A 129,445-nucleotide genomic window follows, 5' to 3' on the forward strand; every position below is an offset into this window, starting at 1 on the left:
TAAAATTCCAATTGGATTAAAAAAAATTATTCAATTCTGTCTGAGAAGCATATATCTACTTCAAGAAATTTAATGTAAAAGTAATTTAAGCTTAAATCTGTATAATGTTTACAGTTTATTATTACTATTATTTTAATAATTAAACAATGTAATATTATGTTGTATTTAAAATAATTTTAAATTTGTTTGGTTTCAACGGTTATATTGATCAGAAATATCAAGACGCATATGACGTATATTCTAATTAGGTACACACATTGTATTAAAAAATAACTAATTTTAATACCATTTTTTTCTATTATTTACTATAGCATGAATTCGTGATAATAAACTGTATAGTTATAAAACATATATATGTAAATAATAACATGAAATACGACGTAATAATGTAATATAAAATAAAATAGTATGATAATAGTGGGCGCTGCGCGATAACTAAATACCAAGGCTATTTTTATTTATTTATTTTATTGATCTCTTTAAGCCCGGCAACTAAGGCCAATAGCTGTAGAAAGGTACAGTAGGTTTTTTTATATAGGGTTTATTTGTAAGGTTGGAACACGTGTTGTGTATGTGTGTGTAGCACCATGGATTCGTCACTAAGAAATCAGGTGGTTACCCATCCAAGAGCTATCGATACCAGATGCTTGACCTCAGAACACATTAGTGACTGAGGCCAACTACCGCGTCACACCAGGCCACCTATTTTTATTATTATCAATATTAATTACTAATGACCAATAATATTCTATAATAATAAAGATAACCGATCGTGTGGAATTATATGGATAATTAAAAGCAGAACCTTAAATTATGAAATAGTAAAATTTTGTAAAACAGCTGTAAGAATAGTGAGAAGGAGTTCAATTAGTGAAATTAGCTCGGTAAGAAATTTAGAAAAAGAAGTACTGTCGTCAATAGCATAAACATTGTTATTATTAGGAATTTTGATTTGAATCAGAAAATTTGAATACTATACCTATAATTTTATACGTTAAATACACATTTGCATTGAACACAAATGTAACTGAATGTCCATTTATTTATATACAATGCAAGGGTCGGATATTAAATTATATGGCAGTCCATTGTTCAGGTAATTTGAAAAAAAATGTTCGAGGGCCAGAAAAAACTTAATTATTTGTTAATTGTTGTGTTATCGTAACTATTATTGTAAACAGCAATAAACGACGAACGTCATAATAATCTCCAAATACATAATAAAATAGATCAAATCTTTATTATGTGCAAAAAACCAGCATTAAAAAAAAATATTTAATGTGTTAAGTTAATTTTTAAACGTGTAGGAAAGTATCTTATTTGCAGAGTAAAAATATATAGAGATTTTTACATTGTATGCGTAGCGAAGAGACGCTAAGGCGTTTTCTAGAGAACTACGAACGGGGAATTGTTTTCTCCTTTTTAGCACTTTTTTTAGTTTTATCTTAATCATATTCTTTATAGATACTTTTTTTTTTTATCCGGAACAGTGAGAACGGTTTATCATTTACTAAAAGCAAACTATTGATCACTCCAGAGAGTTGAAATCTAACAGCTAAACGTTTATTCCGTAGACGCGCATGTTTTTCAAGTTATCCATATCATATTATTTAATAATATGTATATAGTACTATAGTACTAATATAATATAGTACGCGTCCCTGCGAAAAAATGGTCAAGGGACGTCTCTGATTATTATAATTTTTAAACACGATTACATAAATCGTATTATGTGGGTAGTGTAATATTACACATTACTAATTTCTTTGATGTCCATCAAACAGGTGGCCGCGACGTCCAAGTCGGCCGGATCCCGCCACACCGCCGCCGTAGTCGTTATCGTAACGGTCATGTTTATGGCCCAGTTCGCAGCCGCGCAACAAGTGGCGTTGAAAGCGGGCCGCTTACCGCGCGTTTACAACGCCCTGATCACCACTGATCAGCGTCTGTTGCCCAGTCAAGCGGAACCGATCGTCACGCCCGTATTCCGTCCGTTCCAGTTCCTCTACGAATGGCCTGAAGTGAGGTACGCGGCCGTGGAGCCTTATCCGTCGTTGAAGACGGCCGTGGAGGCGTCTAGTGTCCAAGACGAGTCCCGATCCGTGGCTGCAGTCGTGAAGAACAACAGGCCGGCGGATTTGACGGTCGTGAAGAACAACAGGCCGGCAGGCTCTTCGGTGCCGGATGTACCGCCGCCGCCGCTTCCGGTCGCCCGCGCCCCAGACGCCGCCGTCAAGAAGAGACCGGAAGAGTATCCGCCTGCGCCGGGTGGTTTCGCTATTTGAACGTCCGCGCCCCATCGTCACTCGCCACAATCAACCACCACCACAAAGGGTTTTTAGTTGACGAGACACAGTCCCTTTCGCTGCCCGTCACACGATCTTCTAGCGTTCCTGTACAGTCGTGCAATAAAATATAATATATAATGATATTATTGCGTTAAGTTTTCTGTTCGGTTCGGTTGCATATTTTATTATATCACGTATATGTTTGGAGATATTATGTCGGCGTTTTTCCGTTTCTCTGCTCCGAACTTTTGCTAATTTTAATCAATTTTCGTCGTCAACAACTTTTATACGAACACGCGTTTACTATTTACGTTTATAACCATAATATGTACATACGTTTAATCTAAACCTATGACGTTATTCGACAGTTTTTAACACATTATTTTGTCTTTATGTTTAACTTGTGAATTATGTAGCATACGTAATCAAAAAATATATAATCAAAATTATTTTAGTCACTTTTACCTGATTTTTATGTTTTGTTGATTTAGTACACTATGAAATCGTCTCATCTAGATTTAAGTAACTACTCTAATTGTACAAAAAATCATAATATTGTATACAAATATAGATTAATAACTAAAATAAATATTCAAAACTTTTAAAGTTAATAGTAATGCATTAAGTTATACCTATTTAATTTGTTCAGTGATATTATACGCATAATATTTATAAAAAAATGTTATTGCTCAAAAAACGTTACTTTTAAAAAAGTATTTCTAATTATTAGTAATTTTTTATTGTTTAGTTTTACGATCAACTGTTTTGATAAGCATTTTGTCTACCGAGTATTACTTTGTGGTACTTTTCGCTATTAAGTCGTATTGATCAGTTTTAATAATGAGGTTAGTTTATCAATATTGAATATAATGTATAAGATTTTCATCAAATCGACAAAGTTTTATGCACAACGCCACAACATCGTAAGTTAATCAGAACTTGTTAAAAGTAATAATTAAATAATAAACATTTCAATATTAAAAATATATTATTGTTTATGAATAAACGAATATGATTTACTTCGACTTTTTTTTAAACACATTTGGATGCAATCTTTAGATGCTTAAAGTAATATAAACATCTTAACCTTAGTAGGGATTCTTTTAAAATAACTAGAACTATCGAAACTGTTTTTTAAATTATCGACTGTGTATCTATACTAAGAAAATAAATGATATATTTATATTTAATATCTTTTAAACTTTAGATAAATTATTAATAGTTGTTTGATGATTAAAATTTATATGTAGGTATAGTAGACATTCTCAGTACTTTGTTTTTCGATTCACGTGAAAAAATATTTTTTTCCCAATCATACAATAATATACTTCTATATTGTATTAATTTATTATATTTATTACCATGCGTTTTATATGTTTTATATGTTTTACATGTTACATTGAGCTATTTCGAATTTTGATTAAACGTATTAAGAACTCTAATTAAGTAGATACCTATTTTTGAGACTAGTTATGATTAATTAATTTAAGTTTAACAATATAATATGTTAAATGCAACTTGTCAAGTGTCAAAAAAAACCTACCGTTCGTTAATATATCAAAATAATCATTAACATTATATCGGTTATATCTTAAAATTTCTATTTGTCTTAACACTGTATGGAACAAGTTTAAAATTGAAGTTTGTACTTAAAAAATAAATCAAAATGTATTTTATTTAATAAATGTTGATAATATTACATTATTACAGTAGGTACTAGGTACTTATGAATAATATGATATGTGTCACTAACTTTAAGTGTAGTATTAAGAAAAAAAAATATGATAGTTGATCAATTCATCAATTTGATATCGTATGAGTAAAATTAGTTAAAATATATAATATATATATAATTTGATTTTTAATATGTTTAATTTTTATTGTTTTTTTTAATTGAAAATTACGGATTTTTACAATAAATTATTGTGTACCATATAACGATTTTGAGTGAAGGGACGAATCGATCAGTTTCCATTTTTAAAGATAGTTTATGTTATGATTGGATTAAGCATTTATACTCTACTTAATTACAAGACGTATTTCATAATTATTTCAATTCGATAAGTTGAAATTATTTTTGCCAAAAACAAAGCTTATAAATTATGTAAACTAATGCTAATGTAAATTAGTATTGTGGGAATAACTATTAAACGAATCAAAAAAATAGCTCAAGATTATTTTAAATATTTTTTAAATTACAGCATTATATTATTTATAAGATCGTTATTAATCATTTCGATATCTAATTTTGTCAAATTGTCCATAATAAGATATTGGCTGTGTGTATTTTCGATATTTTTAGAATGTTGTAAGATCAACTTATAAGGAATCTTGTATTAAACTTTCTGACACACAAAAATGTAATAATCCATAAATTAATAAATATAAAAATAAATAAAAATTGGGAATTTCATATTTATATTAAAAATTAATACAATAAGAATCTATTATTATTAATTTAATTTATTTATAATTCAAAATTCATGTCTAAATGTCGACAATAGTTATGTAAAAATCTGTACTATATTTAAGTATTTTGTTCTCGATAAAAAAAAATAGTCTCTGTAAAGATGAATGATGGTTACATAACACTCTATAACAACCAATGTTTCGCGGCGTGGTTTAAATTTGACACAATACATCACTTATAAATAATAGGTACTTATTAAACTTACTTCATCATCCACCGTCACACAACGACCTTCAAAATTTAAAGTGTACACGGATAGTCTCTTAATAATAATTTTCACAATACGATGTCTGTTACACGAACAAATAAACTGGTAGTACCAGTCTGGTACTTATAGTTAAAATTATTATAAATCGGTATGATTCATTTCTTCAACATTGTCATAATGATAATACGCGTCGTGCGCATACTTTCATTATACATATATTTCAAGTATAATATAAATTATAATAATATAATATAATATAATATATTATATTTTAGTATTATAAGTAGCTATATAGCTTTATACCTACCTATTGGCTATTTATTTTATGAGCATTTAATGACGTGCTGGTAAAATAATTATTTTACATAAAAACCATTAACAGGAATACGCTATAATAACTGCTTGAAAAAAAAAGTGTATGCTTTTAGAAGGTTTGGTTATTATTATTATACATAGTGATTTGTATTTAAATACGTCCATGTAAAAAAAAAAATACATAATCATGGTTCAATAATAAATTACAATAGGTATGTGTTTATAGTCTTTTGAAATTAGCTGGCAACCCTGTCGGTCTTCGGTACTGTGCGAACAGATCGCCGTGTTTAGTCAACGCTGAATATGGTACAAATATATTATACAAAGACAATATTGGATGATTTGTTATCAGAAGAACGAGGAAAGTGAGTAAAGGGACCATTTCCAAGGATGAGGGAATGGCGGGAAGAAAATCGTCGACAGCTCAAGCTGTCTCGACGGTCGGGGCATTGGTACTGCTGCTGTTCTCGACCACAGCATCTGGAGCGGAAGTCGACTGGACGGAAACGTCGTCAGCGGCGGTAGCAGTTGTGGAGGAGACGGCTGGCGCGGCTGTTGACGACGATACGTCGAAGGTTTGTAAAGTGGCAGCGTTGTTATTGCTGGTCACCAGTCCGGGATACGGCACAAACGATTGCGAGTATTTGAATACCTGGCTGTGGAGTGGATGGTCTTGGGACGAGATGGAAATCGGCGTCTGGTCGGACTGCACGACTGTCTTGGCGAACGGTGTCAACGAGGGCGATCCTTCGACCAAATAGCCTTGACGAAATTGGGCTCCGAAGTCGCTGAACGCGGACTCGGGCGAATACGAAGCCAGAGAGGCTTGAGATGACAATGCGGACACGGACGGGTGGCTGTAGAACTTGTATGTGTCCAGGGGTGAGGCGGAGTTGGATGGGTCATACCTGAAAAACATACGTAGGTACGGTTAAAAAACGTGAGAGGAGGCATGACGAGTGAAATTGTATAATAAAGTATACGACGTAGATAAGTACATTATAGTGTTATAATGATAGTATTTCACTGTTTAACTCGGAAGTTATTGAATTTGTTTGTTTTTTATATTGGTAGCAATAAGCTTACTAATATTGGCAAGTAATATAATAATATAGTTAAAAATGCGTTTCAGCCTTCAAGATGTGACTAGTAAAATTTGGCTATTCATTGTTTACCGCAGCGCAGATTTATTAGTGTGAAGACTTTTTTTTAATGTTTATTTAATAATACATACATCACTACTTATACATTCGAAAAAATAAATAAATAAGTCTTTTTTATTATTTTGTACCGTGCGCAGAATGTATAAAAACACGACCAACGTCTTTTTATTTATAGAAACCCGCATTTATTATATTTCCCGAGTTGGAAACTATTCAGAATACCTAAATTAAAAAGTTAAAAATCATGTGTTTCAATAATTGAGTTTTTTTATATTAGTATAAAATAAAAAAAATTGTTTCACAATAATTTTAATAAAATAAGTACAGTTTTGTGTGATTTTAATAGCACTGCTGAATTCATTTTAGAATAGATATTAAGTTTGGAAGTCTATAATATTAGTGGTATCGTTTATTCGTTTTATTTCGAACCTTTCTAATACGATTTAAGTTTTAAATTCCGTCGATCATGTCGCTCGAAAATTACTAGACGAATTACCTATAAGTAGATATTTTATAGACTCCGATTATTTTATACTTACAACAAAGGAAATTGTCCGTTGAATGGGTCGTCTCGGATTATTTGTACAGAACTGAACTTCGGCTGTGCTTCTGGGATGTTGCGGGATTGAGATTCGACAACTGTTTTCTTCTCTTCACTCACGGTTTTGTCATCACTCTTAACCTTGTCTTCACTTTCGAGTTTGGTTGCGATTTCAGCCGACGGACTGTTTAAAGTGCCCTCGGTGATTTTTACCACTGGGTCTGCGCTTCCGGCAACCTGGCCAAACTGTGGGACATTGGTTCCGAAGTTAGCCGCGAATGCTTTCAGTTCTTCTTCCGAAAATTTGGGCGTATCAAAGTAGGGGTAGTACGACGGCTGTTGGACACCAAAGGACTGTCCAAAGTTCGGGAATCCCGATGAATCGAATAGACCCAGCGATGAGGTGTCCGATATGGAACCAAAATTCGAGTTCTGCAATTTGGTGGGTAGACTTGGCAAGCTTGCTGTAGGATCAAGATAAGAATTTATAATTTTAATGATTGTCATAAATTTAAAATTCACAATAAAATTCAAAATAGTTGTCAGACAACGATCTTCGAACATATTGCCATATTGGCACCATATAATATATATATATATTGTTCGTTAAAATCATGATCAGGGTTCTAACGTGATTCTTTATTAGGTATTAATTTAAAGCACGTCCACGAATAAAATATATCATCACGAGATTAAAATGACGTATCATATAAAATCTTAATATCTTATTCATATAATCATTGCAGTTATTAACCACAATGTAAGTATGTTTATATTATATTTTTACGTCAATCTCATCAGATATCATATTTTTAGTTTGCATGGTCAGTATTGGCCATTGGGTAAATATGATAGTAATCGCAGCTACTCATCAAATTTTTAATGAACTCGTGCTCGAATATATGACTCATAAAACTGTGCCAACAAAAATTAATCAAACTCACTGCGGCGTATTTACGAACTGGCATATCAAACTTGCCAGTTTTTTGTTTGTATTTGAACAATATAATATTCAGTTATTTAATAAGAAAATACAAACAATAATATTTCAAAACGGTACATTGGCCTCATTAGATAATATTACGCACTGGAGGAGATCTTTGTAATAATTATTTGTGAGACGAATGAATTTTGTAAGTCATTGAACGCTAGCGGTCAACTCGACTGTTTCAATTGAATTAATTTATAATACTTAGTAATGAAACACACTCATTTCGGACGAGATTAGGTTTTATAATTGAATCTGAAATTATCGCACGAAATGTTTACTATTTGCGGGCAACTGTAGTGGAATTATTCCGAAATGACAAGGCAATTTATCGGGTGTGAAATAAAAATGTTCGTTTTAAATTAAATTTTTAAATTTGTCCGATTTACATATTATAATTTATAATCATACGATCTATGTGCGCGGTGGAATATGATTTAGTGATTTTAAACGTCATTATGATTCACAACACCCTTTTGTTTCTAGATAAAATACACGTTTCTATGAGTAGAAGTAATGCAACTCATCATTTTTTTTTTTTTAATGGATTTTAAGTCTTATAGCGTTAACGCGTCTACGCTTACATCACTAAGATTTTTTATTATGATGTACAGAAGAACAAATAAAAACCTACTTACCGGCTTCAATACCGGTCTCGGATTTGTTTTCTGTGGCTACTTCGGATTTCGCGGAGGTGGTTTCGGATCCGCTGATGGTGGTCAACTCGATGGGGTCGTTTGAAAGTTCAGCTGGTGCGCCGCTTGAGGTTTCTTTAACTTCTTCGGCTACCACAACAGGGCTCAGTTCCTTGACAGAGTCTTGGGTTTCCGGGGCAGGTGCGATCTTCTCGCTATCGGTGTTGGGTTCGTTGCTCTCCGACGATGGCGCGCTTTGTTCTTTTGCCGGGGCGGCATCCTGGGCCGCGGGCACTTCATTGTTGATCGTTACTTCAGTTGCGGGCACTTCGGCGGCAGAGACGTCACCGGCAGTGACCTCCTCCTGAGCGGGACTGGAAGGTGTTGCTGCCGATGGCTCGCCTGTGACCTCCGCGGATTGCTGTTGCACCGTTGCCAATTCATCTTGAGCCGATGACAACGGAATAACAGAAGTAGTGATTTCAGCTCCGCCGAATTTTTTTTCGATGTTTACAGCATCCACCGGAATGACTGTAGTGGGCACGCTCTTTACTGACGGTATGGTGCTGACGAAAGGCTGAATAACAAAATCGTAAAAGGTTCATTAAAGTATTATTAGAAATAATATTTTATCAGTAGGTAATGAATTCTATACTAAATAATGTACTTTTGGTTTATACTTTTATGGTCACAATTAATATTATTTAAATAAAAATAATATACTATGCTGATTTTGTCATCATAATCTTCATAAATTTACTAGATTTTTAAATCTGAGGGAGGGGGGCTCGAGTTCTCATAAATTCCACCCATTAGTTATGTCAATTGAAATTTTATAAGCTTATCGGTTGAAATTACAATGTGATAATATTTAAAATAGTGATACGTTAGGTACCATGGTTTAACAGAAAATATAATCGATAATATTTCATAAAAGATATTGAAATAAATTTTCGTATTAAGTTTCAAAAAGGACATTGATAATTTTATTTAAAACTATTCTAAATATTTATAATATTATCAAACTTTAAATTATACTACTTTATGTTTTATTTTTCAAATTTTTATGTTTAATTATAATTAAATAAAAAAACCTTTCTTTATACTTAATAATACACTAATAATAATTAATAGTTTTTTAATTATTGTAAAATAGTATTAACATATAAAACTAAATAAACTTATATATTATATTATGCAATATAAGCATTACAATTCAAATTAATAATCTCATACATTTATACTAAGAAAAAAAAATCACCTGGGTAGTAGGTTAATATTAAAGATGTATGTGTAAGGTAATATGAATATTTATATTGAAAATTGAAACCACAGTCCATCCTCGTTGTGTAAAATAGTATTAAGTTTATGGAAAATTACAATCATCACGAAATTCGCAACCAAAAATTTGTTTTTATTTGACATACATTTAAATAATTTTACCGTAATAACAAATAATAACCATCATGGATATGAATCGTAATTAGAAAATAGATATTTATTCAACAACAACAAAAAAAAAAAAAAAAACCAAATTTACTCTTAACAGAATTCTATGATGTAATTTATCTAAACTTTTTCATTTGAATGGATAAAACCAAGAAGAAGAAGCAAATCAAAAATAAAGCCAAATAAAAAAAAAAACCATTAGTATAACTATAATATACTCGTAAGTTTCATAAACAATTATATGTGATATTAATGAATAATTACATATACAAGTAAAATTGTATCTTTGAAGTTACAACCTAAAGAGTCCCAATGAGTCTAGAAGTTTATTGAGGTCTTGAGATTAAATACAGTCGAGGACCCCATACTTAGAATCACACACTATGATAAAATATGATTGATTTTTAATTATTTTAGCCATACCTGAATTGGTGGGAAGTTTGGTACTGGATACTTGAATGATGGCGAAGGAAGTCCAAAGCTGGTTTGCTTATGTAATCCGAATTCAGGTAAAGTCGGAAAAACTGGTTTGCTTAATAACGTATCTTTAGGTTTTGATTGTTTAATATTATGTTCTGCAGGCACAATAGCAGATGAAAATTCAGGTCCATGATATGCTCCCAATTGGTGTTCATGGAAATATTTTCCTGCTTGATTGAAATCGACTAGTCCTGGGAAATTTTTATTGAATTTTTTTGCTGGACCAAATTTGTATTGATTGAACGTTGGCTGAACCGGTGCTGGGAATGGTTGAAAACCAAATGGCTTGTGGTTGGGTTCATTAAAACGGTAAGGCGGAGAGGAGTAAGCCTCTGGTCCTTGATAACCACCGTAACCGGGGTATACAACAGGTCCTGGGTAACCAGGATAAGGTCCAAATGGTTGATAATTTGTTCTGAATGGTTGGTCAGGCTGATAAGATGATTTAAAGTGATCAAATGGTGCTCCGAAAGGCTTTGCAGGTACACTATTGTGTCCAAACGTTGACTTAAATTGGTCTCCTTGATAAGGCTATTAAAAATTACAATCGTAAGAATTGGTGTACACAAATTAATTAATATTTAATTTACTTGGTTAGTTTGTGCAGAAAATGGTTTTATGGTTGGTTTTAGTTGTGATTTGATTTGTACTGATGGGTCAAGTCCAGAAAATTCAAATGTATTACCATAGTTTGCTACACTTAAGATAGTCAACACCAACACAATGGTCAACTGAAAAAAAAAGATGAATAAATTTATTCTATTTAAAAAATAAATTACATGTCATATTATTCCCTGTAAAAATGAATACTGATGTCGATTTACTAATGTACATATTAGGTACTATAATAGTATATTAATATACAAGTAATATTTATCAATTATATTATTAGGTAAGATATGTATAATGTTATAAAACTTAATACAAAATGTTGTCTATTATTAGTAAATACATAATTTTTCATATAATTTTTAAGATTTGTAAAACCCGTATTTTTTTGTTCTTTATCAGCTCTGTACTAAAATATATTATTGGTACATTCAATCAAATTATTTAATAGATACGTACCTACCTACCTAGTACCAACAAGTATATCTAAAAATAAATAAATTAACATATTTATTTAAATTTTATATAATTACAAGTTATGTACTTACGTCGTACATGCATAAACACAATTTAATTGACCACCTATAATAGTGGTGTGTTCTGAGATAATAATATTAAATAATTGGAACTTTCAAGGTGAAATAATTATCTTTTTAGTAGATAATATAACATATTATAATATTATAACCTGTACAGATAATTCCAGGATATTTGTGACTGTACCTATTTATTATACAAAAGAGTTAGTAAAAACTTACAGTTCGGAAACTGGTCTGACTAATTTGATATTCTGCCAGATCATTTAATTTAATAAAAGTTAAATAAAAAATATTAAGTTTAATTTTTTTTTTTTTAAAGTGCTTAATTTGCACTTAAATCATAAAAATAAAATTTATTTTTGTATTTTATATATTATAGAAAATTTTTTATAACATAATTTTGTTACATTATTAAAGTAGGTAAATGCATAATTATTATTTTTATACTTTTATATTTTTACCTATATACTTCTAATTAACGATTGCTGGTAATAAATAATATCATATGTGTGTATATAATATATATGTATATATATATATAACACATAACAATATTTGCATAATTTGTAGTATTTATATGATTTCATCAAAAGCATACTAATGGTATTTTTTAAAGAATGAAAAATATTTAGTTACAAAGGTCATAAGAACATATGGTTTCAACATTATTCTTAGTTATAGTTTTTCAATTCATTTTACATGATATGTAGTTTCAAAGTAATTAAATTATTTAAATCAATTTCGGTATTAGACAATAAAGCAAAAGTTGTGAATACAATATTATCATAAAAACAATCGATCTCATAGCCTAATATATCGTAAATAGTATCACATTATTGTATTGATACTTACAAATAGATTTGATTAATATTGTATATTTATAATTTAACCTTTTTTTCAAGGTGATTTGTTTAAAATAATTTAGGATATGAACACAGTGCATATTGTTATATATGCCATATTTTATAATGGTAATTGGAAGAATAACTATTATAATTTAATTTTACATGTGAAACCCACATTTTGTATGAACTTGTAAGTTATATATTATATTTTTTTGAAAACTTATTGCAATAATAATTTAAATGTGTTTCAATGTAAAATAATTTAAACAAAACATTTTATTTTAGGTCCTTTACAGGGTGTTAACTATTTTTATCGTAATTTTTTATAGCTTATAAATTTGCATTATAATATATTCATATGAATATTATATTACATCATAGCTATAGTATTTTTGCTTATTTTAATTGGGCGATCAATTATTTTTACATTAATATTATATTAAATACATTGTTACCTTATTACCTTAAAATATTATGTATGAGTTATACGTTTTCAAGTAGTATGTCTTAAAAGAAAGTGAACATATTAAATGTTTTTTATTATTAAAATATATTCATATAAATTACATAAAAACGAAAAAAAAATAAAGACGTTACGGGACTAGTATGTAAATTTAGATCATGTCAACATTTTTATGTGAATAATATCCATTATCTATAGGTTACTATGTAAATATATTTCGGACAAGGATAAATACAATTGCCGTCCAGACACGTTTTATGTGCATACACGAAGTTTGCTTATTTCTCTTGTAGTCTCTAGTAGGTATCATCGAGTGATTATGATATTTTAAATATTATGAGAAAAATCTTGTCCTTGGTGTGGTTAAATCTAAAACTGTTATGAAACGAAAGCAAAATTATCTCTATTTTATCAACTGAATCGTCTTCATCGATGTGCCAAATTATTGATATAGACAGAAAGGAACTATTATGTAAAAGAAATAATTTTACATTGGGAGTTTAGGCATTTGCATCTATCAGAATTAAATAATTAATTTTATTCTGTTTACAATCAGGATAATATTTTATACTACCATTTATATGGAATATTTTAGTTGAAAGATGCGCTAACAATAATTTAAAAAATCCATAGTTCATTATTAATTATTACATACATGATAACACGATATTCCATTTTACGCGTTAAATAATAATCGTTAATTAAGCTTCTCAAAAATAATATGTCAATAAGAACCAACAATATATTTATTTGCTTTGGAATTCGTAGTAAGCAATTAAGTACGTGTTTAAACGCGCTAAATAAATTAGCGTAGTTTTTTAAATATTTGAAAATTGACCATCACACAATACATGTCTACATAACACATAAAGGTAAGTTATCCTACAGGTACATTTGACATGCTGTTTGTCTGTGTTGGCTGCGAAGTGTTTTGCCAAAACAGTCGATTGTTTTATTTTCAAACTGTCTGTCATCATTGATGTCAATCGAAATGTCATCAAGTCCAATGAGTCGAAAAATACTAGATGTGATGATACATTTTCTTGGCATAACGTTTCATCTATACACTTATCGTTTAATTGTCGTGAATAAATTTTAATCTTCTGGCGGTAGATAAGTGATAGCTATTTGTTTTTATTTATCGAATCTTATGAAATGACGCTAAGAGTTTACGTATTTTTATTCGATTACATTTCACATTTATTCTTCTCTTGAAAAATGCAATTTATATTTATCGATAAATATAAATACGGGTATTGAAAATTACGTAGTAGACGACGCTAATTTTTTTCCCGTTTTTATATTACAAATTACTTACTAAATTAGAAATGCTTAAAATTTCGTAATTATAATTAAAACAATACGTTTTAGTTATCAAGAAACTATGATTCTTAACTAGTTGAATTACAATTAAAAGTATTTTTTTGAAATAGGAATTTTGTTTATAATATACTAAGTTATCTATGTACTAAGATTCATATCATCAAGTTTATAGTTTAAAGTAATTATGTTCTAGTAAACAACAATTAATTATATTGGTCGTTAAACATATTAAGTTAAAGAATTAAAAATTATAACACCATAGCAGATTTTTTTCTCAATTTGAAATTATTCCCACCTTTATACAAATTTAAAGGTATTATAAAAATATTGTTCTAAATCTTTAACATTTGGATAATTAACTATTTATTACTATGTGTTATTTATACTATAAAATACATACTAAATTAACTATACTATAAGACCATTAAAATATTGCTATCTACAACCTCTATATAATATATCAATTACATAAATAACCTGTTGGCTACAATTTTTTTATCAGTAGGTAAATACATTTTCTACTCAAAATCGTTAGTTACAAGGATTATTTAAAAATCAAAATAATTTGTTGATATTTAATGTTTTTATATTTCAAATAATATTTTAATTATTTTTTAAGAATTTTTAAAACAGCAAACATATCACGAAAATTATAATCTTTGATTTTATACGGATTTCCTAAATTTTACACATATATTTGTTGTAAACTTAATAGTTAATAATATGTATACATTATAGGAGTATAATATATAAATACGTAGGAGTAATCATAACTCATTGCCGTGACGCCTTAACATGTATTAGGCGTTGCCTAACAAGAAGTACTTGTTCAAAATACGTTAAATGTTGAATAAGTTTAATTGAAGTGTATTATTATTTATATAAGTAAGTGATCTATTAAATGTACAATTTATACACACAGATTGTACAGTGTTAAGTTAGTAAGAATAATAAATAATCATTTTTAAAGTGATTTTAAAGTGAAATAGGTTCAAAGAGACGTTCGATTTTGAAATGACAGCTATAAAGTTATTTTGAATTATTATTTTTATAATATAATATGTATTCCACAGATGGCAAGTAAAGTAAAATGATTGAAATTTCAACTTTTTTCAATTCTATATTATTATTGTTGACCTTAAATTTAGAGGTCTAACAATCATTATTGCTGCTTGTTGTACGGTTCGCTGAACGGAAAATGATCGTTTCATAACAAGATATTACTCGATTATAATATGAATATTATCCACCAACGCTATCATGATGATCACACAAACATAATAACTAATAAGGTGTGTTGGTAAATTTGATGATCTCGACAATGTAGGTCATTTATGTTCCAAACTTTTTATGAATCAAAAGTATTATAACATGTATATAACTAATATGAAATGTTAAATTTTTACATTATAAAATGTGGCAAATTCCCAATATTTTAATATATGCATAAGGAAAGATCCATTGTAATATTATTAAATTATCAGAGAATGGTTTTCATAATAAACTGATAATAAATCAACTAATTTAAATTCGTTTTTTGGTTGTATGAAGTTACCTTTAGTTTAAAAAATAATCATTATATCGAAACATAAATCTATGATATTGAGTTCAAAAATAATATGGAAAAGATATTTAAAAAAAATGTGTTAATTATCTACCTACCATAATATTGCAAAACTTTTATAAAAAGGTATTAAGTGAGATTTAGTAATATATTTTTATTTGTAGATACCAATTAAATATTTATATTCATTGTATATTACTTATTACTCAATAAATTTAAAATTGCGTTTATAATACTAAATTATGAATTTTGAAAATATAAATAAATTAACATTTTTCTTTTTTCAATAATATAGAATATTGTAAAAAGTTGTATATTTATTATTACTTGTTGAACAAGTTATTTTTAACTTTATAAAATGTTTAAACAAAAACATATTTTAATTAGGAAGTACAATATATTTAATTAACTAACAAACAAAATATGAAAGATATAATTTTTTAATACATTTATTACATCGGTTTAATTATCAATATATTTATACAAATATTTTTACTTAAATTCAACTTTAAGTTTTACCAATCGATTTTATTTTAATACGAAAAAATAATGAAAATTCATAGAACTTTAACTACTTTTTATGTGTAGTAATAGTCATTAATATATTAAAAATCAAAGTGCCATTGACTAACGACTCTGTCAAACAAAAATATAAAACTTATATATAACTTATTTGTTAAAACTTATTAATGATGTTGTAGAAAATATTTGATTACCTACGAGAATATATTGTATTTATTAATATTTTATTCAAAGATTAAATACATAGATAACTATGCCAATAAAATAAGTATACATTCTCTCTTAGCTCTTAATAGTAAGTCTAAGGTGTAATGAATATTATTGTAAAATTATTTAAAAAATAAAACAGGTAACAACTCATAACTCATATAGTATTGGCTTAGGTGATTATAATCTAGATATAAACTACTATTTACTTTATGCGAATACATGCAAATAGATTAATAATTGTAATTTAAATAAATAACTCCTTCTAAAATTATGAACTATAAAAGTTCGAAAAAATTCTCAATTCAATAAAAGCTAAATTTTACAATGAGTCTCCACAATTTTTCAATAAAATTATATTGGATATAAATTATTTAAGTGTTAAAAACTATAATTAAATTGTTTTGTTATAACTTATACATATTGCAGTACATTAGTTATATGTAAAATTGTTAAGTTAAAATCTAAACAGTCTAAAGTTTATGTATGTGTATTGAATCATTAAATGGTTAATAATATATTACAGGGAAATGTTGTAAATGTATTATAAAGAAAAAAAATAGTTATATTCATATTTTTATATGAATTATTATTGAATAGTATTTTTTTCCGATTTCGTATGGTAAAAATAATATTCGTCTATTTTATATAATATTATACAAATGTATTGTTATATAGTAGTATATATATAAATATATATTATAAAAAGTTTTATAATATTATAAGTGACAGTTAAAAGAAAATACTTACAGCCATCGCGAAGAAGTCCACAGAAGACTTTTACGGAAAATAAATAAAATAAAATTTGAACGCGGTCCACGTTCAGCACCACACACAATAGTCTTTGGATAGGAATTAAAAGTTATTTAATACCGGTTTTTGTTTATATAGGCACGGCTGTAAACAGGTAAGGAAACAATAATATATAATATTGTAAAAAAAACTCACGCGCACACACTCACACCGCACAGACGCGCACGCACACACATATGCAGACGAGTGCGATGGCGAACCGGTAGGGAGATTGTGTGCGATGCTGTGTGCACTACGATGGCGTTCTCGCTAGTTCTCAGCAACGAGCTCGACGAGACAAGGACACTTCTAAGACATATTATATATTTTAAAATATTATTATTATAAGGGCCCGAATGTCAATGCCTTAATAAATTTATTTATTACCTAAAAATACAAAATAATACCCTAAAAAATTGCATGATCTAAATATTTAAAAACGCTAAAAATGTATCGAACTAAACAATTATTTTATTGGTTTTTTAATTAATAATTACAATTTATGTTGGTTCATCCGCATTTTGATTTGAGTGAAAATGTATTGAAACTAATTTTAATCTAAAAAAAAAAAAATTTTAAAAATTTGTTTTATGTAGTTTTTATAAGAGATGTAGATAAAATAAAATAAATTTTAATTATTTTCTAAATTGGTAAACAATAGTAAAATAATACCTTAAACTTCGACAAATGATTTGATGAGTTACAAAAATGACCGAAAAATAACGAAAAAAATAATGCAAAATAAAAATTATCTATACAGATTTATGTGTTATAGAAATACATTTTAAGCTAGAAAAACATAGTTTATAATATTTAAAAAAAAAAGATGTAAAAGTCATCAACATTCTGGCCCTAATTATTATTATTAGGTATATTATCACGGGAAAAACACGACCACGATATAAAAATATTAATAATTATAATATCTGTGGTATCTACATATTATCAGTGTTGTATATTTGACATCTGTTCTATTTAATATGAATCGATTAGTAGATATTATAGACATTGGAGATTTGCTTTATTTTCACTTAATTTTTGAGATCACATATCCCCATTGTTACGTTTTAATCGCATAATTTAGGTATATATTATTTAATCTAAGTCCATTGTCGGATCATGACTTTCTTCTAAAATAAAAAAAAAACGAAATATGCGATGTCTCCAGCCTGTAACCGGTGTTTTAACTTAAAAACTAAACTCATTATTATATTAACTTTTCAGAAAGTAATACATTACTATTAGCGATTACTCAATGTTTATTACTTATACAAATATTGTTTAAATATTCATTTTAAGTATGTAAATATTTTATTCACTACGATTTTTTTCTTGTATGTATATGTCATCTAAACAAAACGTTTATATTCTCAATGAATCAGATTTATTATTTTTAATCATTCATTTCATAATAAATCACGAACAATTAATTTAAAACTCAAAAATATTTTAAATACTTGGTTGACATTGAAATTGTTATTTGTTTGTGGTTATAAAAAGAAATGAGTCTTAAATTTATATCATTTAGATTATAGACGATTCTAAGCCTTAAAGTACGTAAAATTAAATATTAAAAGCATATAACCTAAAGGTGGAAGTATGTTATTGACTCATACAAAATGTTCAAACTCTCTAATATGAGCTTAATGATAATTTAATTTCATGGTCAAAAGTGAACTAATAGTGTTATAGAAGGGAGTTATAGATTTAAATAAAATATTAAGATAATTTATAGGCTATTATAATTTTCAATTGTATTTAACAAAAACAAGTTTGGTATTATATATAATAACGAATTATTAAGTATTGTGTTTATTGAAATCTGATTGATTTTTTGATGTCTATAGTTTCTGGAATAATATATGTATATATATATATATATATTGTTTTAATAACGATTAATTATTTAGATAGTCGGTGAAAATATAACAAATAAAAATTATTTATTCAAGTATATTTTAATATCTTATATAAATTTCTAAAAAAATATTAAAACTATAATGTGTTTTAATTTATTCGAAGGACTTGTAAAATTAATAGTAATATACTCGTATTGATAGGGATATCTAAAAGTTTCAGTAATAATTTAAAATAGTCGTCAACCTTTTCATTTAAATATATATTGTCTGTAAATCCTTGATGACTTATCTATATCTATTTTTACAATACAAGACAATATACTATAATATATTTTTTACGAGAAATATCAACAGTGATTCGAATGAAATAGGATTTTAATTTATTAAGCTACAACATGAAGGTTTGGTTATAAAATGTATAATATGCGACTTTTTCTGAATCTATAATAATTATACTATTATTGTCAGTTGATGTATGGCAAATATTTTTGGGTAGTCTGTTCTATCATCATTGGTGATCGATTAATATTTTTTCATGGGCAATTTTAAATATATATGTGTGTACTTTTATGGAATATAATTTTAGTTTTAAATAATATATTACTATTTATATTTCATAAATTTACCATATATACAAAATATTATTGATGATCATATTCATATAATATCATTATCTATGTTTAACACGCTAACACACTATAACTCATATAGATTTGAGTTTATATGTTTTAAAACTAGTTTTATCAGAAGATGTTATCGGCATTCTCTTTAGTCTATAATGATATTCACTGACATTTTGTTATTTTTTTTAATTGTAAACTTAAACACAAAATTAAGAAATATAATAACTTGAAAACATCTAGATATTAGTGTTTATCCATTATTAATAAGATCCAACTATTAGAATTTAATAAAAATTTGATAAAATCAATAAATGGTTTATTTAAAGTATGTTCATGCTATAATAATTTATTAATATGTTTAATACTAAAAACTTACAAAAATACATCATTATCACATTATTTACTATATGTTTTCTGTTATGATAAAATATCTTATATTGGTGTAATGTACCTATTACCCATATCTAACTAATTCTTAATGAATAAATACTTAACACATACATATTTATACTACCTATGTTATAATATGCCATGTTATTTTTAATGAAATATAACTTTGAAAAAGTAATTATTTTGTTTTTAAAAAAACACGTAAAATATTAGTTAAAGTAAATGTTTAAAATTATTACAACATTTATTGTAACCAGTATTTTATTTTGAATAAAAAATAACACGTTTACTTAATTAATTCATAACATAATATATTTTCTTTCTCGATATTACATATTATATTCTCATAATTTTCCTAAGAAACTTATATAATAATATTTTATACGATTAGTAAGAATTATAATACGTAAAATAATTAAATTTATGTTTTGAAAATCCCAATGCAAGTTCAAGGTTATTAGTTGTATGTTCTAACTAAAACCACTACTATATGAGTGTAAGACTCAACAGTATATGCTTCATAGGAAGGAAATTGATTCCCATTGGTCGTCATTGTTGCAGTATATAATTCAATACATTAATTAATGTATATTCATTAGTTATTTTATAATTGTATTTTATTTAGGTGATCACTAAAGGACATTTTTTAATAAGATTTAAAATCGTAAGCTTATAAAATGATAATAAATAGAAATTCATTTAACCAAACTGCAAAAATTTACAGAAGAAAATTAAAAAAATTTTTTTTTTAAGTATCTGATATTCGATTATTTTATTATATTTAAAATAAGTATTTTAATACAAATGTATTTATTTAATTCATGTTAAGTATTATAAATGATTATATAAATGATAGAAAACACGGTTTTGATGCTGAAATCACTCTCGTATCATTAATTATAAAATTAAATCAAATTATATACTTTTCTAGATCCTAAATATTTTCTGTAATATTAGACACCAACAATATATTTACTTATTTTTGACGTTAAGGTCAAATATAAAATTACTACGCTGGAAACCACTATTATAGTTTTAGATTAATATCCATGATTCATATTAGATGAGTGTACTATTTCTTATACTACTTTAATATTTATATCATTACGAATATATCCTTATTTATATTTTGTATAGGTACTAGATATTCACATATTATACTCGAGATAGTATAGAGTTGAAACTCTATATATAAAATTTTTAATTTAAATTTTCATCTTATGTTTAATGTGTTTTTTTTTTACTTAATACAATTACTATTGAATATGGAGAAAATACCAACTAACAAGTATAAATTATAAATATTAATTATTCTAATCATAAAACCTGCAAGTAATTCTTTATTTGTATTATGAAATAGGGAATTTTCAAAATTAGGTTTAAATTTAAATTTCTAGAGGTAGTAGATTTATTTCCTTATTAAAAATCATTTAGATATTTTATATTTACATACATTTGTTAAAATTACAGTTTTAAATGGTATTGAAATATTATTTAATTTTTTGTTTGATATACACAACAAATGATTTTTCTTAAGTATTTTTTACAAAAACTTATTGTTTGTTATAATAGATCATATAGATCATATATGTGTAGTTTTTATTTATTAAATTATTCTAAATAATTGGTATTGAAAATATACGTATGTTATCAAACTTTATAAAATATGTAGTCATGACGAAACATATTCATGGATCAATGTTTGTAAAAATAAACTATTTTGGTTTACTTTTGGTTTTATTTTTATTAGTCTATTTATGATAAATAATAAAAAATCATAATGTATAATTTAGTTAATCTAAAATCTTAGTATGAGGTAAAAATTGACTACATACAATTAAACTAAATACGTTTAGGTATTAATATTATTATTATTTTTTTTTTTGTGCAAATTATTATTTATTAATATTATTAAATTATGTAATTAACAATTAATTTAGATTATTTTTTAATTATTTAATTTCCAATAAACATTATTATCTACAAAAAAATTATAATAATGCAATTTAAGAGAATTAAAATTATAAAACAAATTATAATGACTGCTCAATTGACCACAGTCTATAATCTAATATTTTCCAGTATGTTATATAATATATATATTATTTTGTTCAGTAGCATAGGGTAACTATTTATTTAATTATTAATTAATTTATTAGTGATAAACACAAAAAAAATGACGAAGATTAAAAAATAAGTACTATAGTGAATATTTTTAAACGTGTAATATAAAATAGGGAAAATAATAAGTAAAAGATAAAAAATGATACGTTAACTATAAACATCATGAAATTATTAAGCACTACTACTAAACCGGATATTTTATAAATTTATACAAATTTAATTAGAAAGAATAATATAAGATAAATTGGATAGGTGTTGATTATTTTTTTTTTTTTATAACATGACACGATAAATGATTATAATTTTCAAGATATTATTTAATCATCTATTCAATTCATTGTAATATACTTGAGAAATATAATAGTGTATAGACGTTGATAGTAATAATTCATACAACATCATCGGCATAAATGCATAATACATTATTAATGGTGTAATATTAATTTTAGACATTTGTTATATAGATCCAGTCTATGGCAGTTATTATTGGGAGAGTTTTTACTCAATTGCAGTAATAACTATTATACTCATGCAGCAATAGCAGCAGAAAGCATAATTTGTTTTTAGGTATGTTATAATAACGATGGCGGGTATGCAATCACAACACTATGCAATTAAATTACAAACAATATATTGTGAAATAATAACTAACCAAAGGATATTATTGCCACTGGTGGAAAACAAATGTTCAAAAATCACGGTATTGTCATTTATATGTACAACCTCGTGACTTGTAAAGGTTTGTGCAATGGTAAAAGGCCAGCAGTGGCACGCGGCGTGCCCATAGTACCGCGCACATATTGTGCACTGGCGAATTTATTACTATCGTTGGGGTTGACTTTACGTTATAGATATTATTATTTTCTGTGTAAAAATCTTCAATTGGCACTTTCACGAAACCGATCATTCACCTATAATTAAATGTAAAATTAAGTTACTTTGAAATTTATGTCAACATGAATATTAAGCATAAGTTACGCTGCATACACAATAATTATTATGTAATAGCAGCATCGAAAATTTGTTAGATCATTTATTAATGCAGTTAAACGTCTCTATTCATGTGATCAGATTATATTATGAAATACTATTAAAATATGTAATTAAATCTACAGTAAATAATTATAATTATCCATACGATGGTAATAATTATTGGTAATTTCTTGTTATACTGATCCTAATTATAACTTTATCTTTAAGCTTATCTTGTAAAAAAAAAGTTCGTAACAAATACATACGCACTTAAGTACTTTTTAATATATTATAATATTGTGTTTTTAATCTTTATTATGGCTACTGATAAGGCGCAATAATATATGCAACTCAATTTACACATACCATAATAATAATTTAAGAATAGGTTTGCTTGAATTATTATTATAATATTATAAATTAATAATACAATTCAAAAACATGTATTAAAATAATCTGTACCTATAACAAATGTTAAATCTGTTTATGTTTAAATATTTATTTATTTTTTTGAGTGAGAATCGATTTATGGATGCTTATTGTGTATTTATTATTTAGTAAGTAATTAAGTGTAACTATTATGATGATAAACATTTTAATATTTAGTAAAAATAAACATTTTTTTTTTTTTAAATTATTTTATTATTAGAAAATAAATTTAATCACGTTTAGTTGTTTTTAAATTATATTATTAAAGTACTAATTATTACTTAATACTTAGTAATTTAACCAAATCATTGATTAATGATTAATGATTATAATAAAATGTTAGCTTATTGGGGAATAAGCGTACTATTGCAACAATATAAATAGAGTGTATTAAGTTTAATAGGTATATATTTAACTAATACTTAAGATCATAACTTCATGAATCTTCAGATACATATCGAAAATATAATTTTTCAACAAAAGTATATTTTATTCAATCATTATTTTAGTGTTTCGTAACTTCACGGTTTCGTTGATTCGAGATTTTACATTAAAACGTAATTTATTAGTATTATGTAAGGACGGCTGCTAAGTCGTCTTCGTTTTTATAAAATCTGAAAAAGCCGAACTGCATTAACGCTATAAGTTTTATTAAAATCCGGTTTTCATGTAAACGATTTTTTACTGTTTTATCCAATGCAAAGAAATTTATTGTTAAATTAGGTATGATTGTATCCTTGATTTAAGAAAATTCTGTATACACCGGTTTTATATGTACATAGAGGTATATTGATATCTTGAATCTTGAAACGATGACTAATTTCCAATTTATTGTATTGAATTGGTTTGTTTTTCTTTTGCCTGAATTCGCAAGTTACCATTATTCATAAGTCGCAAGTCAAGATATAATTTTTAGTGATTTTACATTATTTTTCAGTTTAACATGGTTTTTAAAATATGTATATGAATTTTTCAACATAGAATACACTTGAACATTTTTATATATATTCCATACATAGAATATTAGGTATGGTTCCCTTAGCTGTTATATTTAATTTGAGGACTTAAATAAATGTATAGCATCAATATACATTTTTCATTTCTAACTATAAACATAATTTTGAAATTATTTGTGTTCGCAATCAAATACAAAATTATTTATTCGAGATATAATACAAGTTCGATACTGGTACTGGATATCATAAACACGCATTCGCTGTGTCCTTGGACTAATATTTCTTCTTTTATTTTAGAATCAAATACAAAATATAAACATTATACGACTTTTAGTACTAATATTTTAAGTATTACCTAAATTAAAATAGAATCAATTTCTGTTTTTGATATTTTCTTAGGTATATCTGTAGAGTTCAAAGAGATTTACATTATTGTAATGAAAATTGAAATTTAAAATTATTTAAAATGTCTCTATTAAAAAATTGAAGATAATAATTGAATATTTCTTTTTCACATAAATTAATCAATAATTATATTGACTATTCAGAAATATAAGGTAAATTAAACCTTAAAATTAACAAAAAAAAAAAAAAAAAATATAAGAAATAAAGACAGATTTAATTTTAAATTATCATAATAATTGTATTCTGCTTTCACTAGCTAATAGTTTAATGTCAACCGGTAATTCTGTTAATACCGATATTACATATAATTTTAATGGTAATGATTTTAAAATTGTATATATTTTCTAATGATCATTGTACATTGTATTTTATTTTGTATATTTTATATTATTACGTATGTCATTTTTATATAACAATAATTTCATTACCTTGTATTTTTTTCAAATAATACTGATGTAAATAAAAAAACTTAATTGATTTGCATAGTTATAATTCTTTTTATAAAGACATAAAGGAGTACTGTACTTATCACTACATTACTATTATATGAAATTACATAGCTCAAATAAATAGTTAGTATAATAAAGCTAAAAACTTGATACTATTTAAAATCATGATCTAAAAATAATGTTCTAAATATTATCAATAATCTAGCAGTTATAAAATATTAGATTATTAATGTAAGTTAAAAAATATATTGAAATTTTCGTTTCTTATAATCAATATAGGTTATTTTATTGAACGTGTTATTTTATAGTATATTCATGATAGTTTATTTACTACAAATCGATATTTATCACATTTATCACAATTAAATAGAAATGTTATACATTTTATATGATATCTAATTTAATACTATTTTATCACATATATTAACATGGGTTTTCAATTATATTTACATGTTTAGTTCATATAACTAAGTAGAAAATAATGAAATATGATAATGATTGAAAACGTAAGACTTACTTTTTCAATAAATGTATGAACTATTTTTTAATTTATAAGACAACTGAAATAGACTATTTTAATACTACACCTATATCTAATAAACGTCTCCTAATAGTGCAAAGTCTTAAATAAATCGAAATATACTCACAACACTATAAAATAATATGTTGCATAGAGCATTTGTGTTAAAGTGTTCCATAAGTTAGTTCACCATGGAAACGCGTCGTCATCAGTCTTATGTTTGATGGGGATCATGCGAGAACTATATAAACGTGTAATTTTTTTTTTTTTTTTTTACGGGATTTTTTCAACCATAGTAACTAGAAATATTGTTTACAAAACTAGTATTAAGTATATTGTAATATTTTATTACTTACAATATTATTAGTAAAGTAACGATATTCTTAGTATAGAAAATAAATAAGGGGTGAAAATTTACGTCATGGCAAATAAGAAGAAAACCATAGAAAAAATAAACAAAAAATTGACAACTAGCAAACGAATTAACGAGCAGACAAGAGTATCTGTATACAAAAAATTTCGTTTAAATACAACCACAACGTCTGTAAATAGAGTGGCTGCAAAAATGGCACACCCTATTAACTCTAAAGTAAGTTAAACATATTAATATTTACTTTTAATCGTTTTCAGACTAGTTTCATTATTGTTGTTTTATATAAACTCATAATACATGATTTAATTGTTGTCAATATACGGACATATATATTTGAGCTAGGATAATATTTTTAAAATATTATATTAGTATAGTTCTCAATTCAACTTACTAAATAAAATTAAAAAACCTAAATATTTAAAAAAAAAAATTGTATCCGTCAATTTCTTGATGAGATGTTAATTTATTTGCAGTATTATAAAATATAAACCTTTAAATTATTGTAGTTTCTTTTAGTCATTATATTTTGTATAGAGGTTTACTGTTGTCTTTTTTACTATTAAATTATATTATATTACGTATGTATATGTTTAAATGCATAATTATAGCACATAATTGCATGATAAATTTTTTTTAATTGAACAAAAAAAAAAAAAAAAATGAGTAATTTTGAATAGTACAGTAAAACGTGATATTTATTTTTTTTTTGTATACACATAATTTTGAATGTAATTTAGATTTATAATAATATCTTATACATAGGAGTATGCCCATCATTTAAAAAATGTATTTTTATACGTATTATTAATTAATAATATCCATTAGGTAGATGTATGATTAAATACATAGGTAAGTAATTTTTTTTTAATTGCTTTCCATAATAAAATTAGATTATTTATTGATATATCGGTTGTACGTTAATTATTATTTTATTAATTTTAAATATTATTTTTATGGTATTATATACTTTACCAGTTTAGGTCTATTTGTGACTTTTATTATATTTTTTTTTTTTTTTTTTTTTTTTTTTTTTTATATAATTGTTGAGCTATATTAGTTGTAAACTTGAAGCTATAATAATAATAATAAAAAAAAAAAAAAAATTATATTTTTTGTAATATTATTCAACATAGGCATAATTTTTTACTTTTATATTCAGTTTTATTACCAACTATTATTACAATGATGGTCTATTATTTTCATATTTGGTAAAAAGCTTCAAAAGATTTTAGATTAAATTAACTTAATAATTAAAAATGTATACGAATACAAAATATGTCCTTATACAGTAATATGTTTAGAAATTGTTTCAAATATTTGCAATTTATGATTTAGACTTATAGTATAGAAAAATAAACAGTTTTTTTAATATTCTCTTCATTAAGAATTTAGTGTTTGAAAGAGATTAGAGAATTTTGTAGTTTTCGGTAAATTTGTTACAGTTGATCACTACTTTATGCTCAATATTTTATCGTAAGTATTTAATTTCAATTATCTCGTAAACTGACGCTGATTCTTTGCTAATAAACCCTAGGAGTAGGTTAGACGAAAGTGGCCTAGTTCTACTCAAGTGATGGCTAGTTCTTCTCTTTTTTTAATTTCAGGAAAGTATTTTATTTTTTTGTGTTTGGTTTTATATTTCTAAATTAATTGGAGAAAGGTAAAATTAGCCAGTATTTTTGTCATTCTTCCATTAATATGTATAATATTGGAAGTTTCAAATGAAGTTTTATACTGGTCTATTTATTAAAATATTTATACTTACTTAAATTGTTGATAATAAAACATAATTTTTTTTATTATTGTTAAATTTATATGAATATTTGCATATATTATATTGAATTATTATTTATAACATTATCACAAATTTCTTTGTATATTATTTTATTTAAATATTAGTGTTTTCTATAGACTTATACCCTCCTAAATTAATTGTCATATAAACGTTAGTAATTTTTAAAAGAACAATAATAATAAAAAACAATATTTGTGATCCAGATTAGAAATTAATTAATTATATCTAACGTCAGATAATTTTGTATCAGAGGATATCTTAAACAGGAGGGAATACAAGTAAACGATAATTTTTAAATCAGAAGTCAGATGGGGGGTAATTCTAGTGAGTATCTTTATAGCTTTACCTTCATTATGATGTGCAATTTTCACTGTGATGCTTCTTTGTAGTATATAATTGTTTACTGTATTATAAATATTATAATATACAAAATAAATACTGATACTTTAAAACATATATAACTTAGTATTATAATTTTGAATTTTATTAATTTATAATTTAAATGTTAAAATTATTATATGAATAATTAGTCCTGTAAAGTATAAATTAAACTGTAGTTAAATAATTTCTAATAAAAAAAAAAAAAAAAAAAAAAAAAATGAGAACAACAATTATAATTTATTCATTAATATTGATTTATATTTTATAGTCAGTTATTATTCAGCTAATTGTATATTTTTACTGTGATGATATTTGTAGTTACTTCTATGTTAATTCTATTAACATGTATATTTTAAATAAAAATTATAGGTAAGATTAATTTTCTTTAATTTATGAATTCAAATTTCATACTGAATAAAATTTATATAAAACATAAATTTTGAAATTAAAATTTAACGTGAGCTTTGTTTTACCAAGATATTTTTATGTATAGGGTTTTTATATGAAGTTTAACTGTATTTCGTCCCAAGAATTGTTACGCTGTTGAAGACATGATAAAATGAAATAATTATAACTATGAGTACTATAAAATTTTATAATTTTTACGACATTTATACTCTTATTTTTAGTTTTGTGTCTATTCGTATTTTATACATCTAATAAGATACAAGTTTACCAAAATGTGTTTAGTCATATGACAGTCAGCAATAGTTCATAGCGTGGTCAAATCAGATGATTAGATGAATATACTTTTAGAATATTAAATTTATGTGTATTTATTTCTGTGTATATGTTATTGACTGTAAAAAAGAAATAGACATTAAAACTATTTTCGTACTCATTTAATTTGTAAAATATTCATAGTTAAATGTAACATACATTCAATATGTATTCAACATAACAAATACCTAATTATCTGAAATAAATGTATAGTACATTAATACATTGTATTTATATTAAAATACACAGTTTATTTAATGATATTAATATACACTAACTTTAGTAATTTTAAAATATCTTTATTTGAATAGAAAAATATATTGTAACATAATTTAGTAAATAACTTTCATTGAAAACATTTAAGATGTTTTATATTTTTATTTTTAAACTGTTTTATCGTTAAATATGTCACATGTTGTTCAAATCCATCGATAATTATTGTTGTGAAAATACTGATTCACATGTTAACAATGTTTTTGTTGACGTTGTAGTGAAAAATAAAAATAAAATATTACAGCTATATCATAATATGTGTGCGAAATCACACGCGGAATTAATTTTCTAAAATGTCATAACAACCGCGGGTGTCGCGCCAGTCGATAAAACTTAGATGTGCTTCTAATATTATACGTACGTGTTGACTTACAGCAATTATATTATTCACTGTAACTGTGTAACTGTACACAATTTGTAAACGAAAAATAATAAAACTCATAAAACAACAATACAGTAATACTAATAATGAAAATAGTAATAAAAAATCCGACTAACGTCCGTCATCGTCGGTGCCGTAGTCGTCGATTTATAGCAGCCGCGCGGTGATAAACTTATCCGGACGGACTTGGCCCAGGTCTAGTCGAGTGTATAGTACTGTAATCGCGTAATAATAACAATATTATTATTATCATTATTATTATTATTATTATTATTATTATTAAGTACAACCGCCGACGTGAAGAGCAGCAGACCCTGTAAAATACACGTGACTCGTCGTGGCGTCACGAGGAAAACGCACACGAATATATGATCATACAGAGTGATACACTAAGTATGCTTATTCTCCATTTTGCTCCGATGGTTTTTAAAAATTATTAACTGCTTATATTTATAAGCAGTATATTTATTGATTATATTAATTATCGGAACTTACAGTTCAATGACCAGGATTCAAATTTCGATTATATATTAATTTTTCACAAAAATTGAATATTTAACGATTGCAATAAAAAAAGAGGGTTTTTATTTGAAAAAAAAAAGTTGGCATCGCCATCAGAGGGATATTTTTAAGTAGCATAAATTATCAAAGAATTTCGAAAATCAGAATTTGAGTAAATGGTACGATTAAAGGTAAAATGGGAATGACCATGCTTGGTTTATCATACTGTATACATACAGGCGCACGCGCGCAACTATATCGTGTATGGTACCTATATACCTACAAACAAACACTACCTCGTTATTTTGGCAGTCTGGCCGAATCGGTCGTGCCGTTTGCCAAACCGTCGTGTCGCGGCCGTTATCGCCATCATCGTCGGTGTCATTCACGATTTTCACGTTCAACTTTAAGCTGTTGCGAAGTCTGTTCGTTATTATTATAACGTTTCGTTGTCTTTTTCCATCGTCATTATCGGTTTTCCAAATTTTTTCCACGCCACCCATTGTCATTGATTTCATTCTCCTCGCGACTTGTTAACACCGTGACGTCAAGCCCAAAACAATTAAATCGTTATCAATTTACTCGTAAAACACAATATTATATTTTTTTAAAAAATTGTTTTTTTTTCATTATCAAAGAATTCCAAGACCATGGTGATCTCCGGTGACGATCACGTGTTGGACGTGCTACTAGACCGGCTGGCGCCTCTCACGGCTCACACGACCGAAAACTTGGAAAAAATACGAAGAATAGCGCACAAGATCAACGGCCGAGTCAACAATACTGGTAAACATATTTTCTTTTTTAATATTCGCACTTAAAAGTCCATCATAATATTATGCGTTATGCTTACATAGTCGCGGGCTCGATCATTTGAATGTTGCATCACATGGACGGGATGCATTGTAGGTAAATCTCAAATTTCCCACCCTTTATTATTTTACTCCATATTCTATCTTAATATTTAATAGATGCAGATATTATCGTATGAATCAACATTTAAAATTCTATCCTTATCGACCGTTCATCCATAATCAACCGCTTTACCGGTCCATAAAAACAATACAGGCATATGTATACTATGCGTAATAAATTATTATTGATAATTATAATTTTAATAATTGATATAATATTGTATACTATTATATTATACGTTTTACAGAAACATTATCCAATAATAAACTATTTTTGTTTAATATAATGAACAGCATGGTCCAAAAGTTTAACGAACTTAATATAAAAATAGTCGTTTTATCAATCATAATATATGTGGCGTACCTTTTCTATCCAATATACCTATTATTTTATTTATATTAATCAATAAAAATTAGATATGGAATTCCATATAATTTGGACTTGTTGAATTTATATTTGTATTTATTTTCATGGTGCGATAAGAACAATAGTAATTTACATTTTGGTGATTTGACAACCATTTATTTTTATTTTTATTATTACTTTTTAATGACTAAAAATCGTATAAGACTAGTGGATTATAATAATTATTTTATCTTTATCCATAATTTGACGTTATAGCTTAAATAAATACGTTTATTATATTTAAAAAAAAGTAAATTAGTTAATTTTCAATTTGATTTTATAAAACTATATAATTATTTATATAGTTAATATCTAATACAATAGTTTATAACAAATTTTACCATTTTGAATGTCATAAAACAAAAGTGTACCTAAACGTTTATTCATAACTTAACATTCATTAAAGACTAAACGTTAATATTAAATGTCTAAAAAATTATTTGATAATTTTTTTAATAAATTTATTTCAATATTTTAATTACTTAGTAGTAATTTATGTAAAATACTTACTAGTTCTGGTAAAATGTAAATACTTTTTTGTGTTTATAAAATATTATTACATATTAATTTTTCTTTGCAAGTATTAAACAAACAGATGTAAACATTTTTAAAACAATTCGAAAATAATAAAAATTATATTATATACCTAACATTAGTTTTTAAGGTTTTATTTTTAAGGATTCCATCATATTTAATGCAGAAGTAATTCAATTTTAAATAACTGAGCAACTCATTTCTGCAGTGTAGTTTACTGTGATAGGTAAATTATAATAAATGAACTAAATACTTTTTATTTATTTAGTACAGTAGGAGGTTGAATTAATTTTAATTGAAAATATTGCATATAACTTATACAAATAGGTTTAAAATTTAAACAGTATACAATTATTCTAATATTTTAAACATTTCATTATGTATAGAAATAACGTAATAATAAATGTAATGATGAATATTGATAACACTATAATTAATATTTTTTTACTTGCAAAAAAATAAATTAAATTAATTCAAGAAAAATTGTTATTTTAATTTAATTTTCTCAAAATTTAAACTTTGAATGCTAAAAAAAATGTACTGATCCATATATTTTTGAATTTTTGTAAGAATAATGTATAAAATGTTCAACTCTTAGATATTATAATTGAAAATGTTTTTAATATTTTAACAAAATAATTAGCATATTTTTGTGATTTTGGCATGTATAGTCATAATTTGAAAAAAAAATAACTAGATATATAAAAATGATACTTATATATTTTTGAGATTTTTAAAAACACATGAAGAACATTACTTTAATTAAATTACTATAAAAATAATAAAAAAAATATTATTTGTATGTAGAAAATAAAACTATACTTGTTGGTGCTCTTATTTATTTTATTTTTCAATCATTTTACTTACCTATTTTATGTGTATTTAATAAAATGATGTGTATTATATCCGAAAGAATAAATATATTTTTCATTTTAGATAAAAATGTCAAAGCTAAATCATTGAATATTCTTCGAAAAACTAGATCAGAGCGAATGGTGGATATCGTGAAATTATTTGAAGTAAGTATGAACATTATTAATTACTGAAAAAAATTACTAAAAATACGAGTTTTTATTTATTTATTTTTTTTTTTTAAGTATTTTAGTCTTAAATCTGTTTTGGCATTATTTTATGTACAAACATTTAACATTTTTCATTTAGTAAATGATAAACACTCATAAAATGTATTTATATTTTATATTTACCTGCGCATAATGCAATTATATACAATTTTATTAGAAAAAATAGTTGTATTTTCTACTTTTTGAAAAATATTCAATAGTAGCCGTTTTTCATACTTGGTATACAAATTTATTTGTTTGTGAAATTAAATATCTAATTAATTAAAATTTTTAAGTACACGAAAATACATAAACATCAAATAATAATATATTATCTCCGACAAAAATTTAATAATAACTTTTCAAATAAATCCTCTTGACAAAAATTACATTTTGTTTTTAGTTTAATGTAGTAAAATTGTTGATGAAATTTACGAATTTAATATTTTATCAATGAATTATAAAGTCGGGCCTTTAAAAATTATACTTCCTGTATATTTTTAACCAACCGCCAGTGATGAATATTATTTCTGAAATGTCAGTATAACGATGGTAAATGACCAATTAAATGTTTTATTTTTAAAATTGTCATTTTAAATGACTTAGTTCTCTTTAAAATCTCTTTTTTTTTATTGTAATTACTGTAATATTTATCTATTCATATTAATCATATCTATGAGACAACATAACCATTATATAGCTTATTTATTTCTAAAAAGAAACATTTAAAAAAATGTAGTGTACTGTAAATTGAAAAACAAAAAATGTATTTGCATTGCAATTTTAAAATAATACGTTTTTATGTTTCTTTAAAATCGAATATAAATAATCTAAAGTTTATTTATTATAATATTTAAAACTCTAAAATACTTATTTTTATTTAGTATTAACTTTAAGTTTAGTTAAGAAATGTGTAGGAAATAGTTCAACGGGTTTTTCTATTACGACTAAAACGTTGAAACAACATATCTGTATTTAAAAAAAAACACCGTTACAATCTTTTAAAAGAAAAATAATTGAATTAATTTTAGTATTTTAGTATTTTACACTTGAAATGTTTTTATAATTTTATCCTAGAAAGTAATTATCTAGTAAATAAAGCAAAATATTGTAAACATTTAAATTTTAATGTTCAGAATGTAATCATTTCAGTTAATTATAACATTTAATTTGTATAGAGTTCAGTAAAAAATAAAATAATGATACTGCTAAATTAATTTGAAACGTTGTTTACTAGTTATTAATATATATTTATGTATTATTTAGTTATTTTATATACGTCATATTTTTTTTATTATTAACTCATACTTAAATTAACTATTCGCGTTATGCAAAAACGGCAATAATTATATATTTCTGATGAAATATTAGTCTACTACTTATTAAGTAGGAATATAATTTTGTATCATGGAGTTAAACATTTATCTAATCATTCTAAATTTATTTCATATATCAATATAGTATTGTATATAATATATCCAATTATGTTATCCATCTTATAAACAAAATAAAATCATAACTATAAAAGTATATTATCCAACATAATATAATTATATATTGTATTATTATTTACGCATAATTAATAATTATACACACTATACACCGAGTAACTTTTCTCAATAAACAATCCATTTTACGAGAAATTGTTAAACGAAATTTAAAATACCGTTTGAGTGCTTGATATTTTTCACTTTTTATACGCGCAAATTTTTGTTTTTAAAATAATTTATCAATTTTCTGACAACATCAGTAAAACATCGAACCAAACATCGAATCGATTGTTAATCTTTCAACAACATTTAATGTTAATAGATTACATTAGCAATGCACAAGTGTAGTAAATGTGATCATAATATATGCATGTTTCGCCGATATTGTAGATTATAATAAATTCCGATTTAATACAGGACATTGTACTTTTCGAAAAACATAATATTATGATGTTAAGTGAGAGATTTCGTTTCCATTCCGTTAATATTATGTAAACGGTTAGATCAATGTTAGGCATTATGATAACCGTTCGTGTTTTTCCGGTGCAAATTATACACAAAACAAACGTACATCAAATAGGTACGTTTTTATTTTTTTTTATACAACGCGCTAATTAAATGACACGACTATTGGCTCGAGACCACACAAACACACATACGCAAGTCTGTGTTTGATTGCCCGAGGCTTTTAGTGACAATTATTAAAACACCCGCGTATTTCGAAATGTCTTAGCTCCGTGGTAAGGAAGTGTGAGTGGACCACGAACAAGTAAATAATAACTGTATATTTTTAGTGGCGTCTCTGCAGCGATAAGCAGAAGGACGAACACTATTAAAATTAAATATATTCACGTCCATTCTCATAACATATTACGCGGAACAGTCATCACACAGGAAATCTAACTAAATCCGCCAAAACGGAACAGCCTTGGTCAAATTTAAAACGTTTTTCGTATGGTAAATTACTACGTGATTGGCTGGGCATGAAAAAGAATTATAATAATAAAAAAAAAAAAATTGAAAAAAGCAAATACGACGCTTCAAAGACCGTACAAAATTTTTTTCACCCAGGGTGGTAGTAAAAATAATAATAAAGAAAAAAAAATATAGTACTTATTCTATTTTGATAACGTTTCGGATTTTTGACGGTCGTATTATAAAAGTACGCGTGTATAGTTTGCGGGAAAAAAAACTATATTGCCTGGCACGCGTCTCGGTCGTATATTTCACATGTACTTTTAAACAGTTGCATTATACATTAACTGTCATTTGATTTAGCACAGACTGCGTTATTTTTCGCACGCAAAGGTTAAGGGTGTTCTATTAATATTAATATATGCATAAAATAATGAAAACATACAAACATTTATTTGTTTACTATCTGAATATTTTGCGGCTTTACATATCACCTAAAATATGTCTCTGTGTTCGACTATTATGTAAAATCATTAAATTACCTGATATATTGTTCAGTAGTACAAAATAATATATTATACATTTTCAACAGTTTTGGAATTAAAGTCGTAATATAATGGGTAAAATATATTTTCATCATAGTACCTAAATAATAGTATTTCATATAAATAATAATTTTGTTGTATATTCCAATAGTAGGGTGAGCTTCTAAAATAAATTTCCTTAATATTAGAAAAAATCAAAATAGTGATTAAATTTTGTATTCAATTTATAGTTATAAAGTTGTTCATTTTTTTTCTATAAGAAAATACAAAATTATAAAAGCTTTTGATTCTAAAATTAATAAATTTGTAATTTTTATTTTTATTTTTATTTTCATTAATTTTTCATATTTTAAAATTAAGTACATGGAATAAAATAATCATAAAAATGTATTCAAAAATAAAAAAAAACAAACAAACTATAATTTGATTATTATCAAGTTGTTTATTTAAATATCAAAATTATTCTTAAGTATAAAACTTATATGCTTATAAGAAACATATAGACAAATTTACGTTTATTATTCATTGAAAATTTGAAATATAAATATGAAATAAAATAACACAGTATCTATTATGCATAATTTTACTAGAATCATTTTAAGACTTATTCAAACGTAATTATGATTATTTAAATTTTAACATATGTATATTTAAAACATAATTTATTATTGAGTTAAGATAAAAATAAACTCTTGTTTCGTTGAGCTTACATAACCTAAAAACTTATCAAGGAAAAGATAACTCGTTAATTTATTCTTTAGAAAATTATTTTAATCTCGGGTTACTACATAGTTTAATTAAACCTGCCAGTTTAATTAAACAATGTTAAATGTTAACTATTGGATATATAATACTTGGATTGATTTAATTTTGTTTTACAACCAATATAACATTAAACTATATTTACTCTTTAATTATGCGCTACAACTTTCATTGTTCACGTTATTCAATTTTATTTGTGTTTTGTATACTACAGTAAAGGTATATTACATGGGAATCGATTTTCGTGTCAGTGGCCAAATGGGCCTTTTGACGGCATTCAGTTATAGGTTGAAGAAAATGTTTCACTGTTCTTAATGAACTAAAATTACATTTTGGTTTTGAGAATCAAATATATCCGTAATGGGACGGCATCACGTCATGTCGGTTTATACACGCGCGGAAACGCATAATTTGTGCGTGCCTTGTGTATAGGTTAATTTAACACTCACATAAACACGTATATCATATCATATCACATCACATAAATATAAATATATATATGTATATAAATATATATATATATCACATGTAATAGATGTTATATGTTGACGATAAGTAAACCTGTTACATGTGATGTTTACATTAAGGATGCGAAATACACTACCGTGTGCTGTGTATAATGACATTTAGTAAACGAATATAATAATAACACGATATTATTACTCCTAGTTTTAAATCGAAAAATAGTGTTTATAATTACAATACGCGCCTATAATTAGAGGTATTTAACTCGAATAGAAGGGACTGTTTGAGGTACTTCATACCTACGTAGGTATAGACGTATAGTAATCTTATTATCTATATTAATATATAACATTTTAAAATCTAATGTGTTTACTTGAAATAAAATTATTTTATAAAAAAAAAATACTAATAACATTTTATGATAGGCTTATATTTTGTGTTATATCGATTACGGTAGTATTAGTATACGTTCACAATTCACACGATACAATAACAAAAATATCGACCAATCAATTTTGAAGCATAACGACAGATGACCTTATGCATGCGTAAACTACCAAAAATGAAAAGTTCTTGCGTACTACCGTAAATCTGAGCAACAAAACCAGGAAATTATAACTACAGTTACACTGTATCTATTTTTAATGAACTTCTAGTGAAATAATATAGAGTAAAGAGTGTTTTTGGCATCTTGTAATATAATTCTACTTTTAGTATTACGTCACTTCAAAAGAAAAAAATTTTTATAAAAAAAATAAATCTATAGCTAAACATATAATATTTGTCAGTTTTAATCAAAATAATAATTTAGCTTCATTAATTAATTTCGTTTTTATTAAAAATAGCTTGATACAAAATTTAAGTCTTAATTATAAGAAATGTTCAGAATAACTTAACACTAAAATAGTCTATCTTCAATTTAAATAAATCTATTTTACATAAGCAATAATAATGTATTAAGTAATTTTGTAACGACTCAGACATTATAATTAATAGTTTTCCTGTGACGAACAACTTGGATACATAATAACCATAAGATTCAATTGGTTTTCTTTGACTGTTAAACGTTGGCTTTACTCCAGTAAGTTAAAACTTGAATCTGATTTAAAAAGTTTGGAAAAATGTCAAATTTAAGATTTTTGGTTTGAAATATTTAAGTAAAATGATAAGTTCAATAATATTATCAAATGTACTAATTATTAGTAAAATAATAAAACAATTATTATTTAAATAGTTTTTAAATTTTTGCAGTTAAGCTAAAAAAAAATTTTGAATTCAGTATATTTATTATATTCATCTTAAAAGAAATAAATGTTGGGTTTTAAAGAATGAAATAAGTCAAATTGTTTAGAATTAAAAAAAACAACATATTTTTCAAAAATACGTAGAAAGGGCTATTTTTATTGTCAGAGTCTTAATAGTAGTTTTTTATTTAAGAATATTTTCTGAAAGTAATTAAATTTAAAATTGTATTGTACAATATATTTATAAATTTATCAAAAAATTTATAAATGTAATTCTCTCATAGTATGAACTTTGATACAAGTATAAATTTAGAATATCTATTGAATACATATGTAATTTGAAAACATTGTATATTACCATAATTATTTAATACATAAAAAAAGGTTATAATGTATAGTTAAGTAATTAAGTTATCATATCAACGCCTTATAATTATTATTTTTTTTTTTTTTTTAGGATTACTCAATATATTGGTATTAAATCAAATCTTATAATTAGAGGATTAATGTGATTTTAAATATTTTTAATATGTTTTAGCTACATTATAGATTAGATTCTAGGTGGTTTGATCATTTTGTATGGAATGATTTAATACAAAAATGTTTTACTTAGTTGTAGCTTAATTTTAGATTTATTGTCGCCTAAGTTATCAATAAGAGTAAAAGTGGTCAGATATAAAAATCATAAATAAAATAAGAATTTTAACTACACCTTGAGTAATCTTACATTAATTATTGGTTTTGGTGAAAAAGTTTATGAGCTGTAATTAAATTTAATTGTAGCGGATTAAGTGATTTTTATTTTGTTTAAGTATGAATATGGCAGTTGAATACTTTCATATAATAGGAAAGTAGAATAGCCTCAGCATTTAATTAAAAATCTTTATTAGAAAAATGATGTTTTAAAATTTAGTTGAATACTTTTGTTCTTTTGTAAATAAAATTTGGATGTTGAATATTGAACTTCAGCTAGGATAAAATGTTTTGAAAAAAAGGAAATTAATAATATTGTGAGCATGATTAACTAAAATTTACATTTTTTGTGAGTAAAAATGACATTATCTAATTGGAAAATATCAATTTTTAATTTGGATATTTAATCAATAAAATATACTATATATTTATACTTTATTACTGGAATAAGTTTATTAGTCTCTTTGTATATTTTAAATACAATTTTTATATGGTTTTAAACCGGTTAATTTTTAAAGTATTGATATTGAAATATGCAATTTTTAAAGTATGTTGCAATATTGCAATTTCATTTACTACTTAATTTAATATTCCAGAAAACTAGAGATAAATCTACATGTACAAATTTAGCAGCTGTAATACATGCTTGTATCGCACCAAAATCCGGTAAACACATAGAAATTAAAAATCATGCATCTAGTAAAGTTATTTAAAGAATTTATAATGCAATTAAATGTGTACAGGTCAAACTAGAAAGTCATTTTTGAAACAACTGGTAGAATTAGAAGCAACAAAAATATTTATTAAGTCAATAATGGATTTGCAATCAAAGTCTGTAGGATCACCTGATGTACTTCTTAATGAATTAGTGTTTATTTTAGGACAACTTTCACAAAAAGGTAATAAATAAAATCAAAATCAAGATAAATTTGATATCTTCTTAATGTTTTTTTTGTTTTAAGATAGCAAATTTTCAAAACATGCTGAAATGTTGAATGCAGCAAAAATGTTTCATCAAAATTTAAAAAATAACATCAAAAATATTAAATTTATCTCCCCGTTATTAAAATGTTTTAGAACAATTACAAGAAATGGTATGTGATTTTTTTTTTAAATAATTAATGTTTGATATTATTAGAACTATTAATATTCAAATTGGATTTTCAGAAACTATTGTTGGTGTGCTTCTCAAAGATAGTTTTTTGTTAACCTTAGAAAAACTGCTAAGAGAAAATCATAAATATTTAATTAAAAACAAGCAATATGTGATTCTTGTAATTTTAGCAAACATTACAAAAAAAGGTATTAATAATTAGTGTTTGTTTTAATGTTTACTCATAATTAAATATACGTTTTAAGTTACTGAAGAAAATTGTGATAGAGTTATACGTGCTGGACTTATGCAATACGCCTTGGACGTGTTCAATACAAAATTATACACTACGAATAAATCTCACCCTAAAATATTTTCATCCGCATTAGATGTGTTGGTTCACATTTCAAATACAAGTACGTTTAATATTTAAATTTAAACATATTTATCAAACATAGGTTAGGTATACTTTATTTTATTTATTGATACTTAGATAATGGACGGACAGCACTGAGAAAGTCTAACAAATTTAATGTGTTGTACCAATTCAGCATTCGCTGCCCGGAAGACCAGGTTTATAATTCTACCATGTCAAAATTGTGTACTGTTATAAATGTTTGTCAAGAAAAACTATTACTCTTACCTTTAAGTTCAACCCAATCGGCACTTGTCTTTGGTTTAGGAGATATAAACCTCAACGATAATGGTAAGTTAAATATTATAGATACTATAATCAGTTGATTTAAAATAAAGTTTTGCTTAATTAATTTCACCAAGATGAATAAATTGTAATTATATTAAATATATTAATAAATATATTAATTATTGATATTTAATTTAATATATTTCTAGTGGCGTATAGATAAAGTTTGATTAGGTAGTTAGTTTGTTCAATTTATTTTAGAGATGTTTTCAACACACCACATAAAGATTTGGCAACAATATTATTTCATATAATTTTTTTTTTCAGAACCACTTAAATATTTAAATTTTAAAATAGACAAACAACAGTTTTAATATTAATGATACTTAAAATTTTGTATTTTAAATTTGAGATATATTAAAATAATAAAATGTTACGCGAAGATAATTATTTTAATTTTTTTGGAATATATGTATTTAAATTTGTATGCACTTATCAATTTTAAACGTATTGAATCAGTATTCATTTTAAGTATTGCATTAAAAAAAAAAAAAAAAATTAAAAAAAATGAATAGTATATTATTTTTTCAACATTCGTTTTAATTTAAAAAAAAATCCTTAGTATATTTTAGTATAAATTGTAATTAGTTTTTATATGTAGATCATATAAGTGCTTTTTACTCAATCAGTATTCAAATATATATATTTATAAATAATTTATAGGATATAAGTACTAAAACAGTTTTATAACTGTATTTTTTATAAAAAAAACTTAATTAATTTGTAATTAAACTTTTACATAAATAAAATTGTAGTTAACAGCATGATTGTAATAATTGTATGTTGTTTAATATACAATTTTTTTATTTATCTGGTATAAATTTATTTGCAAATATAGATTCAGATAAATATGCAGGCTGTGACAGTGACGATAGTGATATAGATGACATTGAAATAGCTGTAGCTCAAAATTTAATGGATCCTTTAATCATTCGAAAACCTGAATCGGTGAAATTCGAAATTCCTTTTAATTACTGGAAAGATCGCGACGACCTCATATTAACGTAAGAACCTAATTCATTATATTCACTCATTAGAATTATTTACGATTAAAATTAAATGACAAGATGTGATAAGTAATATTTTTATATTATATAATGTACCTAAATTGCATACTTAATGCGCCGTTCGAATAAATTTTGTACAATAACTATTATAAATTATTCTATTAGTATATATCTGTGTTATTAATTAATGTTATAAAAATAAATTATCAAGTATTATTATCATTTAAATCGATTTAAAAATAAATTTTTATTCTTTTACTTAACAAATTAATTATATTTTGCAGATATGGACGTTTATTTACAGAATTCAACAGCGAAACGCAAAAATCTAATTCAGCTAACAAAATTAAGTCAAATAAATGTTTAAAGTAAGTTAAATGTAGAATGGACATAATAACCATGTAGAAATTATAAAATAGTATTGAATAGTTAAATTAAATCATTTAATAGTCAAATGTAATCGGATAATTTAGTTACAACTTGAAAATAAAAGTATTAACGTATACTAAGAAAAAAAACCAACGTTATTCTTAAATTAATTATTAAATTTAGATTGAGTTGTTTCTATTGGTTTAATTTAATTTCAAATACGATAAAGGTTATAATCTGGTGAATAAACCTATAAAGCCTTTATTTGAAGTATTTATAATGTTCTTTGACATACGTCAAAAATATTATATTAACCATAAATAGATATTATGAAATAAAGTCATGCTATATTTTTTATTTCAGTAGAAATAATACATCACTACTAACTGACCATCATTTGAATACGGACGTAAGTTAATTATGGTTGTTGGAATTTTAATCTAAATAAGCACAGTTTGTATGGTATATATATTATTATCGAGTTTCCATAATAACAACTGTTTTTTTATTAGATATATAGTATACTAGAAAAACATATAAAATTAACAATTTATTTGTATTTATCAGAAAAATGAAATTGGATTGATGGCAAACTTGCGGACATGTCAAACACACAAGGCTGCATATTTGAATATAGCAAAACGTGTCAACAGCGTTTCTCCCTTCGTTAAAGTCGCTTATCCTGATTGGATAGGATTCAATAATGATGATCAACCTCTGGAGTCCTTGTACAATAGCGATGTACACGTTTCCCGGTAAAGACCATATTGTAATAATTAGTTAAAACAAAATGTACGTCAAAACCATTTAGTGCCTATGTTAATTATTTTTTGTTAATCATGAGTTCATTTCTGCAATTGTTTTTTACTGAGTTTCAATCATTTTAATACGACTAAAACTAGGATATTAAAGTATAATTTATTTTTATCAGATTTCTAACGCAAAAATAATTACAAACATGTTATTTGATTATTTTAATTTTAAATTATAAATTAAAATTCTCATAGTACTTATTACGTATCTATATATTCAAAAAAAATTTAACTTTGAAGGTCACTAATCAATAGTCTTAAATAATGTACTCTCCACACAAACAAAATATATATCATTAAATAGTTTTAAATGGTCGCCATTGGATAAATGTTTACCATGATAAGTATTTGATTTAATCGCTTTTCATAAGTTCAATAAATACTTAGCTTACAATAAAAATTCATATAATTATTATGTAAATAAAAGAAAAATGTAACAATAATTAATTTTATATAGTTTTATCTTTTAAATCAATTTTTTCAATACTTCCATTTATATTAGATAATATATATATTATTTAACAAATATAACCTTATTTATTAATAACTTAATATGTTCTTTTTTTTAAATAAAATTTGAATATAGTTAGGTCTTGTAATATAAATATAATTTTCAGGGACACTTTGTTTAATTTTTAAATATGTGAAAATAATGTGTATTTTTATACAAAACTGATAAAACATATTATTTCAAAAAGAATACCATCAATACTATTTATTTAAAAATGTACTTTAACTTATTAATTTATGACATAAATTGTAATTTTATCAGAAACAAATTGTTATCGTGCTTAGAGCGTAGCGTGATCAAACGACGAGACTCGGGCGATTTGATTGTATACGATTTAGATTATCTACTGGAAAAGGTTAACGATGACGATACTAGCAATTCTCCACAACAGTAATATAAAACATCAAAAACTATTTATCATTAAAATATATGATATAACTAAAAATAATGTTAATTAGGTTATCAAATTACGATGAACGAAATTTAGGCGAAAAATCAGGGTTTGATTATTTACATTTTGAGTCCCGTTTTGAATGTGGTAATCTTCGAAAAGCTGTTAAGGTGAGTATCTTTTATGATGAAAAAAATATCATAATTTTTGTTACCTGATTACTTCATTTTTATTCAGATTGGTTCCAATGAGTATGATTTGATTTTGAATTCTGACGTAAATTCAATGTCGCATAGCCAATGGTTTTACTTTCAAGTACGATTTTACATTTTAGTTCAATTTGTATATATTATAACATTATAATTTATTAGTTTTGTAGTTATTTACCTCCTATTATAAGTTCTTGACTTTATTATCATACCTACACTATTTCCTTTGTAATGTTACTATTTATTTCAAATAAACTTCCTTTTTTACTCAGCAAGTCTGAAATAAAGAAAAATGATTTAAATTCGTTTTTAATTCTTATTAAACGTGTACCTACTTTAAGAAAAAAAAACTTTTACTACATTTTTAAAACATAAAATATATTGTAAATTATAATTGATTTAATAAGTATTAAATTGAAAAACATACCTTGAGTGGTATTCATACTAACTTACTTAAATATTACTAAGTTTTATATTTTGTTTAATGAAATAAACGCCAATACAACATTTTTGAATTAACGTTATAGCTATGATGTAATCATTTATTTTAATGGACATATAAAGTATATGATTTTTCAAAAAAAGCTTTTAAATTATGACTATCAACTATGTCCATTTAATTTTAAATACTTTTTTATAGATTTAAGTAAAAGATACTATTTTTAATGAATTAAAAATATTGTTTAATTCACATATTCCAATAATGTTGTATAAATATCATATTTGCTCTATTTTTAATGAAATACAATAATATAATTTTCATATTTAGTCTGATTTATAAATTTTGTTACTTGCGTAGTCACGTTGATAGCTACTAGCAGTCTTTTAAAGCATACAATTTAAATAAAGTAAATTATTTTATTGAATTGATTAATTTTAAAATTTAGTAATATCTAATTAGATAATTTAATTTTGGAGTATTTATTTACTTTATTTATTTTATCAGCCGATTTGATTATAATATTTTCTTTCATACAGGTATCCAATATGGAAGCACTTAAGCCATACGTATTTAATATAGTTAATATGGAGAAACATAGCTCTCAATACAAAAGTGGCATGCAGCCGATCATGTTTTCGGTAAAGAACTATATCGAGTCAAAAAAAGGTTGGACTCGCACTGGAATGGACATTTGTTATTACCGGAATTGTTATAAGAACTGCAATAAGACTCATGGCTCTTACATGACCGCTACTTTTTCAATTCAATTCCCATACGACCAAGACATATGTTACATAGCATACGTTTATCCGTATACATATTCAAAGTTATTGGTAAATATGTTCAATTAACTATTAATTATAATTTAAATACCTCAAAAATCTATTTTATATTCGGTAATCATTAAAATTAATTGTTGATTGACCAAAATTACAAACACTATATTACATGTGAAGTATGACACAATTATATTACATATTATTTAATTTCACTTTGAGCATTAGGTATGTGTAACTTATTTTTGGATAATAAAATCGATCATAATATAAAATTTAAAATTTAAATACTATTAATTAAAATCATTTTAATGTATGGCAAGTAGATACATATGTTTATATCTTTGTTATGAATTTATATTTGATCATAATATAGTATAAGATACTAGATTTAACTTCTCTATAATTAACAACCTTGTATAGAGTATGATCGTGAAATTTAACATTTAAATATACTATAGCTGGATAGAATTTTATTTAAATCTGGTTTTTGTACTTTATAAAATACTTAAGATTATGCATTACATTTGTTTTTGAAGAATACAATATTCTAACATATAATTTTTTGCATATTTGTAGTAAACAATTTTTTTTTAAAATTATTTCCTTTCCTCTTTTTTGATTACATATTGAATTACATTATTTTTTTTAATCATTTTGACTTATAGTGTTTTTATCTTAAAAATTAAGTGCTTAAGAGTGAATAAAAATCATATGAATCAGTACAAATCATACTAAATTATATAGAACTTTGTATGCAGTTAAAAAAAAAAAAAAAAAAAAAATATGAATTATAAAATATTTTTTATTGAGCTAATTTTGTTATGAAAAAAACATAATGTCAGTTGTGTAAAAAAAAAAAATATTTTTCAAACTCAGATTCAAATAAAAATGAAATCGCCTAAATATGATCTAAATTTGGCCTCATTTAAAAATAATATAATTCCATAAACTTCTGCAGTCAAATAATTAGGTTTAAAGTTTGATACATTTATTAAATCTTACTTCCTTTCATTCTACTCAAAGCTATTCTATCATAAAATTCTACTAATAAATCGACTCTACTCGTGTAAAAAAAATTGAGACCTGCTTATTTGATTCATCAGGTGGTACTAGTGAATATCTTCTCATTTTACAATTTCTCATTATTTAAACTTATATAAAAATTATTTATTTTACAAACAAATGTATAGATTGTAATTATACTTTTTAAAAAGATAAAAAAAAAAAAAATAGGAAACCCGAGTAATATTATGATAACTTTCTTCACAATCATGCATGAATCTTTCTTGTTAATTTTAATTTTAAATATGGTTTTATGTTATATTTTTCAGTATAAATGCTTCAAATGGAAAAATTCTGTTGATCTAACCACTACATTATTTCGTGCGAACTGTTTATGTAGATCATTGAATAATAACGAAGTGCCAATTATTACAATTACCTCTGTTGACACCATCGAAAAAAAAATTAAAGTAATTTTATTACATAGAAGTAGACCACTATAACATTTTAATATATTTTTTAATATTATTGCCTTTGGGTAATTTAAAACGAGCTCTATCTAATTCAATAATGTCATATAAAAGATAACTTTCATTTGAATACCAAAAAAATGTATCGATATTGAATTTTTCAATTATCATAGTTAATTTAAAAACCAAAAGAGCCATATTTTACTTTATGATAGTATAACATTTTTAATTTATTTAACTAATCATAGAAATCAATATTTTTTTTTATTTGCGGCATTTTTACGTAAAGCATAAACTTGTTTTGTGTAATTTTTTGAAAGTAGAAAGCTGCAATATTTGGATTATGACTATATAATATTTCATAATTTGTGGATAATATTTAAGATTTGTTTTGAACTTGAATTAGATTTTTCTAAAAAAAAATACATTTTTAGTTATGGTAGTCATGTTTAAATGAACTAAATGTTTTATTTGAGATGAATTATTATAAAATATATTTATAATAATATCTCAGAAGAAATAACTCAAAAATTCTATTTAAAAAAATTTAAAATAAGCTTACTTAATAATAAAAATCGATGCAAATGTATAAGTTGAGTTAATCATTAGATAACTATGATATGATAATATTAGAAAATTCAAAATGGTATTTAGAAAATAAATATTCTAATGAAAAATTATAATCAAATGTTAATTACTTACTGTATGTCTGTTTAATTTTTTAACCTAATTAATAAAGTATATGAGTGAATTACTTGTAATATTAAGTTATTATAACAGAGTGAAATACATTTATATTAATATAAAATCAAATTTATTTCACTAATTCAACTTATATATTAATTATTATTTGTACATAAAATAACATATTACTTTGTAGCATTGTTAAAATTGGTCTTATTTATAAGTTTTATTGATTCATTGAAATATTTATATATTTATATTATAGCTATACACTGTAACAATATATTTTATGTGCAGGATCGACATATTATATACTTGACATCTCGTGTGCATCCCGGCGAGACTAGTTCATCTTGGGTTATTGATGGTGTAATTGAGTATCTTTGTGGAAACACTCTTACCGCCAAAAAGGCACGGGAGACTTACGTGTTTAAAATTGTGCCTATGCTTAACATAGAAGGCGTCATCAATGGATGGTAAGTATAAAAACATACAAATTTGTTTTTAATCACTTGATTTATTCAAAATGATTACCATTAAATATTAAAGTACATTTTTAATTAGTCTAAGAGAGAATCTATAAAATTAATATTTACAAAATAAAATAATAATCGATAGACGCAAAAGAATATAATAAGTAAAAACAATAAAAAGAATAGGTCTTTCTACTTATTATATTCTTTTATATTATACCGATGTGATTTGTTCATTATTTTCATTACTTTTCTAAATAAAATTAAAAAAAATATATAGGTAATCACATGAAATTAAATATACCACCATTACTCCATAGAATTAAGCGCTGAGAACAGATTTTTGTAATTATACATGACTAAATTAAACAGCAAAATATTGTGGAGGGAAGAGAGCAACGTTTGTACAAAGTTTAGGCTTTTCGATGATTTTTGATTTTAAAATGTCATACATAATTAATCAATTAAAAAAAAAAAAAAAAAAAAATGTTTTTTCTTTAAACAAACATAATATTTTAAAAGTAAAACTCGCTGATTGATATGGAACTAAGCGACTTCTTGTGATGACTTTTTCAATACGGGTTTCTGTAACATAATGTCTTTGGCCCACGACCACGGTAACTGTAAATCGCCGGCGGTTGCAGCGATGTCTTTCGGCTGTTCTAAGTCCTTGGTAGATCGAATCTTGTGCGTCACTGCGGTGGCAAAAGCCTTTTCCAGCGATTCAAAAGTATACGCGTCGTTGTGCTGTTGTTGATCTCGACGATCTATTTCTTGTTTTCCGCGTTGTTTCACCTCGTGATGTTGATAATGTCTGTGTAGCTGTTGGTCGTGTTCCTGTTGTTCATGTTGTTGTTGATTGTGCATCTGGATGAGTGTCGGAAGTTCGGTAGTGTAATACTGACTGTCCGCTCGTTCGTCGGTCGACGGCCGTTCATCCACTCGTGGTTCGCTGGTTGACTGTTCGTCAGTCTGCGACTCTTGATATCCACTTTGCAGCGGTTCAATCGTACTTGTGGATGACAGATCGTCGACAACCGGTCCGGATGTCATTGAGACCGTCAGTTCGGGTTCCGGTTCCGCCGCTCTAAGAGTGTCGTTGTCGTTGTCATCGTCAACTTCCGACTTCCGGCGGATGTCAGTAATCGCATAGCCCTCTGCTGCCATACCGGCGGAGGTTGTTAGCGTAATGGTGGGTGATACTGGCGTAGTATTAGTAGTGATGACAGGATTAGTGGTTGTGATAGTGGTAGTTGTAGTGGGGTTGATGGTAGTAGTGGTGGTAGTAGTTGTTGAAGTGGTAGTATTTTCCTCCAAAGATACGTTTAAGTGAATTGGAAATGCCGTAGCTTTTTGTTTATAACCAAAACTGAAAAAGAAATTTACACAATACTGTAATGACACTTTTTTAGCACCTAAACGAGTGTAGGTAAATGTACGATTTTACGTCAATAATTTTAGTGACGTTTACTTATTCCTAACTAGACTGTGAAACGTAAAAACGAATATGGAATATCAGTGGCGACGAATTACAATCGTATATGGTCCGGATTTAAGATAAATTGAAATATTAAATAAGTTTCGACGATTTGAATAAAAATTAGGATGGTTTAAAAATCTACTATATAATATTATATTATCGTCGCCTTTTATGTTTGGAAATTCATACGTGTTCCTCTGAAATTAAAATCAGTAAATTATTATACAAACTACTAATATTTACGGTTCGAGTGGCTTGGAATAAATGGCTGACAATCAATACGCACTTAAAGGTTATAAAAAAATATATATTAAGGTCGTACTTTTATTAAAGTGTGAAAATAAAAAGCAAAATGTTTAGAATTCTATTTTTCACATTTCACGTCGTTTTATATTTATTATTACGTATTCAACTATTGTTAATATACATAGTTTACTTTTATATAAATAAATAAAATAAAAATTTAAATATTATAATTTTAAAAAGCAATTGATGTATTATACGAATATCATAAATAAGAAGAGATTTTCAAATAATCGAAGTTTTTTTATTTTCATCTTTAAAAGTTGTTTTTTTTCCTAAAACTAAACTAAGACATTTTTATCTTATCTAATATATATTTTACTATGAAAAAACAAAGTATCATAATAACAAAACTTGTTTTTGAAAAAAATAATATTTCCGGATATTATGACAACTCTTATAATTAAAGTTATACTTTTACGAGTATACAAGCCTGTCACAAGATGGTATTGAGGTCATTCTTGAATTCGTAAAATGTGAAACATAAAATTCAATAACCGTATAAAATAATATTTTATTTCCAAAACGAAAACTACCAATGAATTCACTATACATAAAATATAATATTACTTTTGTGTATACCTAATATACCTTCATGTTATACACGTACGTATTTTAGGAAAGGAAAACATAATTAAAGTAATTAATATACTAAAATCTTTCAAATATTACGTTATATTTGTGCGATATCGATTTCGAAATTTTCGAGGATTTATACACGTATATTAGAAGTACATTTTGACCAAGTTTCGACTAATAATTCTCACCTGTAGCTTACCCCTGGCTGGAGGACACCGGAATCGACCCGTAGTTGTAATAATAACATCTGGTCTGCTCGCAAATGAAATCCTTCAGGTCGGTACAGTCAGCTGTTGCCCAGTCCATGTTAGGAGCTTTAATCGCGACGCATCCATCTCTGGAACCACTTTCGCCCCTGAAAAGTGAAAAACGGTCATTATTTATTTGCGTCTTGTTATATTGGTCGTATGTATTTGTTTCACATAGCTACGAAATCACACCTCTTTTTCCTAGCTATGGGCAGTTCCGGCCTAGCGTTCATTTTTAAGTCTTCGTTATCCAGACCGTTGTTGTCCGGGTTTGGCCGTTTCATTTGATTGAAAGTTGTGTTGAATGGTAGACCTGTTGACATCCAGATGAGCATGTCAGTGCCCAAGCGGTTTCCAGATGTCCAATAGTCAAATTTATTGTAACCTTAAAACAATAACAACAAAAAGACCTTTTTTACTAATTTACTGCACAGTTTTTATATTTTGACGGTTCATTCATTTATTTTTCACACGCGATTGTCATTGTCTCTTGTTTGCCATAGAATTTCTTTTGGTACCAAGAGAAATTTAATTTTCATTTATGATTCATATTTAAACGGTTTGCAATACAGTGTATATAGTTTTTTTATTACATTATAATATTATGTACTTATTAATGAAGGGATATTATTCGTACATTTGTCTATTTATTTAATTTTCACGACAGTAAAATACGTTTCTATACACATCACATCGTTTTACAAATAAATTTCTCCAAATTAAAATCAATTTTTATTTTGTATTTTTATGATATTTTATATAGGTGTATAATATATTAACACATGGATAATAATATAAACAAGAGTAAAAAAATTTAAAATTATTATATACTATGTAAAAGAAAGCAAAATTAAAAGAATTTCATTTTCAGGGCAAAACTTTACCTACCTATATTATATGTCGATATTCCTTATTCTATATTAACATGTTCATTTAATTAACTTAATTTAATATATAATTAAAAATGTTCGATATTTTTTTCAGAAATGTTTCAAACCATATATTTATATCATAATTATTCATTATATTACCGTCAAGTGTATTTCAATAAATATAAATTAAATACATTTTTTATAAATTATAATAAAATAAAACAATTTAAAATATCTTTCTATCATTTTCAATAATTGCTTAATTAAAATTTCATTTTTTATACTTATTAGTGCTTAAAATCCATATTTTTTTTATTTTAGTTTTAGAATCGTATATTTACTTAATTTTTGAAACATAGTTATGTATGTTATTTTCTTACAGAAGACTGGTATCTATTTACACAGCGCATTTACTCAGTTATTTACTTTTTGTCGACCTAAATTATAGTGTTTTTCAATAGTTTGGTATTAATAAAAATCGTTATTCTTACCAGCATTTCTTAAGAAATCCGATATCGAGTTCGTTTTTTCCAATGTTTCAAATGAAGCCAACTGCAATCCAATTGATCTGCAATATTCATATGCCAAAAAATAGTTCAATTCTGCTGAATATGGGTTCATCCTACTGATGTAGTATTGAGTTCCATCCAACTGTATTGTTGTGATCCTTTGACCTAAAAATAAAGTAAATTACTAAAAATATTGATAAAAAGTAGAATTTTTGTTCATATTTTTTGAATACCTATGTTATTATTATTATATAATATATATATATACGAGTATACCTACAGTTCAGTATAATAAGAATTTTACCAACTATGTTAATGCCAATAGCTTATGAAAATCACATAGTTTTATATATATATATTGTTAATTTATAGAATTCGGTAAATTTCTATTTACTTTAATGCTTAATAAAAATATAATAATTGCAAGATTATATGGTATTTTCAAAACTAAATATAATAACGGCTTATTTTTAACTTCGCTAACTTAAGTGTTTTCATTTAAATCATTTCGATTTTTAATTTCTATAAAATATAATATTCAATCGAAAAATTATATAGTTAATAATAATGATATAAATATCAAAGACTCATATCTTTGACACTCAATGTGGTTTTATTTTTAACTAATGGCTCATCATGTTTTTTATTTGTTTTTGTTCTGGCTGTAATTGCTTGCCATCCTAGTATGTCCTTGAACAATTTCCGACTATTAATCCTTCTGAAGGGCAAATCACGTTTTGTCTTCTTCAGACTAGTGCACAAAAATTATTACGCACAGCTTGTTGTTAGAGAAATTAATTTTTTTTTGCATCTACAAATAAAAACTTCTCCTGACTGTTTGTCGGTCCCTGACATAAAATAATTTATTACTTGCATTGGCAAACCTTTATATTCTTTTCGTCTAAACTGCTAATAATATTTAATAGGTTATGCTGAAATTGTAAAATATGTATATAATACGATCATTCTGTAAATAATTTATTACGTCTTATAAGTCATACTTATTTGCAATGTTAGTTTAATAAAGTTATTTTTCAACTTATACATTTTATTTTTTTTGAGTTGTTGATAATATTTTATAAATCTATAAAATAAAAAATCTTTAAACTATACTAAAAATTAATTGGCTTGACAGTTTTATAAAATGCAAAAAAAATATATTTGCTTAAAAAAATGTCATTAAAAATAAATAATTTTTTTAATATATTTATGCGCATAATATATTATTATGAAATACATTATAAAAGGCAATAATAAATTTGATTTATGTTTAAATAATACTTTATTTTTGGAAATATTTTTAATTTCACAGTATTACATTTTAAACATTTTTAAATTAAAATATTTTTTTTATTCTAGATCTTCGAAATTATCGTTATTTATTTTATTATTTTGAAACTTCCATTGAAATTATCGATGTTACGTATTTTATGGAATATTTAAATTAATTAATTCTAGTTATTAATAGTGTTATAAAGAATTTTTTTTAAATTGAATTATATTTACAGATTGAAAATTTCGTACGTATTTACATTATATTATGCTTTTGTATGCGTAATTTTTAGTGATAATTAAAGTGTAGCTGTAATTAATTAATAATCAGTTATTAAACTCTTTATTATACTTCAATATTTGATATTATTTACAAAAACTAGAAAAAAATTTATTATTACCGCGGCCGTGAATGGGTGGAAAATATTACTTTTATTCTATTTAAGTAAGAATTTCTTACAAGTTAAATCATTATGAAAAGTTTCTATTTTCAATATTTTGTTCGTCATTTAACGTAATAAAAAAAGCTGGACAACATGGAACACTCACAAAGAAACCATTATTTGTTATTTAATTGTAATAAAATAATAATAAGATATGTTTTTGTAATCGATAAGAGGGTTGATGGAATTTCACTGATTTATTCTAAGGATGTGCTGTTTACTTCGACCACGGGGTCTTAAATACAATATACTTGTATCATTAATAATAAAAAAAAAAATGAATACAATACAATTGTTTTATTGTATTATTATTTTATTATACCTATGAAAGTATTAAATTTTAAAAAGCCTGCCCAACAGGTATCATTATATGTATATCATTTATTATTATTTATTTCATTCAGACCAAACTGAATCATTATACTATATTTTAATTTATTTTTTTATATATATAAGCATTCTTTTAAAAATACATGATTATAACATGACAGATGATACGAGATGAAAAATAATTATTTAAAAATAGTCTTTTGGCTATTGTGTTTATAATCGAATATAAATAATTTTAAAACTTAAGCCCGGGTTGGTTAATTATCTTTTTATTCATTTTAATATTAAGATATTCTAATAGTCTCAGAAAAATATAACCCCTATTGATGATGATCATATTATTGTGATATTTCTAATTTCTATAACCCGTCGTAATTTGAATACTGTCGTATATATTATTTCGAACAGACTTTTAAAATAATTTGAAAACGTTATTATTTTATTATGCGTACACCGAAGAACTTTTCAAAATAATAAATTTTGAAGATATTCTTTTGTACTGAGGCTATGATAGATACAAACAATTATAATGGTTCTAAACGATATATTCTTTGAAGGTCACGAGCCCTCACAGCATTGTCTTCAGTACCTAGCGTTTTCCACCACACATAAATTATACGAAGTTAATGCTATTATTTAATTAAAATGTTATTATTATTTTCGTTATAACTATTTCTGGATGTAAATTAATTTTTAACGACGGTACATACATTAAAAATAATAATAAAAAAAAAAAAAAACAAAAAATTAGTCACCCATCACATGCGATTCGCTCCTTTGACTTTTCTTCATACCCCGTCGTTATACATTACATGTATACATAGGATGTGGTTTTTTGTTTCTGCATAATATACGTCATAATGATGTTAAAATGACCCTAACGGCTTAACAACTGTCGGTATGTATACAAAGAGAGCTTAAAATTAACCAACTATATTCTATCTTGTGTTTAAACATATTTTTTTTATTCAAATTTACAATTATAAATATAAATAAATGCATTTCCATTAACAATTATCATTTATCAGATTTTTTTTAAAAACATTATCAATTAAATATATATTAATATAAATTTTAAAAAACGATGAATGCTTTTTAATATATTCTGTATAGCCTAACCTATCATGTATTCATGTGGCTTCCGTTTTTAAGAAAATGTAGATAGATGTACGTATTTTCGTGTAAACACTCAACAGGAAGTTCTATGGATCAGTGTAGCATTAATTTTTAGAGTTTTTTTTTTTAACCTAACCTTCACCGAGGTTCTATAATGTAGGTATTTTAAACGTTAGCAGTTCAAAACGAAATAGAATATTGAAGAGTAATTTAAAAAAAAATAATAAACGTTATCAACTTGATTGAATTTTGAATATAATCTATGTACAATCAAAAAATGCCTACCATTAAAGTCTTCAGCACAAATTAAAACTTAAAATTTAAAAGTAATAAAAAAAATAATAAATGTATTTATCGATTTAACATTAAAATTTATATTTTCCAAAGCTTACCATATAATTAAAATACTAGATACGTGGTTAAAGTCTTATATAAATACGAAACTTAAAGTTGACATATTTAAAATTAATATATTATCTATAATTTACATAAAATTATCGCTCGTTCTCCATGCATATAAATATGATACCAAGTTATATATTCTAAACGATTGTCATAAGGTAAACTTTCTGCCATGAAAAAGCTGTATAAAATAAACCTAGTCATAAATTTTGGGGAATTGAAGGATTAACCTTCTCCACCCCAAACTTTTAAAACCCCCCAGTTTTTAATCATATTTACGAATAGGACAAAGACATATTACTATTTTAAAAATTATAGGTTTATAATAGGCCTATCTTTATACCAATAATGCTATATCAATTGATAATACTACACGAAAATATACCGGTATAGCTAAAATGTAGTTCCAGAATCGGTTACCGGGGATTTAGGTACGCTAAATACGGCAATAGTTTACTCATCAATAAACGTGTAACATACGATAATATATTATGATATATATATATATATTAAAACAATAATTATATAATATACTGACCCGCCGCAAACCATGCGAATACTGTGACCACGGTCAAAGCGACCCGTGTTGAACTGGCGGTGATCATGACGATTTGCAGTCGTGTGTCTATCGTCGAAACGGCTATTATATGCGATAATTAATTCGAATCCTTCCGGTCGACGATATTATAATTTAATGATATTATTTAGCTCCACCGGGTCGAGTGCGTGCGCAATGGTAGTGTTACTTTTGTGCGGGTGGACGAACACTGAAGCGTGTAATACAATAAATATTATATCATTCACGGTCGTCGTTCGAGAGTCGTATGGTCCGGCAGAAGTATGCGCGTGTGTGTTTATACGATCGTGTGCGACGGTTAACTGCGCTTGAAGACTGGCCCGCGTGCGAGCGTGGACGTTACCCCCTCCCCACACCCCGCCTGAGCTTAAGTCGGTTGTGAGTTTTTGTTTATTGTGTGTTTGTGTGTGCGTGGAAGAAGCGCAATGCCCCCAAGCTGACGCCGCGCGGCACAGCCCTATGTGATGGTGATGGTCTCGCCTATTGTTCCGACCAAACCCTCATGACATACGAGTGCACGTATCTACTCATAATATCATAATAGCCGGGTGGAAAAAAAATGAAGAAAACCATTGCATTACACCCAACGCCGTGTTCTGCGTGGGCGGTAGAACTCAAGGGGGGCGCTATACGTCACTCTGCACGGGGTCATTGGGTTTGATTTGAGGGTTCTCTATTCTTTTCATAATACACTATTATAATACATAATGGTCAGACGGTTCAAAAAAAATGTTATTTACTCCGTTCACGATGACCATCGTCAAAGTCACCACACTATTGAACTGAATATCTTGGGATTTTCAATCACACGTCTTTCGTGCATTTAGTGTTCAGTGTCCCACACATTTGAATATCGCACCAGTTTACGAATTATTATAATTGTTTATGTATCTCTCCTAGCTTACCACATAGATACTCTACTTCCGGTATTACAAATGAAATTTCCTTAAATACAGTACTTGTAAACCCATTAGCTGTACGTACAAAAAAAAAAAAATAAATAAATAACATTTCATGATCACACGATCTCAATATTTGTTCTTGTGTTTACTGCTGTTATTTCAATTTTTTTAAGACATAAATCATATATTCATATTTATTTATATTAACCGATCGATACCGTTTAATTCATACTTTGGTTTTTAAAAAGGATTTGGTTTTACTTCTAGTGAACGTTTTACGACCTTATTTTTTTTTTTTATTGGTTATATGGAATTTAAACTATTTTTGTGTACACAGTTATAAAGCAACATACACCCCTTTTTTAAATATGAAATACCTTAGTCATAATAATAATATTGTCGTCTTATTTCATTATTGGTTTAGCCAAAGTCACACAAGTCATTTCAACGTCATTGGTTTCGGTTGTTTTTTTTTCTTTGAACAATTACTGTCTAACATCAATATTCATTGAATGTTTTCCGTAATAATTATAGCCAAGAGTTACTTAAACGTGACATGGGAAACGTTATATTTCTGCCCACTCGTATAATATATAAGTTATATAATTATATTATACATGCGCGGTGAACAAATTCTTATTTTATGTTTATGGAAAAATTTAAACTGGGAATGAAACGAGCACCAGTTATGTATAGAGATTCAATTTGTTTGAACCATTGTTCACATTGCAACAACTAAATCAGACGGAGCGTAATATTTAATTAATTTTTATGTTCATACGATTTTTTATTTCCTATCATTGTAAATCATTATTAAACCAACAAACGATGCAATCAATAATCTCTATAATTATTATACCTCTAAATTACAAATAAAATAAATTTAAAGTATATCAAATTATTAATTAGTATACATTATTATGACAATCTACTTTTAGTCGACGTGTATTGTTGTCACATCCATTATGAACATATTTTATTGAGGTATAATATTATAGAAATCAAACAAAAATGTATCATAACTAGGTAATAAACTAGTGGTATATTATAGAGCTGATTCAAATTTCAAACTAATTTATATTTATTTCTAAGTTTTAATTAAATTAATATCAGTATTTATGAATTATAATAATTTATACATTTATTAATAGTGGGTAGGGAGTTGTACCAAATATCTAGATGAAGTGTAAACACTGTCGAACCTCCCCATATAAATTAATGAATTTAAAAAAAGTCAAATTATTTTATCTTTGTATAGTTTTAAATAAGAAACAATATTGGACATTTTTCAATTTTTGATTACTGTCATAATTAACATTATTACTATGAAATAAGTTATGTTTCATAGGCCAGTTGACACTCATCGACCGCATTTTTTATGCATACAATGTATGCTACACTGTGCACGTAGTATGCAAATTCTATCTTATGAGAAAAAAACACTAAAATCCTTTAAAAAAATGAAAATAATAAATAAATAATTGAAAAAAACCACATGCTCTGCTCACAATGAGCCAGTATTTATTTGTTTATTTTTTTTTCAATGCTACCCCGCGTATTATAATAATGTGTGCAGTTGTGCGTACTACATTTTTTTTTTAACAAGTTTTTATATGAACGTGTATGTGTGTGTTTAGATAACCGTCCCCATATGACTGCGATACACGCCGAATGCGTGTGCGTGCATATTGTACACACACACATTGCATACACTTGTGTAACGTATATATGCACCTATGTGCGCGTATAGTTCTTAAAGAGAGAAAGAGAGAGAATGAGAGAGATAAGCGTGCATTGTTCTGTACACACACGGACACAAATAACCGGGTAATTAGCATCTTCGCGTTACATCATCGTGCGGGTATAAATTACTCTTCTATGTGTATAAGATGTAGTATTATATTTACTTGTATATGTGTGTCTATGTGTAGGTCTGTGCCCAGGTATATAGGTACCTAATATTGTATTGCCTCGTGTGAGTCCAAGAGCGGCCATCCACCGCCGGTTCGGCGACCTTTTCGACGTATTTCGTGTCCAGCGATTTTTTTTCGCTCTTTCCTCTCCTCCCCCCCTTCTGCCACACCATCAGCTTCGCGTTCTGTGTTTTCCCGATTCTCAAGAGCGCCTACCGATGCCCGTACGACAAATACAACCGAAAACGTAACCAGTAATAAATTACTAATGTTAGCAATAATAATTACTAATTACCTATAATATTATCGGTATTATAAGTGATAATAGCTGGTTTATTAACAGTTCGCGAGACGATGTCCAGTATATGTTGCCGAACGTATATTATCGTGAAATAGGTATAAACGGACCACAAACCCAATAGGTAGTTGGAACTCAGTTGTAAAAACTGTCATGTCTCTGAGTTGTTTTGGATATTTTAGATAGGCCCACAGCAATTTTAGCGACAATTTAAAACGTAATTATTATATTTATGATGAGACTTCAAACTTAAAAATTTTTGAATTCTTATATGTTAATATATATGAGAATATGAATATGATAGATATTAATCGAGATATAAGCTTAACAATCCTAATTTTATTTCACGTGTAAACCACTGAGTAGTATACCTATTCGCAGTTATACAGCGACAGTCTGCAACTGTATATCAGAGAATACCTATAGTATTTTAATAACTACATAAATTATTATGCTTATACAATTGCCTCTGGCTCCGATGAGTAATATTTATACAGTAATACATACACATTAATACCAACGTCTAACATACAAGTATTATATTGAGCTATAATATAACTGCGTTAGAAATCCGGCGAAAAATGCGATTGAGGGCCTAATCAAAAAAAAAAAAATTAATAGCACAGTCCGATTCTTTAGAAGAATTTATTTTTTATTGCACGGTTAGTAAAATAATACACCTTCTAAATATTAACCGCAAGACACAAAATAACCTTAAATAATTTTTGTTTTAAATTATATAATCAGACTGAAAAAAACTCAATCTAAAGTTGTGAGGAGGGGTTTGGGCTCAACTTAACCACTAAACTTACCCGCCCCAACTGCTATATACTCAGGTCTTATTTTAATAATTATCACCAATTATCATTTACTATAATGCCATTATACCTTGGTACTTAAAAAAATAACAATCACTTTAACGGTGCTATGGCAGGTGTATTGAATGCTGGTCGATTATACATGTACAACGTGTACTTGTTGATCGATGGCTCTATACTTTTAATTTATATTGCGTATATCGGCTGATTTATAATTATATGCTATAATATAACGGAAACGCTAACGAGCGAATATATAGGTGCAAAAAATATACAATATTAAATTAAACTATGAAAAAAAGTCCATTGTTTGTTTCCGTTTTAACGTTATATAACTTGTTAAAATATTGAACTGCGCCATTAATGTTCCTAGATACGTGTGCCTCACATTATTCCATCCATCTCAATTTTTATGGACTCAGTAATGGCTAATGAGTATTGTATAGTAATTATTTTATGTATAAATGATTCCTTTATAAAAAATATACTTCAATATTAGTATAATATTAAGTATACATTTGCTTGTCTGTGTTAACATTATTTTTATTTTGTTCTATCTTCTTGTCCACTATTACTATTAATGATAATATAATAATAATATTTTTTCAAAATTCGTACTTCAAACGCTCATAAAAAAATATATATGGCTCCATGTTCTACGCCAAACACTTTTTTTTAAATTACAGTAAGAATAATTTATGAAAAATCTTATATTACATTTTCAAATTTCAAATATTAAAAATATAAATTTTATGAATTTTTAACCACAAAATAATTTGCAAATATTTGTTACTTTGACATATTTTTAAAAAATTTGTATTTCGAACACTTATAAAAATAAAAAAGTAACTATAATTTTTTCATTTAATTAAGAACAACTTATACAAAACTTTTTATTGAATTTTCAAGGTTTTTGATTTACAAAAGCAATTATTTATATGAAGAAGAAATCGAACATTTTAAATTTTTAATACTTATATTAAGTAGTTCAAAAAAGCAAAAATGCTTTTTCTTATTTTTTGCAAATTAAATTATATTTATAAAATTATAATATGAATAATTTGGTGGATATTTCAATTATACTATACACTTAATCACAAGTTTTTTTCAACTAGAATAAACATCTTTGAAAAAAGTAGTTTGAAATTTTTTCTGCTCCAAAACGAGATATCAGATATAAAAATCAAAGCATATATTATCATAATAATAAAACCAATACATTCATCACACTGCTAAGAATTTAGCTAAACATTTTATGATACGTAAACTTAATAATATTTTTAGATAATTTTAAAAATAACTATTACTTAAGCCTATAAACAGTATAAACATAATATAATGTGAAATAAAATGGATACTAATAGTAGTTACACTATAATCGATGTGTTAAATTTGAATTAAATGATAAATCGTTGTTTACAAAAAATATTTTAAACAGATACTGCAGTAAAGACTGATTAATTAAAGGTCAGCCATTTATTTATTTATTTATTTATTTATTTATTTATTGTGGGAAAGGTGATTTAGGTTTTTTGATGAATTTTTCAATGTGATTTTCTAACACATAAAATGCAATTTTCAAATAAAAAATTTTTGAGTACACTTCACGTAGTAAATACTAATAATCATGTATTCTTTTAACGAATAGTTAAAATAGTAAGTTAATATTCATATAGGTAGTCAACTATATTATATATTTAAATTTCATTAATTCACAATGTCTAGACTACCCTTCGATATTTGATCTTAGGTTTATTTTTATTTTATAATTTTCACGTCTGACTTGGTACCCAGAACGGAAGTCTGCCCGACGGGTTGACTAACATGTACACTTGTTTAGCATTTTTTAAAATACCCGTCATTGTAAGATTAAAACGTGTGTGTCTCAAGTTAATATTTACATAACAGGTGAGTAAAATGCATTTTTGTACATATTATGATATGCATTGTATATTGTCTTCCCGCCGTATAAAGGTATTTATCTATTGAAATAAGTCAAATCACGAGTTGTCCACCATGGCTATGAATACCTATAATAATAATAATAATCGTATGAAGATTTCTTTCCATTCTTATTATATTGTACATAATATAACCTTGGGGTTGTTCAAACTCTTTTAGCGTACCTATTCGTCGAACGCCGGGGATAAATCCTCACTAGCGGACGTGAATTGGGTATCTTATAAAAAAAATAACGCACATGACACCGGAATGAAAATACAATCATTATAAATTATTACATTAATAACACAAACGCGCCTCGGTGCGTCACTGCCGGGTTTCAGCGCACGAGTTATTACACTCCATGGAGCATTCGATGAATGAATAATTAGTCAGACACAGGCGGTTGACGACTGTGTCTTTCGGCGTTTTACAGCAGTCAGTGGCGGAACGATTGCCGCGAATTTCTGTTCACTGAAACAGCCTGGTTTCGAATGCCGAAAGGGGGAATTTAGTCCGCATTGTTTTTTGAACGTTTCTCTTAAAATATATTTTGCACCTCCCCAGTCATATCATATTTTTTAGTGGCTGTTTTGAGAAACACTAGACCAACAACTGCGGCGTCCGGCGTTTGTGTGTGTGTGTAAGTGTGTGTGTTTAAGGATATGAATGATTACCGGAAACGCACTTCGTCTCCTTGGTCGCGTACAAACCCATTGTAACGGGCTGTTTAAAATGCACTTACAATTTTATTCGTTGAGAACAATGGAAATGCGTCGGCGTAGATACACATATTTATATATTTTATGTGGTACTATCTTCCCTTTGAAAATGAAACAATTATAATAATAATATGTATGTAATAGTTCACACTCTAACGAAAAAATATATGATGTGTAATCCCAACTCAATAACAAACATGATGTTAATTGTATAACAATATGGATGTATGTATGTTTGTATAACCGTTCACGAATTTAATGAAGAATTATATGATTTTTAGTTATAGTGTAGCACATTACTGAACATAATTACTCATTCATTATTATAAAATGTTTAACTTAATGTATGAACAATATTATCATTGGATATAGAAAAGTTATTTAATGCGCTTACAATATAATATTATAGAATAATACAAAATAAATAATGCACCTATTTAGTAGGTACCTACACCACGATTATCGGTCCTTAAAAAACTTTTGACTTCAGTACTTCAATTAAGTGCTTCGTATATTTTAACTAAAGGTGCTCTTGACAATGAAGAAAGATTCACTTACTAAATTGTCAGGAGTTGTTGTACGATTAATCGATTTGTGGCTTATAAGTATAATTATACTTAGAATTATTGAATTCTCACAATAACCTAATTTTTTGTTTAGTTCACCATGACCATAATTAATATTACTATCCCAAAATAACGGTTCGTACATGACGACTAAGATACCTTCGATTTATTATTATAATTTGGAGTTACAAACAATTTAATTATACTATTAGTAAATACGTACAATAATATTATTCGTGTTGTATACATATATGTAGGTTTAATGTATGTTATATTATTAATAATAGTGCCAATGCAAAATAAATGCATTCACATTTCAATTATGTACCTCCATATATACTTAAATAATATAAACGGAAAATAATCATCACTCCGACATATTTGTCCATGTACGAGTGCGTCTTATAAATATTAAATATTTTATTTGATGATATTCTGTTGCCCGTAAAATCATTATTATTGTTTTAGAATAAGGCGACTGCAACGGTAACAGCGTTTCTTCTTTAAAATTTTTATTCACTCTGTGAGAAAAATAAGCAGTAATTTTTTGGTTATTATTATGACGTCAGATCGGCTGTTTAATATTAGCATTATTACTCGAGAACCGCACGATATATTATGGGAGTTCAAAGCACTTTGACTGTGCACCTGCGATTCCCGAGGGCCGGCCATTGGTTTGTAATAAATCATACGCATATATTATACATAGAGGAATTCACCGGGTCTATCGTGTGATTATAATAACGAGATTAAAAACAAAAATACCCTCCGTATAATGATTGTGCATTCAGAACTTTCCGTGCCCGTAACAAATCGATGACGGTAATAATAATAACACCACCGCGGTGAGCCATGAGTCATACGATAACGCAAGAAACCCCCCCAGGAGGTCGTTAAGATTTCCCCGGTCCAGTCGACACGGACATAATTTAATATTTCAGACCACGGGCACCGCCACATTATTGGTCCTCGGTCAACGAAGAGACTCTAAATAAAATAATACACGCTGCAATGACGACCTGTGAGCGATGACGAGTGATATATAATACTATTAATACTACAATAATAACGTATTAAACGTTTAAACCCGCGCGAGACGCAGTCGCTAGGAAAATTATAAAATAATAATAATTTAATACTTCCAATTTCCATCGTGTAATTAAATAACCACTAGCCCGAGGACGATTGCGATCAGGCCGTTTTCTTCCGATGATTTTGATCGTTAACACGTTTGCAGCCGGTTTGTATCCATGATGGAATTAATAACTCGTGATGCGTCCTCTAAACAGCGTTATTGTTTGGGCGCGTATGTGCCAACATCTTGTATAGGTATACAAGGTATATCATGTTCAATCGACCAGTAATTCGCATACGATCCTGTATAATAATCGTATGCGCTTTATGTGCGCGCGGTCCGTGCTGTGTAGCAGTATTGTTGTTATCATCCGCAAACGAATCTTATAAACCGCACGTACGATCGGCATTGAATTACGTCCGAGATCTCGGAGCATCGTCTATATATCGACTACATAATACGGACGAGCATATAATGTAGATAGATACCTCGGTATAGGTACCTACAAATTAATATATGTAAACACCTAGCGGCCGTTTGGCGCGCGCGAACGAGGTATTTAAAAAAAATATAATAATAATAATAATAATAACAACGCTGTCGTGGCGGCGAGAATATTACATAAAATTCCCACGGTCGTATTGGAGATTCTTCGACGCGTTAACATTCTATTATATCCCAAACACATTGGACTTTTCTAGAAGAGCGGTGATGTTATTATTAAAACTCCTGCATTGTTCTCCATCTTGTTTTAAATGTTACTGTGCGACGTGTATGTACATGTTCACATATTGTATAGAATCGAATTAGATGTCATTAACGTACCTTGTCTAATAAAAAAAAAATGTTCACTGAACGGATTTATGTGCAGTCTCCATTTATTCGTAATAATTGCGTTTTCCGTACTAATTGACCCCTGGCTTTGCAATTTGCAGTAACTTAAAAAAAAAAATATATAAAAAAATTTATGAACGCTCTCATTTATCAAAAAAAGTCTTCGAGTATTCGAGTAATACACTTTAAACGTGCTCGTCTGCAAATATTTTAAATTATATTACATAGTTTACACAATACACGTCATGGATACTGATGAATTCATGATATTTTCAATGATGGGTGTTTTAGTTGGCGCCACTTATGGTTTATCCATACAAACCTTTTCGCCACGTGAAGCCTAAATATATGGAATTCGCGAACTGGTTGACCTAGCTGGTATTATTATACTTATATGGAATCTGTATTTGTTGATATAGGCGTGGGTACTACTATAATATTCTGAGTTCATTTTCGATAGGGATCACGAATGTTAATGGATATTTAATAATTTTTAACCATTTATTTGAATCAACAATGAAATACACAATATTATAAATTGCGATAAAAGATATCCTGTCTGGAATGACTGGATATTATTGTGTAATGTTGAATTCATAGGAACAAATTATAAACGCTCCGTCTCTGGCTTAATATAACATGGAATTCAATATATTATATTTTATTATCGTTTTCGAAATTTAACAATACCACCCAATTTTAATCCACTAGTTTGCGATTTTCATATCTTTAAAGACTTCCCGTAGCGAAAAGGTTCGTTTGTATAAATGGCGCCAAAATGACGCGAATCCCTTAATGCGATTGTATTGATAAATCATTGGCGCCATTTATGTGAAAATACGTAAAAACATACAATAGTTTCTTTCAAAATAAAATGAGATTAAAATATAGATATGATGTATTATCTGTTTTAGCCACCGATGCGGTTTAACTAACGAAGACTTAAACAGAAAATGGAGTTCACCTGACCCAAAACTACATCCAGAAATATTTCATGCTCGGGTAAATATAACATAATAATATGCCATCATTTATTGAATGGATGTTCCTAAATTCAATCCAATTGTAATCTTTAAATCTATTAAAAGTGTATAAAGTTAACATAAAAACTGATAGAAATTATTAACAGAATTATCTAAGATACAATCGATTTTTAATAAGTGTTGTTTATACTTAGAAGTTATAATAATGGAATGACAAAAAATAATCAATTAATCTTTTTTAGATTCATTATTTATGCTATAATACTTACATTAAAAATATTAAAATAATTAATTAGGAATTTTATATCATTATTGGTAAATTCTACAGTTCATAATTCACGATCAAGTTATAAAACTTTTTTTATAATTCTATTATTATAACAAATTATTACTCAACTAAGAATAATAAAAATGCAATTTAAAACAACAAGATTGAAGCATTAAAAAAAAAATGTACATATAATTTTATAGCATGTTATTATACTATTATTTTCATATATTGTGGTCAAATTAAAACTTAAATAATATTATTTAATTCAACTGTTTAATTTAAACAAGAAAATATATTATATATTTATAAATATGAAAAATATTATTCTAAACCCGTTTAAAGTTGTTTATTAATGACATTGTTAGTTATTATTTATACCTTATACATTTAAAAATATGTAACCTTTTGATTCTTTGTATTATTATTTATGTACTTTGTTGATTAAACCTATAAACTATAACTCTTATTAATAGATATTTAAAACTTTATAGGTTACCTATATAATATCTATCAAATAAAATTAAGTAAAATATTTATTTTAATAATATTAACAGTTATACTTAAACTGAATCATTACAATAAAAGATTCTAATCCTATAATTCAATGTTAATTATAATTTTACGTATACTAAGTCAAATCAATTCTAGAACACATTATTAATACTATTTTAAAAATCTTATCTGATATTATATAATTTTTATGACCTTTCAACTAATTTAATAATTTATTAGTATATTTATATACAATGTATATAATTTAAAAGTAAAATTAATTTTGTGGTTGAATTATTTTCATAAATTAATTAATAATTTTAATGTTACAGGGGATTTTGGAATACATGGCACATGTAATGAAAAAGGTTCCTTATGTGTATTGTGATTTCCATGGTCATTCAAACACTAAAAATTGCTTTTTTTATGGATGCTCAGCAAAAAAAAGTTGGTCAAGAATGGACTTGTCTAAGTATGAAAATGAAACGGATTTCATGGTCAGTCATTATAATAATGAACTAATTCAATAATACACAATTTATTGTATTTATAAAATAATATTTCCTATATACAAAAAAAATAAATAAATAAATATAGAAATCAGCCAGATGTCATTAAATTAAAAAGCAATGTCCAATGATATAAAATTGTTGTTATAGGTACAAAAAAAATATTTTGAAAGCATCAAAATATAACTCAAAATATTTTGTTAAAAATAAGTACAAGTTAACATATTTTATTTGGTAATTTTCTGTGAAGAATCTGTTTAAAGTTTTATCTATGTTTAATTTCTAATCCACGGAAATACATAATATATAATATACATTTATATCAGTATATCATAAAACTATTTAAAAATCAGTTACAACTCTTATTTTAATAAATATCTGAAAAGTATTTACTATATTTTAACTGTTTATAAAATTACAAAAGATATATACAAAATAAACTACAAATAATATTTTAAAATTTAAATTATTATAGAAAAAATAAATTAAATATATTAATAGCTATATTGTCGACAATTTTATTGTTCTTAGCAGTTTATGCTATTTAATTAGGTAAAATGTTTCAATGTTGATTGTGTGGTGCATACTGCATATTTAGAGTAATTAAAATAATACTAATGGAGAATATAAGTTAATATAATATATTATAAAAAATTAAAAATATTATGAATACTGTTTAAATATTGTTTGCTTAAATATTTTTTTATAAAATTGTATGGAGAAAATTTATCATACATGCTTAATGTATATTTCTTAGGTATTGCCGATTGTAATGCAAAATTGTTGTCCATCGTTCTCGTTATCGCAATGTAGTTATAAAGTAGAAAGAAATCGTGAAACCACTGCAAGAATAACCGTTTGGAGAAGCTATGGTGTAAAAAGAAGTTATACTTTGGAGACAAGTTACTGTGGTTGTGACGAAGGACAATACAAAGTAATGTATTGTATTTTCAATTGTAAACTAAATATGTTGTAGTTATACTAAATTCGTTGTTATAATCATAAATAGGGTCCGGATTTCAATGCAAAAAGCATTATTGATTGGATGCTCTAGATCTAGGATAATATATTCTAAGTACCTAATCCGTTTCATGTAACAAATACTTCAAGTTTTTATTATGCATTTTTAGCATTTTCGTGTCATTTTATAAAAAGTTAGAGCATATTAGTTATTAATATAGATTTGATAATTATTCAAAACATTATAATATCCAAAAATATTATTTTCATAATATTTGTCTAAATAATTCATCAAGATTGTGTTTATTTTGACTATAATGTTTATTATTATTATTATTGTGTGCGCCTGGTATATTTTTACTAAATTGTTTGTGTGTTGTTGTTAATTAAGTTAAGACACCAAAAATATCAAAAGTTAAACTGTCGTTTCACTGTTCGTTAGCTCCAATTTTTTTTTTTTTTTGATTTAGGTCATTTTTTAAGATCATTATTGTATTGAATTTTTTAAGACATTATTGGTTATTTTTCTAAGCATTCATTGATAATTTTTAGGGTATTTAAATCCGGGGCCGAATCTAAACTATAACGATATCTGATAATATATCAATAGTTATGAATTATGATTGATAGTTAATAAGTAATAAACAATAAATATAAATTATTATAATCATTTTCAGGGTTTTCATTTGGGGATTAAGCAACTCAAAGAGATTGGGTCAACTTTCTGTATGTCCCTTTCTTCGTTAGAAGAGGAAACGAAAAAGAGAGCAAATTTACCTGCCAGCAATCGATTATCCACAATAACAACAAGGTATGTTGAAATGATTTTTATATACTAAATAGTGTAATTCAGAATCGGAAAAATAGAAACAATAAAATTATTTATTTTTACACTGTTTGTCTATAAAATAAAATGTATCAATTTTATAATTTGATTTAATAAAATTTTTTTTTTTTTTGGTTAAATAAAAAAATTATTATTTGTGTACACAACATATCAATAATTTTCGTAAATAAATGCTAATTCAATAATTTTTATTGTTTATAGTTCCAGTTCGAAGTCTATGGATTTTGTAGATGAAGAACAGTCAGACTCAGATTGAAAACTGCCTATAAAATAGTCATCGACTATAATTCTTAACAAATTAAATAAATTCTATTTTAATTTTTATTTAATTTGTTTTGTTTATTGTACAATTGTTAATAAGTTTTTTTTTAAAGAAAAAAAACAATAAATTTGTTATGCTCCTTAATTTTTTACTATTTATAACATTTATTCACTACTGTATAAGAGCCAATCTATATGCGGCCAAACACGGCGCTAAATCGCTTCAAATATTTATTATGTACTGATTTATTAACAAATAATATTTTTCTTAAGAATTGTGTTTTTTCCACAAGTTTTTAAAAAAATAACCAATATAAGTTTAGAAATTATTAAGTAAATTTAAACTAAATACTCATATATAGTAAAAATAGTTTATTTTATTAATTATAACACAATAATGTCAAATAAAAACATATTTGTACACTAATGTTTTTTTTTTTTTAATCAGTGAATGACTAATTTAATTTAAATAAATTATTAAAATTTTTTCCATTTTCTATTTATAAATATTTTGAAAGTTATTAAAAGAGCATCATTTTATCATGTATAATTATTTTCGATTTTTAAATATTTCTTTTTTTATCAACATACATTTACTTATTATACAACATTATACATTTTTGCAAACAAACTATACTAGTAAAATTATTTATATAAAAAAAATAAAAATACTAAGTACAATTGCACATAAAAATACGTTTATTTATGAAATAATTTTTACACAAGTACTGAACATTAATAACTGAATATTAAAGTTAAGTTATTGAATACTGAATTGTAATCATTTTAACGGTACTATTAAATGTTAATTATAATCATAACTAAATTGTATATATAGTTTGTTTTTATTACATATAAAGTTTACCGTATTTTTAATCTAAGTATATCAATTCTCATTGCATTTTAATTTTACTTAACCAGTTAACCTAATCTTTAAAACGCTATTATTGAAATATTTACTTAGTACAACAAGTGTTAATTTTTAATACTTATACCTCTATGTACCTATTGTACCTACTATCTACCTATCTATTGTCTAATGTCCAACGCTTTAATACCAACCTAGAGTTTAATAAATTATTTTAAGAGTTTATTAAACACTAAAAGGAACAAATAACTATCGATTTAAGAGATATATGTTAATAATTTTATATAATTTTATCATGTATATTATATTATTTAATGAGTAAATTGATAATAAGGTAACTAATAAATTGAAATTTATATATATTAACCAAATTTATGTGGGAAAAACATTTATAAAAAATAAATTAAAACCTAATTTTTAAATTTCAAAATAATCATCTAAAATATATTGGACTAATTTATATTGTTATGTAAATATATAATACAAGCTATTGTTATATAAGTTTATAACTTAATAAATTAATAATAAAAAAAGTAACTAATATAAAAGTAAATCAGTATTTAAATAATCTGTAGGAGTATTATCTGCAGGATTATTATTTCACTAACAAATTTTTTTCAGGTGACATTAAGACTTAAAAAGTAAGGAAAGGTATATAAATCATCAATTAACTATAATGAACGTATAACTTTTAATATAGAGAAAACTTATTAAATGGAATAGAGTATTCAAAAGCCTAAATAAGGTTCCATACAAAAAATGTATATCAAATAAAGCTGTATCGTGCAAATTATTCTAAATATGTATTTAATTACTAAATTGCAAAACTAAGTACGTATATAATCTAAATGTTTTTGCTATAAAAAATAGCTTGAATTTTTTTAATATCTAATATTTACCTACTAATTTATATATTTCATCATATTGATATTTTAAATCGTACTTTATAGGTATTAATAATGAAAATAATCAAATTAATGAAAACGCTTATTAATTCATAAGTTTTAAACAATAATTTCAAATGTATTTTAAGAACACGTATCTTACAGTAAAGTAATTTGAAAAATATTTAATTTAATTTAATAAAATAATAATTCAAAGTGAAACATTATATTTATTTACCAGACTCCATAATATTTTTCATTAAAAAAGTTTCAAACCTGCTACTACGAAATACGTGGTTATTATTTAAATTATTAAAATTTAATTTAATTTTAATTATTAAGTTATTATGGTTATATGATAAAATATTATACAATTAATTATTCGAAAATTTGTCTTCAAATCGAATATTTGTATACAATAAATGATTAGTTATAAATTATAATACTTGATACCATATATTATTAAAGTATTATAATTTATAATATATTATAGTTAGTACAGTATTACATGATTAAAATTATATCATATTGTACACACACAAAATGCACGAAAATACCTATATGAAAAAGTAGGTCATTTTAATCTGATACTATATTAATAATAACGAAATACATATATTATTATAATATCTGTAGTGTGTAGGTACATATAATTTTTATGTAAATCTATTTTAATAAATTAGGTTTATTATAATAATATAGTTAGTTAAAAATTATCTAATAAAAAAAAAAAATGATTAATTCCCATGACAGTTCAGTAAAGAAACAAACACTCATTTAGATCATATTATACCCAAACAAGGTACATTTTATTGATCCGAAAATAAATATTTATATTTTATGTATTATGAGGTTTTATTTTATTTTACTCCCAAAATATATTCTAATTAGACATAATAATTTGATGAATAATACGTGATGTAGTATTACGCTATATCGTGCACACATGCGGAACCGTTTAACTGAAATGAAAACAAATAATAATATTGTAAAGGACTCGTTCATCGTGTGGTGTATAAACCATAAAGAGTGAAACTACTGTAAAACAGTTATGATAAAATGCTAAAACGTGTGACAGAGACAGACAAACAAAATATGGTGGAAAACAAAGGTTGACAAACGAGATGACAACAATGCCCCATTTTTAAATGCACTTGTATAAACCGACGATGCCAGAACACTTGTATAAACCACCGTCGGCGTTTAGCAGCCACGCCGTCACCATATAATAGTACCTATATAATACATTTATATTTTTTGACATGACTGAAAAACGCTCGAACCATAGGAATACAATTTACTAGTTTCCTTTTTTTTTTTCCATTTGTTTTTTTTTTCTTTTCGGCTGATCTATAGACTTATTGTTTTGACATTTTGTACAAACCAAATACACGGTTACGAAGCGCATGCCAATTTCCATTTTCGACATTTCCGAACATCTAGTAATAAAATGTAATACAGATACCAACTTTACCAGTTAACGAAATTGATTAAAATTAATTAAGATTATACAATTATTGAAACACTACGTTGGTAGTACAAACAAACTATAAATGTGTACTATTGTCTATTAGTAGTTTAAAATCTTAGAGTACAAGAAGGATTTCAAATCCAAAAAATGTTAAGCAATTAAAAAATTTAGTATTTTAATTTCGAATTTCTTTAAAAACCAAATGTTGAATTTACATGTCACCATGTATAGTCTTCAAAAACCTCGTACTTTTAAGGCTTTGTAACAATAACAGTAGTTTATTTGATTTTTGTAACACTCTTCTTTATAAGCATTAAATTTTATTGTATTTTATTTATTTCCACATGTGTCATAATTAATGTGTTTGTTACGCATTCACAACCATGTGATTTCGAGCTGAATACATTTTTCATTAAAACTATAAAATAACATAAAAATTAAAAAAAAAAACTATCCTTATTCCCAGTCGCATTATCAATAACTAAATATTCCATGAATCGATATGAACTCAAATTGGTCCTTAAATATGATTCAGTGACACCTGATTGATCCGTTGAATTTTATTTTATTTATCAACTCGACTTAAGAGATTTTTGTTTTCCAAAGATCCTATACACTGGGCCGGTTTGTTTGAATTTTTAATTTAAGTATTATTATTATATACAAAGTATATTTTTTCTTAGGTAGTTGCACGAATGGTTTTTTAATGATGAAAGATCGATAAATAAAATATTAGAAACCATTTAAAATACGTATTTATTATACTTCATAGTCAATTTAACATGTTTTAAACGTACTAACTATAAAATAAATTTAGTTTTTAATTTTTAACGACTATTTTTTAAAAGATTTTTGTGTTTTTTTTTTTTAATTATAAATATACTATACATTTTAACTGTAAAATCATCAATTATTGACTATTGTACATATATTTATTAAATGATAATTTTAACGAATTAATAAATAAATTGGATTAAATTGTTTTTAATAGATCTAAATTTACATAATAATTTTTTTAAATTCTTTTAAATTTCATAGTCTATAAACTTTTAAATCACAAACCTTAATCAAATTATAAGTATCGTTGAATTGCCATAGGGTAGGTGCTTCACTTCATGATTATCAAGTTTTGTCTCAAAAAATTAGCTTACATAATAATTGTAAAAAAATGTAGGTACAGATTTATTTATTGAAAAAATATGGAAATCTAATGAAGTATATAAAATACCATTTCATTAAATTTTACAATATATACCTACACAAAAACGTGTATTAGGTTCTGAGCGGAGCGATAAATATAATGATTGTACAATCACGACTTTTTTTTCATCTACATTCTACATAATAAGAAGTAAAAAAAAATACTCAAATTTTAAACTTAAAGTGTTATTTTTAATAAATTGTTGTATCTAGTTTATACTTTTACTTCCATAAAATTAAAATTTTACAGTATTTTTTAAATAACCAAGAAAAAAATTAAGAAAAAACGAGAATTTTTGCTTATATCAAGTTTTTGTTAAAATCGATTTTATTTTTTTGTGTACCTTTAAATTTAGATAGGTACTTTAGTAGATACTTCAAAGTATCGGTTAATTTACTCAAAATAATATTCTATACATTATTTAATTTTTTAAATATTTAAACTTTTTTTGAGCTATTCATAGACATTTTAAATTGTTTGTGTTTTTAATTTTATTTTAAGAAATGTGTATAAAAATATTTACACTCAGTCAAAAAGCTTAAATTTTTATAAATATATAAAAATATTTACATAGATATAATTTATTTTTATAAGCATTCACATTTCAGATTTTGAAAAAATTAGTCAAAATCACGAAAGTTTACAAATTGGCTTGTAGTTGAAAATATATTCTATATTTTATAGCTAAAGCTTAAAGATTTAAAGTTCATTTTAAGTAGCTTACACTAAAACCAAAAAAATCTAATAAATATATAATCATAATCTTTATTGACATTTTAATTCAAAATTTGGTTGAAGTTACACATATCTATGAATAATTATATTTATTATTTTAGTATAATACAAAAATATTATTGATGAGCACATAAAACATGTATGTATATTATTATATTATATACACACAATAATATTTTAAAAATGAATTAAACCTTCTGTATAACTAATAGTAAAATACATTACTTTATCTAATAGTAATATTAAAAAACACATTTTGAAATATACTTGGTGACATATTATGCGTTATATTCAATGCTTAGAATTGTTTTCATATACGAGTACAATGAATATTAAATTCAAATTTAACACATTAATTACAGTGACCCACTCCTACACCTACCATACAGTACAGCTGTACCCACTTGCTTCTTATCTTTTAATATTGATTTTATTAAATTTTATAAGGTCTAGTTAAAAAAAAAAATTATGTTTTCATATTAACATAACTCTCAAAAATCGCTCTACCAAAATCCGTTAAAATCAAACATTTCGAAATATAAAATTGACTCTACTGCTGGTAAAGAATAAAAAAAAAAAATACACTTTTATAATTTTTTTTGAAATTAGATTTTATCGATATGTACGACATATTATATGGAATATAAGATATATATAGTTGGCATGGTTCAATTTTCGCAACACATTTGAACAACGACGCTACGCTAATATGAAGGTTATTTAATGGTATTTAATTAGATTAGAGCCAGATTCACTTCGCACCCGTGTGTAATATGTAAGTAGGTATATAACCAAATCATTTAAAAAATATAATTGGTATAGGTATACGCGCAAATTGGCAGATACATACTATAGGTATGCAATCGTATAAAATGTTATGTCCGATTATCAGAGGAGTGTTTACCTAGGTATGCGGCCATATAAAACGATATGTCTAATTATCAGATGAGTGTATTTGAACTTACATAACTGCGAGACAATCAAATAATTATATACCGTAGATACACTGTACTGTGAAAGAAAAAAAAACCCGAGATAAGATGTTCATACACGACTGATGGGGGAGATAATACCAGAGAATGGCAAGTAGTGAGCTGAGGGACGGTGGTTTGTGGTTGTCGGGCCAGTACAAGTTAAATATCTAGTCGCAAAATCATAAAACAATAAAGTATACCTATCGGTTTATTACGTGATAAGTTTTTTTAAAACAATTTTAGTGGTTATTACTATAGTTTTTACCGTTTTCTATTGCACACGCTTGTATATCAACTCTAGATTGCTCCACATCATTCTTTTGGTTATTTTCAATGTTATTGATAGATTAAACTTAATTTAAAAGTATAACACAAGAAATATAACGAACCCGTATTAGAAATTTTGAGATAAACGCACAACATGACAATAATATCTTACCGTAAATCGTCTAAAACAAACTGCTGAAATCGCGCTTTATACAAAAAAGATTTAGACAATTTCTATATTCTAATTGTACACATTGGTAAATTTATTTTCAATTTTTACAAATTTATAAAAACTATGTGTTTAATGTTTTTATTTTATTTACTATTTCACTAAAGTATTTATTTATTTATAGTATCTTCGACTTACTCACTGTAAAACTTCACGTTTACTTGTGCAGATATCACGTTTAACACTTCAGAAAACACTTTAAATTTGGGAATTGCTAGTTATTTCATGTATTGTACACAGTAAGTAAGAAATTAAAGTTTTCATAAAAGTATGAATATCACGTATAGCTTAATTTACACTTTTAACAGATTAGAGTTTAAGCATGATAATTTTATAAAATGTATATTAATACTTCATAACTAAAAATATCTCATATTAATATATTTAAAATAACTGAAAATGAAAACATGGAAATAAGAAAATTTATAAAATATTTCCTTATCATCTGGTTTGAGATTAATGAAAATTAATTGTTCAAAAATGTTGAAAATAGTATAAAATTATTTAAAGTTAAAAATAAATTGTTAATATGTTAACTTAATCTTGTTTTCTCTCCTGTTTTAACATACTAGTTACATGTCTTAATATCTAATACTCTAATAATACATATAATAATATATTATATTCTTTAAAGTAGTTTAATCGATAACACTATCATTATAAATCATTATTAATAAACTACAATATCTAATATCTATAAACTAAAATATTATGAAACTATTTAACTATATACCTAACTATTTTTTACTATTTAATTATTTTTTCAATTTGTAAGTTATAAAAATCATTATAAGTACCTATTTTAATTCTTGTTGAAGTATAGTTACGTAAGTTTACGTTAATTAGGGGTGGTAAAATTGGTCATTTAAAATTTATCGTTTGATAAATTGGTCGAAATATGTTTTAGTCGCAAAACATGAATATTGGTTTAAGAACGTTATATATAGGTACAAATGGAAAATAATCATTATTATACGTTTTGCGATAATAAGTTAAATGATAACGTATAAAATTTTAAACTGTCAATCTAAACCGTCTGAAAATAGTCCAATATTTTACCAGAGCAAAAATCCTAGAAAACGAAAGAACTAAAGAAATATAATGACATCGCTGAGAGGATAAATATAATACGTAAAACATATAATAATAGAACATTAATTGATAAATACATATCAGGGATAACTCATAATTTATAACACTTTTCACACATAGTTTTACACGTTCATTTAAGAAAAATTACGACAAAATAAAATTTTTATATAATATACATATTATTTGGAAAACGATTTATTTTCTAAACGACCAATTTTTCAAAAGACCAATTTCAGACGACCAAATTCGTACGACCAATTGACTGTACCCCTAGTTACGTACCTCTTAAACTCATTATATATTTTAAACTTGCATCCATTGGGTACAGGGTTGGATTCAGCTCTTATTTAAGGAGAAGAAAATAATATTTTTTTAATGACCTATCAATTATACTATTTTGTAATTTATTGAAAATATACCTAACCGTTATATTTAAACAATTAATTGAAAAAATTATAAACAGATAATCATAATACACATAGATAATTATTATTTTTAAAACATTTATTTAATTTTAATTACATATAATTATCATTAATAATATATCAGTATCATCAGTTATTACAATAATAATTTAAAATTTCTTTTTTCTTTGCATTTTTATTAATAAAATCATTTATATTTAATATATTTACGTATATAACGTATATTCTAAATTCTTTATACAATAAAGCCTATAATTCTGTCAATTTTTTTGCCCATTTGAGATCTTAACCATGTTTTAAGTCTATAAATTAAAAACAAAAAGCAATAATATCAAATGCTTAACTATATATAACTTAAAACTATTTACCTATTCCCAAATTATCAAGCTCCAAACTTAATTTCACAATCTTTATCTCCCTAGTATTTACATAACTGCCTTATCCCGTTTTAAATTTTATCACACCTACTTTTATTCTCATTTCCTTTTACTCTAGTTGTATGACTTTCCAGTTCCCACTCTGTATAGTCTATAACTACCTCGTAATCTGTGAAATTTCTCATTTCATCTTCAACAAGCTCAAAATAACGTCACAAATACTTACTTATTGTCCTTTTTTAAATTTTTCAACATTCTCTTCAATAATTAAATCATTTTCCTAGCAAAAAAAAAAATTATATTCTTAACATCTTTATTTTTATTATAAACAATATAAATCTAATGACTACATTATTATTAAATGTTTATTTTAAACATCATTTATATTTTCGAATCGATATTTTAGTCATATTAATTTAAGTTCAATATTTTAACTGTCAAAATTTATTATAAAATAATAATTAAAAAAAAAATTAATTTATATCGTGCAGGCCATTTAAAAATTAAAAAAATTAATATTTTCATTTAAGGATTATTTTTTCTTTGAATTTACACCTTTGATTCATTAGCATAAAAAAAATAATAATATATATATATATATTGTTAATTTAAACTTTCTAGAATATAAGAAATATTTGAAGACTACATTATTGAACATAATGATTTTGATTGTTGAAAAACAATTATTAAATTCAAGTATACAATTCTAAGCAAGAGTTATTCTAAACGAATAATACAATACGTATGTAATAAATATTTGATATTTTATTCTAGTTATATAAAAATTATCAAACCTGAGGAAAAAACTACGTTCTATCGAAGTAGAAGATACTTATTAACAATAAATAGTATATTGTTGAATAAATTTTTTCACGACATTCATCCAATGCTTGTAATATTACTAATAATTAATAAAATGTATATGTTTAATATAAATAATAATAAATAATATCTGAGTGTATAATATTAATATTATTTATTGTATCTATATCTATAATAATAATGATATCTAACTATATGTAATTACATCATTTAAATAAAATAACCAGTTCTAGATAGATTAGTAACACATTTTATAACGGAAAAATTCCACTTGCAATATATGATAATTATTATTGATAACGGTCGTTGGTTAATTGAACATTATCATATGTTAACAGTATAAAATATTAAATAGATGTATTAAAAAAAAGTGTTAAAGAATCGCCTTGTAAACCTCCCTATATAAATTTTCTCCTGGTTATATATAGATAAATTTAAATAGAATTTGTTATAAAACTAGTTTTAGCGAATAAAAAATCATAGTTTATTTATGATTGTAATTTTTTAATTTTAAGTATTATTTTATTATGCAACTTTTCATAGTTTTGATATCGCCAACCGTTAATTATTATTACATGTATAATTTTGAAACTTAAATGAAAATATTACTAACTAATTACTAATACTTATTAATTATTATTTATTAATAATTAAAATATTTATTATTTCCATATTAAACACTCTCCAATAAACATTCATACGTGCTCTCTATTCACTATTATAACGACTCGTGGTAAAAAAAATAAAGCTCAGGTTGATTTACAAATAAACTTTGAATAAAACGAAAATTTGAAAAATTAATACCGTGGAAATGTCTTATAATTAGCTGAAAATATATATGTATGTATATATTGTTAAAATAGGTTATCGGGTAAAACGAAAATAAGTCTACAACTAGTATTGTTAAACTTTTGGTCGCCCTAAAGATTCTTTGGACTGCCTTAGGCATGTCTATTGTTAGATTGTATTTTTCGTTTGTACATTAAATTTTTAAATGATTGATTAAAACTTTTAAACACATATAATATACTGTATAAATATCACCTATTGATTTATGTTAGTCAGTTTTTTTAAATTTTTAATAGTTATATATTTTTATCTAGAAATAATAAAATACAATTTCTGGTTCCCCGATATACAGGATCATTAAAATTATATTTTATTATATGATTTTAATTTATGTTTTGCCATAATCCACAGGTTAAAGACACATAAAACAATTAATAATAATATCATATATACACGATGACACAGTGAGCAAACATGGACAATATTTACGGTTGAGTAGGTTTTGTGACCGTTTTATGTGATAATAGTTAGTAGGTGGAGGAAAAACGACTTTTTTTTTAATATTTAGCATCTAATATAATTGTAATACGTGTACTTACCTACGTTTTTGGAGGAAGTCAAATGGAAGGGGGTCGTTGGTATATGTGTTGAAACAAGTGTTGTGTGCTGGTAATTGGTGAAACGGTAGTGATAGGAAATTTTTTAACGCACTGCACTCATACTTTAATTGTTGTACAGCACAGACCACGGCAGCAGCAACGACACGACAACAAACTTCTATCCTGCAGAAACAACAGAATCTTAAACGTAAGTTGTTAATTTTATTGAGTTTATGATATTCTCGACGACCTGATCCCTTGAGCCAAGAGGACAAGTTTGTCTAAATTATAATACAATCAATTTGTTCGTTCGGCTCGAGTCATGAGGATCGTCAATAACGACTTTGTATACTCAAATATTATTATTTATACAATATTATGTATTATACCATTTATTAAGATTTCAAAATAAAATACATATTTTATTTTTAATATTTTTTAATAGTGTACTTTGATTTATAATATTATTATTATTTTATACTTGTACTGTGTACTATATTTTCAATAATTTAAATGAATATATTTTTTTAGTATTTGATAACATATAATGACAAATCTAATTTTTAAATTACCTTCCATTTTGTAAAAATGATTTTAATCAAATTTTAGATTTTCCATTATTATTATTTATTACATTATGACTTTATAAACATTAAGTTACCAAATGTATTGTTTCAAATTTTTGACAAAGCTTAACATCCAACGCACATTTACAAAAAGTGCAGTTTAATTTTGTGTGTATAGCTGTCGGCTAAAGATAATGGGAAATGTACTAACATTTAAAATCATCACAGGTCTTCTTTAGAGCACGTGACTTTTTATTTAAAGATGAAAAATTTAAATATTGATACATTATATTATAATCGTATGAAACGAATAAACTCGGTGAACACGTTGACACTGTATAGGTAATATATAGCTCAAAGTGTACTCACCGATTTTTTTCATAAACACGTACGTGTGATAATTAAGTATTTAATACTGTACATATAACATATAAGTTAATAATGATCATAATGAAAAAATAAATTATACCTACGACAAAAAGTTCGGTCATCAGTAAAATCTGCGTTTCCTTTTCCGCTCGACTGCACCACGCGGTTATTATCATCGTATCGCAATACTATTATATAGTGTAATAGGTATATACAATTTACAATACTATTAAAAAGGTGCACATACATACAGTGTAATGCAATTACAGTTTAGTACGTTAGATATGATCGATATAAATAATATCAAATTCGATACTTAAATCCAATTTTTTATCTTCCGCGGATCAATACAACGAATACCCTTCTCGTCTCGACCTCCCGGGTGGCTGGATAAACGAATAACAAATTACCGTAAATTAAAGTATAAATATCTCGTGGCTATATATTATTGTGTATCCCGTTTATAGAGCAGTCAACAGATGTATATGATAATATACTATATGCTGTAATAAATACGCCACGTCATTATATATTTTGCGGGAACAAGTGTCACACACTTTTGGTCTGGCTGCACTTATCGGCACACTGCTATGTACCTTTTTAATATAACTTATCATGGGAAAAACTCGATATCGTAATAAAACGTTTCACGGTATATGGATATCGTTGTGCACAATCGTCGAAAGCGCATTTACAATCGTTGTTTTTGACAACATGTTTGTCATTGTTTTTCTTATCAAACAGTTGCCCCCCTATGTATTATAGGTGCACTGCAATACATAATATATATATTATATACACTAGGTGTATCCTAAGTGTATATGTGTATATTATGTACAGGCCACAGCTTTAAATTTTTATTTAATAGATGTAATAATAAAACGTCTGTGAGGAAACGAATGTTTGATAATAATGCAAATGCATATGTTTATATAATTATGTACTATTTATTATCGATATACGCTCGATATCGCTTATCAAAAGATTACGAAGGCAAAGACATACGGTTGCAAGACCCAAACATCGTGATATATAGAATTATAATATTATTATATTATACGATATTTTAACAATACAGATGTTTTTTTTATAAATATTCCTATATAAGTACAAAATGACATTCGAAATTTGGTCGTTTAACAGATTATCGAATTTGTAATTTATTGTCATTTTGACAAAGATAATCGGAACAAAATGTGAATTGCACATAAATTGTGCAGGTGGTATACCAACATGTGTATAAAATATATTATAGAATATGTATACATTTACTCTCGTAAATACACGTATAATATAATAATATATTATTATAAAACAACTACGAATTTATGTTTGAACAGTCAAGAAAAAAAATTAATTTTTAATGGCTATTCAGAAAGTTAACAAAAACACATAAGTACCAAACTTTAATTATCTTTTAAAATAATAAAAGATTTGACGTCATGAAAGTCCTAACTGTAAAATTATTCCTGGTGACAATCATATGTCATAATACCTAATTAACAGTTATTAATGTATACTTATGCTGGAAACTGAAATTGAATAGGTACATCATGTTAAAATTAATTTATATAAAACAGATTTTCTTTATACAGATTAGTTATCTCTCACGTTTTAGTCCAATATTCTTAACATATACTGTTTTATCATAACTAGCTGGAGTCAAAACACCAAGATATAAGTAATATATAATCTACCCCTCCCCCAACTCAAGATCAATTATAGTACCTTTTTATATAATAAAATTTTTACTAATCGATTTTTTTGTGATAATACGATATAATATAATATTAGAATATTGAAGATTAAAAGTAGGTACCTAATATTTAGGAGCAATTGTACAAAACATGGATTTGGGTACTGAAATAAGGTACAACATAATACGTCAATACGATGAGTTACATTAAAACGAATATTATTAATTATTTAAATTAAATATTCACTTTGCAGTGTAGTTTATAACAGGGGCGTCATTTGGAGTATTGCAGGGTATGCTTATGCATACCTAAAATTAGTAAAAATTAGCAATATGCAATTTGGCCTGACTATAACTTTTCTGCGCCGGACAAAAATCATTCTTTTTTTTTTATATATAATTAGTCTCAACTCTCAAGCATCGGCAGGGCTAGATTAACGTATAGGCAGTATAAGTAATAACCTAGACCGCTACATTTTAAAGGGCGCAAAGCAGAATCTGACTCCCAGTTCTATTTTTTATTAAAAATGTTTTATTTCTTTTTTTCTTTTTCTTTTTTTTTGACGGATTTTGTATTAAATTTTATTGAAAATTTACTAAATATGCCCAATGGTTTTAATATATTTTTTTTTATTTGAATTGAAATACGTAGATAATAATATTGGTTTACTTTTATCTATTTCCATTTATTGCATATTTATGTTTTGTGAGTTAACAACACGATTTAAAATCGTTTATTTCCAAATGTATTAGCCGGCATTGTCGATGGTAAGTTATAAATCATAATAATGATAATAATGATCTAACAAGACAACATTATTATTATAGTATGTTTCCAGAATAGTGTATAAAATTATTATTTATAAATAATTTAGATATATTCTATGCCATAACGGCTGTAACCCACATTCCAGTATTGTTTAATTACCTAACACTCGAGTTATTAGACATTTGCAGTGATGTAGCCAAAAAGTTAGAATAATTTTCGTGTTTTACATTTCTTATAAATTTATAGTAAATAATTATTAATATTTTTATACATTTTTAGTTTTTAATTTAGGTTTGATTCGGATGTTGAAAATGACTGAATTTTCACAAACGAATGCAACCATTTTGTAACCCCTTTTATCAAAGAAGATAGAATTTAAGAATAGTGAAAATTACTCAGTGCTACATATGTTTGGTTAAAAATTTCAGAATTTGTTTTATTTTCTATAATATCTAAAATATAAATAATTAAATAATGTAGGTATTAACTTGGTATTATTAGATAGGTATATGTACAATATTGATATCATATTATATCATTATATTAATAAAAAATTTGTTTTGTAATACCTAACTATAGCACATAATAAAATTGGCCAGCTGAAATTTTTTTGGCCTGCCCTGTTGTTAGAATATCTTTCAAAAAGTCGAAATGACGTTCCTAGTTTATAGTGTATTATAAATACAGACGTAGTTATCATAATTTAACTCTACCTATGCAATTAATTGCAAATTTCAAAAATTTAAATCCCAAAGTAACGATTTTCTTAGGGAAAACGTATGTATGGGAGTTACCCGTTTCCGCCAAAAATGAAAAAGGTGCGATTCCCGTTTCTGCCAAAAAAAACTTTGGAAACTAATAGTTTTAATTTTCAAACAATTTATGTTGTGGTAAGTTTAAAATATAGTAATGTAATATAACATGGAGGTATAATAGTAATAACATTTATAAGTAATTGCAAAGATCATAGGTACAACAATAAATAGATACCTACAGCGATAATCATCGATAATTTTTAATAATCGTCATTCGTCGATAACGGAAGGAAGCATAAACTGTATCATAGTTTATTTATAATTAGTACACAATAATTTCCTGAAAAATGTTAAATTCGTATATTTCGATTCAGTATCTCTTCTGTTTATCAAACAGTTGATAACATTCTTAAAACGGACTTTGTTGTAAGCAAAAGAGGTAAAAAATATTTATTTTTGATGGTTTTAAATATGTTTTGAGTTATATATCAAAAACAAAAATTACTCGGTGAAGATGTTTCGTGAAATTGTGCGGCCAATATTTTGGAAAAAAAGAAAATGTAATACTTGAAACGAAAGATACATTTGTATATGGTTCCCAAATAATAATTGGCGGAAACGTCTTTTCATAAAAATAAATTTTGGCGGAAACGGGAATCATACATTTTTCATTTTGGTGAAAAAGACCTACATATGCATAAATCAGGGAACCAGTTTTTTGGCAAAAACAGGCCATGCCCGTACGTATACTAACTACTTATTCATATTACAGGTACCTACTTATGTGCGACATTTTTTATGGATACCTATGTATGTCATAAACGTGAATCAATAAGTAAACACAAAACCACATGTTATAGTGTTCATTTTTATTTACAGTATTGTAATATTATGAGAATTGTGTGTCTGTGTTCTACAAGGCTATAAAGTTTTATCTACTTGGGACAATTTATAAAACTTCAGATTATAAACATTTAAAATTTTAATACGCAAAAATAATATCAAAAACAATGTCAGTCTGCGGGCTTGTGAAGACAGTAACATTTCTAGATACCTGGTTGGCTGATTGGTCCAATTAAGTTGGGAAAACTAACCACTAAAATATTTTCTAAAAACACATCTAATGCAGCTGGAGAACTAAAAACAAATAAAAACGCATCGTAAACATCATCATCATATATTATGGAACCACAGACCAACGATGAAGCTCATATATTATTTAAATATTATTATGTATCGACCGCTATTTATACAGAACCATTATAACTATGAAAACATTATAATTATAAAATACACAGAAAAACATAACTACTATATAATAAATGTAATACATGAACACACGAACGCGTATCTATCATAATTTATATTTATAAATGATAATGTTATAAAATTTAGTGCAATGACTAATGTTAACAGCTGCATGTGTCAATTGGTGTGTACTGTATATTGTGTAGTTATGTAATATAGTTATAACTTATAATATTATGAAATATAATATACTACTACAAATCACAAAATTTTGATTTTGAGTTTATAACTTATAAATTATAAATGATTTAATACCTGAATACTAACATAGATTAAATAAACAAAAATTAAAATAAATATAAAACTACATAAACATACTATATTTAATCTGTAGTAACCCCAATTATATAACTATACAATTATATAACACTATAACAGTATAACACAAATCTTAATAATAGCTAGTACATAATATAAAGTGCTAATTGAAATACATTTTTCTAAAAAACCATAGTGAAACGTTTTAAAAATATTATCTTAGAAAACATAAAAAGTAAAAACCTTTCAAACTAACTAATTTTTAAATAATAAATAATAATAATTTAAAATACAAAGTTTATACTGTATATTATAATAATTATTATTATTATAATTGTTTTAAAATTTGACGTAGGTAGATATAATACGTATAGCTAAAATTCATATTTTGTGAGGTCGTGTCTCTAGCGCCTCTTTTAAATTTCAAGTTGAAACCCATATCAATAGTTTGTACCTGTTTATAAGTTGTAATAAATCGAAAATAACTCAAAAACTGTTGAGGTATACCTAAACAAGTACCTATATACGATTATTTTAGGTTTCAATTAGAAATTTAAAAGTGGGGATACAGGCACATAGATCTTATTTTATGTTATGTTAACCTGCAAAATAATGTAGAATTGTAATTTATTTATTTTTAAATGAATATAATATATTACCTGAATAATATTTACATTTTTAAAAAAATATCAACTTCTATGATTTAACAAAATAATTAAATTTAATAACAATATGAAGGGTGGACATACGCAAAGTAGAAATGTTTATAATTAATATATGTATTTATAATATATATGCTCTCTGATGTAAATATTCCAAAACACACTGTGTTAAAAATTTTCTAGTTCGTAATATTATAGATATTATTCCAAGCTCTATATAAGCCCCTTGAAATATTTTTTTATTATACTTAATAATTTTCCAAAAACTACAAATAACATTTTTGTAATAACAAAGTTTTTTTTTTTAAATATATAACTTTATTTTTGAATATTACAATCTATACAGGTGTACAATAAGTAATAATTATAACAGGAATAAGAATGAGAACTACGAATGAATAATAACATGGTAGGAAAGTACAAAATGTTCTAACAACAAAAATCCAAATCAAACTGCATGTATATTTGTTCAAGTTGTATGAACCAAATTTATACATAATTCGACATTTTGAAACTTTGAAATACTGATAAGGTTATTCAAAATATGTATACAATTTTAAATAAAAATTATGTCAATTTTTTTATATAATTTTTTTTTTCAATATATTTATCAATTTAAATATATTTGTTATGTATAATAGAGGTGCGCATTATTATATATAAATATGAAATTATTAATTTTGCTGCACTATCTGCAAGAGGCATACACCAATAATTATGTATGATATAATAATAATTCGATTTATTTATTAGTATTTGAGACTATTCAAAAAATGAATTATAATAGAATAATAATTTATACACACATAGTAAAATTATACGCGCCGGGTAGTACTACCCGAAAACTACGACCAACGCTCCAGTCTGCAGGTGATATACCTATGTATGTATCATTACACATAGAAATTATACAACATGACTACCTACTATAATAAAATGTGCAGGGCACCCTCACGACACGGGCATCCTTGTATATATATGCCCTCCTTGGCAACTAACTATATATGTTGCCTAAACAAATCGCCGATTATACATGGCATTTTATAGAACACATTCGTTACGTTCAAACGCACGTTATTATATTTTTTAGCGCTCAACAGATATTATTATTATTATGTCGGAAAAAGATATTGCCAGACAAGTATTGCGTGGTTATATAGACAGGGAAATCGACTTAGAAAATCAATTAAAAGATATTATGTGAGTATACAAACCATATACCTACGTATAGCATAAAAATATATTATTTTATAACTGTTTATATTTTTTAAGTTTCGTATTTCTTATGTCGTGGACGTTCAATTTAGAAACGAAAAGAGACTTCTATTTTCATTGTAATTTTTCACTATCTTTACATGTATACTCGATAATTAAATATATCATCTTTAAATTATTTAAGGAATTTAAATAGCTTAAACATTTCATTGAATTAATACAATTTGTAGAATAAATCATCTAGGTATACTTGTAATGCCTATTTTCGTAAATCATATCGTGTCCATGATATTACATTAAAACAATATAAATTTTACTTACGCAGATTGAGCAGGCGCAAGACGACAGCAGTGGTAGAAGAAGACTTTTTTAAAATCCGACGGCAGCAAATGGAAAAACAAAAGAAAATCGCAAAAAAAAGGAATGAAACATTTTTAAAAGTGAGTAAGAGTATAGCATATATCAACTCGTTATATTTTCGTTTATTTTATATATGTAGACACTCCAATTGTTTTAAACATTAATCATTTATACAGATACCCAAGTTCAATAATATCTAACAGGTTTTAATATCACATTTTAATTATTACTTACAAACCATACTATTAGAATGCCATTGAATTAAAATACAAATGTATTAATTAGTTGATATATCAAACTATATGGACATAAATTATAATTATAATTACACCTCCAACGTCGTACTAAAAATTACCTTAAAACGGATAAAATTAAATTAAACATTTGTTCTCAAATCTAAGAAGCTTATAAAATCACATAAAATACAACATAATTTTTATTTTGAAGTGCCTGCCTAAATGAAATTTTCAGTTTATTCTTTCTGAGAGAATGACAATTCAATATTAGTTTATAAAATAGATATGTTATAATATAATTTAGATTGAATTCATTAATTACACCTTTGCATGATATTTTAGTCAAATTGATTTGATTTTATTACTTAGAAATTACAATCTTATATTATTATTATAATAATATAGTTAAAGTACTCATTCATTTTTTTTTCATTTACTTTATTAATTCATATACCTAGTTTACAAGTATAATGAAAAAAAACTTAGTCAATGCAAAAGTAATTAATGTATCTCTTTACTATGTAAAAAGTTCCTGATGGAATTGTTTTCTATTACTATGATAATTAAAAATAAATAAAAAATTATTAAAAAAGAGGGTGAGGGACTAGTGAAAGCGAACAGAGAATAGTAATCCCACTACTCTCTAGGCCTTGCGTATAACCTGCAGGTGATTCATCAGACGTGCTCACCCCATTTTTTTCTTTAGTAATGAATATTTTTAATTTTTAAACTTTTTAACAATAATTACTATTTTTCAAATCAATTATACATTTTATATTTGCAAGTAATTTCTTTAAAAATATTAATATACTTAATTTAAAATTCAAATAGTTTTTCAGTTAAGATATTTATAATAAGGAATAAGGATAATAGTCCTTAAAAATGATTTAACAAAAATATAAAATCGGTATGACATTTGATCTAATATTTATTAAACTTAGACCAATTTTTTCTAAATTTAAAATTTTGATAGATTAATATTAATTATTAAAATTTGCAAATCCTCACAACCTCTATATCTTCCAAACCTATTATCACGGACCTATTATTCTTAGTAGTTTAGTAGATATAAAAAGTTAAATAACTCAAAAACTGCTTGTTCGAATTTTGTTGTTGGTGTTTCATCATTTTCAGAAAAATTAAACTATATTATGCTTTATTGAAGAAAAAATTGGTAAGCCGTGAACACGATTGATAAATCAGTATACCCTGTATGCTTCTTCCTAATATTACAGAATTAATAACGAACTAATTATCGATTTTATGAGTTATGACCTAAAATTTTAAGATAAATTTTTTTATTTAGGATCTCGAACACACTACTGCAAAATTGAGAGCATCTCTAGCTTGCGATGATATCATCGACAAAAAGTTAGACAATGAACGTAAAAAGTTTACAGATTACATCAGACAGACACGTGAAAAGTCTGTTTAATACTTATATTATGTATGTATATAGATACACGTACCATTCAGGAAGCTGTTTTTGACATGTATAGGGTATTGTGATATTTTATCAACAAATCAATTTTTTATAGTCTGAATTTAATAATATATAATTCTTTCTCAAATTAAATGTAAATGCGTAGGTACATTGTATATATTTTATTATTGTAATAAAAAACCTTTTAAAGAAATAATACCAACAAATCATTATATGCAACTACGCCATATAAAAAAAAAAAATGTAATCGATTAAAAGTTTATTTTGTTAATATTGATTTATTATTCTTTAAAGTTATGTTTCTATGTATGTACTGTGTAAATGTGTAATATGTTTTCAATTTAACCTACAATTTTATAGTTTAAATAAACCACGATTTATTTATTATATAATGATGTCAGTTGAATTGCGAAAGTTCTCAATTCTATAAAACGTAAATTTTTTATCTTAGTTATACTCACTTATAATAAATTAGTAAAAATAGACGCTTAGAACGCTAAGAGTATGCAATAAAAAATAACCTAACTTCGTCCCACATAAAAAATAAATAAATAGATCCATCTTCCATGGGCCCGTAACTGGGTGATCAATTAAAATGCGATAGGAGAAATGTTTGCTAAAATCACGTTTGCGTATTCTTGTACCTGTATAACATTTTCAAAAACTGTTAACACTAAATGGTTACAATATTTTACCTTAACTCCATCGACAACTACCAAAAAGATATAATAATATCGAGGCTTTTTTTTTTACATGTCGGTGATTATAAAATTGTTTGACCTTTTTGTTTAGATGCATCGCTAGACTAAAATAAACAAAACCCAATTTACGTGTTAGACGTTGGCGTACTGTTGGCTTATTCTATACAATATATTCAGTCTTAAAGGTCATGTTTTAATAAATGTCATATTACTTCGTAGAACCTTCGAGTTTAAATTATTCAGCAAAAATATTGTTTAGATTAAAAGAAAAATATATTATATATGTTGAGTATGAGAGATCAGCTTACACGCATTTTTTAAATTTTTTAAGGGGTTTTAAATAGGCAATTGTAATAATAATTGCATTTAGGTAATTCAAATCTACATAAATAGATATGTAGTGTTCATAAGTACAATCATTGATTTTATAATATATAATCAGGGCCGGCGGAAGACAGGGGCGGCCTGGGCGACAATTTTTTTTCTAAATACCTATGGGCGGCATTTTAGCTAAAACTTTCGCAATTTTATAATTGTATTAATATTATTAGTATATTTATATCTATGTGTTATGTAAAGACTACCTTATACTTTAATTTTATGTTTATGACGAAAATATTATGACTATGAAAATAAATGTTTTTAGATAAACCAATATTATTGCATAATTTTTATCGTATGATTATTTAATTTTTTTTATTTATTTAGTTTTAATAGGGCGGCATTTATAATTTAGCCCAGGGCGGCAAAATAGCTCGCGCCGGCTCTGTATAATATAATGTATAAATCTAAATGTACAATCTAAAAATATTATGTCAGTACCGTCAGGAGAACCTACTACAAGTTAGTGTTTAAAGTTTAAACATAGGTATTTATAACAAAACTATTCATAGGTAAGTTCCACATAGGTACCTAAATAAAAATGTTGCACAAATCACGAGATGTATAAGTATAAACTATAAAATAATACCTTTATGTAATTATGTCAAATATTAAATTATTTTATCAGTTGTATGGTTGTATCTCTTCTTATGGCTAGGTACTAAAACAATTTTTATCATAACATAATATAATATATTATTGATTATTACACAATTTATAAAAATAAACGTAAAATATTGAAGAGGTGTAACTTATTCAAGTAGGAAAATAAGATTATAATACACATAGTAATATCACAGAATAATCTGGAATATCTGTGTATCCATTCATTTATCAAAAATGTAAATTTATTTTTGTCTAGTCATACTGATTTGCTAATGCTTAGGTACATACATTTTTAATGGTCAGCAAAATTTTTGAGATAATAATCTCGCTAGATAAATAGAATAATAGGAAATATCTTTTTACACTGATATTTCACCAGGTATTACAAATCTGTACCTACCCCATAAGAATCCGTGTTTAACTCAAAAAAACGTCCTTTTCGGTTATTCTGTGGTAATAGTATGTGAGTGCCGGTCACTCGATAAAAATGACTTGGTAGGCATTTTATGCATAAGTGATCAAATTTTCCGTCTTTGGGGCTTATTATAAAAAAATAAAAACTTGTGGTTATTATATAATAGTTAAAGTCCTACATCATAAGTCATAATAATATTGTGATACAGTGGACTAACTACGGGTACAAATGTCAAATAGTAACATAACCTAACTGAAATCTGATTATAAGATAATTAAATAAATTGTTAAATATAAATCTTCATTAGATATTTCGATATCTTATAACTCACAAACTAAGTTTAATATATTATGTAAGTACCTAGGTTTCACTAAAGTTCTCAATTAAAATATTCTCACAGATAACCAAGATTTTGATTTTATAGCTGTTGCTATAATATTACAGCATAGGGAGTAGGGACCTAAAATAAGATACGCCTAAGCTATAAATGTATCCAAAATTAGTGAACAATGAACAATTTATCGGTTCATTATTCATTAAAATTGTATACATATAAACATATTATATGAGTAGGTATACTGTATAACAGTGAAGGCAAATCCGTGGAACGCATACTCAAGATGGTACGCCAAAAAAATAATAATCATATATTTTATTTTTAACAATAAATCAGAAAACAATATTGTGAATACTTATTCATTGCTTTTGAAGTCTTTAAACTATAGGTTCATTAAAAACGTAAATAAAATTCTAGAAATAAAACGACACGATGGCCAAGTTTAAATTCTATAAATGTTTTCTTATTTATACATATATTTCACGATTTATTTAATGGCATGCTGGAAAAAATATTGAATTATTTTTGGTATATAACATTAAAAAAACTTGCCATCCCTGTTGGATAATATACAGATGAATAATTGAGACTATGCATTATTTTATTGTTAAATTAGACATATGTCTTAAATTACCAAGGTACATTATTAATTTAAGAATATACAATAACATTTTTCTTAACCTGAGATTTAAACAAAATGATTAACCCAAATACTAGAAGTTTTACACAAAGACAGAAAGCGTATGCCTTTATTAATTATGATTTATCAGTACATGGAATTATACAAACAGTTAAATTGTAATTTTAATTTCAATACAATTGATTAATCAAATTACATAACTTAATGAAGTATAAATATTTAATAATTTAATTTAAGCAAATAGTGTACATAATGTATTTTTGATAATAATACTCTAATAAATTATATTAAATTTAATGTATGGAAACAATTAAAATAAAAAAAATAAAAAAACAAATTGTTATTCATTTGTATGAAATAATTTTTGTGTTGATAAATTGATAAACATATCACTTAGATGCAGGGCCATTCAAATTACTGTATAGAAAAAAAATTCAATAATTTGAATGACCCTACATATACTTTTTTAATTTAAACTTATTTTCTGTAAACATTGAATTGGTGGATGTAGTTTGAAATATTCAAAATCCAACATTGAAATATAAATTGAGTATTATTTCATTTAACTTTAAGTATGGAATGATATCCAACTTGTAGTTAAACATCTTGCTATTTATTGCAGGTCGCCGGAATGTAATTCATATTGATATTCTGTAAAAATGTAAAAATTATATATTTTTAAATATTATAATTTGTCTAAAATTATTTCATATTCTAAGCTAATCTATTATTTAAAATTAAAATCACTAATAAATACAATGTTGTTTAACATTAATCATTTTAAAATTCTCTGGGAAATTATTAATCAGTATATCATTGTTATATTATTTATTTTATTAAAAAAAAGATTACCATGTTTAAAATATATAAAATAGTACAAATTCCTGATTCTTCACTCATTTTACACTGAATTTCATAATTATTTATTGTGTATAAAATAAAAAACCATATTTTAAACATCTAAGAAACCTTGAGGAATTACATCAATTATCATCAGCAATATTAATCAAATCTTCACTATTTTGATTATTTTTATATTCTGTAATCATTAAATTTTTATCTCAACTAGATTTTATTACATGTGTTGAAGAAACTGGTTGTATCAATTCATTAATAGTATCATCATTTACTTCATTATAAGAACATTCAATTCCAACTTCTTTAAAACATTTAGCAATCACCTGAGGCTGTATGCTATTCAACGCTGCAGTTATATGACGTAATGCATCTAATATGTTACACTGTTCAATGTTTGATTTTTTTTAAACATTTAAATAGTGCTCTTGATAAAATTGTTTCAAAACATTTATCACACCTAAATTCATAGGTCGATGTTTTTTTGTTATGTAAAACGGGAAAAATAATAATTTCACATTTTTCAACACAATATCTCTTTGAATAGTTGAACAAATGTCTACAATAAGTAAAATTTTACGATTTTTTTTTTTTATCATACTTTCATATAATTTTTTGACCCAAATGCAGAAAAGTTTATTATTTGTCAACTTGGTATTTTTAACAAAATACTCACACAGAAAAGATTTGTTATTAATAAAACATCTAGATTTTAATGGTTTTCCAATTACAAGAGGATTCAATTTTTTTTTCCATCAGAATTAGCACAAATAAGTACATGAAGATGTTCTTTATTAAGTTTACCTTTATAACATATTTTATTGTGTGTATTTTTTTTAAAACCAAGTAATTTATTAAATATTAGTTTAAAACATAACTCAAATTCAGTAACATTAAAAATATCTTTTGAAGCATACTTTTCTGTAAATGTAGGTAAAAGGTTCAAAAACCAAGAACGTACATCCTTATTATTTATCGATTTAAATTTTCTAGAGAATTTTCTACTATCTTGACAATAACAAATTAGATTCCGTTTTTTAAATTGATCCAACCATCCGTTTGTTGCTTTAAAATCGGTGATACTTAAAGAAATGGCTATTTTTAAGGCTTCACGTTGAATAATAGAGCCATTAACAGGTGCAGAATTAGCATGCTTTTCGTTATCCACTTAATCAGAATTTGTTCAAGGGAAAAATATTTTCCATGTTTTATTTTCTTTCACTTATTCGATCCTTCAATAGCACATTTTTCTATTTCTTTTCTTTTGACAATAATTGTTCATAGGTTTGAGTGTGCTATATTTAGAGAATCTGCTAACTTTGTTTTTTCTAAAGAAGGATTAGAATCATATTTTTGCAAAATTGATAATTTTTCGGTGATACTAAGCGCCTTACATATTATTTTTAAACTCATTATGTCATAATACTTTCTCAAACAAAAGACAACAAATATAGATTATATACTAACTCACAGATCATATAAAAACAAGTACTTGGAGAACACATGTATGATTCAAAATACATAAGATAACATTATCATGAAAGTACAAATAAGGTTTTAAGATTTAATATAAAAATTATAATAAAATGTACGTTTTATGAGGGATCATAGTATTATAATAAACAGAATTAAATTAAACTATATACTGAAATACAATTATGTATAAACTTGCAACCTAAAATAAAAAACTAAAAAATAATAAGGATAATAAATTTTAACATAATTAAGTAATACACTTACGATGAAAAAATTATTTTGAAGGGAAATTTGCTGTGACATAATGGTAAAGAACAACTAGAAGAAATAAGCCAACACCCAATACATTGGCAAATACAGCTAATTGAACGTCTGTAATCATTCTAAAAATTAAAAATATAAAATCATTATAATACATACAATACATTTTTCATAACACTTATTTTGATATCTAATTTAAATTTATAATTATAAGATTTACAATAAAAAGTATGAGTAATTTAAAAAAATGTCCTTAAAAAATAGAGAAATTAGATCATTTGTAAAAAATTATTAAATCCATCAAATATTAATTTTAATTAGTAGAGAATACTATTAACACATGAGTTCATATCCAAAAAACTAAATATTATCAAATTATAATATATATACATATTTTCTTAAATAAATAATTCCATCATCAATTAAAAATACAGTTTATTTAACACTTACTAAAGTTATCATTAAGTAGTATTTTCATTCTAAAAATATAAACCTATGTTTTAAAAAGTAAGTTAATAATCAACTCATTAATTGTTTTTTATGTATAATTAATATTTGTTGGTAAGTACTAAACAATAATACTATTACTAAAGTAAACTATATGTAATATCTAATACAATAATTTAACATCATAAACCAAAATCAATCTCTCACATAATCCTTCAACTTTAAAGATTAAAGAAACAGAAATACCAGTAATGACGAAAAATTATTATTAATCTCTACACTTCCTAACTGGCTGATCGTACCTGGATCAATATAATATGATTCACCCACAACAAATGCTATAATAACAATTTTTATTCGTCGGAGTTACATTTTAATAACAAAAACATGCTAAAAGTTCATAGTTACTAGTTATCATTAAGCGAAATAATTATAAATCGGACGATATTACTTACATCAGACTGCGGTGTGTCTCGTACTTAAACGCAACACCGAGATGATCGAAAATTTACAAATAAATTTTCGGCAGAAATCTTTTAGAAGTCAGCACAAACTTCAAGTCGTAATGCGGCGTGTGCCCACTACTCATTCAGTGTTTGAACGCCTCGCCGCCACGGTAATGGTAATCGCCAATTGGTATTTGATATCCACATAGAATTTTATTAGGAATATTACAATATAATGTTGTCGTGTTAACTTACAGTTGCCTGTAAATAAAACGTAAAGAATGATGACGGAGCCGGATTTGATAAGATAACCGCTCAGTCATGGAGTAAAAATTGCAGACGAGTAAGTGCTTATCGTTATAGATAACAGCCGTGGTGATTATCACCACTTTTTCCTTATCAATTATATTAAGTATTAACGACCATGTGCGCCGTGCTTACTTGAGCAGTTGAGCGTTGAGCCGACAATTTTTTTAAAACATGTTATTTAGTGTGTAATGTATTTTAAATTTATCATAAAATTTTACTTAAAATAGCATATTAAGCTATGGATCATCTGCATAAGATAATGGATAACACTCCTGGTCATGTGAGACCAGGGAATCAACTCGACGCAGATTCATTTTTATCCGCTCGCAATCAAGAAATACAAGCTTTGCTTAAAGAAATACGTAAGTCGTTATATATATGTATATTAGGTATACAATTTAAAATTTAAATCACTGCTAATAGCCTATAATTTAAACATAATTTAGGACTATTAATCTCTAAGTTATATACTATTATATTAAAAAAAAACACGTATTGGTCAAAACTAAGTGAACTTTAAAAATATTTTAATACTAATTTATACTAGGTACATTTATTTTTATTCTAAATCTTTATTTGTTTTAATTTCATATTAAATATTACTTACACATTAGTCATAATTTTTTATTTATTGTTTGTACTAAATATATCAAATTATTTTTAGAAACTCCAAAAAAATGCAATAAAATGATATTTCAACGTCTTCCAAAAAAAATGCGCCGTCGAGTCATGAGCACAACTGTAAAACGAATGCCTAAAGATTTACGAGCTGCTCATAAAAAATCTGTACTAACAAATATAAAAAAAATTTATATTGTATTAAATATTTTGTTAAAATATTATTTAGATTGAAAAGCAAATCAATAAACATGTGAGGCGTAGAAAAGATTATAGACGCAAACCCAAAAGTCGCCGATTAGACTATTTGCGACGTCAGAAAAATGGAAAATGGCTAGAAACTCATGTTTGGTTTGCAAAACGATTTCATATTGTACTTAAGGATGGATATAAATTACCTAAAAGTTCGCATGATAAAACTTATAGAGCATGTTACAGAGCAATAGGAAATCACTGTTTAGCACAGGTAAAATATTATTATAAAACTCATTTACCATTTTTACTGTATTCATATTTATTATTTTATTAATTTAGGATGTATCTTACATTAGTTGTATTGAACTAAAAGGACCCTATGACCAATTAATAAAAGGTTTAATGCACCATGTTAATCAGGATTGTGGACGTACATTTAAAGCTAAGTGTTATGAACAAGGAACCAGAGAAGGATCAATTTTCATGTACAAAAATGGCACTTATCCTTATGAAGCTATTGGTAGAGTGACATTTCTTTGGGATACTTTTGTTCAAAACAAAATAAGAGCTGTTTGGATTTGGGCAGAACCTTCAATTTATGCTCAATTAGCAAAAGAATTGCAAACTACATTTAATTTAAAGCAAAATGATTCTGATATTCTTCTAGAGTCTGGACCTCCAGTTCTAAAAAAGCCTAAACTTATAAAAATTATAAAAAATTCAAAAAATAGTACTATTCCTGCAATACAGACTCCTTCTTTTGTGAATAATAATATAAAAATGACTTTATTAAAAGGTTCTTTGAATAGACTAAGACTAACAGGACCATTGTCAAATAGTGTTTTGAGTCGTATATTATATCCTGCTGTTTTGGTTAATTCAAATAATATTGATAAAAACTGGTGGTCATCTCACTTAAAAGATCTAAATAGCTCTACTAATATTCAAACAAAACTTTGGGAATCTTTAAGCGGGGCTGATAGACCAGAATCATATCCATCAAATTGTGTGATTGGATTTCACACAATTGATCCAAGGCTGGTGTTTCCAATGAAGAGAACAAAAGCTTTACCTATTTCAAAAGGTTTTTTAAATATTTATAAGTTTACTTATAAAATAAATAAATAGTTTAATTAGTTAAGAATGTTTGATTTTTAGATTTTTTACTAACAGAAGACTATTCATTTCAACTTCCCATGACAGCAAGTGTTTCTAAAATTTGGGATTCAAAGGTTCGAGATTGGTCAACACAGAATAAGATGCCCAATTGTGAAATTAATATGTTACGTAGTAATTGTGTTATTAAAGGCAATGACAAAATTGCATTAGATGAACACTCAATGTCTATTATACCAATACTTTTAATTCAACGACCTGGGCAGTGTCATCCAATTACTAGACCAGGTTATTTAATTAAAATTAATTCATTTAATAAGTAAATTATTTAATCAAAAACATAATTGTCTTAGGTTATGGTAGTGGTTGGGATATTGTCTTACCAGCTGGATGGGGTATGCCATTTTGGTTAGGCCTCATTATGAATGGATGTCAACCTGGAGGACTACGAGAAACTACAACCATGATACTAGAACGATGTTTACCTAGATCAGATGAACCGGATACTGATGCTGGAAACCTGAGAGCTATTTTAAAAAAAGAAGAAGCTATGAAAAAACATTTTAGGCTTCCTCCACAAATGCGAGTTAATTACATTAAATTAGGTTTTCAGACTCCATTTCATTGTCCTTGGGACATTCTCTGTAATGAATGGATGTTAAACTCTAAGAATAAATTTGTATTGCGTAATGTTAAGTTATTAGCTCAACTACAAAATTTAACTTTAAATTTAAAAGAAAAAGTTAATTTAGAAAATTTAAAGTCTGAATGTACTGACTTACAAACATGTTTAGTACCCATTAGACTTGAATTATTGCAGAAAGGCATTCTGAAGCCTAATTCGCATGTATGTTTACCAACTCTTGATGATTTAAATAACATTGGGGATAAATCTAACTTATGTCCTTTAGAAAAAATTCACAAAGATTTGAATGCTTTCAAGCGAAAAGTTTATCGTTTGGAACACAAAAAACTTTTGAGATCCCTGAGACGTAAACGTGTGTTAGAAAAGAAAAATAGAAACATTCTATGTAAACGATTTAAACTCAAGGTATCTCCAACTTCACAAATAGTCAAGGAATATTTAAATCAAATGAAAAAGTTATGGATTCCCGAAGAACAAACACCCTTAAAACACAGTTGTAGTCGTATAATTTTAGGTTTCTCATGCAATAGTCATTTTAGTTTTACTAAATCTAAATATGTTGGTATTGGTTACATGCCTGGCCCTGCATTAATGGAATTGTTCAACCTTTGGTCAGAATCTAAAACAAATTTACCATATGTTCTGGTTCGAAATCCCAGTACTAATAATTACCGGTATGCTCTTCTAAGTATAACAATTTGACATATAAAATATCACAGATTTTTTATAATTGTATTATTAGTTATTATTTTTAAATAAAATATTTAAATCAGTTTAAAATGTTTAAATACATGTATAATAAATATATGATTAATTTTGTTTTATCATTCTATCATCTAAAATATTTTAATTGTTTCAATCACAGATATATTATATTAATATGTATTAATATATATCTTTGGTTTCAATAATACTACATCCACATTTTGATAGTACCTAGCTGGCTGATTGGGCGTGGGATCAAGAATTTACTGAATAACAGATGTATTTCATACGACTCGTACAGAATACAAAGTACAGATGGATAATCGTGAGAGAGGCGACAGACTAGTATTGTAAGACAAAACATCGATGTTCCTTTTTAGCATGAAAAGAAAATTTACCTCTTGTTTAGGCTTTAGTTGTATTGGCTTTATTATAAAATGAAAAACATATTTTGTCGACTTCAATGGAAAACATACCAAGTGTTGTTTCAAAAGCTCAAACATGGAGGTCAGTAGAAAAGTATCTGAAGTATTTGTGATTTAGTTTCCAAACCGAGTTGATTATTTTTTATCAAATATATTTTACAGAATTTGATCAGTAAATAATACACTAATATTTTATGTATAAAAAATGTTTTCTTATTTTATAACAAATTAATAAGTGATAAATGACTTGTATAAGAGATATAACATAATTCATTATAAAAGGCTTAATATGCTTCACTTAGCAGTTTTTTTAATTATTGAATCACAATGATGCTACACTTGTGTTCTCTGTCTTACAAACATATTTGTTTTAAGTAAAACCGATATTATGTTGTCATTTTTAATTTTAGAGCAAATTGACCTATTATTAAACAACAATATCTGTTATCTCTCATCAGTTTGTTAAGATACCTATTTTAAATTTTAAACTAATTATGAGAATTTTTATACTTGGGTATCATACATGCTCATAATTTGCATAAAAGTTAAAACTCAAAATACTGTTTTTTTTTATCTTTATATTGTATGTTTGTAAGATGGATACAATACTTAAACAATAACTAATAAATGAAAACAATTAAACAATTTAACTGTTTTCCTAACATATGTTGTACAAGTAACTTATCTTTTTGAAAACAGTGAACACATTTTACTGAAATTTTACTATTATTTAAAAAGCAAAAACAATTTAAATTAGTAAGCTCAAAACTTTAAATATTAAACGAGGTGAATAAACATTTAAAATCTATATAAACAGAAATACTTACAATGCAACATGCAACAACATAATTGTTAAAAATAATTGTTACAAAAAATTATATTAATAATAATGATTTATTACTATAACATTATAATTTTTAAATAATATGTTATATAATAAGACAGTCAAATGCTGGTTAATTGTATTAAGCATCCATCAATAGTCTCAATAATAAATAAATTTTATTATGTACAATATGCCCAAATGGTTTACAAGGTATACAATTTAAAGTCAACTATTATTCATAGAAGGGTTTTAAGCAATTCAAATTAAATCTGAACTGACAATATTAGATTATTGCCTCCATCAATTAAATATATTATTATTCATACAACCTTTTTAACATTGAACAAAACATTATTAGTATAAAAAAAACATTTCTTAAAATGTATTTGTATAAATAAATAAATATAATAAAATAAAATGTATAATATGAAGCACAATAATGTATTTATTCACTAAACATCAATTGACATTTAAAAATTGTTCTTAAGATGAATAAATGAATTAGAACCAATAATTACATATATAAATAAAATGTGGTTATGGATAAAAATGACATCATAAATATTTTAAGCATCGAATACTTGTTTAAGGAATTATAGTGGTATTGAACATAAATAATAATAATAAAAATAAGCCTAATACTTGAATTTTCAAACTAAAAAAATATAGTAACTTTTGTTAAAGAAAGATAAATAAATAAATTAAATTAAATTAAATCAAAAACTTGTTAGAGTAAAGGCAGCAAATCAAAAATTATCGTAATTTTGTACATTTTTGTTTATTAAATGTTGAGTAACTAAAAAATCTCACTCTTCAATTTCTTCTTCGGTTTCTGATAACAAATCTTTTTTAGTTTCTGGGATATCCAATAATACATTTGTTTCATCTGGAAGTGGGACGGAATTTGGACCTGTTGTTTCTTTCAATTTGTTCTAAAATGCAAACAAAATATAACGTTGTAATATTAGACAAAAAAATAGCATACATTTTTATAACTCAGAAAATAAAGAATGCAATGTTAATTAAATAAAAAATATATTCATGCAATTATAATATAAAACATTACAAATATTTTGACCTATAAGTACTTAGCCAAAGTAAATATAATTTACAGCAACAGACAAAGTATAACAAATAATTAATTAATACTAGTATTGTAATAAACATTACATTTATGAGTTATTCATAAATTATCAACTTATTGTAATTCAAACTTAATTTAAAAATTTTGAAAACATTTATTTCAATAAAATTAATTTTGAAAAACCTACTTAACAAACTCTTAACTCTTCCAATTAGCTAACACTAAAAAAACTATTAATCTATTGTTTTACAAAGGATAGGTACAATTAGGATCTATTTTTGGAGGAGGCTATAAATAGTAAAAGCTACATTTATAGGAGAAAACTAGTTTCTTATTAACCATTTACAAATATTCAAAAAGAATATACCATCACAATATTCTTGATTTAAATCATGTTACAACCCCATTTCCTTCAACTGGTTGTAAATCAATTTTAGTTTATGTATTAATCAACACACATATTAAATGTTAATTTCATTAGAAAAAAATAATTGTGTTAATAAGTGCAAATACTATTGCATAATTATTAATTATTGTGTGCTAATATTAACAATATCAATTATTGTAGTGAAACATTAAAAAATAATGTTAAAAAAATCCACAGATCATCCAATTAATAGGATAAATTTGTTAAAATGGTATTATAAATGATTATTTTGAAAAATTGCTTGTCACCTGTGTGTCAAGCGATTCATTATCACTATCTTCGTCATCAGAAGTCAAAGGTTCTTGTTGTTCTTCATTTACATTTTCTTTTACAGTTCTAAAGATGGTATTAATTTAAATTTAAAATTATTTATTTAATCAGTACACAATTTAATTTCTAGTTTTCTATAAATTTAATTTTTTTTTTAAATAACTAACTGAAAAGTAGATATTAATTTCTAGTATAATATTATTTTTTGATAATATTAAAAATTGTAATTATAATGCATTCAATAGAAACTTAATAATAAAAAAGAGGTAATTGTAATGTGGAGTAAAGGGACTATTATGTACTATTTAAAATTAAATTTTTTTTTTAAATATTTAAATCAATAAGTATGTATCTAACTTAAAATAAAATTAAAATGTTTAAGAATTTACCCATCATTTGAATCATTGACTTCATTAGTACTTTCATTTTTAACATTTTCCTGAAAATATAGATATTATGAAATTAGTAAAACATAAATTTAACACTCGCCTATCGTAGCCGTATATTAAGAGCATGACTAGTCATGCATCCAAAACAACATCCTTCACTGCCTCACCCACCATAATAGGAGGTAGATGAGTTTAAAAAACCAATCAGAAGTCGACTGCATGTTATAGGACACAAATTTGGCTGTTGCCCAGTCATGCTTTTAACATGCGGTAAGTATAAGTATATCAATATTTAATTATTTACCACAGTAGTTGAGCCATTTAATTCTTTAGGAGGACTTTTAGTAGAAATATCAAAAAATTTATCCAACTCATCCAATTCATTAGCCGTATCAAAATCATCATAGTCCTGTATAACATATCATTGCTTATTTAATACAAAACTAATATTTATTAAAATAAAATATCCGAAAAATTAAAAAAGTAATAAAAGATTTATTTCATTATCTTATCAAATGATAAGTTTAAAGAACAAATTTATATGTAAATATATTCATAATAAGCTAGGTCGTATAAAATGTAATTTCATTTCATTTTCAACCAATGGTTAATTTCTAAAATAAATATTAGAAACATAATAAATAATAATGAACCAAGTTCTAAAAATTTAGAACATGACAAGGCAGAAAAGTATTTCAGAATATAACATTCATTATTTCCTAATATGGTAAATAAAGATTTCTCCTCCAGAATTTATTACTATCTAATATTTAGTAAACAAATCAACCAGCAAATACTTTCATACATCATAAAGCTACAAATTTTAATATTGTTATCCGTGTCAGTCTGATATCGAGTAGAAATAACCATTTAAATATTGTGATATTTCAATTTTACAACTAACTTTGGGTGCGTTTATTTGGCATGATACACACAAAAAAAATCAACTAACCCCGCAGTAAACATCGTCGTTAAATATCTGGGGTGGTAGAGCATTTTTTGAACCATCCTTGGTCTTGCTGTTGTTCTGCATGTACGCCTTCTCGTCCTCTTTCCCTGGTTCGGTGATGTCTATCAAATCGTACGATATACTTTTGCTGTCCAATATCATGGTGACCCTCTGTTGGCGTTTCTTCACCTGCAACAGCATAAGGTGTGAAAGACCAAAACGTACAAAAAGACATCGGCGGAACGTCCGCGCACGCGACTTACCTCCTTGTTACCCGATATGCCGGACATGTACACTTTCACCACCATTTTCGGACGATCTATTATTGTATTTCGTATTGTGCTCGGAGACAGTGTGGGCGGCTATAAAAATTGCAAGGTGGCGAAACAGGAATATCGCGGACTGCGGTCGTTTATTCAGTACTGCAGAATCGAGTGAGGCAAAAGGCAGAACGTCGTCACTTGACTGTCGGTCGAGAGCTCGGGACGTCTTGGTTTTTCTTAATCAGAAATTCAAAGCGCGTTATCAACAATCGGTGATAGTACGCGGTCGGAGAATGGATTCCGCAACAGTGGTACTGAACTGAACTGACGCGTCTGCGTACCGCCGTCGGACTGCGGTTTTATAGAACGGTTGGCACAGAATTGATAATAAGTAATAACAAAATAATACGTCGTGGTCTGTTGACTGTTACTCCGTTTGAGTCTGTTGAACAGACTCTGTTCTCTGTTCCCGGTGTGTCTTGTGGTAATAACTAATAATCCGGTATTGACTATTATTGTGGTGATTGTAGTCCATGCGACCGTGCTACGAATCACTACTATAATAATAATATTGTCGTACACTAAATTGTGTATTTTTTGTATTAACTATTTAATTGGTCCTCCCGTTCTGCCATCTGATCCAATGTATATATTTGTCCTAAGGCCAACTATTGTTAAATTATTCACCGTCGCCGGTCGGTCTGTCGACGCAATAAGCCGACAATGCGGCTCTATAGGTAGCTGCAATTATTATTTATTACAATTTATTGTGTCTGCAGTACCTACCTATATAGATACACACACACACACACATATATATATAGGCATCATCTATTCATTTACCGCAGTGACTTTTCGCTTTTGTTTTATTTAAGTCATTTAATAAATTGTTTTTTTCTTTTGTTCTGTGCACGAACACGGGCGAACAACAATGTCGTTATTATGTTTTTTAATGGCTTATAAAATTTATTATATTACGTTATTACACCTATTTAGTGTATTATTGGAAGTGGATTAGCGTATCGTACATTCGTGTCTATACATGGCTATACCAACGTATATAAATATTCTAAACATTTGACATTAGTATTAGATAAGTAGCTATAAAGAGACGCGTAGCCAGGATATTTTTTAGGTAGGTGTTTTAATAAGTGTACAGGGTTTCAGGGCTTAAAAATATATTGTGAGATTTTTTAATGTATTAAATCTAACTCTATAATATCAAAAATATTAGATAATTCCTAACTGAAATAATTTATCATTTTTCACAGCTTTTGATATTCCTGGAAATTTACGATAATGCTTACTCTACAACAGCTTACAATTTGTAAATTTAAAGATATTTGTAATTAGTATTTACTACAATGTTAACAACTTTTTAATAATTAATTTATAATTTCTTATTTTTTAAAACATACTTTATGACCTTTATGTTAAACAGTTTCAATGTTTAATTCTGACGATAATGAAAGACATTTATAAATTGGTGAACGGATACACTATGTATATATAGAATACAAGAATAGGCCAGGATTTAATATTTGGAGAAAAATTAATTTTTTCGACAAAATATGTTTTTGTAATACAATGACAAGCTAATATATACCGTACATTGATTAAACAAAAACCTACACAAAACTATTAAATTCCATACCTACTCAAAATATTGAAAAATTAAATGTTTGGACTAAAATATTTAGAATGGGTTAATTTTTTTTATCAAAGGTAGGTAATTTAAAGTTTAAACAGTGAACATTAGTAGAAATTTGTTAGAAGAACGAGAAAAGCCAATAATTTCTCAATATATTAAATAGATTAGGTATAGAGTCTAATTTTTATTCAAAACGGTGCCCCGAATTATAATTTCTATGTCGCAAGAGGTTATATTATCTAGATGAGCACTTACGGAGAGATGGACGGGTACAAGATATCGACTGTATGTAAACTGCGGCAAAATTTACCTTTTTCAAAAAGTCGATATGTAAACTGCGGCAAAAAAAAAAATTAAGATTATATAATCTGCCACAAAACCGATAAGATACATCATACAAACTGCGGCAATTTAATTAGATACCTATTGTATTATTATTTATTTATTTATTTTTTTTTTTTTTTTGATTATACGATTTTTTTAAATAATTTTTAATATAGTAATAATATTTTTTAATTTTAAAATTGGTTTTTTGATTATACAATCATTACGATCTAATTTTTAATAATAATATATTTTTCAATTTTAAAAATTGGTTTTTCTTTATTTTTACAACTAATACTCTAAGAGATACTAATAGCTGTCATAACACGTAATACGTATTATACCTAATTAAACAATAAACGTGTATAAGTATATAAAATTAATTGTCGCAGTTTGTATGATGTACCTTATCGGTTTTGTCGCAGTTTGTATAATCTTAATTATTTTTTTGCCGCAGTTTACATATCGACTTTTAGAAAAAGGTAAATTTTGCCGCAGTTTACCATCTCCCAAGATATCCTAATGATCCAGTACTTAAACCACACAGACCCTCAACTTGATATCAATGGATTTTTTTTAATAGTTATTTCAAACATTTTGTGTATACGGTGCACCCATATATTCATTATTTGATCTCCATTATAAAATTAAACAAAATATTAAAAATATCATACCTAAGACATTAGAAAATAATAAATATTATGAGCACTTAAAGTTGATAAACTTAAATTCTATATTACAAACAATAAAGGTCACTCTCATTAATAATAATAATAATAAAAAAAATGTAAATTATTTTTGTTTTATATGAATTGAAATTAATTTTTCTTTAATTAATGAAAATATTATTTTTTAATCGTAATTATTTACCTATAATTTTAATCTTTGTTGAAAACTCCAACCAATTAAGCTTCACTCTAATTATTATTAAATATTTATAGATTTTCATAGAAAAAAAAATCGTCATTCAAATAAGTATTGAATAAAATATTCGTGTTTTGTTGATTATATTATTATTCTTATGAAATCAAAAACTTAACTCATCTTAGTTTAATCGATTTTAACTGGATTTCAATATTTTTTATTTAAACTGTTGTAATAAATATAATCAAAAAATTACCATCTTGAAAAATGTTGAAACTTATACGTTTCAAAATCAGTTTTCTTACATATTTCTGTTAAAAAAAAATTGCATTGAAATGTATTGATTTGCATGGAGATACTAAGAAGGATAAAGAACTTTTTGGTCATATTATATTAAATGTAAACATTGTTTACGTTATCTATAAATACTCGTATCTAATATTCATACGTTTTTTTTTTTAAAAAAAACATTACTTGGCCCTATCTAGTTAATTCATAATACGCTATTACTTAATACATTTTAAATTCGTAAGAAATAATTTTTTTTTTAAATATAATTAACCAACAATAGGTTATAGTTAAGGTTAGGTACCTATAAACATTGTTATATACACCCGTGTAAAATTATTTAAGGAATTTAAACCGGATGTTTACATTTAAAACTTCGAATACTCTAAGTTTTATAAACAAAAAATTTTGATTTGTGTTCCTTTTTGGGTATGTCACATTTACACAGCGATAAATAACAAAAGCTAAATTTATTGAAAACCCCCTTTCAATTGCTAAAGCAAATAGGTATACATGGTTTTCTTCAATCGGGTGTGTCTGCATATAAATCACATATTTTACTAGGTACTCATCGTATGTTAATATAATATTTAAGTATTATATAGTTATGCCTATTTTATGGTTGTCTGGTTGTATGAATGTATATGATTGTATATGAATAATTATGATATTATTTATAATGAATAATGATACTCTATTTTACATTCTATATTAACACTTTTATCAGTAGCTTAACAATTAAGTCTTTGATAACTACTAAATATGATTTTTTTCTATTGTTGTTTATTATTTTACGAGTTGTATTATCTATTTAAATATAAAATAAATATAATGCTATCTTAGAATATATTTTTTATCTCATTTCATAATAAAGCGCGATTGTTCATAAAACTATTATTAATACAAAAATGACAATCCTGGGCATATAACTATAAAATCTTGCAGTATCGAGTCATTAATTCCGCAAATATGATAGTTTTTTAGATTTAAAAATGTATAGTGTACATTATTCATATGCATAATAATTTTATGATAATAATAATTTATAATAATATACCTAAAATAAAAAAGTAATATACATAGTTAGATTTCTTTCTACTCTATGATTATATAAACATATAAACATTCACTACGTATACAAGTTTGAATAAAACACTATATACATTTATAGGTAAGTAGTTGGACTGTAACTATTTAATATATATTGAAAATTGAAAGTATTTTTGTAAATATAGATAAGTAATAAATACAAACTACAAAGCTATGTATAAATAAATTCTACTAATAGCTGAAAAATTAAATATCATGTAGGTGTAACATAATAAAATAACTTATATCCAAACGTACTTACTATCTATTATACCTAACCTATATTGGCTATATTAAGTTGTGACATATTTAAAGGTGACGTTTATGTCATCTAATGGAATCGCGCTATAGTTGAATGGACATGTGTAATTTACGCCAAAAACAATCAAAAAAATAAATTAAATAAATACATATGTAATTTACACCATATTGTACGAGTATTTACAAAAATTGTATTTAGCGTTATTTTCACCTTATTAAAATTATAATTTATGTCACTTAAAAATAACTAAAAACACGTGCTTTATTTAATACATTGAGTATTTAAATAAGTAAAATATCAGTTAATATAGAAATAAATAAAAATCAGTAATATTATAATAATTATTTATTATTTAATAAATTATTAAATAAAACTTATAATATCTAGCTTACTTCCTTTTTTATACTTGTAACCTAAAGACGAAACTAAGCTTTTTCTACTAATTTTTCTTTTGTCTGTAGTCTTCATAAATTTGTTGAAAGTTTTCTAACCAATTTTTATTTAAAGTAGAATTCTGTTTTTTGAGATGTATAATTTTAACTGTAATCAAAGTTTATGTTTCAATACATCTAAGAAATAGTAAATAGGACTAATAGGAGGATGTGGGTGATAGAACTCGGAATTGAATCGTGAAGAATATAATTCGCAATAATTTGTAGTGAGAGCTAGAGTGATCCAATGATTCCAATGTTTGTAGCGAGAATTATTGGCAAAAATTTAGCTTCTGCACTGGTATACGTATCAATTAAATAATCCACAGATTTTTAAAATCTTATGTCATTAGGAATCGATGACATAAATTCTTCAATAAAACAATCATTGACCTCATTTGAAGAAAGAAATGGCAATCCAAATATATGGTTTAGTCACTTGCTCTCTTTTGTTTTATTATTTTGATGTATATATTAAATAAGTAAAATTTCTAAATTTTTCTATATCAAGATTGAGTTAGATGAAATCTACAATGGAATATTTTAGTATCGTCCCACATTTATCTAAATACTACAGGAATTGGTTCTTTAAAATCAGATATAATTAAATTTGGTTTTAGATAAAGTTAACATGCATTACACAGCCTTATGATATTTTTAACTAAATTTATGTACGTCGAAATTGTTTTGTCTGAAAATAATGCAAATAAAAGTGGTAAATAATTATCATTGCGTAAATCATGTAAGAAATAAAATAAATAATATGTGGTAGGCAATATTTAAAAGTTCCATCCATGAAATGATCTCAGATTAATGTGAAACTTTTAAATTTGTGTCATATGAAAATACTATTATAATTTATATGACAGTTTAGATTAGGGGTCGGCAACCTTTTTGGTATCAAGGGCCAAAAAATAAAAATAAATTTTTTCACGGGCCATAATTTGAAATACTCTCTATTTTATTTAAATGAAATATTATAGTAATTTAAAATTTAATTTATTTAAGTACATCACTGTTTAGTACATTAACTATCGAGGTATCTACAAACAAAGTTATAATAATAATAAAAAAATACATAGTAAAATATAGTATAATATTGGAAAAAAATAAATAAAAAATAATGTGATTATCGGACATTTAAGAAAACGTAGATAACGTGTACAATGTTTTTATATATAATATCTATTTTTGTTTAATAATAAATTGTGCAACTAACTTCTCGAGAGAAATCCCAATTTTCATCAATAAAGATTATGTGTTGTGTAACATTTTTAAACTAATTATAAATTTTTATCGCGGGCCGCATAAAATTGCTACACGGGTCGCATGTAGACCATAGGCCGCGGGTTACCGACCCCTGGTTTAGATCATCGATTAATAAATTGCTTATAATCTTTTGCAGTTTTTTTATATTGTTTTTAATAACAAGGACACAATTTTTCTCCGGGCATTATAAATATTTTATCAAACAAGTGATATCATCGGTAGACGGTAGTTACGGTTTGTAAATTAGATATATTTATTATTTTCAGAAATTTCTATACATAATATTTTATTTGATTTACTAAACAAATTTTCCATAGATTTCTCTTATATTCATTCGAATATTTTTTTCTATCTATACTTGGTTGATCATGCTTGTTATGTCTATTTACAATTTCAACTATTTATACAATATTTTCTAAAGATGTATGCAATTAATGCATACACTTTTACAATTCAAACTCCGATAGTTGGTACAAGGCCGAACAATGCCATCATATTGAACAGTTTTTTAGATTCATGAACTTTACAATACTTACAACTTGAAAATAATAACAAATCTTTGTCTCTGGTACAGTGATGTAGCGTGAAACTTGGTGGCCCTGAAGCCTATAATAGTTAGAGGCCCTCTTTAACGAGAAAATTAAACAGTGATTCGATGAGGAAAAAAAATGCATGTATTATTGGTACCTGTATTATTTTACTGCTTATAAATTTATAAAAACAATGGCATTAAAGTATAAAGTGTTATATTACACAAAATAATTAAAAATTAACTTTCCTAGTCTTCACTTTAGCAAATTTGTCAATGACTTCATTCAAATGTAATTGTTGCGTCCACTTATTTTCAGTGGAAATAATTAATAAACTAGGTAGTAGAGGTATTCAATCGTTCCTCTGACATCGTACTTTTTAAATATTAATTTTTTATTAATTTTTATTTTGAGACTGATCGCTCTGCTGCTACAACAGTAAAAGTTAACATTAATTATAAAATAAAATCAATGCATACATCAGGGTATGTCGTTGTAAAAGGAGTATGTTCAATAAATAACATTTTTGCAATAAATTTCTTTTATTGTCTTTAATTTGATCGATATTATGTCTTTAAAACATGATTATAAAGATACATAGTATCAGATGAACAAAATATGGAGAATATCTAGGTCCTACTTTTTTTTTTAGTGTTTCTGCTGACTTGTATAATTCTTCAACGTTCAATTTAATTAATGAAATCGGTTGTAAGGATTTAAAGAAGTGAGATACGTAATTAAAACTTTGAAATCTTCGTTTCACTTTGATAATACTACGATCAAGTGTTGTATTAAATATTTAAATTTCAAATTTTTTCAGACGATTCTAACCTTTGGTCTTCACAAATCTGTATAAAAAATTTTTTTTATCTTGTCTTTGATTTTTAAATGTTGGTGCTATTAGTGCCGTGCCTAGCATTATCAGTACCCAGTTGCCAAGAATCATTTTAAGCACCCTTATCCCATCTACCAAGTATGTTTATACCTATAAAGAGATAACATAAGAATAGGGGAGAGAGATTCGTTAGATTTACCTTCTTTTCCACGTTTCTAACTTAAGGTTAGTAATATAATATTCAAACTTTATACGCAAAATGAAAAATATTGATAGATAAGTACCTACCTATCATACTAAACCGGTATGATTTATTTACAAATCACATTTGTTCGATTGCATACAAAATAACTTATCTTCAAATAAATGCTATTAAAAAATAATTTAGTACTTATTTATGCAATGAATGATATTAACACTATCATAGATGAGTTAAAAATAAAATCGAACAATTTGTTCCAGTCGACATTCTGTTATTAAATTAATTATATAAAATAACAATAATAATGCAGTATACATATATTTATAGTATATTATTGTTATTGACGATCAACGACGTCGTTGTTTTGGGATAAAAATAAAAACCAATTATATCCATACATAAATATGTATTTTTACATAATTTCCTACAATAGATTTCAAAACGTTATTTCATCATTTTCATCACCAGTCAAAATAATGAATCGACACCGTTGATCAGGATGATGTAATTATATTGAAACCATTAAACAATATAAATTAATATGGTTAACTTTCATCTTTCAGTAATATAAAAAAGCTTTGGCGCCTTAGTGGTCATGGCGTCCGGTGTATACGCACCTTTTGCACCCCCCCCCCCCTATGGATATGGCACTGGGTGCTATGCTCTATTTTCTTGAAAGATTTGTAGCTTCTGTAAAATATTCAAAAAAATTGTCTCCTATAATTTTTAATTCACCCGTTAATGTTTGTAGAAGTCGTGTAGCTGTATGAAGATCAATATCACTTTGTTGTAACAATTGTTAGACACCATCTACTGTTCTTAGCTATAGTATAGCGCTTACAATTACTAACGTTAAAACAAAGTTGAAATTTTCAAGATTTTTAAAATTTGTTCAGCTTCTAAAATTTTTTAACTAATGACGTTTAGTCTAAATACGCAGTCACTGTACAATGTTCTTTTGTATTTTTTATAATCAAATTATTTTCAATGTAAATATTATTTAAATATTATATTTAATATATTTTTTTTTTTTATGTAATGGTTTAGATCTTGTGGCCTCCCAACTTTGACTTATTACTTAAGGGTCCCAGCCTAAATACACCACAACTCTGGTACTTATAATAATTTTACCATTATTTTTATTCATTAGGTACTGAGATGTAAAATTTAAATACACACATGATTATAATATCGGGCTAATTAATAATATTTATACTAGATAGTAGTCGACTTTGTCTCTATTTAGTCTACTTATTATGAGTAGAACACAAAAATATTAAATTGGGCACGGGTCAGTATTATAGTAAATTCTATTAATTGAAGTTGAAAGTATAGTGTAAATTATATACACATTTAAATGAACCTATATTGGTAGCACAAATTACCTGTAATAAAATTGGCGCATAATAATATCACCCAACTGTCCCAGTTGAATTGGTTCCTGTTTAAATTTTTGATGCATCCAACTACTGATCGACTTGGTTCCCGGTTTTTTTTTTAGTTCTAATCCGGGCCTAAGGTGACCAAGTAAGCACAATTTCCCTTCCAATTTTCCGAGCTTAGGACTATAAACTTAAAAATAAAGTAGGCACGATTAAAATTATGTATTAATGATCATTGAAGTGGAAGTACACCGTTCGTTTATAGAATTAAATACTTAAATAATAATTTGAAATTTAAATTTGTTAAGATAAAAATTTGAAATAAACTTTCTTCTTCAAATATTTTATTCGTGCGAGTATCCTATTAACATAGTCAGTTATTAAGTTTTCCAAGTTGGTATCGGTTTTTTTCCTTATTTGCTGGTGAATCCTTGTATTACAACTACAAAATTAAATATAATTCAGCAATACATTGACTTAAAATTGATTACATTGCACCAAGCCCTCGCCATTTTCACGAAGTTATCAGGAAAAAAAATATGGGTACCTACAGTAAAACCTGTCCTTTTCAGAATTGCACGGGGCCGATAAAAACTTCTATTTTAAACAGGTTTCCATGTGTTTAAATAAATAAAGAAAATTCCGCATAATAGAGTTTCAATATTCTGCACGATTTAGATATAAGGTTATAACATTTTCCGGCCAATAATAAAAGTTACATATGAATAGAAGCAAATTTTTAAATATGTACAGTTCTAAATTGTTTCTATATAGATATAGAATATAGATCAACATTGAATATAGAAGTGATTTTTTTGATAGGTATTCACAGCAGGTAGACAATAAAAAAAGTCACCTAAAAATTAAAAAAAAAAAATTATTGCAGTATATATTATTATGTTTATTACATTTATAACATAATCAATCATGCAGATGGCTCGATGCCGCCTTGATTATTTAGTATCAGTAATATAAAATTAATCATACTATTCTATATGCAGATATACGTTTATTACCAATTATTTATAAAAAATTTTTTACAAATGAAAATTAATTTTCAAAGTAAAGTTATGTTAATTATTTAAGAATTTATTTATAATAATTAATTTGAACTAATGCTTCATAATTAATAAAACTCAAGTACAGTTAATTTATGCATGACTTAAAATTTAAAATATAAGGATAGTTATAAATTATTTATACTAGTATAAATAAAATAGCTATAATAAATAATAATTATTATTCATTTATTCAAATTAAAAATTTAATATTTTAAAATTGGGAAATTAGTATACAAATGTAAGGCGTAAGTGCCTTTCGCCATATCAAATAATATAATATTAAACTTATTATTACAATATTAAATAAAATATTTAAGAACAATGTATTTAAAGAACCAATAAAAAATTTTAATTTTTTTAAATAAATTTGCATAATCAAAATAAAAATGTAAAGATTTATTTAGTTTATAAGAAAATAAATATGTAAACACAAATAGTAGGTACCATTATTATCAAATAATTAAATCACAAAAAAAAATCATTTATTTTTTAAAGCAATTTTAAATTTAAAAAAATCCTATAAATATTATAGATTCATAACTTATTATAGATTTTAACATAAAATAGATTGTAGTCTTTAGATACAAATTAAAATATAAAAACTTTAACTACAATAATATTTAGGCGAATAAGCAATACCCGCTTAATTGATTTGTCGTAATTTTAATTAAATATCAATCAAAATATTCTATATTGGAGTATAAATCAATATATTTTGTAACTTATACGAAATTCAGCAGTACACATCTAATAATAATAATAAACAAAAAAAACAAAATAAATTAGAAATGTGTCTAAGCTGTGTGTATATATACATTATACAGTTAAACGATTTAATTTAAATATATTTTGTGATTATGAAGTACAAAGTGCATATTTTATTACTAATATTAATAAACATTCATCATCGGATGAAATCAATAACCTTGCATAACCTTGTATATGATAAAACCTTAAGGTACATTATGGATTTGATTAACCCCTTAGTGTCTATTTGCTACTTGAACATTACGCATATGATTGTCTCCATCTTAATTTTTTGATCATTCAATTCATGAGTAGTCACGGTTCTTCTTTAAATAAGTACTTTTTAGTTTAAATCACTTCCAGCATCAATTTAATTCCTCAATGTTGTTCAAAATTAAAATTATTTGATTTTGATACTTAATTTTTGAACACTTAATGAACAAAGAAATTAAATAATATGTCATTCATAAAGTCGTCTCCAGTGACACACATATTAATCACACTGGTGTTTTTAGTGTCTGGCCTTACTGTCAACTTGTTTCAATTATTATTTTTTATAATCTTATGGCCATTACATAAAGAACTTTTCAGAAAAATTAACTACTTTTTTGCATACATTATTTACTCAGGTATACTTTGCTTAATTGTTTTAATAATGATAATATAAGTTCATTTTGATAAAATAATAAATGTATGTACATACTTATACTTAAGCAATCTTCAAAATTTACTACAAATTGATTTAAAATTTTTCCAAAATAAATTAAATTTTTAATAGTTCAAATATTGGAAGTAGTATTGTTTTATTGTCCCACACATTTTTTAAGTGTAGTTTAAAAGTTAATTCACTTAATTATTGTGTTATTTGTGTGTACAAATTGTAAATGTCTTGAAAAAAAAAGGTTAACAAAAAGACTATAACATATTTACATATTTTAATATTTAATTGAATATAATACAAGCAGGTTTAGTGGTTTGATTAAAAATAGATGATTTGTAATCTCAATATAATATATATGTGTATTATATAAAAAAAATATAAATGTTTAAAGTCACATTTGTATTAATATTTTTCTTTTTATTATAGAACTCGTTTTCATATCTGAATGGTGGGCTGGTGTACAATATTACTTTTATGTAGATAAAGAAGATTACAAGTTTTTTGGCAAAGAACACGCAATATTCATTATTAACCACAAGTATGAAATTGACTGGCTAACTGCTTGGGTCATTCATGATCGAATTGGAGGCATTCTCGGAGTAATTTTTTTTTTTTTTTGATACCTACTAGTTACTACTGATTTTTAGTTAGATTAAGAACTAACGATTAATTAAATATGTTTTAAAATTATTGCATTGTTTAACAAGAACTGCAAAGCCTTCGCGAAAAATAGTCTCAAGTACATGCCTGTGATTGGTTGGGCTTGGTGGTTTAGCGAATTTTTATTCCTCCAGAGAGACTTGGTAAAAGATAAGTACACAATCGAAACTAAGCTCAAAACATTGTTCGAATATGAAAACCCAGTCACGGTATTTTTTTAAATTCAATAAAAATGTATCTTCTATAGGTACTTATTATAATATTTTAATGTTGTATTTCTAAATTTTCGGGCAGATGTTGTTATACGCAGAAGGTACCAGATTCACAAAAGAAAAACAAGAAGCTAGCATTAAGTTTGCTCGAACAAAAGGTCTACCGGAGTTAAAAGAACACTTACTGCCGAGGACTAAAGGTTTTAGTATTGGATTGCCTCATTTTAGACATAATTTACCAGCCGTCTATAATGTTCAAATTGCTTTTAAAGGGTACGTAACATTATAACTAAATACGTTTTAGCTAATATTTAATCATCTGTAGTATTTATACGGCTACCAACAGCGATCTATACCTAATTTTAGTATTTTTTCCGCCGATAACTTTTATTCTAACATAGTTTTTTCAATATAACTTTCGTTAATGCAGAGAACAAAAACCATCGATGAAAGCATTGTTAAATGGTCAACGATTAGAAGCACATGTATACATGGAAAGAATACCTATTGAACAAGTTCCAGAAGGTGACAAAGAAAGTGAAAAATGGATGTACGACATGTACGAAAAAAAAGTAATATTTAATATCTTATACATTATCTGCTTGGTTTTCGGAAATAATTCCTAACATCTTCAATTAAAAATAACTTAGGGTTATTGGTTAGGTAAACTTAAAATAAATAATATGAATGCTCTAAATTTGTTAGTTTAAATTACCGAATACACATTTACATCATATACCTAAATCTACTTTATTCAATAGATTTAAAATTGAAATAATCAATGTTTAATTCCACATAAGCCATTTATGTCTGATGTCCAAAATAAAATAAAATAACGAAGCCCTCAGCCCAACCCATGACAACACCAACAAAATAATCACATTTTTAAAACAAATTTATATGTATAATCTAATTTAAGAACCCATTGTATAACTATACTTTATTATGTACTAAATACTTGATTTTTGTTGCAAGCTAATAACCTTATCAGTTGAAGCTGTACCATGAATAAAAAAAATAAATAAATAAAATAAAATAAATCATCTTTAAATTACTTTTAACTTTAAAAATCACTTAAATAAAAATAACTTGAACAGCGTTTTATAAAAATAAAGAATGTATATTATATATTCGTTTTCAAAATTAATTTATAACAATAAGACAATAATATAATAATAGGTATATTAACCTATTCATAACTAATTAAACGCGTTCTAGGTAATCTGAAACATATATTCTAACCTATGTGATATGCCCTATTGTCTTATATCACATTACTCATTATATATTTGGGTATATTGTATAAAAAAATAATTATTTAAAATTGATTAAAGTACCCGATGAGTATGTTTAAACATTGTAATATCACATATAGTTATATTATTATTAAGAATTAAATAATAAATATTAAAAGTAATTAATTATAAAATTAAATTAAAATAAAATATATATTTTTTGAATAGATTGGTAATTCTTTTAACTATTTTTGCAATTTTCATATTATAAATAATTAGTTTTAAACATATTTAATCAACAAGATAAAATGATGATCAGCTTCTTAAACACAGGAGATTGGTTTAAAGAAAGTGGTGTAAAGCCGCTGGAGAAATTTGTTCCACCATATCGTTATTATAGTCTTCTAAACATGGTTATTTGGTCAATCTTGATTTTAATACCGTTTTTCTATTTTGCATTTAACATATTGATTTCGGGAAATTTACTTCATATAGTACTGATGGTGGTACCAATTAGCTTACGTAAGTTTAATATTCAAACAAATATATCATAAAATGTAGTGAATATTTTATCAGTAGATATAATTCAAAATATTTTATTTACAGTTTATGTAGTCTTATCCAAATTGATGAGTGTTTCTGAAATAAGTAAGACGTCTTCAAAATACGGAACAGAGAAACAAAAAACGAAATAAATACAAATTAATGAAACAAAGAAAAAACATTTAGAAAAGTTTTAAACTTATAGTTATAAGTTAAATTTTTTTATTTAAATCATGTCTTATTATCATATAATATAATTATACGTAGTATAATAAGATATTCAAATTTTTTTAAATTATTTTGATGTTAATTATTATTAGTGTCCTGTTGTGGACTTCTCAGTTATTTCCGTAGTATTTTCGTAAGCATAAATGTTGAATTTTATCTTAAACTTTATAAATACATTTATTTATATTTTATTAAGTTAAATGAAACTATTGTTATTTTTTTTTTTTTTTTTAACTAACTATGCGAACTGCAGTCTGTATCTGTCTACTACGATAGTTCACAGCTTTATAGCCTGCTCCGAGCTCGCATAGTCGCGTGGCGTCTTTTAATGTATTTTAGATGTGTGATAAAGTTTGTAGAGATAAAATACACGACAGAGTACAGAGACAACGATGTATAAATCATTTAGTATCTAGTATGTCACATAAATAATTAAAGAAAAACTGTACATTTACATGCACTAATGCTCTATACTCGCACAGAGCTGAATTATAATTATTGTAAGAGTAATGTCATAAAATAAATTGAATCCTAGATTTAACAAATATGATAATTGAATTATGATTCAATAATTTAACAACCACTATTCATTGTCTTCATCAAGAATTTTTTATTTTGTTTGTACCCAATTGACAATTGACAATTATATATAATTATTAATAATTAAATAACTCGAAAGTATAATAATATATTTATTAAAATTAAAAAAAAAAAAAATACAAAAAAAAGGTACATAACATTAAGTATTTCATTATTTTTAAAATTATGAAAACATTAAGAAATAATTTAAAATTCATAACACAAAGTATTTAAATACTACAGAAAAGACACTTCAATAAAAAAACATTTGTATAGGAGAAATATCAATTATTTTATTTATATTTACAAAGTACATTCCAGTACAGATGGATGACATAAGGAAAAAAAATGATTAATGATCCAAAAATTAATAAAAAAAGGATTAAATTAATAATAATGTTGTATTTGTACGATTTTTTTTTAAACAAATTACTCTAAATACATTTTTAAATTTAAATTTAAACATCAATATTCTCAGTATTTTAAAATATAAATTTAAAAGCAATTTTTAAAAAAAATTAGTATATTTAAATTAAAGCAAAAGAAAGGACATATTAGTTTTTATATCATTACTCACAATAAAAGGATTTGGAACTTTATATGAATGATATATTATTATAAATCATATAAATACATTTCTCGTTTTTCTTTGATTTTATTTATCATACTAAACTTGTACTATTACAGAAATTAGAATTAATATAATACTGTTAACGTATACTTGTTGAAAGTATTACACACATCTAAACGATTAATTTTAATTTCAACAATTAATTTTATTTTAAAAGAATATCATTTTTTTTTCATAAGATGAATTATAATTTAAGTTACTTCTTTTTGATTTCTAAATGGGTTCAATGTTCCAAACGACAAATATTTAAATTTATTTTAGAATTATGTACAGGTTCTGAAACATTTCTTTGGCACTTTTGGTATATTATTCACAAAGAGTTGATAACAAATTAATAAGTGCTGAAATTTATATTTTATTTTATAGAAGAAGGGATGCTAGCTGATGTAGTCACCGATGAGTTAGGTTCTGCTGATCTGGTCATAGTTCGAACGGCGTATTATGTATTGGAATCTAAAATCTAAATAATAATACAATTATTTGATATAAAGTCATACGAGTACAGCAATTATTTTTAATTATCTAGGTACATCAAATAAAAACTATAATGTCAAACACTCTGTGAAAAGTATACCTGCAGAATCATTGTGTTCATGGGTGGATTCCGAAGTTACAGCATTTTTATTTATGTCAGTAGAGAAATATAATTTACTTGGCTTGCTATTATGTTGCTTAATTGAAATTATTATCTGATAAAAAAAAAAAAAAAACTAATGTCCATTATTCTGTAATAAACTAATATTTATACAACTTCTTGACATTGAAGACCTGAAATAAATTTATATTATTTTATATACAATACATTTTAACAATTATTAAAAATAATAATAACATTATTAAACCATATTTAATAATAATACTATAAGTCACTTATGTATAGTTTATTACATAAAAACTAATAATAATCTATTACTAAATTATGCAATTTACTATTAATCATATTATAAATTTAATATTGAATAATCACTTGAAAAAATTAACATAGAACTGATCGCAAGCATTGACACAAGTACACAACTATGAAGAAGCTCAGAGTGCTGAAGAAACTACTAATGACAGCTTTATGGAGTGTGACGATAACCCTTCTTCGGGAACGGCATTAGATAATAGGTTTTACAAGGCTCTAAGTAGAATACATTCTGCGAGGCGCTATATTTATGGCAACTTTAAGTCTTTAACACCCTCTCTCATCACCAAATTAATAAATACAATAAACAAAGACACATTATATTTTTATAAATTATTTACCTGAATAAACAGTTAATGATTGTTTATACGTCATTATATCTAATTATATATCTAAATTATATCTATTAATATCATTTTAAATATATTGCAACCTATCTACAAAGTTAACACTGTATCAAAAAAAGTATTTATTATTATAAATTATTATAAAATTAATTTTGTCAAATTATAAATAATAACTGAACGTATTGTTGCCTTTTACTGGTATTTCATGATTTTTAATTAAAATGATAATCATGTTCGCTTATATACTACAATTAATTTGAAATCAAAACATAATAAATAGTTAGTCATCAAAATGTAGGTACTTAAAAAATGATTACAAAATCTAGTAAAAATATAAACATAAATATATAAAAACTAAATTAAAAAGTTATACATTAAAAATAGTTATTCTAGCAAAACACGAAATTCTATTTATTTAAATAATTTATAAATATTACAAACAATATTTTACTAGGAAAACTATTTTTAATGTATTAATTTTTTAATTTTTTATTATACATATTTTTTATCATTTTTTAATCATAGTCATAGTTTAAAAAGATAATATATTAAAAAAATTGCGTGTAGTGAAATTTATAATAATAAAATAAAGTAATAAACAAATATGAAAAAGTATTGAAGTCCCCACGAATGATGTTTTTAATTTATAACAAAATAATTAACATCGTTATTCATCGATAAAAAGGGTATTTTTATTGTTTATACTTCTCCAAATGTCTATGAAAATAAATAGTAATTATTTTTGTACACTTATAGATTTTTTAGTTCCAGTATGAAATTCTTATGGGGAACAATAGGTATATGTATTACATTTTTAAACCTTAGCTACAAAAATCAAAAATTTTATAAATTTTTATTACAAAATACTTATAATTTGTGTTGTTTGACATTTTGATGAATTTTGTTAAAATTCTAACTTTAAACACTTATAAAAAAATATTATGTATATAAATTTTTGATATTTTTGAATTTGAAAATAAACAACTTATTAGGGATCTTGCATGAAATTTTTAAGTATTTTTACACATATTTACATACATTTTTATGGTCATCTATCAAAAAATTTAAAATTTAATATTTCTATAAATAGTACTAAAAAGTTAAAATATTTTGAAAATTATACCAAGTATAGAAAATTATTTTATAACACTTAGTGAAAAATTTTTACGGTTATTCGTTTAAGAGTTTCACAAAAAAAAAAAACAGATTTGCGTAAAAATTACCATTTTACCTTTAATTTTTTGTTTGTTTTTCTCAAATATCTTGACCTCTTTAAAGTACAAATTAGATCCAATTTGCTAATTGCCCATTCAACTTTCTAAGTAATTTTATTTTCGCATTACACACACTTAACGATTGTATATTAATTGACAGCTGCAGTACCACATACATATCTAATTTTTCGACAAATTCGAACTTAAAATATTTATAAAACTAGTTTGAGTTACAAAATGACCGATGTGTTGTCCTGAGGTGGTGCTGGAGTTGTCATAACACATTTATTTGGTCTGTGGACAGTGGACTGTCCATCACGCGCTGTCCGTCATGCCAACCGCGTCGATATTCGTCGAACAGCTTATCTGTATACTTAAATGTTTCGGGAATATAATGACCTGACACACAAGATAAGAACTGAAAATGTTGGTGGTCAGAACTGATTTCCAGTCGTTGTTAGACATTGGCCAACAGCTAAGCTGAGCACAAGTTGCGCCGGGCGACTTTAGTCAGAATTTGCAAAAATTTTGAAAAGTACATGCGTACCTGCAGTTAATCGGTGAGACGATAATCCACATAGTAGGTCTTCATTCTGCAATAGTAAAGTTTTTTGTCTGTCTAACAAGTTTCTGGAAACTAACTCAACAGCAGCTTGTCTTTTCGATAACAGACCGAACTCCTCCTTGCCGCCACAAACATCGTGCATCATGACCGATAAGACTGCAGTCTCCACATGGGTCTACTAGTTTACCAATTCGGAGTGTAGCATCCTACTCACACCCAATAAACAATCTCCGGGTCCTATAAAACAATCTCTGCTGGGCCCTCCACAAAAACTTGTTCTATACACACCAACTCTCCGATTTGTCCTGAACCCACCTGTTGGTTGCAGTCTTGTAGTCTTTGCGACCTGTTGACGCTATGTATTTATTGCCTGGTGCTGCTTTACCGTTGCACCTGTTATCACTTCACATTCGTGGCCATTTATTGCCGTTTCACAATTATATTCAGTAACCGTGTTTGAACCTATTCAACCAATGATGGTCTCAAGAAAGAATTCGGCTGCGTTCAAAGTAATGTTGCGTCCCTTATGTCAACGTCGATTCATATACCAACGTAGAAATAGAAATACTAATGTTTGCAAGTTAAAAGATTAAGTCTTTATTTAATACAATTAATTCGTACAAGAATACAATTTTATAAGCACAAGATGGAGTGAGTGGTGTTACGACCTGCCTCTGAGCGTCTCAAATATCCCTAACCGTCTCCTGAGCTCTTGTCTCGGTCTCCCTTATATATGGTTAACTGACAAGAGTGGTGACTGGGGAGGTGGCGACTTCCGATGACCTAAAGGAGCTCTAAATTATATGTATTATTCAGTTGGGTACCTTTCCTGCGATTTCATCAATTCCAAGAAATCCAAGACGTGGGATCAAGCCTTAATTGTTATATTAAATAGTACAATGTTAACACTATCGTTTACTATCTATTCTGAGAAGTCTAGGACGTGTGATCAAGTCTTAATTGTTTTATTAAATAACACGATATGCAGGTGTTCACCCTAGCCGTTCGGTACTACACTGTTTGAATATATTATCCCATCGGTATACGCGTCACCTCTCCGTATAATATATGCGTTGAAATAACACGGTACGTAACAGTAATATAATTAGGACGATGTCGGCCAATTATGAGATAGAACGTCAGAAGACAGATGTAACACATTTGCGGATATTGTGTGTGCAGTGTGCTGGATGTTAGTAGGAAAATCTTTTCACTAAACACCTCATAACGACTGTTGCAGGTCTTCGAACGGATAGACGAAACGGAAACATGCCACTTCATTTTGGAAAATGGCATAAACCAAATATGTGAGTGACTTGTGAATGTAACGAAATTTTTATTATGCAGGGATGGGCAAATAAATTAGATAAAATCATGAACATTATAGTAAAAACAATTTTATTTGCGTTGTATCACAAATAATACGAGTTATGGTCTTCTATGCCGACTGTCAACACATCTTTTTTTTTATTTTAATAAAACTTGTGACTAAATTATTGTTATTTAATGTCTTATTACGAAATTCACAAAATATTGTGTTTTCGTATTTAACATTAATACATTATGTAATAATATATGGCTCATACAAAAAATCGAGCTCATGCTCATATGTTACACGCCTGTTAACAGTATCAATACATATACGTATACAGCATATGCCTATATGTATTTATACTTTATACCGTGATTAAGATACATTTTTTTTTTAAGCTCGATATGGATTATTGAAAATTATCTAACAAACAACTAAAATTGTGCACAGCATAACACATTGTGTGTCTAATACGAAATTAAAATTTGATCAGTGGAATTTAAACATCATTACAGTATATCCAAGTATCGTTAAAATTTTAACTTTAATGATATTTTTTTACTTTTAAATCTCTAGAAAGCCAACTAGATCTAATTTGTTACCCAAAAATACCATCAAAATTTAAAATTAAAGCATTTTTATTTCCTATGATGTGATGATAAACATAAAAATAAAAAACACACATCATTGTTAAAACAATTCATTTATTGCTTTGCTGAGAATCTAAGATTTGGGTTAGGTTAACCAAACTTATCTGGGTTTTACTAACAAGCAATAGCCTAATATATCAAATATTTACAATCTGAAATAGGGCTTTCTAATAAAGTTATCAATTATCATTTCAGCACTCAATTGTTCATCTATAGTATCTATAGTTACATCAATACATATTTAAACATGCACTTATTAGTTTAAAAGAAAACACAAGAAATACTAATATTAACTTATTATTATTAGTATAAACTAAAATAAATATATAATATTTTTCATATTTTAAAAGATTTATAATTTATAACATATTATATCATACAATATATGAATATGTAAGTAATTCAAAATAAAAAAGGAGAAAAGTAGATAACCACTCTGCTGTATTGTAACTAAAAAATGTCTAGTGTACCTCCTCATCATTAATAAAAATCACTGTAATGTACGCGCTAAATTTAAATTCAATAATAAATCTTTGTATACAAAAAAAGATTCTGAGCAAAGACTACATGTCAGACAGTCAGATTAAGTATATTGTAAAGTATATTTTATGAAGTTTTTTTGATATTGCTAATAAAGTAATTTATTTTAAGTACTATTAGTATTACGGTAAGTTAATTAAATATTTTTTTAAATCCCAAAAATTTTGCATATTATATTATGTAATATTATTCATTATTATTATTATTAAAATGTTTTGAAAATGCCATATGTATACAAAATATAATAAAACATGTAGGTAAAAGTTTCAAGTTTCCACGAACAAAATTTTTGAATGGCGAGTACAATAAAATAAATAACCATTCTTTGTTTAAATATTTAATTTCACTTAACTTTTTTTTTAAATTTTTGTAAAAATAATATATACTATGGATATTTATATTAAATTTTCAAATCTTAGGTTTAAATATTAAAAATGTTGTAAATTTTATAGCTACAGTAGTCACTCGTTAATTTGAACCTCGATAATAAGAAGAAAATACATATTGTATTCCGGCCCCCCTCGATAATTCGAAATGTCTATCGGTGGAATACACTCTACAATTCGAATTTTTATTCCATGAACCTTTATAATTCGAATTTCCTTAAACGTGATTATATGTAAGTTCATATGTATGTACAATGTACATTGTACCTACATACATATAAAGATTATTATTATGTATAATCTATTTAACGTACTCGTAATGAAACTAATATAGTGGTTAAATATTATCGTAGTTTATAAACGTTATCGTACTTTATCTTACTATTCTAAACTTTTGTCAGGATTACGTACATTTTTTAAGCAATTTGAAATAGACAAAAAAAGATACGATACAATTTTCAATACTATCAGTAAGTTAGACAACTTAAGAGTACTATAAAAGTATAACATAATTTTAAAATGTCGATGACCTTGATAAATTTTGTAAAATTAGAACTTTAAACTTTATTTTTAATATTTTTTATTGGTATTAAAATAACCATATATGAAACCTTGTGTTAAATTTTCAAACTAGTACAACCAATAACAAATATTTTATCATGCATAAATCAAATAAAAAAAATAAAAAGTTTAAAATTTAAAATACATATAAATACCAAAAAAAGATTTAAAATATTTTTTGTCTAGTAAATGATAATAAAAATATCCGTTCATCATTTCAAGTCTTATTTTAAGAAAACGAAAAAACGAAATCGATTTTGTCCAAAACTGGTTTAACATAATAACAATTTTCGTTTTTCCTTTATTTCTATTTTGTTTTTCCCAATTATTTAACAGTATTTTGAATTTTTTACAATAATTGACCTACTAAATCCAATTTGCAACAAAAAACCATCCTAAAAATTAAAAATCAAAGCATTTTACTACTGTACAAGATGATGACAGATAAAAAAAACATTAAAATTAAAAAAAAAAACAACATTCTAAAATCTAAAATTAATACATTCGTAGCTTTACTTAGAATCTAAAATAATTTTAATTAAAAGCATTGTAAAACTTAAACTGACAAAACAATATAAATCATAACATTTATAAGTTTATAACATTTGACTTAATACATATTATATAATAGATAATGATGAAGATTCCATAGTTTATAAATATATATTACTTCCATCATAATCGTCTTACAACATTTTATAAATTATAAATAATATTGGAGTAGGTACATAATATTTTAATCGTAGTTATAGTTTAAGTCAATAGTTGAAAGGTTTTTCATAACAACATATCTAATTGATTGTAGTACTCAGTTTGTACTATCAACTGTAATTTGATTGGCAAATGCCAAAACCAAAAATAATAAAAAGATAAATATGTCACAAAGACTGTCGCATAAATTTTGCATGAAACATCAATACACCTCGTGTATTTATGATTACTATAATTTTAATCATAATTGTGGCTCCCCACTAAATGAGAAACATAAATACTTTTCAAATTTACTGTGATACTTAATGATAGCAAGTACGAAGTAGAGATGAACCACGAATTTATTGGCGCGTATATGCGTCGGCGTTACACGAGCATTGGGTGGAGGGGGGGGAGATGGTCGATCGATTTGCTGCGACAAGTAAACATAATAATAAACAACTAAAATTTCAGTATCCAGTGAAATAACTAGGAGACATTTTTTAGGGAGAGCGGGATGAGTGGCAAATATAATATTTTTTTATTTACAGAATTTAAAAAATATAATAATGGTAGAATATAATAGTCTTTGAAGTTTTTTAAATTGTACAATTTGTGAAAACTGTATCGAATTAGTATGAAAATCCATGTTATGCTGTGGAAAACAGCTTTAAATGAACCTATCTACGTATTATAATGTGTATAAAGAACTAGGAAACCAAGTTTTCTGGAAAAACCGCGAAAATCTGTTATTCAAATCTGCTTGCGATAGTCTTTATCCCGCAAACTACGTGTGTGTGCGTACAACGGTCATAAGTGATGGGCATAACAATAAATAATAATACAACAATAACTGTGTCATGCAGTCGTCGTTCGGTCACGTAACAATCATAACATTAATTATTATTATTACTGAAAACGTGCGTGTAGGTACATACCGGTGTAGTAATACAGGAAATCGTGGTGTAATAACGTGTGGACACTGGGCACGACCGGCGGCGGCATGTCGGTCGTGTTAGATCAACCAAAAGTATATGGAAAAGCCTCGGCGGTCGATCACCGTGCCGTCGTAATAGGAGAATATCGACATCACTGTAACGTAATAATAGATGATCATCATCAGCAGCAACAAAAAGCCCCGAACCTCGACCGGGATCATGCTGGGGCCCGGGCGACCTTCGCGGGGCACGGCGCTGAGCTGGTGGCTCGCTGTCGGGAGTCTGCAGTTCTGCACTCGGCAGTCGGTGACGGCGTAGCCCGCGCGACGAAACGACCGACGACCGACCGACCGGCGACGACAGACCGCGACCGGCGGTCTGCGGGGCGGTGCGCGCGGCGTCCTGGGACCCTGGTACTAATCCGGGCAAGTGATGCGTCCGTG

General features: G+C 25.8%; 10 protein-coding genes and 1 long non-coding RNA gene across 18 annotated transcripts in view; 5 read left to right on the forward strand and 6 right to left on the reverse strand.

Moving 5' to 3' along the window:
• LOC112596787 overlaps positions 1 to 2,752 on the forward strand; it is a 12,232-nt gene extending 9,480 nt beyond the window's left edge. For both annotated transcript variants that reach the window (XM_025342589.1, XM_025342598.1), the window contains one exon: positions 1,785 to 2,752. In XM_025342589.1, the coding sequence (XP_025198374.1) occupies positions 1,785 to 2,285 (501 nt within the window). In that variant the 3' untranslated portion in view covers positions 2,286 to 2,752. The remainder of the gene's footprint in view (positions 1 to 1,784) is intronic.
• Positions 2,753 to 5,397: 2,645 nt separating this feature from the next.
• Positions 5,398 to 17,469, reverse strand: LOC112594206 (mucin-5AC-like). Its single transcript, XM_025338878.1, has 6 exons — positions 17,360 to 17,469; positions 11,128 to 11,268; positions 10,481 to 11,068; positions 8,612 to 9,185; positions 6,984 to 7,449; positions 5,398 to 6,189 (listed from the first exon to the last, which is right to left on the reverse strand). The coding sequence occupies exons 1-6, from the start codon at positions 17,363 to 17,365 to the stop codon at positions 5,706 to 5,708; spliced, it is 2,259 nt and encodes a 752-aa protein (XP_025194663.1). The 5' UTR covers positions 17,366 to 17,469; the 3' UTR covers positions 5,398 to 5,705.
• Positions 17,470 to 26,549: 9,080 nt separating this feature from the next.
• On the forward strand, positions 26,550 to 70,138 carry LOC112603458 (cytosolic carboxypeptidase 1-like). Of its 3 annotated transcripts, none has more exons than XM_025352016.1 (24): positions 26,550 to 26,717; positions 31,192 to 31,339; positions 33,344 to 33,426; positions 40,179 to 40,248; positions 40,326 to 40,481; positions 40,545 to 40,676; positions 40,750 to 40,884; positions 40,942 to 41,091; positions 41,169 to 41,381; positions 42,217 to 42,382; positions 42,670 to 42,753; positions 43,118 to 43,163; positions 43,322 to 43,509; positions 44,339 to 44,467; positions 44,536 to 44,638; positions 44,706 to 44,783; positions 45,656 to 45,952; positions 47,230 to 47,370; positions 48,352 to 48,530; positions 66,642 to 66,729; positions 67,806 to 67,970; positions 68,740 to 68,916; positions 69,620 to 69,753; positions 69,991 to 70,138. In XM_025352016.1, the coding sequence occupies exons 1-24, from the start codon at positions 26,550 to 26,552 to the stop codon at positions 70,043 to 70,045; spliced, it is 3,285 nt and encodes a 1,094-aa protein (XP_025207801.1). In that variant the 3' UTR covers positions 70,046 to 70,138. The 3 variants fall into 3 exon arrangements, with proteins under 3 accessions (XP_025207801.1, XP_025207810.1, XP_025207819.1); XM_025352025.1 differs by having other exon boundaries at positions 26,662 to 26,717; positions 43,121 to 43,163; XM_025352034.1 differs by lacking the exons at positions 26,550 to 26,717; positions 31,192 to 31,339; positions 33,344 to 33,426; positions 40,179 to 40,248 and having other exon boundaries at positions 40,414 to 40,481; positions 40,549 to 40,676.
• LOC112603474 (C-type lectin 37Da) lies at positions 48,756 to 56,974 on the reverse strand. 3 transcript variants are annotated; one of them, XM_025352044.1, is made up of 5 exons: positions 56,620 to 56,973; positions 52,501 to 52,683; positions 51,330 to 51,522; positions 51,089 to 51,244; positions 48,756 to 49,896 (listed from the first exon to the last, which is right to left on the reverse strand). In XM_025352044.1, exons 1-5 carry the CDS (start codon positions 56,684 to 56,686, stop codon positions 49,074 to 49,076), a joined length of 1,422 nt encoding a protein of 473 aa, XP_025207829.1. In that variant the 5' UTR covers positions 56,687 to 56,973; the 3' UTR covers positions 48,756 to 49,073. The 3 variants fall into 3 exon arrangements, with proteins under 3 accessions (XP_025207829.1, XP_025207837.1, XP_025207845.1); XM_025352060.1 differs by having other exon boundaries at positions 49,810 to 49,896; positions 51,078 to 51,244; positions 56,620 to 56,974; XM_025352052.1 differs by lacking the exons at positions 51,330 to 51,522; positions 52,501 to 52,683; positions 56,620 to 56,973 and having other exon boundaries at positions 51,078 to 51,225.
• An 8,482-nt stretch (positions 70,139 to 78,620) lies between the features above and the next one.
• On the reverse strand, positions 78,621 to 88,774 carry LOC112596386. Of its 2 annotated transcripts, none has more exons than XR_003114767.1 (3): positions 88,703 to 88,774; positions 80,784 to 80,966; positions 78,621 to 78,853 (listed from the first exon to the last, which is right to left on the reverse strand). XR_003114767.1 is itself a non-coding variant. In XM_025342044.1 (3 exons), exons 1-3 carry the CDS (start codon positions 81,965 to 81,967, stop codon positions 78,841 to 78,843), a joined length of 345 nt encoding a protein of 114 aa, XP_025197829.1. In that variant the 5' UTR covers positions 81,968 to 82,026; the 3' UTR covers positions 78,621 to 78,840. The 2 variants fall into 2 exon arrangements, 1 of the variants encoding a protein (XP_025197829.1); XM_025342044.1 differs by lacking the exon at positions 88,703 to 88,774 and adding an exon at positions 81,819 to 82,026.
• LOC112596398 lies at positions 87,976 to 90,555 on the forward strand. Its single transcript, XM_025342059.1, has 3 exons — positions 87,976 to 88,366; positions 88,707 to 88,821; positions 90,284 to 90,555. Exons 1-3 carry the CDS (start codon positions 88,281 to 88,283, stop codon positions 90,410 to 90,412), a joined length of 330 nt encoding a protein of 109 aa, XP_025197844.1. The 5' UTR covers positions 87,976 to 88,280; the 3' UTR covers positions 90,413 to 90,555.
• A 3,378-nt stretch (positions 90,556 to 93,933) lies between these two features.
• On the reverse strand, positions 93,934 to 97,258 carry LOC112594611 (dolichyl-diphosphooligosaccharide--protein glycosyltransferase subunit 4). Its single transcript, XM_025339500.1, has 3 exons — positions 96,996 to 97,258; positions 96,097 to 96,215; positions 93,934 to 94,152 (listed from the first exon to the last, which is right to left on the reverse strand). The coding sequence occupies exon 2, from the start codon at positions 96,212 to 96,214 to the stop codon at positions 96,107 to 96,109; it is 108 nt and encodes a 35-aa protein (XP_025195285.1). The 5' UTR covers position 96,215; positions 96,996 to 97,258; the 3' UTR covers positions 93,934 to 94,152; positions 96,097 to 96,106.
• A 275-nt stretch (positions 97,259 to 97,533) lies between these two features.
• On the forward strand, positions 97,534 to 100,638 carry LOC112596420 (ribonucleases P/MRP protein subunit POP1). Its single transcript, XM_025342089.1, has 6 exons — positions 97,534 to 97,657; positions 97,960 to 98,081; positions 98,143 to 98,379; positions 98,448 to 99,192; positions 99,267 to 99,512; positions 99,578 to 100,638. Exons 1-6 carry the CDS (start codon positions 97,534 to 97,536, stop codon positions 100,570 to 100,572), a joined length of 2,469 nt encoding a protein of 822 aa, XP_025197874.1. The 3' UTR covers positions 100,573 to 100,638.
• A 1,909-nt stretch (positions 100,639 to 102,547) lies between these two features.
• On the reverse strand, positions 102,548 to 105,882 carry LOC112598956 (SH3 domain-binding glutamic acid-rich protein homolog). Of its 2 annotated transcripts, XM_025345635.1 has the most exons (6): positions 105,209 to 105,827; positions 104,949 to 105,134; positions 104,301 to 104,405; positions 103,997 to 104,046; positions 103,586 to 103,673; positions 102,548 to 102,758 (listed from the first exon to the last, which is right to left on the reverse strand). In XM_025345635.1, exons 1-6 carry the CDS (start codon positions 105,251 to 105,253, stop codon positions 102,633 to 102,635), a joined length of 600 nt encoding a protein of 199 aa, XP_025201420.1. In that variant the 5' UTR covers positions 105,254 to 105,827; the 3' UTR covers positions 102,548 to 102,632. The 2 variants fall into 2 exon arrangements, with proteins under 2 accessions (XP_025201420.1, XP_025201429.1); XM_025345644.1 differs by lacking the exon at positions 104,301 to 104,405 and having other exon boundaries at positions 105,209 to 105,882.
• Positions 105,883 to 116,383: 10,501 nt separating this feature from the next.
• On the forward strand, positions 116,384 to 119,649 carry LOC112592639 (1-acyl-sn-glycerol-3-phosphate acyltransferase delta-like). Its single transcript, XM_025336784.1, has 7 exons — positions 116,384 to 116,772; positions 117,231 to 117,403; positions 117,512 to 117,673; positions 117,759 to 117,949; positions 118,107 to 118,248; positions 119,214 to 119,433; positions 119,518 to 119,649. The coding sequence occupies exons 1-7, from the start codon at positions 116,601 to 116,603 to the stop codon at positions 119,604 to 119,606; spliced, it is 1,149 nt and encodes a 382-aa protein (XP_025192569.1). The 5' UTR covers positions 116,384 to 116,600; the 3' UTR covers positions 119,607 to 119,649.
• Positions 119,650 to 121,058: 1,409 nt separating this feature from the next.
• LOC112598822 lies at positions 121,059 to 129,439 on the reverse strand. Its single transcript, XR_003114912.1, has 3 exons — positions 129,003 to 129,439; positions 121,467 to 121,581; positions 121,059 to 121,352 (listed from the first exon to the last, which is right to left on the reverse strand). It is a non-coding gene; the product is annotated as an uncharacterized LOC112598822 (long non-coding RNA).
• Positions 129,440 to 129,445: the final 6 nt, after the last annotated feature.

Source organism: Melanaphis sacchari, unplaced genomic scaffold (genome assembly GCF_002803265.2).
Source record: "Melanaphis sacchari strain LSU unplaced genomic scaffold, SCAv2.0 Contig0_pilon_pilon, whole genome shotgun sequence".
In the NCBI taxonomy this organism is placed as follows: Eukaryota; Metazoa; Arthropoda; class Insecta; order Hemiptera; family Aphididae; genus Melanaphis; species Melanaphis sacchari.

Excerpts from the sequence above, each read along its gene's own strand:
- LOC112603474 (XM_025352044.1), bottom strand. The coding sequence starts at position 56,686 with ATGATCACCGCCAGTTCAACACGGGTCGCTTTGACCGTGGTCACAGTA. Across the intron at positions 51,245-51,329 it reads CCCATAGCTAGGAAAAAGAG|GGGCGAAAGTGGTTCCAGAG; the intron begins GTGTGATTTCGT and ends TTCACTTTTCAG. Across the intron at positions 49,897-51,088 it reads CCGGTGTCCTCCAGCCAGGG|TTTTGGTTATAAACAAAAAG; the intron begins GTAAGCTACAGG and ends TTTCTTTTTCAG.
- LOC112598956 (XM_025345635.1), bottom strand. The coding sequence starts at position 105,253 with ATGGTGGTGAAAGTGTACATGTCCGGCATATCGGGTAACAAGGAG. Across the intron at positions 103,674-103,996 it reads GTCAATGATTCAAATGATGG|AACTGTAAAAGAAAATGTAA; the intron begins GTAAATTCTTAA and ends TACCATCTTTAG. Across the intron at positions 102,759-103,585 it reads ATGAATCGCTTGACACACAG|AACAAATTGAAAGAAACAAC; the intron begins GTGACAAGCAAT and ends TTTGCATTTTAG.
- LOC112596398 (XM_025342059.1), top strand. The coding sequence starts at position 88,281 with ATGTCGGAAAAAGATATTGCCAGACAAGTATTGCGTGGTTATATAGAC. Across the intron at positions 88,367-88,706 it reads AATCAATTAAAAGATATTAT|ATTGAGCAGGCGCAAGACGA; the intron begins GTGAGTATACAA and ends TTACTTACGCAG. Across the intron at positions 88,822-90,283 it reads GGAATGAAACATTTTTAAAA|GATCTCGAACACACTACTGC; the intron begins GTGAGTAAGAGT and ends TTTTTTATTTAG.
- LOC112603458 (XM_025352016.1), top strand. The coding sequence starts at position 26,550 with ATGGCAAATAAGAAGAAAACCATAGAAAAAATAAACAAAAAATTGACA. Across the intron at positions 45,953-47,229 it reads ATACATATTCAAAGTTATTG|TATAAATGCTTCAAATGGAA; the intron begins GTAAATATGTTC and ends TATATTTTTCAG. Across the intron at positions 69,754-69,990 it reads TTATCCACAATAACAACAAG|TTCCAGTTCGAAGTCTATGG; the intron begins GTATGTTGAAAT and ends TATTGTTTATAG.
- LOC112594611 (XM_025339500.1), bottom strand. The coding sequence starts at position 96,214 with ATGATTACAGACGTTCAATTAGCTGTATTTGCCAATGTATTGGGTGTT.
- LOC112596386 (XM_025342044.1), bottom strand. The coding sequence starts at position 81,967 with ATGTATGTGCACCTTTTTAATAGTATTGTAAATTGTATATACCTATTA. Across the intron at positions 80,967-81,818 it reads GACCGAACTTTTTGTCGTAG|GATAGAAGTTTGTTGTCGTG; the intron begins GTATAATTTATT and ends TTGTTTCTGCAG.
- LOC112592639 (XM_025336784.1), top strand. The coding sequence starts at position 116,601 with ATGTCATTCATAAAGTCGTCTCCAGTGACACACATATTAATCACACTG. Across the intron at positions 117,950-118,106 it reads GTTCAAATTGCTTTTAAAGG|AGAACAAAAACCATCGATGA; the intron begins GTACGTAACATT and ends TCGTTAATGCAG. Across the intron at positions 118,249-119,213 it reads ACGACATGTACGAAAAAAAA|GATAAAATGATGATCAGCTT; the intron begins GTAATATTTAAT and ends TTTAATCAACAA.
- LOC112594206 (XM_025338878.1), bottom strand. Across the intron at positions 9,186-10,480 it reads CAAACTTCCCACCAATTCAG|CCTTTCGTCAGCACCATACC; the intron begins GTATGGCTAAAA and ends TTTGTTATTCAG. Across the intron at positions 7,450-8,611 it reads CGAGACCGGTATTGAAGCCG|CAAGCTTGCCAAGTCTACCC; the intron begins GTAAGTAGGTTT and ends TTGATCCTACAG.
- LOC112596420 (XM_025342089.1), top strand. The coding sequence starts at position 97,534 with ATGGATCATCTGCATAAGATAATGGATAACACTCCTGGTCATGTGAGA. Across the intron at positions 98,082-98,142 it reads GAGCTGCTCATAAAAAATCT|ATTGAAAAGCAAATCAATAA; the intron begins GTACTAACAAAT and ends AATATTATTTAG. Across the intron at positions 99,513-99,577 it reads TCATCCAATTACTAGACCAG|GTTATGGTAGTGGTTGGGAT; the intron begins GTTATTTAATTA and ends TAATTGTCTTAG.